The sequence below is a fragment of the Molothrus aeneus genome, chromosome 1, assembly GCF_037042795.1.
Source record: "Molothrus aeneus isolate 106 chromosome 1, BPBGC_Maene_1.0, whole genome shotgun sequence".
Lineage (NCBI taxonomy): Eukaryota > Metazoa > Chordata > Aves > Passeriformes > Icteridae > Molothrus > Molothrus aeneus.
In genome coordinates, this window is record NC_089646.1 from 144271906 (window position 1) to 144416084 (window position 144179).

At 38.4% G+C, this 144179-nt stretch overlaps 1 protein-coding gene across 4 annotated transcripts; it reads right to left on the bottom strand.

The window, feature by feature from the left end:
* Positions 1-4460: 4460 nt before the first annotated feature.
* On the bottom strand, positions 4461-117425 carry ASAP1 (ArfGAP with SH3 domain, ankyrin repeat and PH domain 1). 4 transcript variants are annotated; one of them, XM_066566455.1, is made up of 30 exons: positions 117391-117425; positions 116784-116913; positions 71840-71912; positions 63680-63825; positions 60142-60216; positions 59753-59802; positions 59291-59420; positions 58450-58535; positions 57651-57726; positions 56724-56810; positions 51108-51116; positions 50459-50559; positions 49978-50047; positions 48753-48840; positions 47610-47658; positions 44197-44360; positions 42563-42696; positions 41410-41501; positions 40662-40848; positions 38229-38314; positions 36599-36714; positions 34307-34374; positions 31773-31880; positions 30201-30429; positions 20716-20877; positions 17810-17876; positions 15744-15802; positions 12906-13408; positions 9024-9146; positions 4461-7116 (listed from the first exon to the last, which is right to left on the bottom strand). In XM_066566455.1, exons 2-30 carry the CDS (start codon positions 116907-116909, stop codon positions 7042-7044), a joined length of 3339 nt encoding a protein of 1112 aa, XP_066422552.1. In that variant the 5' UTR covers positions 116910-116913; positions 117391-117425; the 3' UTR covers positions 4461-7041. The 4 variants fall into 4 exon arrangements, with proteins under 4 accessions (XP_066422552.1, XP_066422569.1, XP_066422561.1 ...); XM_066566472.1 differs by lacking the exons at positions 20716-20877; positions 117391-117425 and having other exon boundaries at positions 116784-117013; XM_066566464.1 differs by lacking the exons at positions 51108-51116; positions 117391-117425 and having other exon boundaries at positions 116784-117012.
* Between the last annotated feature and the right edge of the window lie 26754 nt (positions 117426-144179).

Here is a 144179-nt window from a genome sequence, read left to right on the forward strand (position 1 = left end):
CTACAAGTCCTGTCTTTTGCCCAAAGCAGATGGAGACCTGGGCAGCAGTGAGGCTGGGGTGCAGAGAAATCCCATAGGTTTTGGGACCCCTATGCATAAGTACTTCATTTGGTGCCTTTGTTTACATTCCACCAGGCAAGCAGCTAAACCTGGGGATCATGGGCAGAGCAGGCTCCTGCTCTACAGACAGAGGGAAGCGATGACCCCTGGCAGCCCCCATCTAAATAAACATTACCAGGGGTTACATTTTACATGGAAAACATTCAGATGGAACACTGCCATGGGCAAATGAGAGGAACAAATCCTGCTCTCAAGGGTTTTAAAGTAGAGAGGGATTTTTTACTTCCAAATTTCCTGGGTTTTTTTGGTTTGGTTTGGGTTTTTTTCCCTCTCAAATTTCTCAACATCCCAGCAGGGAACAGGAAACAGAAGGAGCTTTTCTGCTGGACCCAGAAGCATCTCATCCAGACAGACCTGGGTGGGAACATAAGTGCCAAGTTAAAGATGATCTGTCCCTAAGCAAGGTGACTGTTCCAGATCTGCTCCAAGGAGGAACTGTGGGTGCCAGAACCACATCTAAGGGTGGGTCTGGGTCTTGTGTGAGGCTGCAGCCAGAGGTTGCTCTGGCAGGGCAGCAGCACCTCCTTGCTTACAGCCAAATGTGGAGGAACGGGCCCTGCTGCTCTTTCTCAGGGCCCAGCCATTACAGCAGCCTCTTGCACAATGCTGACCAGATGGTCTCTCTGCCCTGCTGCCCCCCCACCCCAAGTGTTGTTTGCTAAGATCTTGCTGCTTCTCCTGGACAAGGAACCCTCACTTCACAGGAGTTTGCATTTCCTTGACCTCTCAGGTGAGTATATGGCCAGCCTAGAGGCAGTGCTCACAGGAGAGCTGCTGACTCCTGATGATTGATCTTCACATCAACAATGGAGTCATTTATACTCTTTCAAAGGTATCAAAGCTGTGGTTTGTGATGGCCTCCATCCCCTACTCTTCTCACATCCCTTGTAGCACATGTAGAGCTCAGATTTGTTTCTATACTGCCAAAGCCTTGGAACTCCCTATCTTTCAGCATCACTTGGTGTCAGTTCACTTCAGATGATGTTTCCTGCTCTCCAGATGTCCAGACTGCCAAACTTCCCTTTTAAGCAGCTCTGTGCACCCTATCGAGGCAGGTTTAGCATTTGTTGTCCTGTTTCTTTCTGCAGAGCTTGGCCCAGCTCCTGTAGGAGGATAGACTGAGGAATATCCTGGATCACAAGTCTGTCCTTCATCCCCATGCTTCTGTCCAGGGAGGTCAGAACTACTGCAGTGGTCCTGAAATTGCTCCACAAGGCTTTTTTTTCCAGCTCCTGGATGTGTTTCCACACAATAAAAAAGTCCCAGCTGAAGTGAGAGCATGTGGCTGGCTGCAGCTCACTTACTGGTCAGCTGCCTGGGGCTCTTGCTTTCCTGCCTACAGTTGTTAAAGCAGGAATACAGCTCTGAATTCAAACCCTACAGTGAATAAAGGGAAGGCATTTGGATATATAGATCTGGAGCCATGGATGGGAAAAGATGCCAAATAGACAAGTAATTACAGGCAGTAGAACCTTTACTTATTTGAAAAAAAGTCTGCTTTGTCTTTGAGGTGTCTAAAGCAGCAAGTGGCCACTGGTGTCAGGTCATTAAGGAAATCTGCAGGCTCCAACAGAAAACCACAATAAACCCCTGCTTAATCACCAAACAGCTGCTGAGCTCTTTTGTGCACATTCAGCTCAAGGTGCCTTGTCTCTCCTTCAATCTGAAGTTCAGGAGCACATTTCAGTCCTTTCTGATAGCTAAGTTTTGAATTTTATTTAAAGACTAAGAACCCCATCTCAGAGGGACTGTTGACACCTACTGTAGCAGGGATGTGAGAGCAGGGAGAGATGAAAAACATTACTAAAATAGGTTTAAGAGCAACTTAAGCTTGTAAGTTTGCAGGCAGAAGTAGTAAGTTATTCCTGGAGCATTCCCTGAGGAAAAGAGTGGGGAAATTAATTAGTTATCAAAAACCAAAGCCTAATGCTACTGTTTTGAAGTGAACAAAATTAAATACAAGAAACAACCTCTAATACAGCTATTCTAGAGCAGTTGTGTTTGACTGCCCAGGGTTGATTCATCCACTCAATGGAACTGTGAGAGTGAAATCAGATTTATAATTTCTGGTGGTATCTGAGGCACAAAATTATCTTCAAGCCTTGAGGGAAAAAAAAAAAACATGTGGAAATGGACCTGGTCCCATACAGCCTTTCAGAGAAGAGCAAAAAGCACAAGGGGAAGGGATTTTTCTGTTCAGACACTACAAGAACCGAGGTCAAACTGGTAGGAACAGTCATTAATAGAGTCAACACTGGATTTAAAGTTCCAGGTAAGCTGGAAAACATTCTTTAGGTGGTGCAGAAAATGACTGATCAGCTTCCCCTCTGCTCTGACAGCTTAGCAGATGTGACAGCTGTCACCAACTTTCCTCCCTGCCCCCAGCATTACAAAAGGAGTGGAGCAGACATCCGCCTTGCTGCAGCCAGGAGGATCTGTTCTGTAATTCACAGAGGAACAAGGCAGAGCCTGTACCATGACACACTATCGTTTTTACTGTTCCCCAGCAGCAGCTGACCAGAACCAGCCAAGACGTGCAGGTTTTGTGCCTGCTGCAGCTCGGGGGGGTGTCAGCTTAAGCACGAGTTGACAAAGAGCACTAAGCTTATCTCAAGAAGAAACCTGAGCACTCCCTCAGCAGATGACAGAGCTGTAAATCTTGTTATGTATAGCTCTAAAAGTATCATTAAGACAACTTAGAATACTTGGCTTGAATTAGATAAGAAAAATGTTGTCTTGCAGCTATGCAGAGGAAAACATCTTACAGTCGTGTGTGCATTTTGCATCCACCTGAAAAGCCTCCAGCTGTTTCAGAAGGGCTAAAGGGTCTAATAAAAGCATCCCTGAGACCCTTAAACTCCTAAGGTGAGAAGCTCTCACCTTAGAATGTAAGGCCTGAAGCTGATCTTGATTTTCTATGGACATTTACTCCTCTGTCTAGTTCTGGTTTCATGGCACAGAAAGGTTCCCAGTCCAGGGTGTGAGTGGCATGAAACTATGTAACAGTGTGGAGCATGGGAAAATAAAGTTGTTTTCTGTTGATACTCAGGTGAACTATCGCACAGAACTAGAGCTCTGGGGAGGGGAAGCACCTGAAAATAAATCAGGTTTATATGGTTGAACTGTTTGTTTTGTGTTGTGCAGTGGGGAGCTATTTTGAGTTTCATTCTTTGGTATTTAATATTTGCACCACCTTCACTGGTACAGAATTTTTTGCCAATTTTCTGCTTAACTATGAGCTTTAGGCTTGCCAAGAGAAAAGTAAGGAGACTGAAACTTTGAACAAGAGACTTCTCTGGGCATGCATTTGTCTTGTTCTCTGCTGCTCCAAATAGTATATGAGATATCCACCTCAATTTTGATTAGGAAAAGAAATCAATACATGTCACTGAAGAACACATAATACAAGTAGGACAGAGAACTGAGGCTGTTGGAGTCAATGTCTCTCTGAATGTTGTTATCTGAAATATTGTGACACAGCAGAAATTGAGAAAGAGCACAACATTTAACCAGACTGATTCTCCTGCCCCATATCCATATTTCCCCCCTCCAACCCCCCCATGTTGAGCCTATGTAGATTTGAAAGCTCCAAACAAAGCAAGCAGGATGTTCTGTGACTGTGGGACATCACACCAGTGCCACGATCCAGCCTGAAGAAGCTCTCACCACATCAGTCTCCTGAGCCCTGTGCTGTGGCAGCTACTGCTCTTGATACAAACCAGGTCTGATAGCTCCACACTCCAGCTTTTCCTCTGGCTAAAGGATGTTCTCGTTGCTTTCTAGCAATTTCAAGTGAACTTGTTCATTTTGGAGTAGCTTTGACAGGAATGGATCTTAAATGAGAAACATCCAAGAACTGAGTCAGGGATGGGGGAAAAATAACCTCTGCAAGCTGGGTCAGGCCTGAAATTCTCAGCAAAGAAGTCACTCCATCCAGGAAAGATTAGTACTGCTCTAGTTGGTGTGAGAGCTGCTGGGAGCTCCTGCCCAGGGACAGGGTTTGTGAATGGCTCCTTCAGCCCCTGCCACAGGCTGCTGTTGTGGAAACAACACAGAGGGGCTGGGAGCCCACAGAGCCTGCTGAGGCCAGAGAGAAAGCAATCCAAACTCATGCACAAAACAAGTGGTTTGATGCTAGCTTTAGTAAGTGAAGTTTTCCAGAAAAAGGCAATTGCATCCATATTTAACAGCTGTTAAAGAGATACACATTTAATTGCATTTTATAAGGAGTGCTTTATATTAAAGAGAAAACATTTCAAGTGTCTTAGTTCTACCTGTTTGGAATCCAGACTTTCTCCCTACAAGATATTCCAGTTGACAAAAAGGGCCTTGTTCAGATGTCTGGGATCAACTGAATACATTTATTTAAAAGCAATTTTAAATATTAAAAAAGTAGAAATTAACACATACAGTACTCAAAAACTGTCACATTAAATACATGTGAATAGACATGTGTACTGATGTTTTACCTTAACATTCAATGAGAAGTCAAGATTTTAACTAGTGGCATGACCAGATCTGATTTCTGTACACGTTGATGTACTATGTAATAAAAAAATAAATAGCAACTGTTGTTCAACAGTAAATAAGACATCATCTGCAGAGCAAACTTCCCCCTCTGGGGGCACCTTCCCCTGCCCCTCCCCCCAACCCTTTATCAGCTAATTTTCCATAAAGATTTAGACTTTCCAAATACTATGTCATATACAAAATTGCAGACAGTGGCTCATTGAGTTCAAATATAATACTGTACTTAAACTCAATCAATATCATACATTTTCAGATTCTTATGACCCACAATAAGCCAGAATAAACAGAACTATTGTTCCTTATGGAACTAATTTAATTTTATAAAATGCATATGTATACTATTTTAAAGAGCGTAGAAAAGAATAGACATTTGACTCTACATAATTTTACATGCCTAGGTTTTCTTTATATGATTTGCATTTATCAGTTTATTTCAAGATCACTTAAAAATACAATTGACCACAAAAGTGAATAGGTTTTGTTCTTTAATGCAACTTAAAACATTGTAGTAATGGATAAAATGGAATGCTAAATAAATGCTAAACCTGACTTCCTTTCCATAAAAACAGAATAAAGTCTGAAATACTGGAGCTGGTAATACTGAAGATTAGATGCCAGCAGGCTCTCTCACTCATTGCATATTTTTTTAAATTAATTTTTTAAAATAAATGATAAAACCATTAATAGTTGATAAATGTTTTGCATTTTTTTTCATGTGGGATTTAGACAGATATTTGTTTCTAAATTAACCACAAACAGAATTAAATATTCACTGACTACAGTCTTGTAAAACTGTATTAGAAATGAAAGTCCTCAGAAAGTCTGAGATATGCTTTTATGAAATGAAAATCTTTCCATGCAGCCAAGACAATCTGCTTTGAAATAGCAGCACTAGATACTGAAGCCAAAATAACATTTAAAGCAAGTAATACAAAACTACATATGAAAGTCATGGAACCCGCTACAGACAAACCATGGGAAAAACACAACTGCATGATGTTTCAAAAGATTAAAAATGATGTTGAAAGTGACACAGGAAATTAAAGTTTCCAGTAATACATTGAAGTGTTTTCTGGCAATGCAACTTTATACCAACTTTCAAAAAACCTCAGGTCAAATGCAGCCTTCCAAAGATTTTCTTAGAAATTAGTTTTGTGACGGTATGTCTGTTACTTCATGCTCTGGGTTATGACCATTACATGTTCCAGCTTGGTGAACTCCATGAAAACCAGCCTTTTCCTTGAGAGATCAATCATTACCAGCCTGATCAAATGCACAAGAGGTCATCTTAGCTTCCACTTTTTAGAGCATTAAAAATAATTTAAATTTATCTTTATATCACCACTTAAAAAAATTATTTTAGGTAACTAACTTTTAGCAAGGTTGAAGACAGAGGAAAAAAATCCACAAAATCATTTTTCAAAGAGCCAATTTAGCTATAAACAAATACTGTTGCAAGCTCACATTAACCTGAATAGCAATTAAGTTAAAATGTTCTTTTCCTCAAATGTAGCTATATGACTACAGTACTACTTTTGTACAAAGGCAGGTTTCAAGTAAGCATCTAAATGCATGCACAATGTCAACAGTTAACATTTGCTAGAAGTCCTTGGTTACTAAGAATTCAGTGAAAGAAACCAGCAAATTTCACACATATCTACTAAAGAACAATATGACTAATTTTCATTAAAGTAAGTTTTCAAATGAAATAAATTTGTAACTTTTTATAGTGAGGTAATATCACAGGGGAACTGCAATCACAGTTTGGCATAGGTCCACATAATATAAACATGAAATGCTGTATGCACACTGTAAAACATTACTGTTATCTGTAAAGTCAGTGAATATTTGTCTTCATAATTACACTTAACTGAGCACTATATTAAATAAATATCGAAGTGGGTTTCATAGCTGTAAACTGCATACACTTATGAACTGCAGACTGATCTTTAAATTGTCCAAAACCATTCACTCATTCTAACTTTCTGCTAATTGTATATTGAGAATACCAGGTTATTAGGAACAGTCATTTCTGTACAGTTACGTGGGTGACAGAGACCACCTATGTTGGAAAGCTGGCAGTCCACACGTGGGACAGCACGGACAGAGATGGAAGTGCTAAATGCCCAGGATGGCTTCAACAAACCCGATAAGGCGTGCCAGGTTCCAAGGCTACCATAATACTGGCAAAGGCAGAATAACACAGTATATTTACAATACATAAAATTCAACCTCATGAGGTGAAACTTAAATGAACTCTTAATTTGTAACAGCAGCTATATATACAATTGTGCACAGGATTACAGGGAGGCAGCAGCGTTCGCTTTTGCTAAAAAGCCCGTCTTGCATGAAGAATGTGCAACGCTCAAGTTTAGGATTTGTTTGTTTTGACTAGTCTGACAGAATGTGCACAAAGGACACTGGAAAGACCCCTTTCCTCTCTGGCTGTCCTTCGATGTGGCCAATCTGCAACACAGGAGAAGAAGGTACATACATACATATACATATATAGATGTGCATTGTACAAACAGACTTCACAGCCTGCGTTCATTCAAAAGTACCAGAACTGCTCACAGAGCCTCTACCATCTCTTGGACAGTCTGAAGCAGACATTAGTTAACATTTAAATTTGTGTAAAGGAACAAAATGAAATTGCACAAGCAAATTATAAATAAAAGAAATTAAGCCAATTAAATCTAAAGAGAACAAAACTCAATTTTTTTTTAAGGAAACTTACATACATCACTGAATTTCAAGAATCTCATCAAAACAGAAGCCTGAGTTTCTTCTGTCTGATAGGCTGATTTTCAGTAACATCTCTGAAAACCACTTATCTTAGTTAAGTGAATAAATCCTGAACACTTCACTGAAGGGAATTGTCTGCTATATTTGTGAAGTTATGATAATCTGCATGTTTCACTTAAGGTGATAAAAGCCCAGCTGTTTTCTCATTGAATTAGTATGATACCTAATGATTTAGGTGCATACTAGTGTTTATAACAAATCACAGTGTTGTCTGATTAAGCTTCCTTCAGCTACAGCCACCTACATCTTTTCCATAATGATTATTTATTTAGAAATAGCTAATAAACTTATTAAAAGACATTAAAAATAATGGAATATTTTATATGAACTGTCCATGTTTAAAATACATAATTATAAATAACTGTTGAATAGCACTGGAGCAGCAGCCCTGACTGACCACATAACACTCTTCTCACCCTGCTACAATGCTGCTCACTGCTTTCAGAATAATGGTGTACCTTCCTTCCTCTTCCACAAGCTTACAAAATGGGAAGGGGAAACATACAGGGCTGGCCATTTCCTCTTGGAGAGCCAAAGTTTTGAAGCATATGAGTCAACAGGCCTTGTTTCCCTTCTCAGAAACATTCAGACTGGGGTGCTTCATGGAACTTGCTGGGCATGTCCCCAAGGGGCTTAAAAAGCCACTTCACAAAACAGATCCAGCAGGGAATGCAGCAGTAATCAGGGACTATGTGATATGGGCAACACAGACACTTTTCACTGGGCACTTTTGATATCAGCTTTTCAGTTGAAAATCTTCCACATTTAAATGATGAGTGAGAGGAAAACATAGCTGGAAACAAAACAGCAAAGGTTGTGCTGTCCTTAGATTAGGATATCACAGGCAGCATTGCAATTAGAATTTGTTTTAGTCAAATGAAATCTGTCTCATTGTCCCCAGTAATAATTCTTTGGCAGGGAAATATGATGTAGCAGGGCTTTAGGGACATGAGCTGGATTGTCAAGAAAGGCTGGAGCCTTCACATGGGGTTGAGAAAAGCCTGGTGTTAGCACTTGAACAATATGCAGTCCATGATAGGGGGAGTATGGTATGAAACAGGGACATGAGAGGGAAGAAGAGAAACAAAATGTTATCTGTCTGTCATTTAAGAAGAAAACCACCAGCTTTTAGCATCAATTGCAAACTATTCTTTAGATTTCCAGCAATCTCTGTAGGTATAACTTAATATTTTGGGTGAACTAAAGATAGTTACACATCTCATTTTCATGGAGGGTATAGGTTTCTTACATGGAGTCAGAATCACCACTTCTTCACTTAATGAAAGGCTGTGTGAATTACAGAGAGGGACATGGGTAAACATGTGCTGTATGAGCCAGCAATAAAGCTAAACCTAGTGGGGCTGGTTCTAAAAGACTCTCCCTCCCAGATAAAAGGGGTTTTCTCTAATGGAAGTTTAAGGGCTGGCTGTCAGCTCAGGCAAAAAGAAACCAAACAAAAATCAAAGCAAAACAAAAACAAAACCCAACACCTACAAACAAAAATAAAAAGAGGCTTTCCCATAAAAGTCATAAAGTTATGTGGAACTGTAAAAGGGAAAGATACATACCCACCACTCTTGGTCCTCTTCACCAGTTACAATAATTACTTCTCCTTCAACAAATGTGAGTTCATCATCATTATCTGCCTGACAGTCATAAATGGTCTTCACTCGCCTAACTTTGTTTTTCCCCTAAAAACAGAATGAAATTTGAGATGAAGCACATGAGAAATAGAGAAAAAAAATGATTTTTGCCTTTTAGTTGTGTTTTGTTTTATAAGAAAGTGAAGACTATCAACTACTTTCCCTGCAACTAGGAATATAGAAATCCAAAAACTCCTTCAACAAGGATATTAAAAAAATAAAATAAAAATTTATCTACACAGGTGTAAGTTTTTATTTTCCTTAAGATTCAGAACTCCCAGCAGAACGCAATGTGTAGTGCTTAACATGTGGCCCTTAAGAGGGCTAAAGTAACCTCTGTTTCCTCTGGTGAAGAAAATTTAAATAGTGTCTTTACATTGTTCTATTCTGCAAACACCCTCTTTCTCCTTTAATACATACTTCCACAATAAACCTACCATGAACAGAAAATTAAATTCAGTCTCCTCTAAATGTTCCAAGAGAGCTAAGGACTGAGGAAAATGCTGCATTGGAATCCCAGTATTCCTTACAGTTTTGATTTTGGATCTAGTGCAAAAATACAGGATTCTTTGATTTTAAATCTGCTTACAGGACTGGAAATTACTTTTTTAGAGATTTTTCCATCCAAATGTCAGCAATTACTTACTAAAATTACTTTAATGTCAGATGGCAGTACTATTTTCTGATGATAATTCACACTAGATATTCTCACAGCTCTACCATTCTGAGTCCAAGTATTTTCTAGGTCATACTTTGCTGCATACTGCTAATTCATATGAAAAAAGCCTCAGCCATGGACTCCTCCCCAAACATATGTTTCTTATGGAAGAGAAGATGACTTAAATTATTTCCAAATAGAGTAAGTAAGCAATGTTCACAGCAAAACACTCTTGCTACTTTATATTCCTGTATTTTCATACCCACACCTCTTCAAAACCTACAGTTACTTCTTTTAACAGAAGTAATCAGATTACAAGAATGCAAAAACCCAAGAGCAGAAGGAGATGAGAAGCAGAAGGGCTATGAAAGGAAAAGTCAGCAGGTTTAGAGGAATTTGAGCCAAAACTAACTTCACAGAGGAAATTTCCTAGGGAGTCTTCTCTTTTGCTGTTACCTACCCATTTGAAATTCCTCCATGTTTTGGCAAAAAAAAAAATCCCTGCAGCTCAACAGCAGAACAGACACACTGAAAAAAGCATTCACACTAAACCCAAGGTACAGAAAAATAATAATTACAGGGGGATTTAAGAGAGAAAGCAGTTAACACAACATAAAACTAAAAAAAAAAAAAGAAACCCATACCCAAGGCAAATGAAGAGAAATACCTGAAGATCATATGAGATCAAGGGTTTTTTCTACAGCAAAGGTTTGCTGCAGTGAGAAGTCACTTCAAAGAATGCTCTCTCTTTTCTTAAAAATATGTTAATACAATTTAAACAAAATCTCATCTAGCACTAGGGACTGGAATGCAATAGGAATGGGTGCTTGGGGACAGTTCCAGCTTTCAACTCTAGAGAACCTTTACAAGCCAAGAGCATTCCCTCCCAGTCAATCCTCCAGTGATGATGGGAAGCAACTACTTCTGCAAGGTAAAAATTGTCTTGTTCAATAAAAAGAACAAAGAAATTCACATTCCTCTACACTTAGAAAACTGTATGGAACTCAGCTTGTAAAAGCACATGAGAAATTATGATAATTATTCTAGTTCCATCAGATTTTAACATTTTACTCCTTTCATGGAGAGCAGCAAAAAGCAGCATTCAAGCTTAAGGTCTATTTAATCATGGAAAGGTATAAGAAAGGATGGATATGTAGAGAGCACATATGTTCCAGAACATATTTTGTTCATGTTCCAGAACAGTTTGTGGCATTGTTGTGTAAAGAAATGGAAACAATTCCAGGAAATGTAATCTGCAACTAAAAAACAAATACCCACCACCGACTGATTCCCTGTACCCAACAAGTGCTTATTACCAAGAGATTTTGTGCTTAAAACTGAACAGCAATGAGATGCTGTGATCATTAATAATCCAACCATGCTCTTATTTACATTCAACACCTTTTTTTTTTCCCTTTAAAAATGAGTATTTTGTCTCATTTATAGAAACCACCACACACACAAAAGAATGCTCAAGTGCTCAGTGTGATTTCAGGAGGACTCAGTGCAAGTTTTGTTTCTCTAAAAATATCCTTTCAAACCTTTATAAATTATCAGCATTGGAATTTTTAAATTATATTTCTGGACAGGTAATTTTCTAAAACCAATTAAAAAAACCTATGCTTCTCTGCTAAGTGACTAGATAGCCAAGCCCAAGAGAGAGGTGCCCACAAGTACTGTGGCTTCTGGCATGGTTCTCACTGCTCACTGGGATGAAGCACTTCACCAGCCAGAGGATGAAAATGGAGGCAAGATACATTTCAGAGGAATTCTTGCCATTATCACTCCAGCAAAAAAGTTTGCATTGGACATGAAGAGATACAAGTGTGCATGTAAAGATGTGCAAAAACCTGGTGACATAAATATATATATATATATATATATACATATACATACACTGGGAAGATATAGAATAGCTTTTACCACTGCACAACAGTGGAATTATTTAATTTACTGCAGCTATGAAAATGGCTGAGTTTAGAGAACAAAGAACCTTTCCTCAGATTTTTTCTGTATAAAGTAGGGTGACAGCTTTAAAAAAGCCAAAAGTAACCAAACTAAACAGGTAATCCATTATTTGCTTTCTTTTTTTCTTTAATAAAATGACAAGTAGCTGAGAATGGCCAGCATCATTTGCCTGCTTATATCTTAAAGTACAAAAGTAAACAAACATTTGTTTACCTGATCCCTGTAATATTTAAATTCCAGAATACTCAGGAAGCCTGAGCAACAACTCTGTTGTGCTCAGTTCAGACAGGAGCTTACAGGCAAGTCCATGCCAGAAGCCAAGCAGAATGATGGTTCCACAGGGCTCTTCCTCACAAAGCACAAGGCAGAAACTCACCCTCTGCTTTCACTATTTCACTGGGATGAAGTCTTATTTCCTTTTTACAGAAGTGCTTTGCATAGCCAATTTGGCAAACAAAGCCATCTCCCTTTTGATGTATCCCTCATGATGAAAATCTTAAGAGAGCTCTGGAGTTTCATAGTTATCTCAATCTACATAGGCATTAAGAATCCTCTGCTGGAAATTGTACTGGTTAGAAAGATGAACAGCAAGATAAATGGGGGTTGGAATCAAGTTAAAGTTCCATATCTACTACTACACACCATGCAGCAATGTCAATTTTCCCACTTCATCAATGCATCTGAACCTAACCTCAACCATTATCAACATTAAATACTCACAACAGGGACATTTACTATATTGCCACAGTTGACTTTAAATTTTGCACCTACTGACAACAGGTGCTAACATCCCTTCTTAGAGCTTACTAAGTCAAATATATAAACAATCTAAGGCACACAGACCCGTGAGCAAAGGCAACAGAGAAAACCATCAATTCATTCACAGCTGTGATTGGCATAGATATAATAAATACATAAATCCCAACAAATCTAAAATACATTGTCATGCTCCCAAGGTTATTGTTTTATGCTGCAAGTATTTGTTTGAGCATGCAGGAGGCCTTGAAAACCCCAACACCTGCTGAAGCTGCTTTGGGGCACAAAAAGAGCCCCTCTATGAGCTATTCCCCAGCCCATAGCTTTATGTTGATTTGAGTGCACAGCTCAAGGGTGCACAGAAAGTCCTACAGTAACTTCAAAGCCTTCCATGGATACTCCCAAGGAGCTGGAGTAATACCTACCATATTTATTTTCCTGGGGAGTGGCACAGGGGTTTCTGGCAGGGTGTGTGTTATGTCATTAGACTCTTCAGATGCTTGCCTTTGGACGGTATCTCTGGATTGTACGTTTGGAGAAAGATCTATGGAGTGAGATTTTTGATTTGCCTCTGAGGGCTGAGCCTTCGGTGCTGCTTCCCCACCTTGAGTTTTAGCCAAGAGCTCTCCTAGCTGAGGTTTTGGAGGAAGGTCTTTCACTTGTGGCTTTGGAGGTAAGTCTCCAAGCTGTGGTTTTGGTGGCAAGTCTCCTAGCTGAGGCTTTGGGGGTAGTTCTCCAGGCTTTGGGGGTAAATCTCCCACTTGAGGTTTCTGAGTTAATTCCAGAGGCAGAGGCTTTGGGGGCAGGTCTCCAGGCTGTGGTTTCTGTGGTATATCGATGGACAGTGAGGGCTTCTGAAACATTTCCATGTGCTGATGGGATTTATCTATTGAAAGATGATGACTGGTTTCTATTTTTCTTAGTGCCACTGAAACAAAAAAGCAAAACAGTCTTAGGATTCATAATCTTAGTATTTTAATATTAAAGAAGTTAGGCATATATCAGAACTGCAATTGTGTCAGTGACCACATGGTCACTGAGCCCCATAAATGCCCATAAGTCTTCCTAGTCTATGACAAAAGCAGGATAATACAACTTCACATAACCCTCATTCTCTGAGGTCTCATTTGATTGCTCCTCCTGGAGGCCAGCAGTGCTTATTCCAACAGGTATTAGATGTCAATTCATAGATTATTTGCTTCAAATGAAATAAAGTGAATCACTTTTTGGAACCAAACCGAAAATATGAAATATAATAAAAGACTTTGCAAAATCACCTACAGATCAATTGACATGATTGTAACAAAATTTATTTTTAATCACAATTATTCACATATACAGTTCAATTTCATACAAAAAAACCACCTAACTCTCAGGATTACTACCTGTAAAATCTCCCAGAAGAGAGAGAGTGAGCACATGTATCTATCTATGCAGTGTATAGAACACACTGTACTATAGACATTCCCACTAAAACTAAGAAAAAATGAATTATTGTATATATTTACAATTTAGTAAAGATGAAAGCTTTAAAATGTGTATTTTGCAGATTTGATGGAAGGAAATTGAAACTAGATTTTCAAATAGTTCTTTTTCCCAGTGTCATCTATTGATTTTACTGCTAAGCTCCCTAAGAAAACTCAACTGAAGTCTACCTCAAAAAACAAAAATTCCCTAACCCAAAACCTTCTAAACCAAACAGCCCTAATGTTAAAACAGATGAAGGGGAACAAGAGAGAAAAAATTTACAACCTGTGATGAAAGCAACACATTTTAACTAGAAGGAACAATTTCCTATTGCATTCAGCACTGCTTTAGTATCATATTCTACCAGCCAAAAAAGTGCCCTCACTCCCTTTGGATATCACCCACTTCAATAACACATTAAACAATATTTTTATGGGTACTTATACAAAAAAAAAGCCCTAAAAATCCCCAAAAAACCAAACCAATAAAAAAAACCCACCAACCATACCCCCCCACCAAACAAACAAACAAAAAAAACCCCTCACCAACAAAACACCCCAAACTAAACCCATTTGCATAGTTTCCATGAAAGAAATTGTATAATTACTATCAGATGTCTCGTTTTAAAAAAAAGAAAAAAAGTCCATGTTGATCCCTGTCTATGGCTGTGCCCTTGGCTTACCTCACAGCAAATGTACACACTGATCTTCCACATGGGTTTGAGACTTAAGTAGATGATATGAAAAACCCTGATAGCAGCCCTTATCAAAGTGCTTTGATTTAGCCCTTCTTAAATTTTCACCTAAATCATTTTAAATCAAGGAAGTGTTGACTTCCTTCACAGTGCCACCCTAGTGCATCATTGCTGTCTCTTTCAAAAGATAACATTTCAGAATAATTGTAACTTAACAAAGTTAAAAATTAACATGTGCTTTTTCTGTTACAAAATTATTTGCACTCTAAATTTCAGATATCTGGCTTCAGAATTTTGGACAAGCAGCATTTCCTGATCTTCAGGCTCTATTGTGATCATCCACTCAGACAGATATAATGTATTTTTGATGGATTCTGTATTCAGAGAGAATAAAGTAGAAAGTAAACCTACTTCAGACTATAGTCAACTGCTGCCACAACTCAAAAAAAACCCAAACCAAAACAACAATCAAACCTGCAGGGTGAGTTTAAAGAGACTAGGAAAGAACATTTCTAAAAGAAAGGTGCTCCCTGGGATGATGGCCTCAGCTTGTCACTGATGTATAAATGAGAATGTAACAGCACCTGATTCTTTCCCAAGCAGTTGCACTGACCACAGCCCTGACTGCCAGAGCATGGCACAGATACAGTTTGCTCCAAGCTAGCAAGAAATGGGACTTGGAGATAATAGTTAAAAAAACAAAACTACCAATGAGAATGGTCTAGGATAGAAACAGAAGCCCAGAGAAGTCATTCATGGAGATGCTCAAAATGTGACTGGACATGGCCTTGAGGAACCTGCTCTCATGGCAGAAAGCTGGCCCTGCTCCGAGTGCTGGACTGGACCACAGGACCTCCTGAGGTCTCTTCCAGCTTCAAGTAGTTCATGATTTATTTCTTTCCTCCCTAGGTGTATTTTTTTCAGTTTAATAAAAGCCTTCCCCATCTTCCAAAATCCTTTCAGTTTTGTGAAGCTTTCATGGTTTGTGGCATTTAAGAAATAAAATTTCTGCTGAAAAGATCCATATATTTAAAACAAGTACCTACTTTCACCCACATTTAAAAGATTCCATTATCAGAATAGCCACAAAGAGGTTTCTTACCTTTCTGAGGTAGTTTGGGAAGAACTCTAGGGCCAAGTGCAGTCTTTGCAGTCCCAGTGCTAAATCAACAGATGTGAATTATTAGTGCTTACAACTATTATAAAACATACTTATTTCTCTTTTTCTCCCTTTACATATCCATAAATAAAAACTCCCCCCAAAAAATCCACATTTATTTTGCCTCTTTTGTATAATCATTGGTCTGTGGATAAATCCCAAAACTTGAAGCATTGTTTAGAATTAACTGGTTTTTTTTCAGAGAAAAAGACATACAAACCCTACACAGCTTCAGTGCTATGGGGCAGACATACTCTATGAACTATGGTACATGCAAAATGTACTCTGAAAATAGATGAAGCTGAAAGACCAACTCTGTGGGCAGATCCTGAACCTTAAGAAAAATTTGTTCTTCAAAATAATTATACTGAAACATACAAAACATAATCTGTGCTTCATGTCAGTGAAGCTTTCCAGGCCTGAGCCTATGCCTTGTAGCCTCCTGCACATGTGTGCTATTGTATCACACACACTTTCTGCTGCAGGAGGAGACAAAGTCTCTGCTACTCCCAGGAAATACTGATGATTAAGGGAAAACAACATGCTTTACTCTGTCAACCTGGATTACACATATATTAGCTATTCCCATCAAAGTTTTTCCTTTAAAACCACACCTAAAGTCACTTTTATAGAAAAGGAATGTGGAAGAGGAGAAAAAAGCAAGTTGATTTAAGGCATAAAAATCAAACAATACTGAAAAATCAGTATCAGCTCAAAATAATGATTCAAAAAACAAGAAAAAAAGAAAAATGAGGAGAAAGCTGCCAATGTATGTTCAACAGAGCAGAGACTCTTCTGCATCAACTGCCTTAATTCTTGTCTCTGCAGCCAACGTTTCAAAGTGAGCATGATGAAACACTTTTAATTTCTAGTTGTTTTTTAAATAGCAAAAATACATCACGACATGAAACTGAAAGAACAGCCAAGCTCAATCTTGATTCAATAAATCACAGAATCATAGAATATCCTGAATTGGAAGGGGCCCATGAAGATCCTCAAAGCCCAGCTCCTACCTCAGCCTCTCTCTAATGCCATGGAGTACAAGGAGCACACTTTTACCCTTGTCTGACAAGAATCTAGGATGGGCCCAGCTCTCTGTGGAACACTTCCACCTTCCCCCTGAATGCCCAGTGCCAGCTGGATGGATTCAGTAAATATGAGAAGCAGCTGTGCTACCTCCAACAGGTCCCCTCCCTATCCTGGCAAGGCAGATCAGTCTGGGGGTGTCCAGAAACTCTTCCTACACATCTGCTGTGCCCTGTCTGAGGTTACACATCCCTCCCCAGCCACAGCCCACCCCACACCCTGGTGGTCATGCAAGGCTGTGTGCCAGAGGCAGGTGCTTTTTGGAATTACCATGCTCTGAACCTCAGGACTTTAAAATCACAGCACAGACAGAGGAGTAGCATAAGTGACAGCAATGTATGGCTGTCCTTACTGCTCCAGCTATTGAAAAAAGACACTTGTAATGGACAGAGCTGATGAACTATGAGCTAAAAGCAGTTTGTGTTACTGCAGACAGGCAGCACAGGAGCCTGACAGAGTGGACAACAGCTAAACTGGAAGACTGAGATGAACTCTATCTCACAGAGCCATCTTCGATGGCAGCCTGTACCCAGAGTGACACTGCTGCTCCAGGCAGGACACCTCACACCAAAGCAGATAAAATGAAATGCCAGGAGACATGAAAATAAAACTTTTGTCCTGCTGGACCGTGGTCTGAGGCAGCATTCCCCAGCTGGGAGAGCACTTCTGTAGGAGCAGCAGAGAGATCTGGGCACAGGGTGTTCTGTCCATCCTGCTCAAAGGATGGATTGTGCACGGACAGCGAGGGACGGCGTAGGAGGCTGAGGGCAGCCAAAGTATTTGTATGCTAGCAGGGCATGCAGGAAACTAATAAGAAACATAGCTAGGATTTTATTTCCTATGAAAGGCTTTTCTTTTCTAATTTAAAAATTAGTTATGTTTATTTAAATTTTCATCTTTGCCTTCATATATGCAGATTTTACCTTGACTGCTGAGACATCCCCTCAAACTTGTTTGCAGCCTTAGTTGAAGGTGGGCCCAAATCATTACCTGAGGTGAAAAAAAGGACAATTAAAAACAAAAAAAATCCATTAGGATAACTATAATCAGCAGAAGGTGAAATTTAAAGCAAAACATGTATTCCTCTATGCATGTTCTATACAACATATCTAAAAGACAACTTATAAATTTATTCTTTATTAATAATTTTGTAGCTGAAAAGCCAGGAGGGACCAAAATAATCCAAGATGACCTTTCATATAACATATTTTAAAACGACTCACTGGTAGCTCTCATCTCCTGGCAAGGGAAGATTGAATGACATTGCTGTAGGGCATTTGTTTTGAAATAGTGTTTCAATTTTCTCTGCATAGAAGGAGATACATCAGATTCATTTTTCACTGATGTTTACATTTTGCACCGTGAGGCACATCTTTTTTAAACCACCATGCATGTGATTTTACTCACAAAACATTAAATTTGTAAAGATTGGTATTTTATCCTATGCAAAGAACAGCCTTTACTGATTTAGTGACCAAGTTTGTATGTTCCCGTAATCTGCATTTTAGCCATTGGTAAGGAGAAGATCCTGGGTATACAGAATTCTGTCAAAAGGCAGCAAAATCCAAACCCAAGCACTCTGGACTCCTCCAGCAGAAAGCTTCTCTTCATGGGCAGTCACCATTTTCAAGGTATAAGGACAGCAACTCTTGGCTTAGTGCCTTTTCATCCCCTTTGCCTCTCCTTTTACAGCACGTCAATCTCAGAACCAGCTTCAACAACCATTAGTAAATTTTGTCATTGAAATAGATGCAAAGTGACATTTAATGATCCAAGAACACAAAATACTTCTCATTCAAAAGAATGACACATTTTTCTAAATACCATTCTTGGCACATTGATGTCTAAATGAAACAGCAGAAAAGGCTCATGCTGTGCCTTGCTAAAAATATGTTTGTGCTTAAAAGTGGTGCAAAAAAGGAACTAAGGTAAAACAGCAAACATGTAGATCCTATGGATAAAGAAAGGAAAAATATCTCATGGTTGCTATGGAAATACAAAATAATCCAAATGACATTTTTAGAACATCTTTGAATAGTAACTCAATTTGCTTAGACATAAGCTAAGGATTGCACTGCTTGAAACTTCAATTAATGCACAGATTAGAAGACAAATGCTGAAATTCCACATAGCAAGAAATATAACAATACAGAAGAAAGCTTCTGAAAGTAAAAGCAGTGAACATCTGACAGTATCCCTAAGCAAAAAACCACAAAGGCAGATAGAAGAAACTCCCTCTTTTATAAACACAAAATTTCATGCTTGCTTAAAAATCCAAATGGACTTTGAAACAAGCTTTTGTACAGATTTCAGCTAAGAAAAATGGGGACAAGAGGCCCCTCTTCCATCCACTGAGGTTTAGCTTGGCCTGAAAAGCAGTGAAGAGACAGGAAAAGCCATATTCTTCTCTGGCCTGCTCTGACAAGGTGCTTTACTGCTACAGGCTTCTTCAACTGCACACCTGCACCTTTCCCATATTTTCTTCTTCCTTTATCTGTTGCCTAATGTGTTTAAGGCAAAGTTGACACCTGCTTAGCATCTAATCCTATCACACCTTTCATCCTAACAGTGCTACATTATACAGTATTCTTGTATATGGTACTTTAGGCGCTGCTTTGGACTTAAATACTTGGGATTTTTTACATATTTAAAGTCCAAGCTCTTAAAAATGTCTGAACTACTTCTGAAAAAGTACAGGGCCTGTTGGACTCCACAACATAGGAAACATTTTTTTTCCATATCCCAGACCTCTGAGAAGTAGAGAACTGAAAAGATTCCATTATTTTTATTCCTTGAGAAAAAGCCTTTGCTTTTCATTGGACTCTGTACTTTTCTTCATGTTGAATCCTAGATTAAATCACACATGAGTACTCCATGATTTACTAAATTTAACTCAATTTGCTAAGAAAAATGGTGCTTTTAGTCTAGCAATTTTTTTTATTTTAGGCTAGCAATTGTGTGTTTGTACTAGAATAGAGAAAAGATTCTCTTAAAATACAAGTAATATATGGATGATGCACCTATGTAAGCACTGGATTCCAGTTTAAAAATTTACAGATTTGTGGAAATCCTGCCACCAAAACTAAAATCAAAGAAAATTACATGGGCCTGTGATTTACAGCTACCAAGATAATTTGACTGCATAGAGCAATGTTTATTCAAAAGAGGAAGAATCTGAGTAGTCTGGAAAATAGTTTCCAAAAAGCATCTGTCAGAAAGATATCCTGGTAAAAATAAAAATTAAAATGCACTGTTCCTGTGTAACTTCTGCTGGTAGCAGGATGCAAACCTCTCAGTCTTTGTGTATGTACAGACAACATCACAAAAAGCAAATACAAACTAAGACAACACATTCCCACCAGCGAGGTGTGAACACTTGAGAGGAGAGGAAAGAAGCTCCTGTGGCAGCTGTGAGACCTGCACAGACCCTGTGGGTGGGCTCTGGGCGCCCCAAAGCTGCATCCCTGGCTCCTGAGCTGGGCACAGCAGCAGCAGCAGCAGCAGCAGCAGCAGGGGCAGAGGCAGAGGAGAGCAGTGGCTGAAGGGCTGGGGTGAGGGCACAGCCTGGGCAGCTGGGGCAGAGACAGGGAGGCACTGGAGGGCACTGGAGGGGCCCCAGGGCAGCGTGGAGGATTTTCAGCTTTCTCAAGTGAGACTCCCAGCCTGGGAGGCAGTGACAGGAGATGGAACTGCTGATTTATCTGAGCTGACATTACATCAAGCTGCAATCAGTGGAAAGCAAGCACCAGGTAAAAAGAAACCAAAGATCATATATCAGCCATCATAAAGGTTTTCCCCTGCCCTTTTGATTTGCATTTTCAAAACTCACCCCAAGGAATTGGGCCCTTATTCTGGGGTCCATGAGGTAGTGGGCTTGGTGGGTCAGAGAGGGTTCTTTTGTGTCCTGGGGGTGGGGGAGGTGGTCTCTTCTTGGAAAGAGTGGAGCTGCCACTAGAGGTTTGAGTGCTTAGAGGGAGGGTTGAAGGTGGGCCTGCAAAATAACAAACAACCTTCTTACAAATACATGTGCATAAACGTCAAAGCAGCACTGAAAAATTCACAGTCAGACCCACAGCGAAGTGCAGCAAAAGACTAAAATAAAAACGACAAGCCATGCCAAGAACACTGTTTAGATTAAACGACACATCCACCACATTTTTAACCATCTCAGCTGTGGGAATATAAGCAACTTGACAATAGAATGACATGTGTACTTATGTTTAAAAAATACAGGATTAATCGTGCCAAGATTTCTAATTTTAGGCGTTGTTCAAGAAAAAAAAAAGTATTATGAAATATTGAAATTAAGTAATATTTAGCACATGGGATTAAAATTGCTGTTAATTTATACCAGAATAAAAGCACATTCTATATGCTCTAATATGTGGGGAGATTTTTTAGCCCTCCAGACCATCCCACAAATTTTGTTAATAAACTGGAAGGCAGGAGGAAAGAAATAAAGATATGCCTACAAATTTTCCTTTCACTTTCAAAATAGGATTTTTAGCTTGAGAAGATTTTCTCTAAGTCTTTTTTCTTTTTTCTGTAGATCAAATACATCAAACTATGCATTCCAAAAGCAATGCAAATTGTTGTACATGGTATGAATAAAATAAACATCAGAGAAGTCCTTTCTGGGACTGAGATTAGATATCTCATGGTAGCATTGCTTGTAAGAGCCTATGCAGTCATCCCTACCCTTAAATACTTTTATTTCCCTCTGATTTAATGCTGGCACAAGTATCATTCAACACAATGCATGTTTTACACAATATGGGAACAGATACAGCTTGAAAGACAAAATAACCCAGTGGGAAGACAAGAGTTGCTCCTAATCAGCTCCAGCATTGACCTTCACAAAGGTCTCTACCGAGAAGCTCAGGGAAGCAGAGCTGGGTGCAGATGGCAGTGAGGGGACGAGTGCTGGAGTCAGCTGCCACCACTGCCCAAGAAATGTCCTGTAACACTTTCTGCAGCAGCTCTGCAGCAGCCCAGAACAGCCCCAGGGGCTTTTTGTTCGTTTGTGGGTTTGTTGGTTTTGTCTTGTTTTAATCTAACCAACAACTCAGACTTCACTGCAGTCTTCACTTGCAATAAGTTTCCATGTCAGACAGCTTTGCCATCAGTCCAAATAAATGCAGAAAATCGACATAAAACTTTAAAAGCAAAGTCTATTTATACCTGAAATTTCAAGTCTATTGTCAGTCTATTTTTTAGCACTGTAGAACCAACTTGCCTCATTTTGAAAAGCTACCTTATTTGAACAGTATTTGAGACAAAACCTTCATTTAGTTACTTAACATATATCTTACCATGCAGCACACAAAACTGGAGCTGCCTTCTTCAAAAACCTTTATGAATATTCTCTATAGGCAGCCTGGAAATGATCAATACCTGCACTCCTTCCCAAATTATTATATACTATAGAAATATTGAAATCAGTAAGAAATAATATTTGTTAAAATTCCTTAGGTGAAACATTTAACACAAAATAAGTTCAGTGATTCTATAAGCATGAATCTGTCAGATATTTTCAGCAGGTGATCTCTCTTTCTTATAAACAGAAAAGAAAAATTTAATAGAACTGCCCCTGAAGAATCAATAATTCAATCTATTCTCTTCCAGATTCAATCCTGGAAGGCCTTCTGCTGTGCAGGAGAATCTCTCAACCACAAGCCCAGCAGAGATTTTGGGTCTGGCTTAATTAATTGGTTACTATTGTAAATCAAATTATATATTTTGCAACCATTCCTCTCAATTTGCTTCCAAGTTCACAAAGCCATTAAATGACAACAAGTCAAATGCCAATGCATTTAATGATTGTTCCCCAGTTTGAATCCTCACCCTTTCTCAATTTAATTTCTTCCTTGAGCTTAAGTAAGCAAGACAACTTAAACTGTGCATTGAGATGTTTTTGAAAGAAAACCAACTTTTCCCATTCGAAATTTTGATTGATTATGCCTTAAACTCCTGCAAACTACTAATTCTTTTTTTTTCAGAAATACGAATCAAATTTGATTCGTGATGTAATGGGAATGCATCTAGGAATGGCAAGGGGGCAGGAATAGTCAATATCCGGTGCTAACAGTGAGGTAACTCGTGAAGCAGTGGCGGTCACAGCCGGGCTGTCCCAGCACCGTCTGTCCCCCCTCTCTGTCCCCCTGTCTGTCCCCTGTCCCTGTCCCCACAGCACCGTTTGTCCCCCCGTTTGTCCCCCCGTCTGTCCCCTGTCCTCGTAGTGCGCGTGTCCCAGCGCCCCCTGGCGGCGGCGGCGCGCACTGCACCGCGCCCACCGCACCGCGCCCGCCGCTCACAAACCGCCCAGAACTGGCTCAGAGCGAAAAAACAAGGCAGGAAAGGCATAGAAATATTATTGTGCGCTTATTGCAAAAATTCATCTTCAGACATGAAGTGAAATTGGTGCTTTTAATTGCCAATAAGAGGAAGAAATCTTCTCTTCAAAAATAAACTGTAGTAGAATTAAAAAAAAAAAACCTTAAATTAGGTTATATGGCATGTTTTATATTTCACATTAGTTATACATATCCAGACCTTACTGAGGAGGTGCAAAATATACTTTCACAGCTTTCAGAAGTCCCCATGGCATACAAAAGTGACAGGGAAAAGGTGTCTAAGGTATTACAAATCATACTTTCAGACTCCTAGCATTTGTTTCTGTATTAAACTCACAGAGGGAATAAATACAAATGCAAGTGTCATACACTGATGATTACATAGCTCAAATACAAAAATAACTTATGGTCAAATAAAAACAAAATAAAGGAAAACTTCAAAACGTCATTTCAGAAAGAGGTATAAAATGACATCATGCTTTGAATAATGAAAACCTAGGAAAAGTGCTTGAATCAAAATCATTTTATGGAAACAACTGGTGAAATAATACACGACTTGATGATGTATGAACTGTCTGTAAAATGATTATAAAATACACTGTATCATGGAGTCACTTAGGTTGGGAAAGACCTTTGAGATCATCGAGTCAGACACTGCCAAGTCCTCCCCTAAACCACACCTCTGCTCCTGCACTTTTGGGATTCCCTTCTTGAGGAATGTCCTGGATTCCTTTTAGACTGTCTCCCGGGGGACTCTTGTCAGCCAGATTCCTAAACAGGCTCAAGTCTGTCCCCTGGAGGGGCAAGGTGGCAGTTCTGCTCATCTCCCCCTCTTACTTGTCCAAGAATTAGTGATTCCCCGTGCCCCAGCCAGCCTCCATCACCCTCAAGTCCTTCTGTCTCCATGAGCAGCAGGTCCAGCAGGGGCCTTCCCCTGCTGGCTCCCTCACCAGCTGAGTAAAAAAGTTCTCTTCCACTCACTCCAGACACATCCTGGACATTCCTGCGCCATGAGAACAAGGGCCAGCAATTGTGAGACTTCTCCCAGCTGCTTACAGGGTAAGCATCTCCATCTCATCTGCCTCTCCATCCTGGGTGGGTGCTCTCTAATAGATTCCCACCAGCGCATCTGCCAGCAGACACTCGACCCTAGTGCCACCATCATCCAGCTCAGGCACTCAGAACAGCCCCGAACCCACAGGGCTGCCCCACTGCCTCTCTCTCCTGCCTGTCCCTCCTGTCCATCCATCACAGCACTCCAGTTCTGTGAGCCATCCCAGAGCTGCAGTTTCCCTGCTGCACAACAGCTTCCAGCCCCTCCTGTTTGTTGCCTGTGCTGTGTGCAGGGGTGTGGATGCACTTCAGTTGGGACATTGATCCTGACACCTTTTTGGGGGAGAAGCCCTGATTTCTAGGAGAGTGTCTGGAGGCATTTCCATGCCTTATGTCTTATGAGCCCAAAGGCCCTCACTGGCACACACACTCCCTCAAACACTGGTGTGCTGCCCTAGGGTTACCTTGAGCAAACCTGGTTTTGTCCCTTTCCCCTTTCTAAAAAGCTCAAGTTTAAAGCTCTTTCAATGTGTGCTGATAACTCAGTGGCAGATACCATTGCTCCCTGCTTAGGGTGGCAGAGTTACACCCCTTCCTGCATGCCATTCCATGCAAATTCCCATCCAAAGTGCCACACCATGCCCTGGCACTGTTTGTGGTGCTCTCCAGGAGTTCCTTCACACAGGTCTGGGCTGGGCTCTGTTGCCCCTGTACTGGGACCAGGGCTGCTCACCTCCAGCAACTGCACATGTCTGTGTGTATCTACACATATATTCACATAAATGTATGTGTAAAACCAGCAGCTCAAAACAATTCCTGTGTGATATTCTCAATTACACAAGGCTAGGCTAGGTATATTTAAGCAATTATCAGAGCAGTTACTAGATTGAAGGTACTTTGTGATTTTAACCAGGCAGCAATTGAGCCAGTCATTTCCTCTCCAATGAATGCCTTAATCATGATTTGTCACATAGTTCAGAAGTTCACATTTTGTAAAGGACATTTTCCTAACACAAGCAAAAAAGCAAAAACCAAAAATAAAACCCCAAAAAACTTGACCCAGAAGTTTTTCCTTTTGCTTCTGTCAGGCTTTCTTTTCCTCAGTTACTGGGAAGGAAATGCTTAAAGAACTAACTGTTATCATGTTTTATCTCTTTTTCATATTACAAAGATCAGGCTTTCATGTGTAAATAGACCAAGTAATCTCAAAATTATTGTACTACGGTAAATAACTGGATAAGATGTGCAATTAGTAGTACATTGCCCTTTAGGGTTTGTGCAGTTAGTGTAGTAACAATTCATTTGTGTACTTGTGAAACCATGCAAAGCTGCTGCCACTCAATCAAGAAATGGTGGGTTTAGAGTGTAAAAACTTCATATGTGTAATTTTTTTTTTACCACTTAATGAGACATAGGGGGAAAACACAGAATTCCTGCTAATGGTACAATGGACACTGCAAAGGAAAGTAACTTAAATTAAAAACAGTATTTTCATTAACAAGCGTTGCTATCCTTATTTTTAAATTTCTCATGAGTGACTTATTGCATAGATATTACTAAAAGCTTTTTCAGTTATTCTTACCTAATATCATATATTTTCAGCACTGAAAATAAGAGCATAATAAAAGACAAAATGATCATGATCACTCTGAATAAGAAAGCTAAGAATATACATTGATTCAACATTAGTATTTGAAGTACATTAGATAATTAATGCTTAAAAAAAGGTTCAGTTTGAAAAGAAAAGATAAAAGTTATACTAAAGATTTTGTGTTTTGGGTTGATTCAGAAATAGAAGAGCCCATGAAACCAGAAGTCATCAGCTAGTCTGTCCTTCCTATTATGGTATTAAAAAAATACAAAGTCATAGTGGAATAAGTAGCGTTATTTAATCACAATGTGCAACACAGTTATAAGAATATTTTAAAAAATGTCTCCAAGTATATGCAAGAGAAGTGCAGAATCCTGCAAACATTCAGAAGAAACAGGATCACCTCAAAGGCTGAGGTAATGGAAATGAGAATAAATACATTTGTGCCATAAATTAAGAACTTCAAATGAGTTGAGACTGTGTAATGCCTGCTATGCCACAGTATGATACAATCAGGAAAAAAAACAACCTAGGACCAAAGGATTCTTTGATGTGGCATTTCCACTAGAAACAGCAAATTTTACTGCTGTCCCGACACTTCCAGCCAGTCGTATTTCAGAAATCTGATTTAAACAGCAAAGGTACCCAGAAGAGTTAGTTGTGATGAAAGGATAACTTGAACCCCAGCAGAATGAAAGTATTCTTCAATCAGATAAGTTAAAATTGGTTTGTTTAGTGTAACACCCCATACATGGAGACCTGTAGGATTTCCATCCTTTTCCAGGACCTTGACACAGCCACCAGCCACAGAAACACCTCCAAAGCCAAAGGGCAATGCTGGTACAGGCACAACTTAGTGAGCCCAAGAAGATTCCTCATCCTGTGTGCAAGGCAGTCAGACAATTTCTAGAAGTTACTAGTAAATTCAAATAAACTAATTTGGTTAGAAATTGAGTCTGATGTAGTGAAGGAGCAGATGATGTGACTGTGTCTGCAGTAACACTGCACTGGAACCACGAAGGAAAGTGCCTTTGGGTTTAGGTACCTCATGTCAGAGCTGAGACAATGAAACTATGCAGCCTTGTAGGTGTTGAAGATCCAAATTAACTTCATGATACAGAATTTATCCCTGACCTCCATGCTCATCTGGGATAAACAGGCAGAACCACAAAAATCAATTAGCTTTCAGCTGAAGTGAAGGAAACCTGGATTATACTGCCTAACACTCCTCCAAAGCTAGTTAGCAACATTACCCCTACATTGGATTGGCAATGAAGGTTGTGCAAAACTTTATTTAGCTACTGAGGCAAGTCACGGAATTACTTAAATATTGATTTTTTTTGAAAGCTTTTTGTAAAACAATAGGCAGAAGACCTGCTAGATGTCTGGAGCCATAATGCAGGTATAAGTTGAAAAGAACAATAAAAAAGATGATTTTGAGAATAATACAGGCTAAAGATTTGACTGAGAACAGAAGTAAGCTGATCCTAAATAAGCTTAGATAAACTATTGAAAAAGGCACAGAGTGGTTGGCTTAGTGGCTCAGGCAGCCACTGCACTCCTTCTGTACTTTTCATTCTGTTAGGATTACTTAAATCTATAGCAGAGATAACAGCAAGTAAGATGTATCCACAAATGAGACTGTGTGGAGAAAAATAAATGAAGGTTCCAGCATTTTTAGGAATATTTTGAAAAGTTATCAAATAAAAAATCTGGACATGAGTTACAATGATGTGAGGAGAAATTGAAAACCTCCCCATATCCCCTCCTCCAACTATTGTACCTATAAAATTATTTTTTAGCCAGCATGTCCACTGAAAACCATGAGCAAGAGTGATGTGCCTTATGTAAATCACTTTAAACTTCCCTCCTCTCCCCAGCAAAAGTTCAGGGGATGGCTTCCTGATCACTCAGGAACTCCACAGAGCTTTTCTACCCACAACTTCAATGGGCAATGAAACAGAGGGCTACAGGGAAGGGGTTTTCTTAAAAATAAAACAAGTTTTGGAAAGACAATTTCATCTGCATGTCCCAAAGGATGAAAAACTTATGAAACTTAAAAATTGTCTGCCTCCTTCTAAAATGCAGATGCATCTGCTATCCCTTCCCTGAAGGCTCCATGTCCTAGCAGGGGCCCATGCTATCCACCAGGGCCTCACAGCAACACAGGGACAAAGATCAGATTGTTTTCTGACAGAAAGTAAGCCTAAATTTAAATACAGATTCAGTGCTTTTGTTACTCCTGCTGTTTAGGGAGCTTAGTGAAAAAAGTAACGCTGTGTTTTCATATAATCTTAAACACAAGATATTCAAATGAACTTTCTAAACAAAAACACACATCTGACAAGTAAGGCTGTGTAAACTTCAGTGAAGGGATAAATATTATTACTCATCCAAAAGAGGAGAAAAATATACAGGTTTATGTTTTCCTACTGAAAGAAAATTTATTGTCTCAAAATTCAGATGTGTCAACACCTGAAGTGTCAATGTTTTTATATGGAAGTGAAGAGTCTCTGCTTCATTTTCTTTTAAATAATCTGAGAGCTGGAAGAGGGGAGATAACAAGGAGCAGCACAGTTTAAATGAACCATAAGTGTATTTGAAAATGATGCAACTACAGCAATCTTTCCACACTGATGAATTGTCCTATGCATTTGTTACTTTTTTCCCCCAACTTTTAACACAGGCATGTATACAACAGAAGTTTCTAATTTCATAGTATTGTTGAGTGGATATCAACCAAAACTCCACTCCAGCATCACTTAGAGACTGTAGAATTTCAGCATGTTTGAAGCAGAGAAGCATAGTGACTTTAATGTAACAGCAGTTCCATTCAACCTCTCTGACTTACCCTGTGAATCTGACATTTTCCATCTGATGAAGCAGTTAATGTTACATTAGAAGGCAATTTTCTGATATTATAATATTATTTCATTGTGATATAAATAAGGATTTCTTTGCATAACATCTGACATGAAAACACATGAAAACTCAACGCCTCAATTCTTTCTGAGTAGCTTTGGAGCTGTGTTGATTCCTTGTTTAGGAACAACTGGGAAAATGCCTAACATTTCAAAAACCAAAATACATACTTAGAATGAAATATAAACATAAATATTCCCTTCCTGGAGAAAAAGACAATTTTCTAGATGAGTCTGTAGGAGAGCTCCACTATATACTGACAAAGAAATAAAGTTCATTAAAATATGTTGAAAGCTGACAACATACTAAGCAGTGTGTACAGATACCAGACACAACCTCATTAACCTTCTTCATGAAATGGGATGCATGATTAATTTCCAAGTCTTGCCACTTTATGACAATAAAAAAAGTTATCCTAGTCCATGAAGGAACATCTAAGCCAGTACATATTGTGTTTGCAGTGAAAAATCCATAGCAGACTGTGAGCATGTAAAAGGGATGGGAGACTGGAAGGAAAAAGTAGAATCTTGTAATGCCAACAATCAGGTCAACACAGTAAAGATGCAAGGAATACAACTGAATCCCCAGGGAAACATGGATTACAAAATCTCATGTGAAAAATGCAAACCCTGGCAAAATCACTGCTTCATAATGGGAAACAAACCTGTTTAAAAGAGAGCCAAGGGATCCATTTGAAAGTTGCCAGTACATGACAAAGACTGATGGAACAGTAGTGCTTAAGCACAGCATCTGAACCATGATGCCAACACTGTCCTGTCCCTTTTACTCTTTCACATATTGGTGAGAGCATCTCTGCATTTTTCCTAAACAAAGTCAATTACCAGGTGAGAAATGAAGCAGTGCTAACAAAAGGGAGCAGCAGCATAACTGCTGAAGTGTTAAACTGTACTGTAATGTAACCCTCATCACAACTAAAGATTTCTTGAACAAGTCTACTGTAAAAACACGATTTATCAATTTCTAAATTAAACATGTAAAAAGGAATTAAAGCTTTCTTTGTCCTAAAAAGTAGATCTGCACAAATTATAATACAGCAAAAAGTTTTGTTCCATAAAAATATCTTCCAAACTTGAAGACTGGAGATATCTAGGTCAAACCATCACAATCTACTGCAGCTGCAAGTCTCATAAACTTAAGTTACTTTAATTTAGCAGAGTACTCGTTTATTCCTCACCCATTCATGATCAGTGTTATGAATGAGTCTAATACAAAGTGTCCCTCAGGTCTTTAAAGTTTAGAACAGGCCTTGTACCACACAACTGCCTCAATAAGAACATGCTGTATCTTGAAACATTGCAATGTCCTTGGTTAAAGGAAGGACAACAGTGTCAAAATCACTGCTTGCAAGTGTGGTTTGGAGAGAGACTTACTTACCTTTGCCAGCATTTCTGGGAGGAAGAGGAGGAGCATCCGACGTTGGAGAGGTGGGTGAGTCTGTGCTTGCAGAAGCAAAGATCTGGTTGGTAAAGGCTCCATAGGAGAGTCTTTGCTTGTCTCTGGGAGTGCTAAATGAAGGGTGAGTCAGTTTGTCTTGGGGAGAAATGCTTGAGGAGTGACAAAAGCTTTGGGGTCTTGGAGATCTTTCCTTTTTTATAGGACTAGGCTGTGAATAGAAAAACAAAGATATGATACAGCTGTCTAAACACTAATTATAGTTAGTATGTTTGGAAAATAGCATACCAGAACATAATTTAGTGAACATGAGTTTTTTTCTTTGTTGGACAAATAAACCCCCACTCGTCCCTTTTTCAGGGATTCAACCTGAAAGGCCCTCTCTTCTAAATGAAAATTAAGATTGCACCATCAACAAATCATCATGAACACAAAATTAGATTTAATGTTAAAGCAGGAAATACACACTAATAATGTACTAAATAAAATGCCAATAAAAGCCTGGCAAGTTTTAGAATTTAAGAGTAATTTTCAGGGAATATAGCACATTACTCAGACTAGACAATTATCCTCAAATATCAAGTATATTACCCCACTGTTGCCTAGTAAAGATGAGCAAACACTTTTGACAGATCAGATTTATTTGGTCCCTGAACTAGCAATATAATATCCATGATACAGCTCTTTTTAAACACATCTAATTGCTCTTTGAAGAAATTTTACACATTAGTTTTTGCCTGCTGTACGTTAATGGGTGCATATGGAGCACGATCTGTTTCCCTGCAGCTCTGGTTCAGGTTATTATCTCCAGCACAGCATCTCTCATCCTCCAGAGGCTCCTCACACAGATGATTATTTTGTTCTCTGCTGTCCTTGAGGACATGCAAATTACTTTGGTTTCTGAATTTTTCAGTCCCAAGTGTCACAGAAAATGAGAAGTTGTCCACACTTCTTTCTGCGGCACTCATATAAAATAGGAGAGGTGTATTCGCATTTATTGCAGAAATAGAGCACACAGTAATTAACTGACTTGCTAAAGTAGGACACTGAGGCTAATTTTTCACATGCTGTAGGATGGCAATTATTCTATGCCCTCAAGTTTTGCCTTTCCATTACTTCTTTAAAAAAAAAAAAACACAGGATTAAATAGCACAGCATGGTTTGTGAAAAATAAGAGTTATTTATTCAATAACTAGGTTTTTAATTAATTTATGGAAAAAATTAAGTATGTAAGCTTTGGATTTCCTCCAGCTAAATTTAACAGCTTAGAATTCTGAAGAGGATAAAGCAACAAAGTAGTACAGATTTGCTGATATTATACTGTATGTCTTGTCAAAGTCAAACTTCTGAAACAGCCCATAATAACTAGGTTGACAAAGTATATTCAAAAAGCACTTAGGCAGTCTTTAACACAGGCCTCAGAATTAGTTTTTTTCCCCCCAAAATATCTGTAAGGAAGGGAAGGCTGAGGTGGGTCTCTAATTAGCAGTGATTTCCAGGGAGCAGCGCTGCTGACAGTTGTTGCGCAAGGCTGTATCGGTAACTCACACTCACCTTATCGTCCAAGTCATCGTCACTCTCATCAATCTCTTCCTGCCGAAGATTCCACTCGTACTCCACGTGCACGTGTGGGTTCAGCTTCCCTGCCTTGGCTTGAGAAAGCTGAGAGAAATAAAAAGTCTTGTTAAAATACTTGCTGTTCTTTTGGTGTTAACAAAGTTGGTTTTGTAATGGCAAGAAATAAACTGGAAGATTTAGAAGTTTAAAATTATTCCAGGGCAATCATACAAACATCCTTCATTTGTTTGAGGTACAGAAAAATAGGTAAAAGGCAAAAAGGAAAGATTTTCTCAAAATGGGCAGGAGTCACCATGTTTGACAAGCATTTGAAAAGATAACACGAAGAGAAGGTATATGCACAAAAGCAGAATTTATCTGGAGCCCTCCTTTCCAAAAAGGAAAAGCAAAATCTATTTATAAATTTTGGTACATACAGCTGCCACCCCATCAAAATCACAATTCTTGCACTCAAATCAAATGAAAAGATATTTACTCTTCATTTAGATATTTTACTTCTGTCTCTCCCTGGATGAGGCCAGTATGTCTTAAGCATGAAATTCCTTGACTTTGCCAGTACAAATAATGTGTTTCACATTCTTTTAAAAAAACTACCTCAATGATCAGCAAAAAAACCTAATAGAGCAGTTCATGGTTATTCTGAGGAGATAAATTCTCCTTTTCAATGCCTAGATCTTCCATCATTATTTAGTCCTTCACATCCTTTAAAGTGTAGTCTACTTGGTAGTTGATTCAGGAGTGCCTTTAACCATCTTCCTGAAATAAAACTTGGAATAAAGACAGTATTTCCAATCTGTTATGTAAGTATTCATGAACCCACTTGAGTTGAAACTGAATTTAATTACACAGTCAAGACTCCAGTTATGCAACAGAAATGAGTTCAGTACAGCTATCATAATGCAAACACCTAGTTATTTATCTTGTACTTTTTTACTGCCCACAGCAAACAGTATGCTCATTCATGTTTCTTTTTCACTCTTAACTCATTGCTGGTTTTGGAAAAAAATGCAGAAATATTTTCCTCTTTAAAAATTAAAAAAAAAAGGCATAAATGCTCTAAATGCTCTATGAGAGTTAAGTGAAATAATCTGAGGTATTCATGGAATTTGGATCACTATAACTAAATGATTAACTGCTAGATAAGCTCACTGATAACATCCACTTGATTGTTTGTTCTGTAACACAGCCAGTTGGTCCACATTAATGGCAGATGTAACTTTTGAAAAGGGATGCTATAAAGAAAAAAGCAATCCATCCCCACTGTGTGCTGCACAGGTGATCTGCTTGATCCAGCTGACAGAGTACTCAAACCACTGGAAACAGCACCTACTTACACAGCAGACATGGCATTAACTGAGAAATTAGTCCCACCTCAGCAACCATAGCAAAATGCTGACTTGCATCCCCAGAAACATGGAAAATTTCTTTGATTTGGGAAGGACAAGGTCTTTTGATTATTCAATAATTAATTCATGACAAGAACTTTCAGTTGTCACAGGAAAGGTATTAAAACTACCAGCTGCAGAGCAGAAGTAGATATCCTCAGATCATCAAATCAGAAAAAAGAAGAAATTGAAATAAGTGGCAAGTGTTTTGTAAATTGTCCTGGTTTTGTCTTAAATGTGAAACTACCACACTACTAGACTTTTTAATGCCTTGACAGTTATTAAATTCACTTGCCTACTAAATGCAGACTGGTGGCACCTTAGAGGACCAAGAACAAACAATCTTGCTGGTCTGATGTAAAATCCTTACTCCTGGCTAAATGCTTCAGAGGAGTACCTGGGAAAATCCTTAACACCTTTATTTCTTGAACACCAATAATCTTTTTGAGTGGTGTCTGTTAACATCCCTCACACATTCTCAAAATTCCAGGAGGTCTTTGCTTTGATCATGCTCAGTAGAGGGACAAAGTCCCACAGAAGCTGGTGTTCTACATCTTTTTATACTTCAGCTTCCAGACATTACACTTAAGCTTCTTCCTCCTTTCAGGAGGGTAATTTTAAGTTGTTTCAATTCTCCTTATAAAAAAACTTTTACCATCTCTGAACTATCTGTTCTGTTAAATAATCTGAAAAAAGCCATAGTAGAAGAAGACAAACAAAGATCCCAACCTAAAAGGTCTTGACAGTTTTAAAATTACAGTGGTTGTTTAGTACTCCTGATATAAAAGCCTTTAAGAAGAACTTTTGAGTTAATGAAGCTCAAATCTCCTTGACTTATGTATTTATTGACACATCTGACCCTCTGGTACTTATGGTCTTCAAATACACTGGTTAAAATAACTAATACTGCCAGTAGAAGAAAGATCTTTTTCTTAAACTGTTACAAATAAAATTACTGTTGTGTTTTAGGTAAGAAACAATCACCTGTGATAGGGCCTTCAGATCAACAGACAGCCAGCTGGCAGCAATACCACATTGTGTGAGATGCAATGGTAATGACATACGAAGTAAATCACATTTTTAAAGAAGGAAACATTCCCCTTTGCCCCCGGGCTTGGTTCTTACCAGTTCCTCACACTGGACAGCTTTCAGTCTCTTTGCTGTGTCCAGAGCTGTCTCTCCAGCTTGGTTTACTACAAAATTAACAATACAAAAAAAAGCAATTCTTTTAGATGTCTTAAGAAACAATTTATTGAATTTCACTGCTGGTAACACAGTAACTTCTAAAAGTGATCAAAAATGTCTGTTTACTCTATAGCAGCTGCAGCTCTTTAAGATTCCACTCCAAGTGCTCATGCATTTCATGTCTCATCAGGTTCTTTCTGAACAGCAGCATCTGCTGCAACAGTTCCCAAATCCCTCCTATCATCCTAGTAGAGAATATAAAGAAATTTAGTCACCTCAATCTCCACTCAATGCCTTTGCCAATAAAATTCTTACCTGAATAAGCAAGAGAAGCAAGCAGGCAGGGTAAAATAGCGCAAAAAAGAAAACTAATTCTAAGACTTAAAAAAAAGAAAAAAAAAAAGGCTAAATGTTGATCCAAGCAGATTCTACTTCCATTAATATGTAGAGGCTTGAAGCCTTAATTCGAAGACATTTGAACAAAAATAAATTTAAAACTTTCTATCTTTATCAAAGCTATAAAATAGTTTACAATTTAAAATAACACCTGGTAAGAAAGAAGGTGATAACTGAGGCTGCTGGGAGTCCTCAGGCACAGCATCTAATGGAATCCTTCCCAGATGCTCAGTAGCAAGTCTCAGTAAACAAAAACAACTCCCACATCTGATGTGGATAAACTCTAGGTAAAATGTATTCTCACAGTACATCAGTAAATGCCATGGAGCTGGAACAGAGAATGCTCCACAGCACATCCAGATTGTAAAGCATTTCTGTGATCAGGAACTGAAAAGGATCAAACTGAGATCTATAATATCAGTGTCAAATATTACACAGAGAATGCCAGGCAGGAATACTAGTATTTACAAAGCAGTCCTGTAGAAAGGCCTGTGACTTTGAAAGAATTCAGATCCCTAAAAGAAAGATTTACCTATGGAAAGATCTACCAGAGATGGCTCAATATGAAAAGGAATGAAAACATAGTACTTCTGATGTGAAGTTAACACCCAGACAGCTAAAGGACTTCATAAATTCCAAACTTTCAACTTTTAAGTATACACCTTTTATTTTAGGGTTTCTGTGAGATCACTCAAATTCTATGTGAGATCACACCAAAAAAACAACAAAAAGACCACAACACCCTCTTTCCCACAAAAAAAAACCCCTCAAAAAACAAGGCACCAAAAAGGTGTGAACACTCCTCTGGCATCTGCCTAGGAGAAAGTTCAATGGAAGGACCAATGAAGGACTTTAATTTGTTCAGATGGCTTTCCCATTGTAACTGCCAAAAATGGTCACATTAAATTCTCTGATTTGTGATAATATTGGAATATATTCTAAAGGCCTATAAAAAGGCAAAGGAAACCAGTGACTTCTGCCACTAAACTTTGAACTTCAATTTATACAGCAGTTCTTTACCAGGCAGTGGAGGAAAGTAATGGTGATGAAGAAAAAGGGAGAAATAAAGTCAGGTTTGCATCAGCTGTTAAAAAAACTTCTGTCCTATACCACTAACTGACTGAATGTAAATGTTTTACAGACATGCTAATTACATTTAACTCCTGGGCCTAAACCAGCTGGATTAATGGGATGCCTTCCTAACTCAGGAAAAATGGGATCAGCTTTCTCAGCTGCCTCTCAGCTTCTCTTTGCACCTACCTGTGAGACAGGAGTAAGACTTGCTGTACCTGTATCAGTTCATTTGTCATAATGGCATGCCAAAAGTTTAACTGAAAATAGAATCTCTGTTTGCTCAGTCAGGATAATCTCTTGTTCTCTGGATGGTCTCCCCTCCCTAATCAGTGGCAGTGTTGGCTGGGGTGTGCTGGATGAAACCACAGCTCCAGCTGCCATTGATATCAACAGAAGAATTAAGTGCTGTGCACATGAAGCCCACGTACCAAAGAGTGGAATTAGACATTTAAGTTCTAGCATAAACAATGAATCTAAATTCCTAGCAGTTTAAAATGGGTCAGAAACAGAACTTGGAACTCTGCTTAGGGTTTGCCATTAGTATTTCATATTAGAAATTTTTGTCACTATTATCTTCTAAGAATTCAATTTCTTAGGAAACTGAATGTTTCCTTTATGCTTGCTGTTGACAAAGTCTTCATCTTTCTACCACAGTTTTATTTTAGAAGTTTACTTACCAGAGAGAAATAAACAAAAGTGGCTAAAATAATGGGAAGAAATTTTAGGAAATCTGTATTTCCTGGTTTTAAATAATGAACTCACCTAAATCAATAGTTGGCTTCCCCCTCAAAAGCAATTTCAAACACTCAGGCTTATTATATATACTGCAGTAGTGTAGAACTGTATTACCCAGTGCTGTTTGTTTGTCCAGGTTTCCACTAAAAAAAATAAAAACGAACAAACAATCAAGAAGAGTATAGTAGCTGTGCTATTCATTTCAGATCTAGCATCCATATAAATAAAAACTTTACTGGACAAATATGAAGTAGGGCAAAAAAAGAAATTAAATCAAACATTACTTTCAAAGACTATTAAGAATTCTTCCAAGGACACTGGAAATATCTGAGTTGTGATTGAGAAGGACTGCAAATCTACAGATGTTCATTCAAAAAATTAAAGATGTGAAACTCAGAGACTCAGACCTCTCTAAGGTCATGCCAGTTACCACTTCACTGTAATTCTTTTTTCAAACATGCTAAATTAGCCCAACAGAAATATCTGAATAATTCTGATACAGTTAAAATAGGTTACTAAATCCCATGCAGTCAAGGAACTATCAAGAGGGCAGCTGTGAGAATGAACAAAAGAGTTGTAAGAAGGAATGTAAGGACAACACATTGACTTAGGGAAAAAACAGACATGCAAAGGGGCTCACAGGGCTTTTTAAAACCTCTACTTCCTCCAGTTTTCAACTTCTAAACCCAGGTTTTCAAAAACTGTTACTGACATTTTGGGAACAATAAAATATTTTCATAAACCAGGAAAGCAAAGCTCAGGAGATGACAGCTTTTCCCAGTGTTACCCATATTGGACAGTAAGAGCCCAAAGGGTTGTAAAGATGCTCTTAAATTTGAGACTGCCATAAAAAACCACACAGCAGACAGAAACACAGAAACACACAGTTATAGGTGTCTGAAGAAATTAGGAAGCTTCATCTAAATAATCATCCAAAATAAAAAAAAACCTTTAATAAAGGTGAAAATAGTAATTTGGGCTTCTAAAACATTTTTCAAATTATGATCTCAAACAGCTTGAAATATTGCAATGTTATTTTTCATTTGTTACTTTAATAACACTCTCCTATAATCAGCACTCACACTTTTCATGAAGGTTTTTTACTTCTATGAACACATCCCTTGACAACAAAGAACAACTCAGCCAGTAAACTAGATGCTGAAAATTACTAATTAAGTTTATGCTCTCAATAGCTTTAATACAGTTTATTAGCTATTGGAACACCTTTTTCAAGGTCAATCTAGCATCTGTCCATAATTTTCTGAGAATGATCCTTGTTTTCTACTCTTACAGTTCCTTTGCATGTCCTGTATTTGGAACATTTACCTGCCATCCCTCCTGTACCTGAACTATTTGTTTGCATGGCTTCATGTTGTCATGTGCTCTAAATCAAGGTTCTCTCATGCACTACAGACTTTTTCCTTTCATCCAATTTTTAGGTAACTGCTTTCAATGCTTTTAATCTACACATCTTTCCCTCTCCCTACTGATCAGGAGCACAAAGGTCAACTCAAAGGCACTAAACTATTCTCCTTTGAAACATATCTAAGGAGAAAGACTGTAAGTGATGAGCAAACACCATCCAAGGCACTGCCAGGATAACTCTGAACATGCACAACTGTCATGTACAATTGAATGAAAAGTCAGCAATCCATACCAGTTTTGTACAAGGAAGTCAACCAGATGGAGAGAGGTTTGGTCAGCAGTCCGGACTGCTAAATGAAGTGCTGTTTCACCTGGCTCCTAAACACATGCAAAGAGAAGTTAGATTTCTGTCTTATTTCTGCAGAGCTTGTATATCAGACCTATGAGATACATCTCCTTCACTCTTTACAAGACTTTCAAAAGAAAAATATTAGGAAATTATGATGAAAACCATTACTGTCTTTTCATCTCTAAAAGACACCACGTGCTTCAAAGGAAAATGGCATTACACTTCTGAGATCTCAGCTTTCCTAAACCCAATTTTCACTTTTCCCAGCTGGATGGAACAACCTTGAGGAGTCTTTAACCATTTTAGCTACCAGTAACTGAAAGGGATCCTGTCAAGGAATACTGCATAAGTTTGCAGTATTTGTTACTTGACAACAGCCTGGTGAGCACCAAGCAAAGTCACAACAGTATTTCCTACAAAAACAGCATCACAAAAATCACAGTCCCACATACATTAAAATTCTTACAGATTTGCAGGACAGTTGAAGTTGGAAAGGACCTGTGAAAGTCATGTAGACCAATCTCTCTGCCCAAGCAGGACCACTGAGGATCAGTTTCCCAGGACCACGTCCAGATGGCTCTGGAATATCTCCAAGGACAGAGATTCCATATCCCTGGGCAGCCTGTGCCAGTGTTTGATCATTCTCACAATACAAAAGGGTTTCCTGATGTTCAGAGGGCACCTCCTGTGCTCCAGTCTGCGCCAGTGCCTCTGGTCCCATCACTGGGCACCACTGGGCTCCACCTTCTTTCCACCCTCCCTGCAGGTATTTCCATCCAATGATGAGATTTCCCTGAGCCTCCTCACAGCTGAACAGCCCCAGATCTCTGAGCCCTTCCAGGTGCTCCAGACACATCTGTGGCCCTTCCCTGCATTCTCCCCAGCATGTCCAAGTCACTCTTGCTGTGGGGAGCCCAGATCTGGGCACAGCACTGCAGCTGTGGCTTCACCAGTGCTGAGTAGAGGGAAGGATCACTGCCCTTCACATGATGGCAATGTGTCCCCACTGTCACCTCTGCCACAAGGGCACCCTGCTGGCCCATGTTCACCTTGGTGTCCCTCAGGACCCCCAGGTTTCTTTAGGCAGAGCTTGGTGGTTCCCAGCACAAAGCTGGTGCATGGGGCATTGCCCCCATATAGAGGGTTTCTCCTTGTCTAACTTGAATTGAATCATACTTTATCTTCTATACATATCACATGCATTAATCAATTGAAATAGAAACAGAAATACTATTTATTTCCATTTAAAAGTTGCATGAGAAGTTAATGAAATCTAAATTTAGATTAACTCCCATTGATCATAAAAGACAATTAAAAAGCATATTACAGTATATATACTTAGAATCGAAGTCCTAATTAAAAAATATATTATTTTATTAAACCTCAGCAAATTTACAGAGGAGAATGTTGCTACAAATGTCCTAACTGCAAACCACATTTCAATTGGTGCTCATACCTTTCTAGACATCACAGCCTGTAACAGCTGGGAAGACTGAGGAGCTAATTCTGTGGAAACTGCTGTGGATGAGAAATACAGAAAGCTGACCTTGCAGTCAGAGAACTTGTAATGTGTTTCCATGATAAACACTCTGTGATAGCTCAGGTGCTGAGACTATACTGAACTCATCCCTTTCACTGAACACAGACAGGCACTGTGTCCTTTGCCAACTTAGCTATTTTCACACAACTTGTTGAAAACTTCCTCTGACATGTCTCCAGCTAAGCAAGTGGTTACATGGCATCAATTATCAATAAAAACAGGTTACTTTGCTCATGATTAACATTTGTCCATGGCTAACTGAGGTCAACCTGGACTGATTTTTCCAAAAACTGTGAACTGATTTCAGAAGGAAGATCAAGTACTCATATCTTGATACACACACACAAAGGAATCTTCCAGGTTGAAAGAAATTTTATTTCTGTAAATGTCTCATAGGAAGCTATGAAGTCATCAGATTTATTCTTTCCTTGTCTACAGTAAACAGAGACTTGCAGACATTCAGTAATGTGTTCCTCCAGCCACTATTTGAAAAGCAGGCATGATATTGTATGTGGTACCAGGTGACTCTGGGCTATCAATTCTGGTCTTTGGGACTTTCCTAAAAGTCAACACAGTTTCCTTTTCAACACACTATAGTGGCACCAAAACAGTGTATGATATCACTATTGCATTTCACACTCCTTTAGACCAATTGATGATGAAAAATAAAGTGCTCTTTTCCCTCCCCACAGGGATGCAACATTTGGGAAAGGAAGAAAAACCCCATCATTTTCATCTGTCATTTCTTTTGTTTTATCATCTAAAGCAGCAGTCCCAGATCCTGGGCATTTTACAAATACACATGATTTAAAATATTGTTTACCTGATAAGCTTACCTGTCCAGGCTCCAGCAGTGGCTCCATTAGCTCTACCCCCTCTGCATAGACTTGAATTAGTGCAAGTAAATCCCTGGATTTGACAGCCTCAAGTAATTCACTCAGTTTAGCTGCTGCAGATGCACAAGTCTTCCTAGAGAACTTATGATCTACATATTTAGCAGTGATAAATTCTTTACGTGCAGTCCTGTGGGGTGTGAAAATAGAGCTTGCTTCAGAAACTTTTAGAAAAATGGGTCAGTGATTATAATTTAAAATCACCTTGCCTAACTTGGAAGCTGAGAAGAGAAGAAGAAAACTACCTGATAAAAAGTGTTATTTATTGTTACACTGCATGTCTTGCTTACAAACAAGCCCCAAATATGGAATATTGTCAATTTTATCCTGTCTTCTTGTTATATACAAAAATTACACTGACTGTGGGGACTAAGACCAAAAAGACCAAAGAAAAAGCAGAGCTAGTGCCGTTAACTCCACTGTGTTTATCATCTGAGGGTTTACTACAAAACTCAAAACCATTCAAGAGTCAAATATGCATCTTGAAACCCAAACAAAGTGTTTTCTACACAGGGAAGCTGAGGTAGTAAAATGTGACTAGAGAGACTGAACTTCTAAGAAGCTCCACAGTGGGAATAAAAACCTCTAGTCCAGCTATTCATGCCTTCCCCTGGCTTGGTTACTGTTTAAGACACTTTACACCACAGATATATTCCACAGAAAACTTAGAGTTTAAAGATTCAGTACTTACATATCACTTGATGGACTGGGTTTAGGTGAAGGACTAGGTAAGTTCCCTTCCATAATATCATTAAAACTAGTATTTCCTACATTCTTGGCCAGCTGAGATAAGAAAAAGAATAAATAAAGTGAGGACTTTTGGGGTCTAACAGCAACCTAACAACAGGACTATTAATGTGCATTTTCCACACTATTTGTAAAAGATGGAAAACACAGGACTGAAAAATTAAAACCCAATGATTACATGCAGATACAGAGCAAATAAAAAGAAAGAAAATGCTTCTGTTATGCCAGAACTTGTACAATAGACTTCACAGTCACAAAATTATTTGCATTTCAGGACAATCTGCCTCCAACATGAAACCAGAAAGAGGAACCAGCAGCATGAACAGTGAAATGGTGCTGGTACACTGATCAGGAAGCTGCTCTGGGGAAGAAGCTCAGTCCTACTGAAGATCATGCTTGGTAACATTTGATTTAGATTACTAGTAACTTGGCAAAAAAACCTCAGTATTTTATAAAGAGAGAAAGTGATAAATTTGAACCTGTATCCAAATCCAGATCTGCCTTACATCTTCTATCAATTTTCCTACAAAATTTCTGTAACAAGTGTCTTCTTTCAGGCCAAACACAGCTAGAGATATAAAACTACTGCAACTGTTTCTTTTTTACTTGTTTATATTTTCCTTTGTGGTTTTTTTTCCTTTTTTTTTGTTACTCTCACATCATATTCCTTTCATAACTTCAATAGCACATGATTTCATCCATCAAATTAAGATTCCTCCAATACTTTTCTTTCAGAATTAGCAACAGTAATTCTCCTTTGCCAAGTCAAAGCTTCATATTTTAAATCACACGAGCTTTTAGACTGCTGTGATTTTGGGTCAAGATCAGCTACTGAGAGCAAAATTCTGATGGCACTAATTACAATGGATGTCAAAACTCATTCTGCAAGACCTCAGGACATGAAATGAGAAGTGACAAGAACAGCAATAATATAATATATAACCGTGCACCTGTAAAATATCTACAGAAATATAAAAAAAAATTCTGCAAAAACACATTCCTTGTAAAAGATTAATGGTAACTTGTACATTTTGGTGCTTCTACATATATGTCAACATTTGACTAAAAAAATCCCAATATAAATTAAAGAAACTTACCAAGAGTTCAGACGTCCCTAATTTGTCTAATTCCAAAGACTGGATTCGAGAAATATGGACACCCATTTCTCTGTGTATTCCAGAACACTCAATGCAGGTTAAAATGCCCAAATTAGTTGAAAGCCATGTTGGATCTGCACAATTGGAAAACAAAGTATTTAATAAAAGTCCAAGAAAAGGTTTGCAATGGTGGTAAGAGATGTGTTCTGAAACGACTCCTTATTTAATGTTTCAAAGAATGAAAAACTAAGAACATTCCATACTTTTCTCCAAACTCTAATTTAACCACAAATTGCTACCAATGGAATGCAGTATTTCAGATTTAGGAACAGACCCAAAGGCATTGAGTTTAGACTTATTCATTTATACTGCATGAATGTATTTCAATACATTTTGTATTTGTTTTCTGTACAAAGTACTTCCTGTTTTTAAAAGTAACAGATCTCCTAAATTTGACAACCTCTGAAGTTTTAAAATTTCCTTCTTAAACTTGAAATAGTCCTTCATGAAAGATTAATCACAGCTTTCCAGTATGTAAAACAGCAAAATGTTATAGAAAATTTGAGGAATGCTGGCTAGCCCAGGAAAAAAAAAAACTTTAAAAATGGTGTCATGGAGGAGATCTACATGTAATATTAGAATAGATTTTATACTACAAATGCTACATAGGAAGCATGACCAGTTTTTAAGGAAAAGAAAAAGCTTCAGACATACTTTGTGCACAAATTAATCATTTCCTTGACTTTAAATAGTAACTGCTGAAGCATTAAGCCAAGAGTTTTAAAGCAGCAAGCTGGAGTACAGAAGCTTAAAACTTTATTAAAAATTAAAAGATGAATGAGAACTGTAATCTGAAGTTTCTATAGCTTTACATAATGAAATAATTGAATGAACTGGTTCCAGAATTTGACATAATTATATCCCAGTTTGTAATTTTATCTAACTATTTCAAATTTGGATCAGTTCTGCATCAGCAAGCATCTGCAGCTATCTACTCAGTTCCAAATGAGCATCACCTTCTTGAAGTGTCCCTTTGATGAGAAAGCTGCAACACCAGCTCAGTCCTACTGTGACCAGCTGCCCCTTCTCAAGCTCTGAGTGCCACATAACTGACCTGTAACTCTGTACTTCTGAAGATATTATCTGATAGGATTTCAACTCTGTGTCTCATTCTTTGCACAAGACTACTTATTCCACCTCTGAAAACGATGCTGCAATTCCAGTAGTCTCATGCCAAGATAAAGCCTCAGAGCAAGATCCTGGCCAGGTCAATTTTTCCACAAGCATTGTCTAAATATTACTCACTTCTACTTAGTAGCATGCACAGGATCAGTGATGCCAAGCAACTTCCATTCAAGTGCAACAAGCATCTAGACACAGTGCAACAAGAACAGTTCAAACTCCAGAGGGGCTTGAACTGCTGGAAGTAAGCACAGACAACACACAAAAATATTTTAGTGAATTAAATGGAACTAACGTAGGAAAGTCATATTTGTTCTTTTAAAAACAGGTTGAAGACTGAGAAACATCACTTAGAAAATGAGTTTGCACTCTACAAACACTTCTTTGAAGAAATTACTTTGCTCCCAACAAGAAGCATGATGAAGCATGATGACATGAACAAATGGAGATACCTGGTGAGCCACAATCACAACAGACTTCATTGCCGGGCAATCTCTGTATGTCATCAATAATGGCTTTTGTCAGATCCTCTAAACTGTTTTCACCTGTGCTCTGCTCTCCACGGAATGCCATATTTAATGCTTCTTCTTTGCTGTTAGTCAACACTGATATCCATCTAGCACAAGATAAAGACCTTAATGAAGATCTGCATTTGCAAATACATGTTAATCTATAAACTGTAGAAATCTTGCCAGGAACAAAATATTAGTGGGACTACAGGGAAGGACTGTATTGTGGGAGAGAATGAGGGGGAAAAGTGAGAGACAAAAAGGATAGGTTTGAGAAAAGATAAGTAAGAATGAAAAGAGAGAAATAGTCTTAATTCTAACATCCCTTTGGTGAACAATTTTAAAGCCAAGTTCTCAGGTTCCTCAAATAAGCAGAAGTTGTGGAAGAGAAAGGGGCAATGAAGCTTTAAAAGGTATCCAAATGCAAATTTAACTGCTTTAAAAGGTATCCAAAATCTTCCTAAAGTCTCCTTCCTGGAGAAAATGATAACCCTTGCTTTCTCCAGTGTGCATCTTTCTCTTCAGAGAGCAAACAGCAAGCACCCTGGTGTATGTGTTGATGTCTAGTTGCCTTTTAAATGCAGGTCTCTGAGCACTGATCAGAGTCAGACTGTAAAGCCCAAAAAATGACAACTGCCATGGCAACCAGGGGGTGAAGGATGACAGGAGAGTAACGATACCGAGAGCCAAAATAAACCTTTAGGAGCAACAGCTGAGTGCAACAAATCAAGACTCTTTAATGATATCTCAGACAGTATTTCCTCCCCTCCCAATCACTCTGCAAGTTGTTGCTTACACATAATGTTTTAATTAAAAACAAACAAAACCCCTTCTCAGCAGCTGCTGTGCTCCATGTGGAAGTACAGAGGGGAAAGCAGTTCCACTAAGGACCAAGCACATTGCAGATGCAGAGTTGCCAATTTACAAAAAAGAGCAAGTTAAAAATAAAACCTCAGAAGTAAAGTGATTTTAGATTATTTTAGATCTACTGCAAATATTTATTGTTTTTAATGCAGAAAAATTGTAAATTGGCAGTGTCCTCAATGCATTTCATGTTTACAATGTCCTGCAATCATTGGTCTTCTGAAGTATGCAGAAATGGTTATGGTCATCTAAACAAACTAAGAGAACTTCACATTGAAATTCATAATTTCTCACTAAAATAATAATGAAAAGATTTAAAGGATTTCAGAGGGAAATTTATATGTGCAATCTTGGAACACAGATTCAGAGCCTGAACTAATATATGGGCATTCCATATTATATACCTCATGCACACTTTAAAAAAAAAATTATGTGCATAAAATAATCTAGGAAGTAGTGCTTAAAATGCTTTAAAAATTTTGAAAAATCAACCTTAAGAATAAAAGAGAAATTAAAGATCTTGAGCACAAATTTGCTCTAAAGTTTACATGCTGACAACAATGAAGGTACATTAATCTTATTACATGAGACAAATCCACACTAGAGGGCATTCTTCTGCACTTTTAATGATGAAATTCAATGTTATTAAAAAATAAGAGGCAATGGTGTCTTGTTTCTAATATTATAACAATGTTTGGTTAAATTCAGAAAGTAAAATAATAATTAAACTCAGACAAACAACATTTATTCTGACATTTGTTTATAATTTTTTTAGAGTTACAATTTGATTAGTTTGTTAAAAAGGCAGAATTTGAATAAAACCCAACTGAGCATTAACAATTAAAAAAATTATTAGATGTAATTACAACAAACAAACACAACTGAGCCAGCTGTTAGTTGATATAGATTTTCTTATTATGAGTACCGAAACTGCCAGAGCAATCATTATTTTGGTTGTGTGTGCTCAGGGAATAGAAACCTCTGTCCAGGACTGTCACTGGGGCACCTGTGAGCGAGAGCAAGAGGCAGCAGAGTGGCAGCTCTTCCCCCATCATCACAAGGACAAGGACAGACATCTCTGAATTACTGGTGCTGCTTATCAAGAAGTGCCCAGTTGGTCACCAGGCCTTCCTGGCAGGCTGCACACTCAGAAAAAAACAATGAATTTAGAGGGATAGACAAAATTTCAGTGCTTCTAATAGGAAATAAAACATGCCTGGAATTTCAAAACAGTCCAACAGGCAGCCTGCTAAACTAAATTTATTTATCTGCCTCTCAAAAGAAGGATACTGATTATTTATTTTTTCCCTAACTTGCTCATGTGTTAAGACAAAAAAACCCAAACAAACCACTTCAGCTACTAAACCAACTAATACAGTAAAAATTAATTTATGGCAGAGTACCAAAAACTTATGACTCATAAGAAATAATAGTATTTTCTTCTTGACTAAGAAAATTACTGGAATAATTAAGTTCCAGGATGAATGCAGTAATCATGACTAGCAAGTCAGCTGTGCACTGTAAGAGCCCACATAAAGCTGTGGAAGCCCAGAAGGAAATTGCTGCACAACAAGGAATTCTTCAGCCCTTTTATTTCACCCATGGCTCCCAAGGTTGAGCTGTCAATGCCACTGCCACCCAACACTACCCAACAAGTGCAACACCCTACAAACATCCCCTGTGCCCTTACAATACTCAGCAACTCAGCCTTCCACTAGAATGTGGATATTTAATGAAAAAAATGAGGTAGCCTTTGCTGTCTCCTCTTCAGTACTAACTTTATTCCTTGCACTTTTGGGTGTTGAACATCAGACTACATGCACAACACACATCTGGTGACACAGGAGGAAAAAACCAATGGTACGTGGTTCTCAGGAAATAATTACGATGCAGCAGGAAGTAAGATTGTTTAAAAGGAAAGAATCTAATTGGAAGCATGCATTAATGGAACAAGTTCCTGGATTCTGAAGTACAAAGCTCAGAGATGGGCTTTGCCATTTATTTCTAGGCCTACAGAAGAAAAAATGTACTGCCTGTAGATATTTTCTGTGTGTCACATGGAGATTTTTTATCTATTTATTATATTTACTTTCAAGGAAAAGGTAGGATCAAGAGGAAAAGAAGTAACTGAGAAGAGGATTGACAGGGAAGAATTGAGAACAATTTAAAAATATTTCATTTGAATCCTAATAATCTGATGTAATCCTAATATCATCCCAAGCACTACACAAACTGGTACTGGCAGGATAAACAATCTAAATGGGGTTTTGGTTAGTTGGGTTTGGTTTAGTTTCAGTTTTAACATTACTAGGTTTTAAAGGAGCTCTGTAGTGTGACACAAAATAGTTTACATTTACAAATCCATAACAACAGAAAAAAAGAGACAGTAAGCACTACTTATGCATTAGCTGAGAAAATTATTTCCACTGTTATGTGTGATTTTACACAAATCTATTGGCAAAATAAACTTGAAAAAATGTAAACATTCTTACGCCACGTATTCCTGCTCATCTTCTGCTTGAAAGTGGTAAGTTCTGTTATCTGAAAGAAAGAAATACACCTTTACATGTGGCACATGATAAAAGTTAATGCCTACATATTTGGTACTAAAACCTATTTGGCAGCTAAAGCCTTAAGAGCAATGTCTCTTAAAATGCATCATTAATCCTTTATTCATGGCTATGGATAACAATTCCAAAAAAAAAAAAAAAAAAGAAAAAAGGAATATGAAACTGTAAATTTTGATTCACACCAATTTTATGTATTTTAAAAGTCTTAAGTTTTGAAATAATAAAGAAAAATAAACACATGGATCAAATTTTACCCTTTCAGAAGTCAAAACTGAAATATAATTAGGAGAAGAGGGCAAACTTAATTTGTTCCTTTTATATAGTTTTTCCCTCCAGTTTAGCCAAGAAAATTGTTTTACTAACCAACAGATGAAGACATGAAGTGGCTATTATCTCCCACAATCAAAGGTTTCCTAGACTGTCCATTTCAATATAGAATGTTGGAACTGTTTCTTGGTTAATAGTCTGTATGTGAAGTCTGAAAACACTAAGTTGACTCATCAAAAGAGTTTTCAAAACCAGACTGGATACAAACACCTGCTGTGCAAGACCAAAATAGGAAATAGGGGAACCACAGGAGCTTAAATGCTGAGAAGAAAAGGCACTACCAATTTTCAGACAAAGAGAAATATATTTTAATGTAGGAAAAGAGAGAAAGAAATTGGGTGTCCTTGTCTTCCTCATTCCCTCAAATAGCACTCAAAAAGCAGAACAATGACTGAAAAGCGGGATAAAGCCAAAGGTCTTTCCCCTTTCCTGGTGGATACAGTAACACATGTTCCACAAAGCTGTTAAACATCTCTCTGAACTCCAGGAGCAGCACATATACTGCATTTCATGGCTTGTCACAAACAAACAGTATTTATGCCACATCTACATAGAGGAAGGTTCTACATCCATTTGCTCATCATCAGAAATAGAGGCTCTGAACAGTCATGAGACACTGTGTGTGTCTGGATACAGGCCTGAACTTGGAGCTCTAGCCTTGTGTTCTACTCAAAACACCTTGTAATGACATTTTCAGAAATCCCACTAACACAAGATGGTACTAAAGCTGCTACATACGTGATATCAGATCAAAGGACTTCTTATCTTCAGCATTTGGCTTCACCTGGCAGGTCAATAAATTCAGTTTAGCTGGTTGCCTGTTGGACTAAAAAGAAAATTTATTTTATTTTAAAAATGTATTGATTTAGGATTATTTTCCCTTTCTGGGAGTGGGCATGTATGATATTACATAAATGGACATGCACACATATCCACCCTCAAAAAGCTGGAGACCAGCATCACCTGGTCTGATTTGGTCTCTCAAAGTGGACACATTGCTAAATCTAAACAAAATTAAAATTTTCATGATCTCACTTTATCTGAAAGGGGTGAAAATAAAAACCTTAAATTTACAATATGCTGATATTAATAGTTTTTAATTGCATTTCTTCAACAAGGGCGAAGTTATAACGCAGTTTTTCATTACAGAATGCCCAAGTTCCAAGTTTCCACCCATTTTAAATAAATCAAAGATATAATCCTAAAACTTTAAAATGGAATTGGAAAGCTGAAGATCTGGAGTTTCAAAACTCAGGATAAATACCATTACCATTATTCTGTGCTGTAATTAAGTCACTTAAGACATGACAACTAAATATCTCTTTGAGGAATTTGGGGTTTATACAGGTAATAAGCTTTAGAAATTGAGGGCTGTCAGTGGAATTTGGGGCAAAGGTGGAAAAGAGGTGAGGAAATGGGACAATCTCCTTTAACAAGAGCAACTCCTGTGCTTGTTTCCACCAGGTTCATGTCACATTCCCACAAGGCAGTTTCAGCACTGCCTCCCCCATGATCACCTCGGTGCTACCTCATGACTGAGCATTCCTAGGAAAATTCTTCAGATATGTCCCTGATCCCAAGAACTCACTGTGAACAAAAATGCCCAGCATTCCAAACTTTTAACTAAAAGCACTCAAAACACTAAACACATTCACTCCTCTGCAGACTCTAACCTAATATCAAATACTTCCCAAGTTCCCAAATTATGTGGCTCACATATATATCATGACTAGCCTTAGAAGCAAATCCATCTGAAGTATTAATTGAGAAGTCTGTTCAATACATTTGCCATTTTCTCATTAAACTACTGATAAATTCATTTCATAAGTTACAGTTTCACAAAACTTCAACAGTCAGAAACTGAAGTAACATCCTTTTTGCAATAGTATATTAGCAACTCAGATTCACCAGGAAAGGATAATGTTACTTATTTTTTTCATATAAAGGTATAAAAAGAACTTACCGTTGCATGTGAGATGGTAAGAATTCCATTTTTAACAGTGCACTTTCTTCTTTGCCATACTTTCCTTAACCTACATAAGAATATCATATCAATTTTAGTAAGTAGATGTGACTTCAAAACATGCAAATATCATCATCATTTTGGGACAACTAGATTTAAGAAACATATGCAGTCAAAATTTTACTGAACGCTTCATCAAAAGAAACTTGGAGATTTGTGACAAATCTTAATCATCTTTTAGAGAGTTATAAAAGACAATAGCTTTCTTTTAACTATGACTATTTTTTATGCTTGCTTGTCATGCTTTTCATATTTGCTACATTACATTCAGTGCTGTGTTCAGGCTTGAACTTTGGAACTCACAAGTACTTGTGGTAGGTGCAATAGGAGAATATGCCTGAAGCACCCACAGTGGAAAGCTGTTAAAATTAGAGCCTGAACATAGCAGAGGATTTCACTATTATGTGCTACCAGAACATACCCATCACTCTTCTTCAAAAGATAACCTTTCTTCTCACTGCCATATTCCTTATTCCCCTGAAGCTGGTGCATACTGTACCCTCCTTGCCTGCTCTGTGAATCCTGAAAAAGGGAAACAGAACATTAACATTCTCCTGATGTGCACAGTAAACTTTCCTAACCTTTAAGCCTATTTTATTTTTTCTTCTCTACAACATCACAAATTCACAAAGATTTAAAAAGGAGAACTCCTACTGCATGTTTTACATTGATAGGAGAGCTTGATTTTACACCATGTGATCTTGAACTAGATGCATGTTCAAGATTTAATTAATACATTAGGCCTTTGATGCAAATATGCATCTCAAAACAAAAGACTTTTAGAATACAGATACTTAATATTTCACAACCTCATAAGCAAAAGATAAAATTTCAAAAAGAAAACAACAGAATATAGCATGCATCTATATATAGAAATACATATATAAAGAAAGACAAATAATAATTTTTTTTTCAAATAAAATATATTTATAATTCATGAGTTTTAGTGAATGAAGTCAGCTGAAGTAACTTTTGGCCTGATCTAGTGAAACAATTAAGAGAAATGGATTAAGTTGTTACAAGCACATCAGAAAAAAAAATCCCCCAAATTCATTAAAACATTGACTTACTCTCCTAGACTTCGATCACGAAAGGCAAAAGCAATAGAGGAAAGAGAAAGCAAATAATTTGAAACAAGAATTATTATTCATTTAAAAAAACATGTTCCCTGAACACAAATTTTAGAGCCCCCATTGTTAAAACAATGTTTCCCCTTTCTAAAGACACTAATAGAGAGAAAGCAAGAACTATTTTTAGGCATACAGGTGTTTTGTCTTATCCATTAACAAAATACCATAACAAAATTACAGTCAACCTGGCATATATGACATTGGTTTCACAAAATAACTAAGAGGACTGCAGGATCAAAGTTTAATACATCTTCCAATCTTTGTAATCTTTAAATTGACTAAAAGGATAGTTATATTGTATCCTCCACAACAGCAGCTAATTCTGAATTTCCATTCAAAAAGATCAGGTCCAAAGTTAACTTTTAATTTTTGCAAGTGTATGCAAAAAGCTGTATTTGAGGGCACATCAATTTGTTTTTGAATATAACTGTGAAACAATAACCTGCAAAACATTTGACAGCATCCCACCAAAAAAAAAAAAAATTGAAAAGAATGGGAAGTTCAATTATTCCTTTCTCAATAACCTTTCCTCTCTACAGCAGAGTTTCTTACTACCACAACCAACATATACTGAAGATTACTCCCTCCTTGTTTATCCAGAACATTTACAATTGGTTTTCACTTTGTAACAAGTTTGTCACAGAGTTTAGAGAAGTGCTTTGGTAAAACTGGCAGTTGTGGCTGGGAGCAGCACAGAGGCTCCTGAAAGCTGGGTGCTGCCAGCAGTGCTCACACCACCACAATCAGCAGCTTGTTTGTTAAAATCAAACTTCAAATCCCCATGGGAATTAGGGAATTAATCCTGCTGGTATTAGCATAGGAAAGAACATAATGAGATATAGTTCTTGTTGCAAGTAGCATATGAGAGAGAGATTTAGGGAAATAAATCAAAATGTAAAGAAATAATTGACAAAACAGACACAAAACATGATTCCAAAAATTAGCTATATTCAACTTAATGCTGTTAAGTTACATTTGCAGCAATAATTAATAGACAAAAATAGGGATCAGAAGCCTGTATTAAAGGCTCAGTTTCTTTTAAAATTGAAGCTTCTTAGGATATGAGCATTTTGCAACATACAAGATCAGATGCTTTACGCAATTAAAAGTACACTAGTATTCACTAAAATACTTTTTCCAAAAGCCATAAACCATAATAATTTTCCAAAATTTGATAATCCTTGCACAAGGTAACAGAATCTGCCCCAGCTTGACATGGGGACAGCACAAGGGTGGCCACAAGTGACACTGCCTGTGACAGGGCCAATGTCAATGGTAATTCCTGCAATGAAGCTGCAGCACTGGCACTGCTGCCCAGCCCAGGATTCAAATATGGTCAAGATGTGCTTCTCCAGAAACCAGGTACTTGCAGTGATTACAGTAATACCTTTCTCACTGATGAAAGGACAGGTATGCCAAAAAAATGTGCAAGGTCATTACAGATGCCCATAATGCTAAATAAACACCTTGAAACAAGTGCAACAGTGGAACAGGAGCTGCATTTTGAGACCTCAAAAATGTCAGGACATCTCACTTCCCTCACAGCAGCTCTCAAGAGGTTAAAGGTGGCAGAATTTACAATTTGGACAGGAATCACTAGTTTCAATCTCCTTCTTTCCATCAAAAAAACTGTTTACTATCAACAACTAGGGCCTCAATTTTATTATTTCAAACTGCTTCCCTGCCAAAGCAATGTTTGGTAAGAATACTTCTGATTTTTTACAAATCCACTGGAGAAAATCCCATTCGTTTAATGTTCTTCAATAATTCCATTAATCCATCAATTTTCCATCAATGAGATTATAGTGCACTAATATTAGTGGGGGAATGTATATTTAATCATAAGCCACTAGGCCATTTGTCACAATAATAAAGCCCAGCTTTATGCACCTAAAGATTTGGATACACACAGTGATGGAAGCTGACTGGTGAAAACTCAGGCCCCATCAGGCTTTGCTGCCTCTTAACCAAGGAGTAATGAATGCTGACCTGCTGCTTCAGGAGCAACCACTGAATACCTAAGTAACACACTGTTTTATCAAGCTCCTCAATTTCTGCCAGCATCATTACACTCTGACTCAGGTCATGTAGCAGAACCATATGAGTGAAAGTCCTCATGTTGATTTTGAGACAGAAACTTGAACATCAATGCGATCAAGTGGTTATTTTATCAAAAAAAAAGCAGATTCTTTCATTACAGCATTTCTCTATCTCTCTCCTGTGATTTGCTTGGATATCTGAGAATCACAATACTGCTCCTTTTTCTTCTAAGACACAACTTCAATTCTCTTCAAAACTAAGACTTTATTTTTCACATTTATAACTTTATATACATATATTATACATATATACACACACAGAGTTTTTCAAGAGTCCTAGAATTTGTCCAGACTGTAATTACAATCAGAACAGTTGCACAGTTTATTCTGGTGATGCCGGTGAAGCTTCTTTATTTCAACATGTATTCAAGTTTCAAAATTTGACTTCACATTTAAATTTCACTTTACTTATATATTTTAGATGAGTTTTTTTTTACTATATATATTTTTTTACTACACATCCAGGAAATAGGTAACCAAAAATCCAAACATTATATTTCACTTGTTACTCTGCCTCAGAATAATCTGTGAGCAATTTTGAAACTTGACTTGTATGGACTGTACTATATGCAGCCATGAATGCACAATACATTGCTGAAGAACATCCACACATTTATCCTACTTTATTTCCAAGAACTGGCTGATTGTCAAGAAGCATGAACTCAACAACATATGCAGCATCCAGGAGAGGAGATGTTTTCCTTTGCTTCCCAAATAATCAGCTTGTGGAAGAAAAGATACATGAGAGGAGAGCAAGTCTTGCTGCTCTGTGTGTTGGGAATCAATTCCTGATGAAGAATGAGCAGGAATTATGTTCAGAGTGATTTACATGATAGGGAGATGACAAATGTAATGCCTGTATGGAAAGCTCTGTAAGTGTTATGGAAGAGAACTGGTAAGTCCATGTGCACATTGGAGATGGAAGGGAAAAAAAATACCACACTGAGACTCAGGAAAGACTGCAACATATCAGCTAAGGGAAAAATGAGCACTAGAAAGAGCTGGCAGCTTTTACAGTAAATTGGGATCTATTCAAAGGTGCTCTGTATTACTCCTGTCAGCATTTGTGCCACAAAAGAAATTCTAAAAAACATGTAGAATGCATTGTAAGGCTGTGTTGTCCTTCAGAATGGTGAGATTAGAGATGCAGGAAGAGGAACAGCCTCCTGGCCAAGGTTTGTCTGCTGTATGATGTACACATACGTTATGGAAGCATATGTAAGCAAACATTCAAAAGAAAAAAAAACACCACTGTAAGGAATTACTTGTCCTTTATTCCTTATTACTGGGATTCTACATTAGTTAATTTACTAACTTCAAGCCACACATCTACACACAGTGGCCATGATCACAATGGGCTATCTATAGAATTATGTGACAGCCCATGAAAATTGCACCTATTACTTGTCCTGTTTTTCAAAAGTTTCAAAAGAATTCCAGGAAATTAAAGATATATTTTTTAGCTTCACAGCACAGAAGGAAGATTAATGAAAACTACTTTGAAGGATATATTTATTATTACATACACTGGAAAATCAGGGCAGCTTTTGAACAGAGAGGTTGTGTACAAAAATTTCCTGGAAGAATCAGCAAGTAAACGATGACTGATGCAGTGAACCTGGATTTTCAATGGGCACTTATTCTTTCTTCCTTATGAAAGGCAAAGAATTACATTGCCACAGGAGAGGAGGAAAAGTCCTCAAGTGACGTAACAGGTTAAAAGCATGAAACAGACAAATGAGTTTCACAGAAAGCTGTGCCAGCACATACTGTGTCTAACACAAACAATATGGAAAAAGGTGAACAGTAAACTGTCAAATTTTGTTAGATGCTATTAAATTATTCAGAATACCCAAGAAAGGTCCACTGAAGAATTTCTCAGGAACTCAAAAATTCTGAGTAGCTTGACAACAAATAACAGGTGAAGATCAGCATAAGAAAATGCCAAGTGATGCAGAGGGGAAGAATAAGGTACTGTGAGCTCACCATGAAGATTCAGAAAGAGGATGATATGGTTATAGCTTTACAGATGATCAAAAACACACCTCCTCTGGCCAAAAAGCAAGTCAATGTAAGGTTTTATATGGGAAAAAAAAAAGAACAAAAAAGTATCTAGCAAGGATATCATAAATTCACACATACACTCAGATCCTGAATAGGGTAAGCAGATCGAAAAATTCAAAACAAATAAAAGCAGAAAGATTTTTTCCACAGACATGCAGCCATGGTGGGAAAGGCTCAGCTGTAGCATAAACTGATGATTTCCACTTCTTCAAAAAGCAACTGCACAAATTCAAAGACTTCCAAGCCAGCCAAGCTACCAATGGGAAGGAATTCTGGGGAAGCATCAGTGTTTATTGCCCTGCATTTTACTCTCAACATCCACAATAAAGTGGCATCAGAAACTTGGCTGACTCAGTCACCTGGTTGTAAATTATGTTTTTATGTATACATGATATTAGCAATACTGTGGATCATATATTTGGATGATCATATATATTCTGAACAATGGCATCTGTCTAATGTTTTGTTGTAATTCATATTTCATAACAGACATCTGGTAAATATGAATGCTTTTTACACCTACAAGAAAATTGAACACAGGGTAAGCAAATTTTTCCTGAAGGAAAGCTACACTGACCCTCCCAATAATCACTGTCACCAAGGAATTTCTCTCAGGGACTATGATTTTGAAAATTCAGAGTATTATCTCAGGTAAAAGTTGTGATGTGTGTTATTATGTTTTCTCCTAGTTTAAGAAGTATTCCAGAACATCTGCAATGGACACCACATGTGCTTCCCTCCACTTCTGCAGTGGATACCAGATACCAGGGCATTTGATGATGAATTTTACTTTTTAACCACCCTGTCTCAGTCCCTGATCTCTGAATAGCAAACAAATTTTCTTCCTTACCATCTCCTATTAGCAAAAGGAGTTTGGAGAGGAGAACAACAGCCCAAAACCCATGTGAGTTAGCAGCTGAACTCCAAAGTGCAAACCTCTGGTTCTCATTCTGCCTTGGGATCACCTGGGTCAGGAAAATCCTGAACACAAACTAGCTGGAGGATAGCAGAAAAAAGATGGGAGTATGCACCCTTCTTTTAATTTTTTTCCCCTGCACAATCATTCCTTATCATTGTCAAGGACAGGATGCTGGGGTAGATGAAGCATTTATCTGACCCATTACAACTCTTCTTACAGTACTTTCAGAAAGTTATTCTCTTAAAAAAGAGAATAACTTCTCTCTGTACATAAAATGGAAACAGAAAATGAATGTAAAAAAATGGTTTGTTGATATGTAGTTGAGCATTGTAAATATTAGTTTTGCCATGATGTTGAAAGTCCAACTCTTTTGAACCAATAACTACACAAGTTTAACATTAATTACACCAATTTCTGAATATAAAATTCACAAATTTACATTATCTCCAAGAATAACATGTCTAAATTATTTACCTCCTTCTGATCAAGCTGCAGAGAAGATTTTATCAAATCTCTAAGAGCTGTAAGTTGCTTCTTTTCTTCATCTTGTGTCTGCTTTATCTACAGAAAGAGATTGCCATTATATGCTCGCTGGATGCAACTTTAATTTTAATGTTTTATGCATTTTAATATCCCATTTTAGATGTCCTGAACAACTAGCTCAATTATTTAGTGTTTTTGTAATAGTTGAGTTTATTTTCATGTATCAGTCCATTCTTATATCTTCACCTTCTATGCATTTACTGCTTGAAAAACAAATTAAAATGAATGTATAACTTGACATGCACTGTTTATTCTGTTATATTGCCATGGCTTACTATAGCTAATGCAACTAAATTATCCTCTGAAATATTAAATAACTCAAATAAATTTGACAAATTACTTAAGGAATGAAAATGCAGTTTAATTTAGCAACAAATTACAATAGCAAATGGGATTACTGTAATTCTGATTATGGAATACAAAAACACTTGGGTGACAAGTGATCTTTGATTCCATGTTATTACTTTTCTTCAATAAACATCACAATTAATTAATTTATAAAATCCTGGTGCTATCATTAAGTAGTTTGGTTTTAAAAAGTGAAAATGGTACTAAAATAATGTTAATAATATAAGTTGATTCCAATATTCATACTTAAAAGTAGTTTTATCTTAATGTATGATTGAATTAATAGTAGAATGAAAGCTACTTTTCCTAATAGCTCTAAAAATTGCATATGAAGTTGAACAGTCAAGAGGTCTTTTCTTCATCTAGCTATGTTCAGTTTCAAGTAACACACTTTTCAATTATAAGATGCAAATTAAATATACATCCTTGTAGTTCTATTTAAAATCTATGTACTTATATAAACAAAATATTTTCATTTTCAGATATAAAGTTACTTGTAAGTTAACTTACATTATATAAGTCAGCAGCCAACTTTTCAATATATTGTTTAAGTTTATCAGCTGTTTTCAAGCCATCTTGGAAGAAACTGGAATGAAAAATACCTTTGATTTATGGAGTTCACAACACAAAGTACATTGTCTTGTGTAGAAAAATAGCAAAACCAATAAAACATATCCAGCTTTTCCATGTTCAAAACTGAACAAAATAATTTAAAAAGTAAAAACCCCAATTAAAAAAAACCTTCCTAGGAGTTTAGAGTATCTTTCAACAGTGGAGATACACCACTGTGACTTTAACTAGTATCAAATTAGAGAGAATACAGCCAATGTGTTTCTCCTACAGTAACTTCTAAAATCTTTTTTCTGTATTTAACTTAAGTTCCGGTGTGTTTGTCTTTGTGGTTCTAATAATGACATGGTTGTACCTCACCAGTTTCACCTCAAGGAAATCCAAAGAAATTATTGGCTTTCACAGTGGTTTATAAATTTACACAAAGACTAAAAACTATTAATTAGAATAAACAAGATATTTATAAAAATGCATTCCAGATCTATGCCTCAGGAAATAAAATTATCTTTTGCATGCAAGATGCAAGGTTTTCCTTTGGCCTCCTTCTCCAACACTGCCCTGCCCCCCAAACTCACTCACACACTCTCTCCTGGAAGTCCACAGCCTCAGAAGAGGAAGATTCAGACACCTGGCACAACACAGTCATGAAAAAAGCCCTGATACACTCAAACAAAGGGAAACAAAATCTTGTGCAAAAAAAGAAAATAGTAACTAAAGCTTAAAGCATTGCAGCACTTACTTGCATTGTGCATGGTAATATTTAATAAGATTCTGCAGAAGGTCCACACCCTTTTTTGTCTTGATTTCATTAACCTTAATAAGATACTGTATAGAAAATGGACAACATGTTGACAATCATGTATCAAAAACTTCAACAGTTTTCAAACAATAAAACATCATTTGCTCAATGAATTAAACTCCGTGTTTAACTTGGGTGCTGAGCCATAAAACACCAGTGCACCACTGCTAAACTAACCTTAAAACAGGTAACAATTTATCTGGCCACTCCATAAAATTTAAACACCCCAAAACTTAAAGCAAATTGAAGAAAAAATTTTCATCCTTTGGAATCATCTAAAGATTTCCCTTTTTTAATGCTACTGTAGTCATTACTGAAATATTCTGGCACTACAAACACTGTGTTCTCCACTAAAATGTAATAAAAAGAACTATTAATATAAAAAATCAGCTTCATGGAACTAAATGTATCACTAACATTTATCACTTTATTAGAAATTTTTGAAGGCTTCAGAAAGCATATTGGAAGAAAGATATCAAAATATTGCTAAACCATAAATCTGATAAAATAAGAAATATTTCCACAGTGTATTTTTAGCCCAAGAACCTTCCCACAATAATCTAAAAACAAAGAAAAGGAATAAAACAAAAAGAAGACTAGCTTTGTACAAGAGTTGCTAAAATAATTATCTTTATATTGCTGTACTGTGTCACATGAAAATAATTTCCTCCCTCCACCCCCATTAAATGACTAAAGATTTCACCACCCTCAAGAAAGACCCATAAAGTCTGTTAATAATAAGTTCTGGTGTTGCAATTAAAAACTGAACTTTGTTTCTTACTTCACACATCTGCAGCTGAAAGAGCCTCCTCTCCTTCTCCATCTCCTCGGCAATCTCAGCCCCCGTTATCTCTGTTCTTATCATCCCGTGCTGCTTCGCATGCTCTCTCTTCTCCTTTTCAATCTTGGTACTGAAATTTTAATTAGAAAGCATTTTAGACAATTCCTTCTGCTAAAATGTGCTCTGGCATTATTTAGGGAAAAAGTAATAATTAAGAAGTATCAAAGAAGACATTCTGAAGATTAGCTCCTCTACCAAATCCCGTATATTTTAAATCTCAAGAAGCTATTGAGCCATGAAACTGCCCTTCTTTTAACTGTATTCTCTAGATTATGTGTTACTTGGGGGGAAAAATATATCTTAATAATAACAATAACCATATTAATAATACTGCTAATAATAATTCATTTAAAAAATCCCAACACCACAATAAACAAAGCCAAGTGAGAGACAAATACTTACAATTTGGTTTCATAATCTTTCCAGGCTTTGTCAAAAGGCTTTTTGAGGTCCTTAAGAAACAGAAAATTGTCTTAGAACATTTTTAAACTTTTTCTTTGTAGTTATTAAGTAATAAATAGCAAAAAAATACTCTTTTCTTCAAAACTTTTCACAAAGCAGTTGGAAAAAATATTGGGTTTGAATCTTGTAAAGTATTGTTTTCCTGTGCATGCTAATACAGCAATTTACAATGAAATTTTCATGATTTCATTGCAGTCATACCAATTTTGTTCCTTGTACTAAATACAGATTATTAATAAATGCCAACGTAAGAAATACTCTCATGAGTGAAAGAAAAACAGTCACTAGACAGATGAACATGAAACAAAAATTTAGTTTGCAACACTTACCCCTTTAACACCTTTTAAGTCTCCTTTTAAGAGAGAATCCAAAGTGAAAATAACATTGTGGCTTAAACCCTGGAGCTAAAAAGAAAAACATTACATTCAAAAGGATTTATTATGATCTTATCAAACTATTGCCAACAATTCTAGGAACTTCACTAATCAAGTTGCAATCACCTCACATATCTAAATTCATAGTAAATTCAAGTCTGGGAAGAATTAATAAATATTTACTTGCATGAGCCATAGAAACATTATAATTAATGTTTACTTAAACAAGGTGACCAGAATTTTACAAACAGTATGTAAGCAAAGTTCTGAAAGCACTTCAAGGCAATATTCATCCTCTTGAAGCAAAGATTTGGGTACAAATTTGGCCACTGCCTCCTGAGTAAGAAGGACCTGCTGTGCCACAGGCAGGGAACACACAAAGCACGTGTAAATTCAAGCATGAACAGAAGGAGCCAACAGGGGCACCAGCTCTCTGAATATTCCCCCCTTTTTGGGAACACTGCTCCTTTCCTTGTCCTTTGAGTATATATGACATCTCCTTAAACTCTCATGAGTTTAAATTTCACCCTACTGAGTTGATGCCTGTTTGGTTATGGACAAGAATATCAAAACAACCACTGAAACAGGTTCTCCAGATCTAGTGTTCCACTCAAACTCCTCATATATTCTAAAGACACTGTAGCCTTTTTTTCATTTTTCCAGGTGTATCCATTAAAGATAATCAACTCAAACCATTAATTTTTGTCTTAAAATGACTGAACAGTAGCCAGTGAGTATGTCAGCTATAGAAAAAAACCAAAAAACCCAAAGCTAAATAGCAGTGTATTACTCCAATACAGTAAGGATTTGCAATCATTTATTACATCATTCAAGACTTGATAAAACAGTAGCCCAAATGAACTGGAAACAATCTGATAAAGCAAAACAGTCTCACATATAGAACAAAATAAAGGGAAAAAAAACCCCTTAACACATGGAAACCCATATAAGAATTCAGTGAGGGTTGTGAACAAAAGATAATTTGCCTGCAAAGATTAGCTGAGGACATTTATAGGAAAGAGAGGTAGAGAAAAACAGGCTTTAAACACTTGGAAAAAGGCAAGAATCATGCAAATTTTCAAAAGAAATAATCTGCAACTGCTACAAATGTTCTGCCAAAACCTTATCTAGATCAATGTAAAGATCTTGACACACTCATTTTCATAACACAGGTCTTTATACACCTTTTAAATGCACTATTGTAATGAATTACTGCATAAAGAATGAAACCTGAAATGGCCAAGGAGGTAGAAGTAAAAATCAGAGAAACTGGTTCTGGTGGGACACTCAGAGTTTGCTGAAAACAGAGACCAGGGTTGGCAATGGCCAATCCCAATGTTTTACCTTTATAAAATCTTACTGAAGGGTCATTATGTGTCCTTCTTATAAAATAATCTTAATAACAATGATTCAACAACTTAACAATTATATTCATCAATTTTAAGTTTCAGACATTATATTTAATGATTACATCCACAGTTAGTAGTAAAAACTGCACAGCAACTTAGTTAGCCTTGTTAAAATGATTAATGGACTTGGTTTGTTATTCTTGCCCTTGTATGCTGAGCAATCATTTCAAAATTATGCTTTCCAAAGATTGTGTATGTAAAAAAGTCGCTGGTTTTACTTCATAGTAAGTGAATATCACTCTAAAATAGTCACTCCATAATAGACAAAGAAGAAAGTAAGTTATTTTGTACCCTCCTTGTCATGAAATATCAAAAATATCACAATTCCTATGAAAATTTAAATGAATCATAATTGAAGTTGAAAGATGGAACAAAAAGGATCCAAATTTGTGAAGCACTTTTTTCTTTGTCTACTGTGTAGCTCCAGTCCTTATTCATCTTTATGTATTTGAAGACCATTCATTATTTTATTGTACCTTTATTAAATAAGGCATCAACAATCTGTTCTAGGTAAAAAAGAAAAAATCCCTAAACTTTTTATCCTGCCATTCATCTCAATAACTCTTGCCATTTTTCCAATTAATTTTATCAACGTAAGGCTCAGCACCTACTTTGGGGCTTTAGCAGTGACATAATAGAATCCTTCTCTCAACTGCTTCTTCAGTGGATCTCAACTTCTATTTGATATAAACATCTTTTTTTCTTTCAGTGTAATCTTATTAAACAGAATGATGCTTAAGAACAACAAAGCATTATTTTCTATCTCAGGGAGAAAAAATGAGAAAAATAAATGGTTTTATAATGCTGAGGCAAATGTAAAATAAGTTTGTTGTCTATTTGAGATTGCTAAATGAAGTAAATTAGTGAATACTCTATTTTGAATCCTGTTAACAAGAATTTGGGTAGATAATGCTTATAATCTAGCTGAAATAGTATAATATTGCTTTGAGTAAGTGTGGCTTCCTAAATTAAAAGTGTTTTTCCCACTTGAACAGCACTATTTAAAATAAATAAATAAACCCTGACACCTTTGCTAGTTGAAATAGGTTAAAAAATTTCTGTGGATGCTCTGCTAGGAATGGCAAAGTCCAGAAAGCTTCCAAAAAACTTGAGTTTTAGTCCCAAACTGTCCTTACACTGCATTTGAATTCACATTTTATAATGCTTACTTTTAATTGTGTGCTAAACTTAAATTAAAGTCAAATTAATCCAGAATGACAGAAGTCTCTACAGAGGAAAGCACAAGACTCAGTTTTGGGCAACTGTCACAGCCAGGGAACTTTGCTACAATGACCTTTGGTGTGACCTACAGCAGTTATGGCAGTGCTGGGGACTATAGGAAGACAAATCTGTAACATCACTTGTACTTCACACACCAAAAATGCTTGGAAATTCACCCAACTATAAGAAAAATATAAAACTGAAGCTATGACTTTCTGAATATAACAGTTACAGTTCCATTTACAAAGCCCATGAAAAAAGATTTCACAAGAAATGTGGCTTCATTACTTTCAGTGTTCAAAGATATTTGCTATGACTGTAATTTTATTATGGAACTTTCAGAAATAAAAGGCCTAAGGCAAACTTTAACTGAGGCAAACCTTTAAAGCACCTTCAAAAACCTGGCATGGATGCTTTATGTGTTAAAGGGAGAGTGGACTGTTAACATCATTTAAACATGCTCAAATTGTTAGTTTTTTTCCAAAAAGTGAATGTTTCTTCTTTTGTGGTAAAATAAAACAGCCATGACTAATGATACTGTATTTTTAACAAGAAAGACTTCAAGTTAAAGGATAATTTAAAATTCAGCTCCATGAGGTATAGATCACCATCAATCACTTGTGAATGATGACTCAGGGGATGTCTCAACATTTATATTTACCTTCTTAACTGCCAATTAACAGTCAAACACAGAGTGGGTCATAACACCCTTTAGAGATCCTCTCTGAAGAAACTCTAGGTTTTGTTTTGGAAAAAAACTGAAAACATCTTAAAAATTATCCTTAGTCATCATGATCATGCATGCAGTTCTTGTATTATACTTTATTTTGAAACAAGAGCTAAGAAAGTTCAAAACTCCTCACCAGGTTCTTCAACAGTGTTGATAATTCTTTAGTAAGTGTGGAAAATTTTACAAAAGCTGTGCCAAGATCTGGATTATCCCGACTTAAAAAATTACTTCCGAATTTATCTAGTACTTGTGCATAGTTTTCTTCATTTTGAACGTGATCTGCAAAGAAAAATCAAAAGTCAGTTTTTTTGTAGCCAATTATAATTTTAAGCTTACTGCAACTTAACAACAAACTAATAAACAGTACTTTGAGAAAAGCCACAAGTCAATACATTTACTGAAAATTAAAAGAATTTTAAGATTAAAAAGAACTACTTAGCAATAGGTATATATATGCTTTTTAAATCAGCAGGCTGAAATTTGTAATACAGAGATGAAGAAAACTCTGTAGCTATTGACAGAGTAATAAGATCAATAATACATCAGTGAAACAATATAAGATTGTTTTGTAAACAACATTGGAATCTTTAGCTGCCCACTACAGGAACTTTCATGCATACATGAACTTTTCTTTTGAAATGTTGGACATTTCAAAAAAGAACAAAAGTATCAGATAAAAAAGGCAAAAGTATCAGATTTAAATGTAAGAAGGCCAAGTCTGAATCTGACTGTAAGTTCAGAAGAAGAAGCATCTTACAAAGGCTCCCTTTTTGCCTGCTTTGTACACTGAGCTATCCCAGATAACAGAATGTGTATTGGTACACAGCCAAAGACTCATTCCAGTGTATTTAATAGCAAACTGCACATACAGAGAGGTCAGAACCAAGACAATGCAGTTGAAGCCAGTGAAAGTGAGAAAAATCCTTGACTCAAGAATGAATTAGAAACTGTTGTATCTGAAATGTCCTTCCTGTTTCTATTTAGTTTCTTTTCTGGCATGTGTTTGCATAATTTTTGTTACTTCTATCTTTAAAAAGAAAATTTACCCCTACAGCCCTTTGGGAAAGGCTTTATCACCTTTATCTCTCTTAGAGGATATTACCAGTATTAATTAAATCAATATTTCACTCTAATGAATTGCCTAGGCTTACTATGTGGGCTTTTTTTCTGCAAACTACAAACACAAAACCACAGAGCTACAGCACAAGTTCTGTGCAATGAAAAGGAAGAAGGGAAAGAGAACAGCCAGGAAGCACCATGGTTTTTTTCCCCCCAAAATCTCCAATTTTTTTTTTTTTTTTTTTAATTTATGATACTGCCTAAGAGCATCTGAATTGCAAGTTATGACTCAGAAGAAAAGGAAAAAAAAAGATGTAAGTTTCAAACAATTCCTCATTAATAATGTCTCATAAATAATGTCTCACAATGCACAAATCTATTTGGGCATTAACAGACAGCTGATAAAGGGTTAAACAATTAACTCTTCTAAGGTATTGCAGATACTCAAATAGTGCACCAAAGCTCCAACAAAAAAATGTCAAAACCTGTTAAAAAAGGACAATCCTTATTTACCAATACCAAGCCCCAAAGCTCCCACATCACACCAGTCACACTCTAAAAATCAGACATTAATACCGAGGTTTTCAAGAGGCCAAATATTTAATCATATGTTAATGTTAACATATGTTAATGTTAAATATATTAATATTTAATATAGAGTTGAAATTCAAGCCCTGTGTTTTTAAGAAAATTGTTCCAAAAGCATACAGTTTTAATCAAATAGCTTAGCACTGAACTCAAGGAAATACTACATAACAATAAAATATGCATTTTGGTTTGATGTAAAAGCTTTTGCACAAATACACACAGAGGACTTTATCTATGAAGGAGCTTTAGCTCAACTTCTAACTGAGTAAAGCTCAAGCATAGCATATCCAGCTGTGCTGAAGCAAAAGGAAGGATAATGCAAGGTCAGAAACAGCCCTGCTAGATCATGGAATCCCTGTCCTTGCTTGTGCAGCACTTTTTCCACCACAGTATTTCCCAGCATTTTGATTTTAAGCACTGCGTTGTTTCATAGAGCATTTTAAAAAGTTATTTCACAAAGAGAGTGAAAAAGAGCTGAAGAAGTTTGTTTCCTCTATCTGTAGAAAGGCAAAGAAATTCCCAGTGAGAAAGAGGAAGCAGGAAGCAGATCATTGTCCTAGAACAATATAGAGGAAATTCTCAAGAATCCCAAACTACAAATCACTTAAATCTAGAAATGAAGTTTTGATGGTGAAGTAAAAGGAATACTCCTATATTTACTTCTGTAATTGTCACACAAAATGCAAGTATTCTGTAAGAATAAGAAATTTTCAATTTCTACATAAGTATCAGTGTAAATCTTGCAAAAGGAGATTAAATATTTTCTATTAAAGAGGTAAGGCAATTCCCTACTCAACCATAAATGCACACAGCTGAAAAATTAAATCTGCAATGCAGCCTACACTAAAATATGGAATGTGAAACCTGGCATGCTTAGAGCAAAGAGCATTCTTTAATCTTACTCTAGGTGCCTCATGCACTCAGAAATTACTTCCTAACGTCCTAATAGAACTTCCTTTGCATACAGAAAGCTCTAATAGGCATGACAATATTTACTTTCTTAGATACAAGTCCTCATACAAGACTTCAATAACCTTAAGAGTGAGACAGGATCACTGACAGCAGTACATACAGGGAATAAGATTTGTCCTCCAGAACTGAATCATGTCTTTCCAATCTTGTAAGCAATGTTCAGCACTGGGATGAAAATAGAACAGCTTCCCCTGGCAGACATCCTGCTCCTTCAGCAGCTCCCTGAGGCGCGTCAGAATCATGGAAAACTGAGCAAGGGCTCTGCTCCCACTGACAAACACAGCTCCCTTCAAAGGGGTCTCACTCATCCCCTCCCCAGTAGGAGCTGGCAAGGCCAGCAGCACCTGAGCCTCTGCTGAGAATGCCACCAGAGTGTGGCAGATGTGGAGCACAGCAGCACTCTGGCCTGCACACAGAAGTGGCACTTTCTGAACTGGAAGCTGTGCATCTCCTCATCACCCACACCTTCAACCCTGGGCAACGTTCAGAATTTCCCTCTGGTTTGAGAAAACCCTCCCAGCTCCCAGTGCACAATAATGCTGTGGCATCCCCTATGTCTGAGCTCTAACATGTATTTTGAGGAAATGTGAAGAGGAAATAACAGGAATGCCTCTGGAGATGCAGACCCAAGCAGCTCAGGGAGGAGGGGCAGGCACAGCAGCTCTGCAGCAGCCCTTTGCTGCACAGCAGCACTTCCAGAACAGGGAGCACAGGGCTCTGAAGGACTCCCTGGGCTCAACCCCACCTTGCACTGCATTCCCAGGCAGCCACCTGCACTTCTCCATGCCTAAAGTGACCCTGGGGGAAACCTTTCCCAGGATGAACAGAAAATACTTGAATGAGATTGCCAGAATTTGTACTCTTTCACTAGAACCCACAGCATTCATTAAATACTACGTTTGTTTCCCACTCCAAAATTATCAAAATTTTAGCACATGCCTCTGAGCCTAGTGAGATTTCTGCCTACTTGTGCATATTAAGAAAGGGTACAGAAGTACAAATACTGTGGAGAGAGGTTAAGGGATAACCTTTATATGCTGGACCTACAAAACACATCACTGCAATTAAAGGCCTAAAATTTCCTTCCTCTACAACAGTTTTGTTCAGATATATTACCCTGCAAACACTGAAGAACACAAGCACAAAAAAATTAAATCGTTTACAGAAGAAAAACACTACTTTTGGCATTGATTATGCCCAAAGAAACCTGAATAATGTCTACATTAATAAGAATTAATTCTGCATTTGTGGTTAACAAAAATAAAAATCATATTTCAGAATTTTGATCAACTTTAAACTATTTTTAAGCTTCTTCTAAAACAGCTTTTTTCCATGCATAGCGAGAGGAAAAATAACCAAGGTCAGAGCCAACATGCATTTATGAATGAAAGATGACTCAGAAAGGCTTTAGAAAAGCAAGAAAGCTGGCAAGGTTAAAAAGGATGGCAGAAATTATTTGAAATAAAAAACACCCTTTGTCATTTCATTCTTCACAAGCTGAAATATAATGAAAAAATAATAGAAAAAAAATTATTTGACCACCATACAATTGTCTAAACTTGATAACAATAATGCCTTCTGGAATGAGATTGCTCAAGGGAAAAGTAATAAAAGCCTCTTTCCATATTTCAGAGCAAGAAACATCTCACTGAGTCTGCAAGGCTCTCCAGATCATCACAGTACAAGAGCACTGAGAGATAAGCCAGCCCAGAAAAGTAAATGACTTATTTTTGCATCTCTGTTCATCACTGACATGCTTGAAGAAGCTTTCATGGAAGAATTTTTTTTCTCCTCTGCTTCAGAGGATTTATACCAAATCTAACAGTTGAAGAAACACAGCTTGCAATATCAAAATATTGCCATAGTGGGCTTAAACCCTTAATATTGTGTGCAGTTCCTGTCCTTGCTGCCCAAAATTCACTCCTCCTCTTCTTTATTTTAGAAAAGGAAGTCTGTGCTTCCATTTTGGAGAAAGTGAGGATGATTAAATGTGATGGTTTCTGTAAAAAAAAAAAAAACCCAAAAGAACAAAAAACCAAAAACAACAACAACAAGAAAACACCGAAAAAACCCAAAAAACCTCAAAACCCCCTAGGAACTGATGAGTTCAGAAGAGAGATACTGTGAGTAATAACAGAAACAACTCAAACCTATTTCAAGAGACAGAATAGTCCACAGAACAAAGTTTGGATTCATCCACCAAAAACTCCTCTGGCTCTCCTCTAGCAAGCTTTGGCACTTCAAAGCCTCTTACAACCTTTCATGCCCAGAACATGCAAAGCTCCCTCAATTTCATATCAGATGAGTTGTTTTGGTGGGTTCAAGGCCAATGCTGTGAGACATGGGCAGGGACATTCTCCTCCTCAAGTTACTTCAGTTCTGAAGAACATGAGCATGCACTGGGAAACTTTGCTCAGGAGAATTTAACTAGATTGATGCAGGACTGTGAATGATAAAGATTTACATTAATTCAAATTCCTTGGACAAAATAAGTTGCAGAAAGTCCATTTAGAAGTATCAAACATCACAATATAATTTCTGACTCATGGTAATTCCTTGGCCTTCATGTCAGTGTGAGCTGACAAAGTGCTAAACAAATTACTTAAAATACATCCATCTTTGTACCATTTTTCTTCTTCCTCAAGCATCTGCTGTTGAACACTGTGGGAGACCATGTGAACTGCTGATCTATCTCAGCACCTTTAGTCTTGTATGGATTTTATGTTTTTATTTCTCCCTTGTGTAAACTCTTTTGATTATATTTGGGAGTTATCCCAGGGAAATAATGAAAAAGAGCTATTGAAAAATCTACAGCAAAAATAATTGTGCCATCCACTGCTGTTACAATTCAATCCAAATCTAACAGGAAAGGAAGGCAGAAGTTCAGCACCCCTGCCATAAGAAGGGCTCCTAGTTACAGACACAATCAATCATGCCAGCAGACAGCAAGCCAGACAGGGAGCAAGTGCTGAGAAGGAGGTGTCTGTTTTTATGTCTCACTGGATTCCATGAATAGTCCTTTCCCATACAACCCTTTCAGACATGAAAATAGGGAAGGGACATTTCTAAGGGTTTTCTATACTCTTGTCTTGGTATATTTTCATTTCCACAGCAGTAGCTCTAACTGTAAATATGAAAAATGGGTGAGGGGTGGACAGGAAGAGCAGAAAGTATTTGGGTGATATTAAAGCTCTGTAACAGATCAGAGACCCTTGTGGTTAATAATTCAGCCCTGGAGAGGAACAAATCAACACACCACAAGGTTCAGCCCTCCTGAAGAATTCTGTATGAGACACTGCACTGTGCCACTGCCACTAGTCAAATGTTACTCAGGAAAAAAAAAATAAAAAAATAAAGAAAACAAAAGACCCAAACCAAACCAACCAAAAAAACAACAACCCAAACACCAAAAGAAACCCCTCAACCCAAACAAAACAATCCTCAAAAAACAACTCCCCACAAAACCAAACCAATAAAAACCCAAAAGAAACAAAAAAAAAACAACCCCAAAACCAAAGACATAAAAACAACCCAAAGAAACAACAAAAAAACCCCCAAAGAAACAGAAAAAACCCCAACAACCCAAAACCACTACAACCCAAAAAAACTAGCTATGGCTTTTGGTAGCCTATGAATTGGATGACTGAACTGAAAAAAGAATTTCTATTGTCCCTGAATAACTTTCTCACCAGTCCAGCTGGAGTTCTCAAAGGAGACTTTGGAGCAAAGGAGTACTACAAAACCTTCTCCTACTTTAGTAAATTAAATATGGTAGCAAACAAATTTGTAAAACAAAATTCCAATTCTGGGTACTCAAAATGTAGTTAGAGGCTTTCTTTTGAAATATAAAAATAGCCACATAACACTTTCTTGAACTGATAAACCCCAATTCTTTTTACAGCTGTTTCTGGAATGCTTTACTTAAATATCAATAAAATCCACTTTCATCAGCAGAGCACAAGAAAATAGCTGGTTCAGCAATTTTCCTTGTACAAGGAGACAAAATGAGCTTGAGTTTTGATTCACTTCACATTTATTTTTATAAGGTTTCACATGTGTGGCACGTTTTTGGTCTTGGCTTTACTAATCCCAGTTTATCAGTCACTGCCTGTAATGCCTCCTGTACACAGCTTTTCATTGTAAGTGCTTATGACAGCAGCACTCTGAAGAGGGAGCCAGAGGATTATGTATAAAGCTTTGGCTTTCTTGAGCCAAAAGAATTCCTACTAACTTGTAGTTTTGAAACAAGGCTTGATAAAAAACCAATTTAAAATGTAAAAAAAAAAAAAAAAAATTAAAAACTAGCTACCCACCTCTGCTGCTTTTAAAGTGCAGAACACCTAATCAAAGCCATTAACCCACTTTCTATTGCTTTTGTTCAATGCAACTAATTCATCATATAGCACTGCCTTACTTACAGGCCTTGACAACAATATTATTTTTATCCCAAGATTCAAATGATAGCTATTTATATTATAGTTTCAAAACAGGCAGAAACAACTTTAATGTGTTCTACACTTTTTATCAGTTTTGAAACTCTGTTTTAGTAAGTACTCTCAAATGGAAAAGCTTATTGGAGAATCTGAATACTTCTAAAAGCATAAAGCTAAATACACTTGCATCAAATACTATTCTCACTTTATATCAGGCTTCCCAGTCTATTGGAAAACATTTTTCAACAACAGAAATTACAGTTAAAGCATGCATGGTGCTAGCAAACCAACATCAGGGATTGGCAAGTGAGAATAGTTAAGAATCTATAAGATATTAAAAATCCCAGACACTTCCATGAAGTCAGAAACTAACAGCAGTCAAAAGTAGCTCTGTACATGGAAAATATTTGCTAAAATTATTATTATTATTATTGTTAGGAAATTGGAACTGGGATTTTCTAAAATCATGTATTTACAGCCAGAGGATTATTGGCAAGTCCACAGCTCTGTTATTCTATCTGCCTTTGGCACAGTTTTTAGAACTTGAGAGAAGAAGAGGTAGAAGCATTAGAGTTGTAGCATTTTTTAAATCAAATTTGTATATTGTTGTGTTTGATCACCATTTGTTACTGCACTCAAACTGATTATCAATTCATATTCTAACCAAATAAATTCCCATCAAAGTACCTACTATAGTCCTAATAAAACATCAACAGTGTCTTCAAGCAAGCAAAAGAATTATATAACTATACTATTTTAGGTAAGAAGGGAAATACATAATTTTGATTTTAGGCAAGAAGAAAAACACATCATGAAGGGAGAGCACATGTTGACAAAACAAAACCAGATATTTCTTTTTATTTACTTTTTAAACTTTTTTTAATTACTTTTTTAAACTTTTAAATCTTATTCACTTATAAGTGCTTTCTAAAAATTCAGTTGAGAACACTTTTTTGTCACTGTTCTAGTTAAAGGTAAATGCTTGAAATATTATGACAGCAAGAAAATTTACCTGTGGGATTCTCCCAGAGGCCATTGAGAAGGAATATGAGGGTAAAAGAACTGGAGAGCACATTAATCTGATGTATAATCAGAAGTAAAGAAAGAAAATTTTGAAGTCCAAACACTCCTAAACAGATAAGCATTTCTTATGCTATACATTTCAACAGGATGAATTGCAAAACATCTCAAACTTGAAATTAAATGCTTTGGCTCTTGTAAAACTGAAAACAACGTCTTACCTTGCCCCGAACTATATATTGCTTTCACAGATTTTTTCACCTTCTGTAGCGCAGTTCTGTCTTGATCCAATGCCTACAATAGCAAAAAGTAAACAAACTTTAAATATTTACTTCATTGATTGCCAGAATATACTCTAACAATTCAAAAGAAACCCACAAAACAAGTAGTTTCACACGCTGGAAAAAGCTGCAGGTACAACTGGTTCAGCCTGTGGGAAGGTCTGGGGTCATTCAACCCCTTCAGGATGAATTAAAGAATTGAACTGAAAATGTTCTGACAACAGAGTAGAACAGTACTGACAGCACTAGAAGAAAAACACCATTTCAGTTTTGCAAAGGACAAAGTATTTATTCAATTGCATTATATTTTGGAAAAAAAACCCAAAACAAGAAGTAACAGATGCTTCTACACTAGCCCTACAGTTTCTACTACAACTAAATTGCTTGTTAACATCTGTGGCTCTCCCACAGTAATTGTGTTTGTAGACACAGATTACAACATTACCCCTTGCAACAAATTCCACATTACTGTAAAAGTATAGCAGATGAAAAGCAGTAAATCAAAATAAAGGAATAATACCTGATTTTGTGCAACTGAAGGACTAATAATAATAATAGTAATATTCAAATATGCATTTTCAAGACTACAACTTTAATGATTTCAAATTTTCTGCAATAGTTCCAAAATCCAGTATAAAACATTATTAAGTAATGATGAATTGAGGATTACATTTCCAATCATACACAAAAATGTTAAAATAGTTTGCTATATTTGTTCCCCATTTAGATCACAGGCAATTTCCCATCACCTAGGTAATGTTAGATCAGTGTTTGCAGTGTGGCAAACAGTGTGGCAGTGTTTGCCATATTTTATTCACTTTCAAATCACTGGAGACTGGAGAACTTGTACTCAGAACCACTGTCAGGACAGCAGCACAACTGAGCATGGGGCCTGGTAGAGACCACACCAGTCACACTGCAGAGATCCTTGCACAGCCCTGTTATCCAAAAAGTTTAAACCCTGGAGCTCCTGGGGGTCTGAAGCCTGGCAGAACAAGGCACAATGTCAGCTACTCCTATTTCCTCACAGAGGGACATCACCAGCAACACTGAGTGAAAACATCCCCAAAAGCAGAGCTTTCACTGCCAAATCTGAGATGGTTTTGACAGTGAAAGCCTTAGAAAACCTCATAGCTCCTTCCAATACCTAAAAAATGGGGTCTGCAAGACAGCTGGAGAGGGAGTTTTCACAAGGGCATAGAGTGATAGGGGAAGGGTGAATGGCTTCAAACTGAGAGTAGGCTGAAATTAGGTATTAGGTAGAGATTCTTTACTGTGAGGGTCGTGAGGGACTGGCAGAGGTTACCCAGAGAAGTTGTGGACACTCCATCCCTAGAAGTGTTCAAGGCCAGGCTGGATGAGGCTTTGAGCAACCAGGTCTACTGGAAGGTGCTTCTGCCCATGGCAGGGGCGTAGGAACTAGATGATATTTAGTTTTCCTTCCAACCCAAGCCATTCTATGATTCTACAATTGAAGAATATTCCACTGGGCATTAAGAAGCTCCAGAAAACCACATCAGGAGCTCCAGGTCAACTACAGCATTAAGCACTGGAGACAGGTAAATGTGAGGGTTCTGCTCTTCAATAAGTTCCAAACACTGAGTGCTCCTCTGTGTGAACACTTCCAGTAGGAATCCATACAGAGAGAAACCAATTAATATATAATGGTTCTGTTTTGAGTAGCACAATTCTAACCATGCAAAATGTGATAGCTGAACAATACATGATAATCTGTAACAAAATAAAATGGAATGTTTCTGTTCCTTAACTGGAAAGAACCATTTTCTCAAATCATACAATCACTCCTGTGGCAGCTAAAACTAGAATGTTTGGAACCACAAAAGCTGTAAAAATGCCTTCTGATGCTATTTATCTCTGGGTTTTTTTCCATTTACAGCAGAACAATGGATTAAAACATAAAGAACTGCAAACATCATGACTTCTTTTGCTCCCCACTAAAATAGTGGGTTTGATTTGACTTACATCGTGCCAGGAAAAGTTACCATTTTAAAATGTAATAAAATATTGGGAACTCAGTGTTCCTTTCCAAGACAGTGCACAGCAAGTGCTTCTCTTTGATTCCTCTGCAAATGCTGTCAAAAGCTTTTGCTCCTGCCTGCTACGTCAGGCAGTTGCTATCATACATTTCTACTGAAGTTCTCTCTATCTTCAATGACCAGAAAAAAATGATGACTCATTTGTCTACTGAGAGTTTGAACACAGGATGAGAATTTGAAACCAATATTTTGAAAGAAAGACAATGGTTAACATTGATGATATTGAAAGATAAAACTTTGCACTAAGGTCTGGTATTGAAGCAAATTGGACACTCAGGAGAAAGAAACAAATACAAACTTTTTCCTGAAGTTATCAATCTAAAAGTCTATGACAAGCAGACTAGAAAAATTTTCTAAATTGGATTTGCTATTGAATTAGATGTAATCACTAATGTGAGAGCAGGAGGAAAGGGAACATTCATTATTTTAAAAGAGGAATCACTGAGTAAAGCAATATACAAAGATGACATCCACAGCCTGAAGGAGCCAGTGATCTAAGTGAAAATGACATCACAGGCCAATTTTGTATTTTTATATCTGCAAATACAATTTTTACATGAACTACTTCTTCATAGCCCAAAACTATAAATAAAACACACTTACATACCAAGTACTCAAAACCTGTTATCTAGAGTTGCTTAGGTGCTTTTGGGTGTTGAGGTTTTTTGGTTTGATTTTGTTTTGTTTATTTTATATAACTGGAGACAGATTGTTTCCAAATGTATTACATTCTTCTTAGATGTCTTTTCCTTATAATTTTTAGTTGCACTCTGCTGCAAAGTAATTAAGTTGCACTCAATGCTCAATTCAATTATTATTCCAGAGTAATATTACCTTCTCAGCATCTTAGGCAGGAACAGCCTTGCTTTCCCTAGTTAGGTGGAAACAAGCTTTTGCAGTATCCATTAATTTTCATTTTGAGTATTTAAAATACTAAATACTTTAACTGCCTGTCATAGAAGACACAAAATCTGATCTTCCATTAAAAGTGGCATACATTTATATAATTGGAAACTGCAGTGTCTTAGGGAGCCAAGGGGTTTCTGTGACAATCTCTGGGTATTCAGTGGCACTCCTTCCTACCTACTGAACTCTTCCTTACCACCACCCACTCCTGACAAATGCTTCTTTCTTCATTTCCATTAAACCATCTTGCAGGAGGCCTTTTTAAGTTCCACAGAAGAACATTTTCTTACCCTCTCATGCATTTTGGAAAGATGAATCATTTAAAGGTACCTACACCAAAGATTCACTACCTTATTAGCTGAACAAAGCTTTATTCTTGAAAATGCTCATTCTGGAGACAAAATCAAAATAATGCAAAATCAGTTTCCAAAAAAAAAAAAAAGGGGGGAAAATTGAGAAAGAACCTTGACAAAACAACCACCATATGTAATCTGCTTAAGTAAAATGAAGCAAGGAAAGCTCCTTCCTCCTCATTCTCAGCAGATTCTCTGGCTTTGTTGAGGTTTCAGGTTGCTGCATTCACTTATATTGAACCTTATGCTCAAGAAGAAGAAAATCTCCTGATCATTCAACATCAGCTCTTTTAACTAATCACTGTGAGATTCCCCACATAGTTACTCCAGATATAATTTCTCCTTTCTGCTAAAACCCAGCCTGCTATTTCAAGCCACCAACCTGGTTCCAATCTGCCCTGCTGAAGGAAGCAGTGTCTCTGCCCCCTGACCCCAGGGCACTCCTTTTGGCTACACCAGACCCAGCTCAGGAGCTGCAGTGCTGCCAACAGCCCTGTGAAAGCTCCTTTTTAGCCCACCTTCCATCAGTGCAGTGCACACTGACTGACATTTGTACTTAGCTACCATTGCACTTTCAGAGAAGGCACCTCCTCCCTCCTAACACGTACATTCACAGGTAGCTATTCATACCAGTGAGTGGAAAACTTGTCCACCTGAGGATATAAAACCAAATTAACTTTGGGCTGGAGACAAGGTGAGTTCTCCCAATGGATAGAGATCACTGGGTAGCAGCATGGGCACTTTTACCAGCCTGCCACAGCACACAGATCAGGGCCAGGTCAGGAAAGGCATGCTGACATTCCCCAACCCACACCAACCCTTTCTGCTACACATTTTCCACTGCTGTTCACATTGACAGTCACTGCCTTGCCTCCCCTCAACCCTCAAGAGCCTGATCTCAGTGAGAGGTATTTCTATTTTGGGACCATGCTCTGATTTAATAGCCTCTAAATTTTAAACCAGAAATTATAGTACAGTACAATGTGGAAAGTGGTAGATTCTGGTTTGCCATCTGTCTCTGAGGTAGTAAAAACTGGCAGGTTCACACTTAGATAAACCACTAATTGTTTCTTTAAAACCTTGTGTCTTTTTATTCTGTATAGATATGTATATATTTATGGGCATGTGTGTGCATATATACATATTAGAGTGTAGTAGTGAATGTCCCTGCTCATGGCAGGGAGGTTGGAACTAGATGAACTTTAAGGTCCCTTGCAACCTAAACCATTCTGTGATTCTATATTTGTCCTGATGTGTTTGTACACAAAAGTCTACATACTATAAACCATACTTATGAATATTTGAAGAGCTTATTGCTAATACACATGAAAATCGTGGTTTAAAAAGGACATAAACCTTTATTTCTATATTAACACGAAACTGTTGTCTAGAAACCAATCACAAAAGTGCTTTACACACATATTAAATTCAGCTTTTCCAGAAATAAACACCAACCCAGAGGCACACATTTGCACAAAGGATGCTACTGCCCATTGAGCCCACGAGAGTGCTAAAACATCAATTACATTTTGCGTACCTCTCAAACCTTTGCAATTTGAAGAGGGGTAAAAAAACCCACTAATTTCTGTTTTACCCTAACAATAATAAAAGAAAAAAGTAGCTCAAGACACTGACTATCACACTAATATGTCAGTATATTATTATCTGAAGGAGATGCATGTTCCAATTGGAACAAACCACTCATGCTTATATTAGAGGAAGTTTAGAAATTCACACTATTTGTAGGAGATTTGCCTTAAAAGATTCCATATCCTACCAGAACCCACACACAAAAATAATATACCAGAGAAGAAATATTTTAAACCATTCCAATATTTTGTACAAGACAAACTCATGACAAAGCCTTGAAGGCGATTAGAGCATGCACAACCTATGTACTCATCACAAAAAACTCCTCCCTCCATGTATTTTAAGAAATAATTTTCTTATATTAAAAAAGTAATCCATGTGAAATATAAAAATATTTGAGGTTACACACACAAATGGGTGCAATGAATGCTTGGTAGTCATGTGCCTGTATTGTCAGACACAAGAATAATTATTTCATGAAACACACACAGATGATTTATCAGCTTCAAGGGACTAAAAGCAGTAAATCTTTCGCTTACCAATTTACACACTTCTCTAACCCTGGCACAGAAGTTACTGCTGGCTATCCTATAAAACATGCTTGCCCTCTGCTCAAGTCCCAGTTACAGGACCCATGGAATGAAGTAGAGAAATAGCACCTTACAAAGTTATGGCTGTGCAGCAGCAGTATCAGCTTTCCTCACGATAAAGTCCAGACTTTATTGGATATACAATAAACACAGACTAGACAGCTAGTAAGTTATTGCATGCCACTGAAATTGCAACAACACAAACCCCTATAATTGCCACAGTGAAATAGAACCAAAAGAGAAGATTAGCATCAAGTGCTGGTGTCCTGTAGCTCACTCACTCAGAAATGAGCAGACTTCCAAACCCACTTAATTCTGAACACAGAGAAGTGATTCAAACCACCCTTCCTGTCCTTCTCTCTCCACCCAATTTATACTGTTCCTGCCACTCACCAGAATGAAAATTGTTTCCAATTGTTGGTCTCAGCACGTCTACACGACAAAAATAGGGGTGTTCAAGTGTTAAGAATTTTCTAGAGACAACCTCTTTATGTAAAAGGTAGCTATACAAAGGTCCAGCTTGAACTAGTCCTGAACTACTTAAGAAAACCCCAAAGGGTGCCAGTGAAGAAGCAAACCAAAATAACACATCAACAAGCACTTATCACTGTAGTAACTGATGCCAGCATCATTCATACACCACCATTTCCCAGCTGCTCCTAATAGAAGACCAATTAAAATAACATTATTTTTAAAACCTTGTCTTTTCTCTGAAAATTTTAAGCTTCAAGTGTTTTAAGCATAACCTAATGAAAAAAGCATTCACTGATTAAACTGAGTAAATTCATTTTCCCAAAAGTAGTTTTTCAGGTAATGACAAAATTTAACATAGATACCATCAGCTGAACTTTTCTCATGTCTGCTCTTAGCTACATGGTCTGAGTCAATGCAACAGCCTCTCCAAACTCCACATATGTGACAAAAATCATCAACCTCCAGTGCTGTGAAGGTCACAACAGATGAGCCAGCTCATTTGTGTGGGCTCTTAAAAGAGCTGCAGAACTGTTGGCCACTTAATTCTTCTCCAAGTATTACTCAAAATGGAAGCCCAGTCGATATTGCTTGTAAAAGCACAGTATTGCTGATTGTAATTTGTTTGACAACTGGATCCTTCTTTGCAACCAGACTTCTACCCAGCAGCCTTTTCTGCAAGGGCAAGACACTAGTCAATATTTATGTATGAACACTTCTGCATTAAATGAAGTTAGCATCACATTTTTTCTAATGACCACAGTGTGGACATTGGATAATGTGCACGCTTTGACACACCTGAGAAAGCTTAACAATATTTTGGGCAATTTCTTCCTTCTAGTTCTCAGCTGAGTTACATCAATACTTCTGGGTCTAACTTATTTTGTGCACAAGGTACATTTAGAGATATCTGAAAAATAAGCTGAGAGATTTGTTTCCAGGAATTTTGAGTACATTGATCAGATTAATTCTCTAATTTTTGTCGTGTAGGAGATGCTGAAGAGCCCACAATTAGTGACAACACGTGAAACCATCCAGTGACAGTTTCTCCCACAGGGTCTAAAGCAGCTTCACTGGGTAGAAACTAATCTTGGTGATAAATATCAGAGAGTGGTTTGAGTTGGAAAACATCATCTAGTATCTAGTTCCAATGCTCCTGACATGGGAAGGGACATCTTTCACTAGAGCAAGTTGCTCAAAGCCCTATCCAACCTGGCATTGAAACCTTCCAGGGACAGGGCATCCACAGCTTCTCTGGACACAATGGGGCATCCACAACTATTTAGTGACAATATTCTTATCTTTACACTGGCAACAACACACCTTGAGCTAGCTACAGCTGCTGGAACAACTATCATACACTACATACAAACCCACTTCAATCAGCAGTAGTGAAGCTGAATAGTACAGAAACCTAGAACAGCAAAACCAGTGAAAAAACCTTCCCAGTTTAAATGTCACTGCAGCACACCTTTACCTATTTCACACCCCAGCTGCTGGATAAACACATTGTCATGACTGCTGGGATAAAATATGGCTACAGCTCAGAAGCCAGTACACCCACAGCCAGGCTCCCAGCCCTAAGGCTGCACAGCACTAGCAAGTGGCTGCAGAGGACATCACCCAAGAACCTTCCTACATCACAAATGCTCCTGTGTTTAAAAATAATGAGTGCTGCTGCACTCTGCTTTTTAGTGAGTCATGGCATATTGTCAGTCTTTTTTTCTGTGACTTGATTTTTCTTGTCCACATCAGCAATCTAATAAGAACTGTTTTAAAAGCACAAAGGGAATGATCCTAAACTAATAAAAGTCTATACTCTCCCTGCATTTTTGCACTCCTTACACTCTCCTTATACTTTTTACAAAAGTCAGGGGAAATACACTGATTTGGGTGCAAGTATTGGCTACCAAATACTACCTCATAAAATTACTTCTTTTTATTTTTGCAGCATAATTCATTAAAGTTTCTTGTCATTTACCCAAGACATTATAAAGGGACATTTTCATTTAACAAAAATCTAACCTGAAAAGCTTATATGCAAGAGACATGTGTATACACTAACACACCCCAAAAAATAGAACAAGATTATGTATTTTTGAGAACGATCAAACAAACTCAGAAGATAGTGAATATTTGAGGCAAGGTATTTCAGAAGGAAACAAAATGAGAAGATGACATATAAACAGCATAAACACAACCACATTCAACAGATGTGCTAACACAGGGTTATTAAAAATGTGATTCTTAGCAACTTGAACTGGAAAAAAATACAGAAGTCTCTAGAAAATTGCTCCTGCCACTATACCAGACTGTAAATTTCACTAACAGGAGAGCTCTTTAGTTGCAGCACCAGAGTTAAATACTAAAAAATATTTTTGTCCCCATTTAACTCTTTTCCTTCTTTTTCTGAAGCCACAAAATATTTTGCAGCAGGCTCTGCATTTAAGCTGTTATCCCAGTAACTCACAGGCACTTTCTACTCAGGGACTACTTGATCAGGATTGATTATTCTTACTGGCAGAAAAGTTCTACAAATATTGTCCACATTTCTGTGAATGCTACAAAAGTTAAAAGTGGCACTGAGGAATAAATGCAGCCTCTCCATGGTGCTGCAGGCACCAGCACAGTCACACCTCATGGCCCCATAAACTCCATCCCTGAGTGGCATTGTTGGGACCTTCTACCACCATTACTACTACTATCAGAAATGCTTTTAAGAAAAAAAAATTGCCCTGGCAAAGGTGAGGGAACAGACATGATCTCTTACTTGAGAACAGGAACAACTCATGCTCCTTCTCCTCCAAACTCCTGAAGAAATATTTAAATGCATACATTGATGGATGACTGCAATATTCCATTTCAGAATTATTCCATTCAGATAAAAAAAGTGAGTATATTAACATACTAATAGTGTTCCATGAAAAAAAAAATTAAAATCATGTCTATTTTTTCCAGGCTGCAGTTTTCAAGGGTTTCATTAGGTTAATTAAAAAAAAATAGGATTTCCAGTATAACACAGACCTTGAAGACTCCTACAACATTATGGGACACTGTTATAGCCCAGCTTTGTTCTGCTTATGGAGACTGCAATGATGGCAGACTCAGTGAGATTTCAGCTTTCATCATGTTAAACCTTCAACCACCACTGCTTATGAAATTCAGAGCTACATTTATGTAACCAGCTAAGAGAGTATCATCAGCAAGCAATCCTCATTACAGGGTATAACACAGGATGCCACTATTGGATAATAACAGAAAGAGGAATAAAAACACATCTAAAACCAATCTATAAAATAAGCATACATTCAAGTTTTTTTGCTGCTTTTAAGGTAAATTGAAAAATGGAAATTAGAAGTTTTACTATGTACAGTAGGAGTTGTGTTTCTAATCTAATTCTAATTCTGCTTAGCCTGTGACTAGGGCTTTACAAAATGCATAAATGAGGGGATTGGAGGCACCTCCTTAAAAAAGAAAAATAAAATCACAAGAGTATAATTTAGATGTGAAACATTAATTTTTTAATTTCCCTGTCATGTTCTTTAATACAAATATACTCTCTGGACATATATAATTTAGTGGGAAAATTATAGAAAAGGAAACACAATAAGGATAGTCAAGTCCAGTATTTTAATAAAAGCCTCACCTCAAAGCTTATATTTTCTTCTACATTGCCTTTCAATCAACATGCAAAAATAGCATAAATGCACAGTAGAAAATGAAGATGTATTTCTCATCTCCATTGTGGTACAGAAAACCTACAGACCTCTAAAAGCTATACAGGCTGAAGAAAACCAAGCCATAGATATGTGTGTAATACATATGATTTAATCATAGATATGTTTAATTACCAGAATAATTCTATATACAACTTAAGACCAGAGTAAAATCTGCTTTCTCAATATACAAGTAAAAAAAGTGAAATGAGAAGGGATATCAAAACTAAAGCAAAGACCTGTGCTTGATTATATTCTGTAGGTTTATTTTGGGAATGCTGGCACACATTATGACCACTTGCAAACTGGTTATGCATAGAAAAGAATTTCTGACTCATGTACAAGTGTATAATTGACAGCAATCAACCAAGGATGCAAGAAGAGGATATTTTAACACCTCTGAAATCCTGTAATGTAAATCTAACCTTAAATTCCCCAAATTGTATATATGACCTCACAAAGTCATTGGGAGGGCACAGAATCTACAACTTTCCCTTCCATACCAAGGACACTTTAAATACAGGGCTGATTTAAAAGGTATTGTTTTAAAACCACAGTGAAACTTAGAAGAATTTGGCAGCAATTTTCAGCATTTTAGGAAACATTATGAATACTTTGCAAGCAAACTGCTACTTTCTTCACAGCATTTTTTTAACCTAGTATTGTGTTTTGCAAAAAGAGCCCCATGCTATTTCTCTTTTATTACTGTATCAGAGAACAGATGCCCTTGGAGAATATTCTATAATTTTTTTTAATAATATCACACTTTAGACATAATTCATAGCCAAGATCCTAAACATAGCTAAATTACACTAGCAACAATTTTCTTTAAAATACTCAGGCAAAAAGCATTCACGTTCCACAGATTCAAAAGCAAAAGTTAGTCAACGAATACAACTTCCCCATATATGCAGGACTTGAAAAAGGTTCACATTCAATGGAGGTAGAGAAGACCACACACAATCATCCTTCTCTTCCTCAAGCCTAAAACACTTTGCTAACACTTGTACTAGACACCCACAATGAATATAAAATAATTGTGCAACAAACTCTGTTGTGTTTATTTTGGTTTGTTTTATCTAACCAGCAGTCTAAGTAATGAAGGCTGAGAGAGGTGGGGCTGCTCAGCCTGGAGAAGAGAAAGCTCTGTGGTGACCTTATAGCACCTTCCAGTACCTAAAGGAGCTATGAGAGACCAGGAGAGGGACTTTTTATAAGGGTATGGAGTGATAAAGACAAGGGGGAAGGGCTTTAAACTGAGGGAGGGTAGGTTTAGTTTGGATGGTAGGAAGAAATTCTTTACTTTGAGTGTGGTGAGGCACTAGATCAGGCTGCCCAGAGAGGTTATGGGTGCTCCACCTCTGGGAGTCTTCAAGGCCAGGCTGGACGGAGCTTTGAGCAACCTGATTTAGTGGAAGGTGCCCCTGGCCAGGGCAGGGAGCTGGAACTGGATGATCTTTAAGGTCTCTTCCAACCTAAATCATTCTATGACTCTATGATGAGGATGTATGTCACTTCAAAAGAACACAGGTTGGCAACATCCTTCTTTAAAATAAGGAATATAATTTATGTTTCAGAATGGAGAAAGGAATGTGGGAAAGCAAATGAAAACCAGGATTGCTACCACAGGGTAGCAAGAATGCAAGGACAAAGTTGATTCGCACCATGGTAGTTTTTCATGCTTGTATAATATGCAACTAGAACATATAGGCTACATTTAAACACAGGACAAAATTCCATAATCTGAAATCAATCCAAAAGAGCAATAATTACATAATGAAGTGTATTTAATCAGAAACCAAGTTATTAATATTTTAATCTAATGGGGTTTTTTCTTTTAACTATACATTTCCCCCCCCCCCAAGCATAAAATTAAGACTAATACTAAGCCCCATTAAATTATAGCATTTATCTTGTAGCTACCTTGGTTTGCAAAAACAATTTATTCATTTCAGCCCACTCCAAATATTGTATTAACTAAATCTAATGGATGCAGCTAGTGCTTGAAAAAAATCAACCTCAGTCAACATCAGTCTTAAAGACAATCAAGAGGTTTCCACAATCAAGGAATAATTTTACATAAAAACTAGACAGACTCAGATACTAGAAAAATAATAGATTAACAGGCTACAATATTTTAAAATTAAGTAACAGCATAGTAGCTCTCACAAAGTTGCAAAGAAGTAGTTGTGAACACAACAGAAACTTCTGAATTTATGCTACAGTATATTCACTTGACAAACACCTTCAAACTTTGATTCAATGCAACATGACAGAATGTTACCACCAATAAATATAGTACCATTTCATGATCAGTTTTAGTGAGACTGACACTTTCTTCATTTTTACATTTCTGCAGCTTCTTTATAGTATTTTTGATGAAAATTTAATACCTCCAAATGCAATTTAATTCAGTGGAAGGATATGAATGAAAATGGATTGTTCTCCTTTTCCTCAGGAAGTAACAACTGTTTCAGGTATCAAAAAATACAATAGATGTCCTACAATATACACCAAATGTATGTGTATGGTTAAAAGATTCACTTTGGAACATAAAATGAATGTATAGGAAAAATGGTGAGTAATATAATAAAAATTTGGACAGGAAACATGAAATTGTTAAGCAAATGAAGGTTGTAATCAATAGCATTCCACATTCTAGCTGATATTTTATGACTGAAAGCAACAGGACAAGAGGAATGCCTGCAGGTTTTAGTGGAAAGCTAGAGTGGTCAATTTCTTCACAGCTCCTGAAAAATACGGTTTTCCTGTTTCTCCTCTTCCAACCACTCATTCTCATTACCTTCTTTGTACCAGCACACTGGTGATCACAAAGTCAAGGAATTAGATCAGGTTAAAGTTGCCTTTTTTGGTGGGTTGTGGCCATTGCAAACGAGGATGTACAACTGCACACATGGTGGCTCCAACCCCTTCAAAGGATGCACAAACCTGCACACACAGATCAGTGTGTTCTTGTGGCCAAGAAGGCCAAAGGTATCCTGGGATGCATCAGGAGGAGCATTGCCAGCAGGTCAGAGGGGGGATCCTGCCCCTCTGCTCAGCCCTGGCAAGGCCTCACCTGCAGTGATCTGTGCAGTTCTGGGCTCCTCAGTACAAGGCAGACACTCCTGGAGTGAGTCCAGTGGAGGAAAAAAGATGGTTAAGGGACTGGAGAATGTCTCTTATGAGGAAAGGCTGAGGGAGCTGGGCCTATTCAGCCTTGAAAAGAGGTGAGAAGGGATCTCATCAGTGTCCATCAGTATCCAAGGGGAGGCGTCAAAAGATGGACCAGGCTCTGCTCAGTGGTGCCCAGCAAAGGACAGGAGGCAATGGGCAGAAACTGATGCCCAGGAAGTTCCACCTGAAAATGAGGAAGAACTTCTTTACTGTGCAGTGACCAAGCAGCAGTACAGATTTCCCAGAGAGGGTCTGGAGTCACCCTCACTGGAGATATTCAAGAAACTTCTGGACCAATCCTGCGCCATGTGCTCTGGGATGATGGTGCTTGAGGAGGGACATTGGATCAGATGACCCACTGTGGTCCCTTCCAGCCTTGCCCACTCTGGGACTCAATGAAAATTGCCATGTGGCCTGAGAAGGCAGATTATATTTCATACTTCAACTACATTAGGATCCATTCCATCTGAGCTGCATTCCTTGCAATCCATCCACTTTTGATCTGTGAAGATACTCTTTGAGACTGTAAAACTAGAATGCTTACAAAACAACTCTGTCAGAAGGCAGAAATATCCATGCACAGAGGCTAAATTCCATCTTCTCCTTCACCAAGCAGGGATGACTCCATCTACAGATTTCCTGTTTAAATCTCATAGTTTCTCTTGATTTTAAAATGGTTGTATCCCTCAGAAACTCAGTCAACTATTTAAACTACAGTAACTCACTGCTGATCCTTACACCTTTTCCCATGATCTTCACAAGTACATAAACCAGGGTTGAAGAATGGTCTGAAGCTTTACGTTTGCAGGTACAGAGTTACTGCACTTGACAATATCAATGGAGCAAAATCTGAAAAGCACTTTATGTAACTTCCAGTGTTCTGTATTATTAACTGTCAAGTAACCTGGTTTAAATCCCTCCTGCTGCTTTTATAAGACCATTTATCCACCACAGCAGACATCACTCCATGCACTCCATGCAGCACTTCCTCTCAGCACACTTCTTGCTCAGAGAAAGGTGGTATTTAATAAAGGAGAATTTAGTTCTGGAGGCCAGATGCTGGTCTTAAAAAAGCACTAAACAGAAAGAAAACACTAAGGGGTGCAACAGAAATTGTGGGAAATTGACAGTAGCTGTTCTAGAAATACTTCACCTTGAATTTTCTTTCACAGAGCAGCTCCTTCAAAAGTCTCACCTATTCCTCTTTCTCACCCAAGACAGTTAGTACAACCCTTCAGATCTCTGCAGAGCAGTCACAGCAGGCACAAGGTCCAGCTTTGGAGAGGAGCACATGGCAACACAGAGGGTCAAGCACCCTGCCAGGCCTCACTGGCCTATAAAAATCCCAAATGGCAAAGTGGGGTCAATATTCAATGGCTGAACACAGTCTGTTCCAACATAAAGGGCAGAGGACTTTAAACAAACCAGCAGGTAGCAAATTAAAAAAAAAAAAGAAAAAGAAAAAGTATAATGCTTTGCACCACATAGGGTAAGCTGTGGAACTCCCTGTGAATTTGAAAATTATACATATTTCAAAAAATTGAAGACAAAATGGGTAAAGTCATGGAAGAAAAATTCAGTACAGCCTTTAAATATAAATTTAATGCCTTTGTTCTGCCATTCCCTGAGCTGCATGTTACTGGAAACAGGGAGGTCATACTGGAGAAAGTATCTCTACAACTCCGCCCTTTTCCTCTACTGCCCTTATCCTCTACTGCTGGCAATGTCAGAAAAGCTCCTAGGATCTTATCAACTTTTGGACTGCTCCATCACAGCTGTTCTTCCCCTCACTAATGGCATTTCTGTTATGTAAGCTGTAAGAAGAAGGAATTCACCAGTACATAACCATATATACATAATACCAAGCACAGTCAAACCTCAGTAAAAAGATGGGAAAAAAAGCCCACGAAAGTCTTGCAGAAAATTAGGACAATTTCTCCTCTTCAGATCTGAGAATCAGATATCATTGCAAATGCTCCAAAAGCTATTTACACACAGAAGGGGGAAGATTTTCTAAAAGGTCTAACACTAAGTAGGAAGAAATTACCTGAACAATTATGATCACCACACCAATGAAACATTTCATACATTTTGGTTTTTAAATGTACATACCCCTTAGACATTACTCCCATTCTACAAATCAAATTGATGTGCTGCATTCAAAATCAAATGAATTAACTCAAAGCAAAATATATAATTTGTTCAAATTTCCATTGCACATTTTACAGTATGTTTTAAACTAAAAAGAGAACAGAACCTGATTGTTTTATGTATAGACTGGAGAATGCTTTATAGTCATAGAGAAAGAAGAACAAGATTTATTGCTGGTCTTTACAAGGACAGCTGTCTGATACTGTAAGTTTTGCCCTATACACACCAAGAGTGAAAGTTAATTAACTTTTTTATATGACTCAAGGACATCCAGTCTTTATGCAGTGAATGGAAAGTTACTAAACTAATGCATTAAATTGAAAGACTAAGAGTAGAAAGTTTTCCCAGAAAGCCATTTTGTTTTAATAAAATCCATAATCCTTTACAGAAAAATGAACTGACTGTATTAAGTCAGTTGCTAGCCTTTTAAGATTAACATTTTTAATATAGATTTTTTTATACATATACTTTTTTGCAAAGAATCTTGGTGCACCAGACACTGGAGAAACCTGCCATGGTAAATTCAGCCCTTTCCTGCAATGAGAATGAGTAATGCTGCATTTGAGAACTATCTACCATGACCCAAAATGTTTTGACAAACAAATAAACAAAAATATTTTTGTGAACATTTACCAGGCAATACACAATAAAATTCCAGTTTGTATCACAGGTTTGGATTAAATTGAGGGTAGGGAAAACAGAAACTGTAAAAGACATGGTCATGATGCTACCTCTAAATCAGAAGGTCTTGGTTTAAGCAAAACAGCTTTTATGCAACTCCAGCTGAAAATATCCCTGTTCAAAATCCAGTGAAACTGCATACCAAGAGAAATATCACTGCAAAATGCTTCTACAGTCTTTCCATAAGCATCCATTTCTCACCTTGGTTAGAGACAGCTATGGGCTGAGCAAGCAAAGGTACTTCCATCCCCATGCCCATAAATCTTTCCTTGTGAATTCACAAGAGAATATTGTAGGCTTCTATTTTTGTCTTGGCTTATTACAAGTTGCCAGCACACAGCTAGAACAGAGTAAATCCTACACCTGCAGGCTTTCAAAGCTTCCATGAACGTGGCATTGTTTGCCTGCCTGCAAGCCAGCAGTGCACAGAATGCTAAGGGCTGCATCCGAGCAGGGCTGAAGGCAGGACACAAATAGAACAGAGCAGTAGAAAAGGAAGCTGTGTGCAATGATGCAAAAAAATCCTATTGCTGATTTGTATTCTGCCTGAATCTGAGGAAGAAAGTAAGAAAACCTCCAGCTCTTTCACATGAGGAGTATAAATAGAAGATTCAGTAAAGAACTACTTTTCTAAGCATTTGCATTTGGAACGTGTTCAAATTCTAGTTATATACTGAATAATCATAAAGGCAACATTTGTTAATCACAAAATTGGAGAGTTCCAGAATTTAGAAATAGACTGATTTAATGCCAATGTTGCATACAGTTTGTATAATATACAAAATAGAAATCACAGTTAAAGTCACATAATACAGAAGGTGACGGCAACTGCAGCTAACCAGCTCCCATGGTGGATGTGATTGTATGTACATTTCACAATAGTTATAAAAAGATGAAAGGCAGAGATTGAGGACCATAAAGAAAGGATTATTTTACAGACATTCAACTGCCTAAATCATAAGCACTGAGGAAATAATACAAACAGAAGAAAAAGAAGCAGCACAGTGGAAAAGCATTTAAATACACACCATAATAAGGAAGGATGAACTGATTTGCAATCCCAAACCTTTTCAAGAAGTATATGTGACTTGCAGTTGCCTTATCAGGATGGTGCACAAAAACAAAGCCCTTAGAGAACATCAGAAAGGAACTCCTCCTAGGTGAAGCTTGCTGCTGTTTAAAGAAGGAAAAACAAACAAACAACCATCCCACATATTTGTGCTGCTCCATGAAATAGAAAAAAATCTATAGACACAAGTAGAGGATAGGATCTGTGAAACAAAACTTATCCACATAAGATACGTTTCAAAAGCAGGCTTACTCCAGACCAGATCTAAACTGCTCTGTGAACTGAATGCTCAGCAATACCTGAGAGTGCATCCTCCAGTCTATTTTCATACAAAAGCAATCCAGTTTTGTCTCCTATAAAGCTCTTCCCTGATATAAAACACAGAACACTAAGAGGAATATTAAGGAAATTTAAATCAAAACAACATTCAGGCTCCAAATCAGAATACTGCTGTGTTGAAAACTGAGACCCCTACCAAAGACTTCTAACTGTCAGGTGAGTCTGATTTTCAGAAGGCAATAGTAAGATGACTATGCTTGCTCATCCTCTACTTCTGTAAATTTTATGTTCATTTCTATACATTTTATTCATTATTGTTCCTTGAAAGTGAGAACTGTGAGTTACAGGTTGTGCAGAAAAGGGCAGATATGACTGATTTACTGCAGGAAGAGGCAAGAGACCCTCTTGATAACAGGTTTCAGAGGGCTCCACAAAAAAAAGGGAAAAATCTGAAGATTTGTTATATGTCAATGATGCTTTGCTATCCTTAGACATATAATTTACCAAAAAAACTTATTTTGAACTGAAATCTGTAAAGAGCCTAATGGACATGTTAGATATATCCAGAGTCTACCTTGTACCATTTTTAGCCACACCCATAAGACAGCACAGGACAAAGACAACCATACACACAAACTCCTCCAAATGGCTCATGTGCTGCTGATTCTGGTAACTCAGCAAAGGTGAGGTGCTGATTCTGGTAGCTCAGTGAAGGTGAGGTTCCCCAGGACAAAGGTTGAGTGTGTACTTCCAGCAGACAGAGAGAGCACAAAGGGCTCCTCATGCTGGGCTCCATAGAGCTGACATGGGCAGAAGTACATCCCTGCAGTGTGATTTGCCTCGTGCACAAACCCTCAACCAGGCCTGGGACCTTATCATATCTGCAGGAGTTGGCTTGGACCTGTGAGTCCCTCAATCAGCCAGCTGTACAGCAGACTTCTGTTCTCTGTCTCTCCCAGATTTATGGCTGCTTCAATACCTGGCTCCAAGCCTCTGAGCCACTCTCCAGGCCAGTGCCAGCCCTGCTTTTGGTGCACACTGACACCTCCACACAGGGCACACTCTCCAGCTGACTGGACACCAAAGTGCAGTGGCCCCTAACACCCAATGGCCCCACTTCAGTCAGGACCCTGGGCTGACACTGGCACTCAATACTCCATATATACAAATATATTTAGAAGAGAGCCCCCTCACCCAGAAATATATGACTAGCCCTTATTCCCCCATTCTGCTCTCCTATGCTTCTGTTCCAAATCCCCTCGAATCCTCCTTTACAGAATCACAGACCCTGCCTTTTGCCCTTCCTCTAAATATTCTGTAACACCTCCATCCCATAATATGTCTCATGGAAATGATCATCTTCCTGTGGCAGACCTGGGAAGAACCAGGTCAGGATGCTCCATTTCTCAGACTATTTCCCCATCTGTCACCATTCCAGTGGGTCTCTTTGTGGTTTTGGAGATGAGCCTTTTACCACACAGCCTAATTTATCCCCTGGCTTTAACAGTAAAGCAAGAGAGGACTGCACCGTTGTACACATTGTACCTCAGATACTCAAGGAGTTAAGGTGATGTCATTTGGAACAAGCTGCCCAGGAAAGTGGTGGGATCACCATCCCTGAAAGTGTTCAAAAAACATGTGGAGGTAGCACTTGAGGACATAGTTTAGTGGTGAACATGGTGGTGGTGCTGGGTTGACAGTTGGAGTTGATGACCTTAGTGGCCTTTTCTGACATTAACAATTTTATACCATACAAAAAAAAGTTATTGTTTAATAAAGATCTATGTGAAAGTTTGCAAATCAACAAAAATTTGCTAGGATGTACATGCCATTCCCTATCTCCTTCTAAAGCAGTAAGGACTTGACCAATTAATGACAACTTCCCCATAGATAATATAATCTAAAAATGAAAAAGGAAAAAAAAAAGTTAATTCATAGCAAAGGCAGGAGTATTCTAGTATTCTTACATATACTACCAAAGCTCCCAAACAGAAGCCAAACTCCTTTGGGGTAAGAACTCTGCAAGTGTCAAGCAAAGTCTCTGATCTGATAGAGGCAACACATGAAAGAAAATGAAAATGTTTTCCTACACAGAGGAGGAGTACAACAAGACAGCACTTGCTAGCATGACAGACAGCACTCTTTTCAAGTTTTTACTGACAACATGAAAGAGGTTTATGTAACATTTGAGCACAGTCATAGAGAGTCCCTAGCAAGGATAAGAGGCAACATGAAGTCAAAGAAGTTCCCTTTAAGTCTACAAGCAAAAGAACACAGAAGGCCAGAGCCAAGTATGGACAAATGTGGAAGACAGCAAGAGACAACAGGTTAAAAGTGGAAAGCTGTAAGATTACTCCTCCCCAAAAAGTAAAAGCAAAGGTGAAAGTGTACATAAAAGTCGTACAGCTATTTTAGAGGAAATCAAGGCACTCATTTCTCAGCAGAACAGTTCAAGATAACACATATTCTTCACCTGTATTCCAGAGATCAGTGAATTTGTCAAGGACTGGATTAAATAAATTACCTTTAAAAAAAACCCAAAACCACATAAAACCCACTGCAAAATCAGACAAATCTCACCCTCAACAAGTTCAGGCCTTGGCAAGACCAACAAGCTACAAGAAGCTGCATTACAAGCACCTCTGTGCTCTGCTTTCCCAAAGGCTGCCTTGCTGTGTGGTGCTAAAAATAAAACCCCTTTTGGTTACATTTGTTTTAACTTACTGACTTGAAAAATCTACAGCCAACTCACGTAACACCGTGTCTGTCCTTTTCTCTGCCTGCTGGTAAAGTTCTCTGGCTCGTCTTTTTTTCTGAATCCTTACTGTGTTTGTCTAAGTTCACCCACCCTTTCTTCCACCTAGTCTCTTCCTCCTCCCACTTTCACTTGGAGAATTTAATGGTTTTTTCCCTCAATTCTCCATTATTCCCATTGTCTCTGTCTGTCAGTCAATCAGTGCCTTGCAAACCACATTTAATCTGCAGCCGTTCTGGCTGAGAGCTCAAGAAAACTTCACATCCTTCCAAAAAACCCCATGAACTCCACTACCTACTCAAAACCAGACAAGTGACACATTTAAACATTCTTTTTTCAGCAGATGACTGCAAAGCAACCAAAGAACGCATCAATACTCACAGTCTAACAAAACAATTGAGTGAATTCATAGATTAACTGACCCCTAATTAATATAATAAAATACAAATCTGAAAACCATGCAGTTAGAAAAGAAAGAAAGAAATTGTTCCCAAGGTTCTACTGTATGCACGACTAATAAAATGGAAGGAAAAAACTGCAGAACTTCCTTGATTTTTCAAAATTTTATTACAGAAATGGTTTCCCAGGTAGACAACCCTAACTCTGCTGCTGCCTTCCATGAGCACTCCTGTGTGTGGTACAGCAGAATGTGCAGCCCAGGGCTGGACGAGAGGTAGGACTGCCCTGCTCAGGCTCATGCACAGACCTTCAGCTACTCACCAGGCCTGGCCCTGCAGGAACAGATGCCATAGAAACTTTCTGTGAAACTATGAAAAACAGTGACTTAGGTTTTGGCCTGTAATTATGAGTTCCACAAACAAATAGTTCACACTTATATGTTTCATACCGCTAATAGTTAAGTAAGACTTCTTTGAAGAAGTATGACATTTAAATTCCAAAGATTTTTTCAGATTGTCTGTTACATTACTTTGATTAATGTTTGTTACTACCTTGAGGTGCCTTCACTTAACAAGGTAAAACTACATGGTCACTTGGATAACAACACATTTACCTGATGGTTAGAAATGCATGCATGCTCTTACATATGGGACTTTAAAATTAAAACAAACAAACATCACACAGCAATTAGTAGCATCTTAGCTCTTCTTCTCAATTGCTGAGTTTAAGAACTAAACCATTTGTACCAGCATGTAACTTGATAAATTCAGTATCCTAGCCAAAATAAAGTACTATTCCTATAACAAAGTGTCAATGATTTCAAATGAGCTCATAGAATTCAGAGAATCCTCACTCTTACAAGAAATCAAGCACTTTCCATGATGCAGCAGTAGCTTCTGAATCCTACAAGTGTAATTTAAAATGAAGTGTGGTATCACAGACTCCTGGAGTTATGCTGAATGTTAGATTACAATGTGTGTATTGGATATCTTGAGAATCTTTGGGAAAAATAAAATCTCGGTTCTATTCCAAGCTTTCTGAAAGAAAAAGCATTCTAAACCAATTAGCTGGAAGGAATTGTCTACTTTAAAAAAGGATATTCCAAGGATTCACTCATGGCTACCATACAATTTTCTTCTGGCACTGATTTCTGAAATTTTCTCCTGGCACTGATTTCTAAAAGCCAAATAACTTGTGCACCTTGTAGTTTCACAGCTGCGTGATACAACAGCTAATCTAAAACCCCAAAAGCAAAAATTCTCCCCCTAGTTTTCACAAGGCAAAACTCTATGCTGGTTCAAATGTTGCAATGAATCCAAACACCTCTCTGTTTGGTAAGAGAACAGCTGATATAAAATTGACATTTCAAATTAAAACAGACTTTTACTAAAACACTTGGAATTTCGGAAAGATTGCAGAGGAAGACACAGTACATAGCATGCTGCATTTTTGACCAAAGAAACTTACACAAACCCTTTATTCAAATGCCAGGCTGTCAAAAACATACAACTATTTGAAATCAACTTCTCCCCTTAATGTCTTATAGAACACAGATGTCTTGGCAAGGTTGGCACAAACAAAAACCTCCAAGCTATTCAACCAGCTGCTTTGATTTTGTTATGCCTGAACAGTCGCATGCTCAGTTGAGACCTCTATTCTGTTTATGCCTTGAGTCAGTATAAAGCTTTTTGCTCTTTATTAGCAGAAGCAGTAGTTTTTAAATTATTTCTTGTGACACAAGGAAACAAAACAACCTCTGCAGAAATGACTCACCAATATTAATAAAAAAAACAAAAACAAGTCTTGAAAAATCAGTAAGTTGTTACCAATGTATGAATGTCTATAGAGCATACAACATAAGTTGGGTTGTTTTGTTTTACAAATCTTAAGATATATAACCAATATACAACCTCTTAATAAAAAAAATTAAACTGAACTATTGATACCCCCATGCATGCTCCCAGCCTGGAACAAACCCAGAGTAGCTCAGACCGTGTTTTTACAAGTTTCTATTAACAGCATGTGCAATTGTTGCAGTTACCCAATTAACAGGCCTTTACTGCATCTGCACCATACATCACCAAGGAGTATTATGACCAGAAAATACACTTTCCAAATCATCAGCAGTTTCCAAGCAACTCACTTGTCAGGAGAAGCATTACTTTCAAAAAGTACCTAGAGAGACACTAAAACATATATGTACCTTAAAGGTATCTTTTAGGGCTTCCAAAGATGAAACATAATTGCCAGTTTGCAGCCCAATCGATCTAAACTGCTGGTGGAAAGGAATGAAAAACAAGCTGTCCACGATTTTGCTTTGCCTGTAAATAGTATCCTCTGAGCTATCTCAAGTGCTCTCAAGAAGAATAACACATCTGTGTGGTCTTAACACCAGCTAAGTCATCACTGGTACAGTTACTGCACTACTGAACTAAGAACAGAAACTTTCCCTTAACACTGGCATCAGTAAACATAAGGGAGTAATTTTTAACAGGTCTTGCTACAACTCATTCACCACAAATCACAGCAAATAGGGACTATTTGCAATAATATGTTTATTAATATACAATTTAACTATTTCCACTGAATTGTGTAACATACATTTACAATACCTTTAAAGTATGAGCCATTCTTTTCTAAAGATGATGATTTTATTACAGTTGTGTTAGGAACAACTGAATGCACCTTATTCTGACAGAGGAACAACAATTACACATAAAAGTAATGGGGTTTTTGGTTTGTTTTTCTCAAATATTCATTCTACACCCTGTTTACACTTGATAAGCAGGTATGGGTCACTGTCTACTGTTATTATAAGTTGGAGGTCAGTTACCACAAAAACTGTAGACCTCATTGTGGCTACACACAATTCAATGCCTGTAATGATACATACTTATCCCATTCAGTACACTGTAGAAAATATGATTGCTGGTGTGTAAAGTCACAGTCTGTGCCATCAAAAAAAGGTAGCTCAGATTCTGCAGAATAACAACCTTAGCAAGCCACAAAAAGGGACAGAAAATTTTACCACATTCTCAGGCAAACACAATTGCTAATCAGCCTGTCAAATACAACATGCTAGTCTGCAAGACACCTTGACCCATATTTGCAGCTGCAAGAAAGAAAGAAAAAAATGAAAACTTTAAGTCTAGAGCTCTCCCTCTTTTCCACCCATGGCTTCAAGGATAAGATTAGTCATACACACAAACACTGCATCAAGGCTGGTTGCGCTTTCTACCAGGTGCAGCAGGAGGTGTGATGAAAGAAAGAATTCAGGACAGGCAGCTCTCCAGCTGACTCAGTGGGAGAGGGAGGGGAGAAAAGCTCTAAGTGAATTCAGTTGCAACTTTTTTAAACATCATTCTCCCAATTTTTTTCCCTACTTCGTTCAGAAACATTTGCACTGTGTGTCGCCATTCACAATCACGATGAATGTTTTAATTTGCACTCCATTTTACCATGGTTGGAGTTGATTTTGATTTTAAGATAACAAAATAGGTGGAATTTTTAATTCCAGCATGTAGCAAGTTACCAAAGACAGGTGTGCTACCGAACACCCAGCTGCCTATTACATCCTTTTGATTATTCAAGGGGTTATCAGAAGCACAAGTTCCCACTTCAGCTGGGATGATCCAAGCAGTGAAGTGGTATGACAGGTTAAGAAACTCAGAAATTGTGCCCACACAAATTGAGGATTTTCTGCAGCTGTTGTAATATCCAGAGGGTTTTTGACCCAACATAAGTACCGGTTCACGTGATGTGCATCAGAAACTCCTCTACGTACTCAGCAACCTGGACATCAGCACCCACTCATTATATCCATTCTGAAACATCTACAGAGGATGCACAGGAGCTCCTAAAAGCACCGCATACACTTCCAGACCAAGCCTACCCAAAGTCTGGTTCCCCCAAAATTGTCAAACTTGCTACACATGCAATAACTCTGAAAAACTGATTTAAATGTCCTTTAAGTACACTAACAGTCAAACTAGATCTTGGCAAATACTTTCAGGCACTTTGACATTAGAGAGTCTTATGCAAAGCATTGCACTATCAGCACTGTGTGCTGATGTCAGGCACGTTTTGATCGATGTTTCACCACTCTATTCTCTAATCCACAGCCATACTTGACAGCTGTTGTTACCACAACTTGGATAAGGACATTCTCAAATTCATCATTAAAATAACTTCTCTGCTAGGTGGATGTGCTATTTAGTGCATGTGGTTTATGTGGCAAAGCTTCCATAGCTGTGGGCAGGGCAATGAAAACAGGTTGCAAGGTGGCTCCTGTGAGAAGACACCAGAAGCTGCCTTCATGCTGGACAGAGTCAGCTCTTATTCCAAGAAGGACCTGATATATTTGGCAACAATTTTTTTTTAGTTTCAGTGGCTGCAATTTGCTTTTGATCTCAGGAGTAATTTTTTAAAATGAATTTACATTTTAAAATGTAAATTTAAATCCATCTATCATTTAATTCACCATTCATTCAACTTTATTAAGCAAGTTGTAACTTTCATGAATTAGATAAAGCTTCTCAGGTATGTGTCTCACAAACCCATTTAGTGAAATGATGTAACAATCAGTAAATGCTATTCAGTACAAAACAGAAGAAGTACACATCTGAAAGGCTAGTGAGAATACCCAGAAGGTTGCAGGTTGTCTCCTCAGACTTCTCTTAGGCAACCTGCAACATCTCAGTGGTATCCCTGGCTGAGAGCAACAACAGGGCTCAGCTGCCGCAGTGGTGCCCTGTGACCTGCTCAGGCCAGCCTGGGTCACAACACGATTACAGAGATGGGAATCCAGCTTATTCATCAGCCCTCAAAGAGCAATCCTCCTATCAACCATGCAGAGTAACCTTGGTGCAGGCATCTACTCTGCTCCTGGCCTTAAGCTGAAACCTGCTGGCTTCCTACACAAACACCATACACGTTTCAGTGCCGTCGTCACATACTCTGACCTTCCGTGCAAGTTCCTTTCTCTATTTCAGTTTCTCTTAATCTGATTAGTTAACACCTGTGACACCTGGCTGTAGTACCAGCTCACCCACATGACTTCAGGCAGAAGTTTACAGTGAAAGTTTAAATGAAATTGAGACTGAGGAAACAAAAAAAAAACAGCTTCCGTTTGCTGTAAGTAATGACTTGCAGAGCATAACTACTCTTTCTCTTCCTAAACAGTATTTTAGTTTAAATATGCCACCAAATGTAAATTTCTGCTAATTTTATGAAGTCATCTCTTAAGACTGTAAATAGTTTCCATTAGACTAAAAAAACACTTATCTAAAATTAACTGAAAAACAAACAAATACTCAGAACATGAACAGAAAATAAAATTAACATACAATTTACTGTCTATCATAAGAAAAATATAAAAAGCAAGCACAGAGCATGACATCAAGACTGTAATATTTTAAGTAATGATTTTAATGACCACATGGGGGATAACCTATTATATGCAACTTTAGTACTAACATGCTGCAAAAAAATATTACAGTCCTTTGTAAAAAACAAACAAAACAAACAAAAAAAACCAAACAAAGACCACTAATACAAAGAAAAAAACCCAAAACCACATCTTCTCCATTTTCTCTTGTGTAAAATTTAATCCCACAGAAGTCAGATAACAAAATTTTCTAAAGCCTAGGAGGTTATCTGGGGAAGAAAAGCTAAATAAGAAACATCAACAGTTTCAGGAGGAAGTACAAAACAGTACAACTGCAGTTTGCAAAGGAAACTAAAAAAGACAAAGTAAATATTACCTAGCACAGAACTACTCCCTAATGAACATCAAAGATCCCAAAAAACCCCACACTCTGAATACCTTCAGGCCTCAAAGAAATTCCTAGTTCAATCTAATGATACATTTTGCCATCCTGTAAAGTAAAAAAGGAACTAGATGAAGAGAGCCACATGCTGAAGATAATACAAAAGACTATTCCTCCACCCTGCCTGAAGAACTTCATCTCCCTTTCCATCCCTTTTTCTTTTTCACAGAACTTTGTCATTTTGCCCTCCCAACGCAATCCCAGTTGTGAGGCAGACGCCTTGTTTAAAAACTCTCAGCCAAAACATCCAGCTCAGTAAACAAAAGTTCTCCTGGAAAAGGAACCACAAATGGCCAATCAACAGGAACAAAATCAAGGAGAGGCAAGCAATTAATTCTTCAGCAGCAAGAGCCAAGAAGTAGCCATTGCTGTGGCAGTGTCCCACTGCACTGCTCGCTCCCTGCTCCAGGCACACAAGCCTGGTGAGAGGAGCAGGATGGCGAGGAAGGGCGGCACAAACACCACTCCTGCTGCTCATGCACCGACCCCCGGTTAAAGGGGACTTGTGCAACACCAGAGGCTCACCTGCCATTTGATTTAGGGAGATGTATTGAAACAAAGAACAAAGAAACTGCTTGGTTAACAAGCCTGGTGGGCTTACACCCTTTACTGCTGCCGTGCTGCACAGGTGATCAAAGAAAGCCAAGACAAAACCAAGCCAAAAGGCAACGTGAAAAAAACAGTTATCCTTTGCTTTGGCTAACAGTGTAACTAAAAGAGGCTGGCTACACATTTTTAAATCCACTGATCATGCCCACTTGAAGACTGGTAATCCCACCTTTCTCCCTGACCAACCCTATTCAGAAGTGGGGCAGAGAAGTGACATTCTTCCTGCAGAGAGGCAGAACTTCCTGCCAGCAGTGCCACCTGCACAATCGTGTCACAACTTCTCTTGCAGCACATGCAATAAAGTTTCCATTTCCTGTGCAGGCACTTGTGGTTAATGCAGCCCCAGCAGTGCTGAGCACAGGCTCTGCCCCACAGCAGTGCACTGACCCAGCAATGCACTGGCAGAAGGACAGGAGAAGGGGACAAAATCTGCTCTGTAAAGACACATGGGTAACATTGTAAAGAATAAATATTTTTAATTTAACTCATTTAACTAAGCAAGAAAAAAAAAACTGTAACATTGTGAACCCTACCCCTGATTAATTAGCCCAGTTTTAAGTACTCGATGTTTTTGAAGTAAGCATCTGCCCAGTTCTCAGATAACAACTTCAGACCAGGGTATCCTAATGTTCGCTGACCCACAGAAGTGCTGTCTCATTTTTCACACTGAAAGAAGGAAGTCTCCTGACATTTTGAACATCACCTCAGTGGACAAGGACAATGCATGGAAAGTATGTTCAGCAATCCCACTTGAATTTAGATGCTCCAGTCTCTAGTGTACTTCTAAAGTAAAATTCTTCTATAAGCATTCCACTCTTGGCCATGTTTTTAGCAAAGGTCAGCTGGCTAAAAGGGTCTTGTTTCCTGAAAACGTACAAACATTTGCACTATTAACCTAAGCTTTTTTGAAAACACAAAAACTTTTGCAAAGTACATTAAAATTATATTTAATATAAGATGGTCTCCTGATGAAACGGTATAAATACATACTTGTATTAAATTAGTACTCACCTATAATTCTCAGTATTACAGTTTTCCAACAAGGTATGTTGGAGATCTCCCATTCTCCAACACACAACTTCAGATCTTTGATTATAATGTTTTAAGTAATTGTACCTAAGAAAATTAATGTCTGTCATTTAAAAAATAGAGCTTTTCATAATGACAAAAGAGCCTGCAAATGAGATTACTAAAAGAAGACATCCTCCAAAAAGATGAAGTCATGGGCAAATAAGGAAATCATAGAAGCACTCTGCAAACTGAATGTAAAAATCACAAACCAGGAGATCTGCAGCAACAATTTTTCTAAATGCTCACAAACCAAAATATTTTTCAAACACATTGAAAGCAAAAAGGTTGTCTTAATTCTGCTGTGAACCTCCTCTCTCATTCCCACACCTCAAAACGACAAAGAAACTGACAAACATGGGGAGACAGAGAACAAAAATAACGCAAACCATGAGTTTGGTGAAGAGATACCGCAGGATCCAAGTCATTTAATATACTACAGATGCTTTTTGGTGAACAAATAGGTTTGTTAGCAACCTATTTGGTATAGTCTGAATTTTCAACAAGATCTAGCAATGCTCAACACCAAAGGTGCTTGATAAAGAAACAACTGACATGAGATGAGGAAAAGCCATTCCTCCAGAGCAGCAACTGCTTAGAATTAAAGGAAATAGGAATTAACTCCAAAATGTCCATTTTGCCATTCAAGTGAAGTCATCAGGAATCAGTTCTGCCATCTGTGCAGCTCAATGCATCCTACACTGTCCTGAAAGAATGTGGTTAGTAAAGTGACAAAGTTCACTGATGATATAAGATGTTCAAGAAAGAAAAATGAAAACTAGATGTGGAGAGGTCACGTAACTTCTCAAATTCAAACTACCCATTAAGAAAGCAGATGAAAAATACGTATGTAAAGGCATAAAGCAATGCACATAAAAAAGCATTTTTATAAATTTACATATATAATGTAAGTCTCTGAAGCAACCATGACCATGGTAGACAAAATACATGCTGCAGTTTAAGAGTTTTCTTGAACTATCCTTGAATATTGAGGATACCAAACCACTGAGGACAGAGTAAAAAGCAGCACAAAAGGCATTATTATACCAAGATGGAAGTTCATAGTTCATCTGCATTTTGCTCTTTGTATCTCAAAACATTAAAAGAGAGATATAAGAAGGCAATTAGGTTGACCTCAACTATGGAAACACTTCCTAAGGGGGTGGGATTAAATATGTGTATGCTAATGTTCTTCAAACTCAAAAAGAAGTGATTGATGTAAAGCAAGAGAGGTCTACAGTCTGTAAGAAGAGAGGAAATAAACACAAAATGAATAATTATTTTCTCATACTATTAAAATGACAAATTAAATCATAAGGATGCAAGTTTAATTAAAAACCTCTGTTTTTTATCTTAAACACCATATAGGTAAGATGTGAAATTTACATTTGCATGGATGCTAACAAATTCTAATTAATGAGAAGGATATTCAAGACATCTCTGTGTTTAATAGTTTATCATCTTCAGCTCAGGAAATTTCTGAGCAGCAGATTGTTGAAATAGCATCATGGTTAAGTTTTCCTGTTAATGTTCTCCCCAAGACAGATGCTATAGATCAGTGATTGTTAAAGAGCAGGATACAGGCTTAGGAGAACTTGTGGTTTGACTCAATGCGGTGGCAATTTCTGGAGAAAAATTTGACAACCCAAACAAGTTTTGAGAATATCTAGAGCAAGTAAAGTTTTTACTGTTTCAATCATAGCACACTTCTCCACCCACAATGTGTGTTTCAATTCCTAACCATTCACTTTTCTCATTATTGCGTTCACATAAGCCAGGGAGTCTCAGAAGCTCTATGTTAATGCAGCTACAAAAATGGATAACAGGATAGAATTAACAGCAGGATGACTTGGACAGAACCAGTATCATTTACAGGGACATACACTGAGTTTCAGAACAAACTACCCACAAAAACAAGATTGACCAAGTTGTGAATAATACATTTATTTCTGCAAAATATAAGCAGCTTTTATTGAAAAGGTTGTTATCTAAGACTTGTGGAGGTCTTGCTACAAGCACTGAAGCATTTAAGAGCCATCCATACAGACTTTATATCAGTCAACTCTAGGCCCTTCAAGAAGGGACAAGATATACAAGGATGGAAAGCTGGGTGAAAAGTACTATACAAATGTTCTGCTCAAAGTCTGAGCAGAAATTAATAAAATTTCTTTTAAAATACTGCTCAATTTAATTTTAAGTTTAATACTGCTGAAATTTTGAAACACTGTCTACCTGTTCCTCAGCGGAAATGAAAGTTTTCTGACTCTAACATTTTGGAGGAATACCATGATGCTTCAACTCATTGAGTAATGAACTATACCTGGTCCCTAGCAGATCCTGGAACATGATCATAAACTTTCATTATCTACCTTTGGCTCTACATTTCATCACATATCTCATCCAATTTTTTTGAAAGCAACATCCAAGACAGCAGAACTCATTACATCCATGTATCATATGCACTTGAGGAGCACATCTATTATTTTGCTGTATGCATTTCCATTTTTCTACATAAATTGTCTCTTTAACCAACATAGTGTTGTACTCTATTTTGTTAATTCCATTATTAATAAAAAGAAGAAAAAATGCTTTAAAAACAGCACACAAAGTATGAAGTAGGGCTTCTTCAAACTCAGTTAAAAGCTTCCTAAGAATGGTCAAAATTGTTCTAAAGATTAATCCACAAAATAAAAGCCAATACAAACAAACCCTTTGATTACAGGAAGCCTGTTTGAGACTACAGTGCAGTCACATAAACCAAAGCTCATGAACCAGTTGAAGATCTTCCCTCTCACTAGTGGGATGATGGAAATAGAAGCCTTTGAGTATCCCTTCCAGCTCAAACCATTCTATGATTCTATACTATCCTAAACTTACCAACTGTCATTAAGCTTCAGGAGAGAAGAGACATGCCTGGGTCAACTCTTTATACATCAGCTGAATTCAAATTAAATGTCCATACTGATGAAGAGCGAGCACTGGTTGTCTATATCCTGCATGTGCATTGCTTAGTGGGCCAGAAACCACAGCACAGACACAGAAAAGCAGCAGCTCCACTCAGTTTCATACTGAGGTGTGTGTACATTTTTTGTATTGATGTGGGTGAATTTACCCTGACACACAGAGGGTATAAAGTAAGGTTAGTACAGAACACAGAAGCCCAGTTGCAGGCTCCATTCACATCTTAATTGTTACCACATGTAAGACACATCCCTAAATGACCATCTGTCTCTACAGACTTCCATTTTAATTTATCCCAGCCCAGCTTCCCAAAAGGCTAAGTGGTGCTCAGTGAACTGCTTTTTAAAACATTTTCAGTCTACTTTCAATATAAACTTCTAGGCTTGCATATTTTTCCTTCCCATAAAAACTACATGCTACTCAAATCCTGCATTGAAAACAGAAATCTTAAATTTTCTTTTGCCATTTTATGAGACTCTACTATAACTCAGAATTTTGCAATATGAATTAATTTACCTGGAGCCCTGTCAAAAACACTAAGATGACCTATCAGAGTTAAGATCTTCCATGAAGGTTAAGTGTCCAGTACATCAGTGTTTTGTAAAGTTTTCTATGGTCAATTAATACATTCAGTTGCCTTCCCATGGAGGCCTCAGTACTCTCTTCATTCAGCTAGACTACTCAACTTCAAGGCAAGTTCTCAGAAATTAAGAAATTCCAATTACTTGTCATGTGGAAAACACACAACATGATTTTTTGATTACCTCAGAAATTAAATTCATTAACTGGACAGAGACAAATCCACTTCTCTAGCATTCAGCTGACCAAGAGATATAAATTTCTTATTCCTGCAATTGCTTTCACACACCAGAAACAACACTAAGAAGACTTTCAGCATGTATAAGCAATAGTTAAAAATTCACACTATCAAACCCTAGTATTTTATACATTTAACTCATCTACAGATGTTTTCAGAGTGATCTAATCTTTATTTTAAAACTCTCAATCATGGTCAAGCTTTAACTACATTTATAAATTCTTTCAGCAGAAGCACCATAAACTCCCCAAATGGTGGAATTATTCAGCAGGTTGGTAGAACAGTCCATAATGACTGGGAAGTCCTTCAAACACAGCACTTCACTCACTGACATACAGGAATCACTAACACGACATAGGGTGTTTCTTGCACCTAATAACATTCACTACAGGTGCATCTACTTACTTTTAAAGCCTCAGGCCAAGCTCCAGATCTCCTCAACTATGAACAAAGTTCAGGTTTTCTTCCTCTACCACAAGATTATAGATTTGTTTCAAATTAGAGAGTCATACAGCAACTTGATGAGAGAACGATACTCCAAAAGGTCCTGTTGAGTAAGACTAAAGCACAACCTTCTGGTTTAACTTCTGGCACATGGACAAAGGTCCAGGTGCATGTTTACAACAGGCAAAATCACTCTATCAAAAAGGCATCCACCCAGATATCTTTGTACACATTGTACATGTGCTTTCAGCATACTTCAACTACAAGCAAAATGTCATCACTCCACCCAGTAGTTTCTCAGTTTGAGTCATGAACCAATCATTGATTTCATATTAATGCCCAAGTCTGTAATTGTTTCCCAGGTTTATAATATGAACTGTGCTCTGCACCAGCTACATTGTATTAACTCCTCATTTCCCTTTACTTTTCTCACAGGGAACACACAGGGAGTGTTTCAAAGGAACAGCTGCATTGCTATAAGAACAATCACACTATACCTTGCTCACTGCAGGACAAAAGAGACAGTTCTAATAAGTACTTGTCAATTTTATTGATGAGTTATCTAATGGCATACATTCATCTGGAGCCAATGAAGTAGCACCATTACTTGTAGGAACAAGTTATATGTCATGAAGCAATTGAGATCATGACAGAAAAAAATAAGGCAGGACAGCTTCTTTATTGTTACCATCAAAAGGCAGCAATAGAGAATAAAAAGTAAATCAAATCAAATTGAAAAGGAATACAGAGAAAGGGAGAAAATTGCTTTGTATGCAACCAGGTTTGGCCTTCCACACAAACATTAAAGCTATGGAAAAATACTCATGATTTTTAAGATTCAAAGAGACATTAATTGCTTTCATATTTACAATATGCACAATATTCACTGATTCATTTTAAAGGAAGCTGCTTTGCTGCAACTTGTTGCCTAATTAAATAGGATGAGAAAAACAGGAAGCTGTACTAAACTGCACATGAGTTCAGCAAATACAGCAGGCTTTGCTAAAGTAAAGCAACACCACTACAGCTGTTTTAACCACAGAAAAAAAAATTTGAAAAACCTGTCCTAGACATGGTGGAAAAAAGCAAGCAAGGAAGCATATGGAGCACTTCAAATGAAATGGGGAGACAGGGAAGGGCAGGAAGTGAATCTGAGGGTTTAAGTCAGCAGCAAAGAGCTTCATTAAACCTGCAAACTGTCAGCAAAGAAAAAAGGGCATTTCTTCTCATGTTTTCTCTGCCAGTTTAAACAAGGTCTCCTTCCAAGCACTTCCTGTGAAAGCTTGGCAAAAAAACTGCCACCAGAGGATTATAAACATTTTTAAAAAGGAGGATTTAGAGAGATCTAGCATCTCTTTCCTTATAACTGTACTAGTGAGCAGACAATATTTGGGCACTTGGGCTTCTGCAAGTGACCCCACCCCAAAAGATTTTACTTCTCTGTATGCTTGAATCACATCACCTAAGGAATGCCATTTTTTCCAAATCTGTGAGCAGACAGTTCTGGTATCATAACAGTGAAAAATAATTTAAGTAGGTCTTAACATCAAAGAGTCTCTTTAGGCTTCTTTCATCCCTCCCTGAAAGAGACTAGAGGTGGGGGAAGAAAAACCACAACCAACCAAAGGGGCAACAAAAAAAAAAAAAAACCACCACAAAACTTCCCCTAAAAATTATACCATTTTAAGTGCTGCAGCCATGACAACATACTAGAAAACTAAAATATATATATATCCATCTGCCTTGCAAAAGAATCAAAACTTTTTTTTTGTCCAAGTAGCTTTCCCCAAATCAAATAATAAAAGTTTAATTTTGGCAAGGTCTCATATGAAGAACAATTTGCAAAAGAACTCAAAGCATCGTTTATAAGGTTTGGAAAATGCACTGTGTAAGACCAGTTTTACAGTAAAAACAAACAGCTTTGTCAAAACATTTAAGGCAACTTCATTCAACTTTCTATTTCTAGTTAGTTATAAATTCTTGTCTGCTATAAACTCATTGTCTGTTTTAATACATTTCAACTTCATGACTAACACAGATAATATAAATTTCCAAGATAAGAGATTGAACAGCAGACATAGTCAGGATATCCCACTTGCATTGTCATAGCATCATCACTCTTCATTTAACAATTTTCCCCATAATTTTGACACTCAGTGAGGCAAGAAAAATACAAAGCCAAAACACAACCAACAGCACCTGTGTAGGTTAGATTTAAGCTACCTCCTTAAGAATTCTTAGTTAAAAGTCATCCATTCCCACTGATTTCACTAACACCATCACCATTGTAGGTTACATTATTAACAGCAACAGGATGGACCATCATGGTCCTGCTTACTTACAACGTGGCACAGCGTGGCACAATTTTCACACTCTGTTATACTCATCCTGGCATCATTTAACTTTATTAAAATTCAACACTTTCATAAACTGACAATTAACAAACAGTTTTTGAAGGTTGTAAACAGGCACTCTGTCATCACTGAACAAAAGCATCCTAAGTTGCTTTTAACATCACCATTACATTTTTCTAACAGGTGTCCTCATTTCCTCACTACACACTGCACAGAACAGCTCAACTACTTTCATTGTGTGGTACTTTCAAGCCTATGACACTGACATGTAGAAGTATTAATTAGAATGGGTTTGTTTGTTTTGCATGAGCATGTAGTTTGATTGTTATGTGTTTTTTATGTCACCAGCCTTGACTTCTGTAAGGCCTAGGACATGGTCACACACAACATCCTTGTCACTCATTAGGGAGAGACAGGTTTGATGGATACAGGTTGGATGACAAGGAATTGGCTCAATGACCACATCCAAAGTGTTTGAATCAATGGCTCAACTTCCTGCACCTGGGTCCAGGTAATTCCCTCTATCTAAAGGCTGGGGGATGAATGGATTGAGAGAAGCAGTTTCAAGAAAGCCTTGAGGATTCTGATTGTCAAAAAAAAAAAAAAATAAAAATCAGACATGAGCCAGCAATGTGCAGTTGCCAGTTGTACCCTTGGCTGCACCAAGAAAAGCGTGGCCAGCAGGCTGAAGGAGGTGAGGCCCCTCCTGTAGTGCTGTGTCCAATTCTGGGTCCCCAACATAAGAGGGACGTGGATCTGCTGGAGCAAGTCCAGAGGAGAGTCACAAAGATGATCAGAGGGCTGGAGCACTCTCCTGTCAAAGCAATCTGAGGGCACTGGGCTTGTTAAGTCTGGAGAAGAGAAGGCTCCAGGGGAACCTTATAGCACCTTCCAGTACCTATAGGAGGCTACAACAGAGCTGGAAAGAGACTTTTTCCATCAAGAGCATGTAGTGATAAGACAAGGGGGAATGGCTTCAAACTGAAATACAGTAGGTTTAGATTAGCCATTAGGAAAAAATTCCCTATATTCCATGATTTTAGAAAATGAGGTTTTTAAAACCTAATCAAAATAGGATATCTAAATCCTAGTGCAGTCTCACAACAAGACACAACTCTCCCAACAAACAAAACCTGCTATATTTTATTCTTTCCTGCCTCTCCCATCCCTAGTAAATCTTTTCTGTAGCACTTCAGAAAAACTAAGTTTTATATTAAGGACATTTCTTTAGGTATATTTCCCTCTTTAGTCCAAAATTCTTGCTTTGAGAAAAAAAAAATCAGAAGATAATTTACCTGAAAAGTAAAATATATTACAAGAAGAAAGGAAATTATTATAATAAATTCAAGGTGGGACCTCTAGAATTCAAAATTCAAATCACCTTCCTACAAAGAAAAGTTAATAATAAAAATTAACCGAGCAGAGACATAGTTCAGCTCTAATATAGTTATAACTTTACAGAATAAATTAGCTTTCTAGAAGTACAGATTGGTCATTTAAAAAGAATCACATAATTTTCCAACATTCAATAACTACTCAAACTATTCCTAAAAATCACACAAAGCCCCAACTTTGATAAGCTTTTTAACTGCACTTTTGCAGAGGTGTGAGTAGTATCCCATTTTCTCTATTAAAGTAGTCTCCCACTGAAAGAAAAAAATATCAGTTTTCTTACACTGGTTTTTTATTAGGTTTAAATGTGCTGTTTTTCCAAGAATAAGCTCACTGTAAACTCCTACCTGAAAACACAAAAACACATTCATGAAACTAAACAACCACTTTACTTTGCCTCCTTATGTTCTAAAAGATTAAATCATGCAGTCCAAACAATTTTAAGGAGCCTACTTCTACAGTCAAGTGGAGTTTTGAATGTCTCTGAGGACAAGAGGTTTCACATTCTCTCTGAGCACTTGTTCACCAGACTCATGGTTCAAAACAAACAAGCCCCCAAAATAATAATAATAGAAAACCACAAATACACCCCCTCAAAACCTTCTCAAAAGTAATCAGAATTTCTACTCTATCAGTTTTCTGCCTTTACATATACTACATACTTGGAGAAATCAATATGACCTTCCTTTAGTCTCTTGTCTAAGGCTGAAGAAGTCTAGTTTTCCCTCATTAAGTGATGTGCTCTAGGCCCTTAATCACCTTGGTGATCCTCACCTGGACTTGTGGCAGTCTGTAATTTCTTTCATGTATTGGTGAACCCCAAACACAGTACTTTAGATGTGGTCTCACAGTTCCTGACAGGGGGGAAGAATCACTATTTTCTAGCTGCAGCTTGACTAACACAGCCCAGTACGTGGCTGGCCTTTGTCACTGTGAACCCACACTCAACAGCTCATCCACCTGAGTCCAAGGTTCTTCCTCAGAAAACTGTCCTCTGGCCAGCCTGTACTGCTGCACATGGCAGCTCCATCCATCCCTGGGGCAGGATTTCATATTTCTCTTCAATGAGTCACACAAGGCTCCTTCTGTATCAGGCCACTTCTCCAGGTCCCACTGAAGGGTGACTGCTGCCAGCAGATTGAACAACTTGGTATGGTCCAAATAAACTTGATGAGATCACACTCAAGCCCACCATCCACCCAATAAAAAGATACCAAATGGCTCTAATCCCAAAACTGATCCTGGAAGGCACTGGTGCCACTTGCAACCAGATGCCAGCTGGACTTTGCTTCATTGATCCCCCCACTCTGGCTTGGCCACCCAGCCCATGTCCCACCCACCCTGCAGATCCCTTACCTGGTCCATCTCTCACCAGCTGGGACAGAAGGCTCCCACAGCACACCATGCCTAAGGTCTGACAGTCCTACAGGCTCTTGTTTAGCAGGAAGTTACCTCCAGTACCATACTGATTTTTAGCTCTTAACCAAGAGAAAACCAAGAAATTAAAATACTCTACTGGCATTGAAAGTTTCTATTTCTGCATCAGAAAGAGTTTTATATTTCTTCCGTTAAGAAATGTAACAAGGAGGATAAAACAAGAAAGGTCAAGATAGAGGTGGCTATTTAGAAGAAAGAAAAAGCATACACTTTCCAGCTTAACCACAGCAACAGCACAACTTCAGGCCTCTCTTTTCATCACTGACTAAGAGACAAGAAGGCCACGTGCACCCACATGCACATCTATGTGTGTAAAGGGGGAAATGAAATCCTTACATTTTGTTGCTTTTTCACAGGATCATTAAAGGATCCATAATCACCACAATCAAGCCCACTGTACTCCAAAATCTTACTTGTCACAATGCTTATACAAAAGCTCAGCGTTAGCCCACTGATAGAGATATTTACAACCCATTACATATAGCTATAGATAAATAACACAGATCAACACTCTCTCTTTAGAAATATAAAATAACTGTTTGTTGCACTTCTCAGCAGGGAGTGGACTTCAGCTGCTCTCCTTCAGGAAAGGAAACTCATGCCATTATCTCAGGGGTTTTTCTTTCTACTCACCAGTAAACTTTAGACCTCTTGGCCAGTATCAAACAAACCTGGCTGAACAGTCTCTAAGAGAAGTACCAAAATATGCTACTAACTGGACTCTGAAAAGTTTTCCATGATATATAAAAACACTATTAGTTGAGAGCCCTTTTTTTAGAATATGGTTATACTGTCTACCTTTGCACTTAAACAATACTGATAATTAGCATTCTCAGCTTGATTCTGCCTAATGGTTTTATTGCAAGGCACTATTCCATTCAAAATGAGATGCTATGATCTTTTTTACAATTATCCTCTGTAAATTTGCTTCACATCTGCTGTTTAAAAGTATTAAAAGCCATCTTTATTCATATTGTTACAAATCAAAAAGACAGTTATGAAAATTGAGTTTTACTCTCTGTACTAAGAAACATACTGGAAATTAAATCAACCAATCTCATTCTGTTCTGAATCATTCATGTGCAGTCCTTCAGTGACACCCTGCTGAAATACAAACATGGCTTTGTGGGTTGTTTCCCCCTCTCTGTTTTCTTCAAAGTACTTTTTCATTGCTCTTTAACTATGGAAGGTGTCTCCACAGGACTCAAACCTAAAGATTAAACTCAGCTTCAAGTTGTGTCACTTTAAGTGTCTCCCCTCCATCAGGGCCAAGTTCCCATGACTACATGGTACACACTCTGTCAGGGTTTATCTGCACAGCATACTGAACAGAGTGCACCAAAGAGCACTTTCACAGCTTCCTAACTGATGAGTAAACATGAAGAAGATTGTTGGGAGTTCAAAACAAGAAGCAGTACTTCTCAAAAAAACATATGAGGTACCAAATGCACTAAGTACTTTCATAAATATGCCTAAAATGAATACAAATTCTCAAAAGGCAAAGCTAATTCATCGTCCATGACTGAAACTTTGAGCTACTAGTGAGTGTTTCTTATTTTTCCTAACATCAGTCACATTTAAGTATAAGGAGACTGCCTGCTTATTACAGACAAATGCTTTGACTGCTATCAAATGAAGGGTAAAACTGATTACACACTAAATGAATAAATACTGTAGCATGCAAATATAAAAGCATCCTCAGCTGCATTTTAAATACAATACACTGCTGTCAACTCCATCTGTATCACATTTTCAGTACTGTGATTGGGAGCCACCCATGTGCTCCCACTGTGGCCTCTGAATTTCAGAATGCTCACATGCCCATCTTTACATCTCTGCTGCAATTTGTCATTCAATGCAAAGCAGCAACAATTATCCTGAGTTTTATTACCCACACAAATAAATTTTTCTAATCTGTTATTCTTAGGATGGTTTGCTATCGAAAGCATATTTCCTCAAAAACTGAAGATTGCCTGTGGTCTGTTACATAAAAAACCAGCTCTGAAGTACAAAGCTCTCTATGATGCAAGACTGCTTCTAACTGCCATAAGTAATAATTTACAAGATTAGGAAAAGCTGAGTTTGGATGCTGCTGGAGCTCCCTGGATTCACCCCCTAAAAATAAAAATATATTTTAATTAAAAAATGGAGAAATGCAAAGAATAGGATGTTCTAATTTATTTGTAGCAATTATATAGAAGTGATGCTTCAAAAGAAATTAAGTGATAGAAATTTTTTCTATGATTTATTTCTCTTGACACACACACACACACAAAATAGATCCTACTCATCACAGCCCAGGGTAATGAACAAAGTCTATGCAGAGAACCAGCAAAAGTTGAATCAGAATGGAAATGCTCCTGTTCTCATGCATGGTTTCACCTGCCTCCCTTGATAGAACACTTTGTCACTGGAAAAGGATCTTGGGGTGGAAAAGTGTATGGAATCACCACAGAAGATCTGATGTTATAGCAGTTTCAGAGCCTTACAAGTTTCAACAAAATTATAAGGAGGAAAAATGCTGTCTCCTCATCCTCATGCCAAAAGTCCCTTCTCACAGCAGAATAAGAAATAAATGCATAAACTGAAGCCCACAGGGAAAGCTACATATGGGAAACTGTGAAAATGATTCATACACAACATATTTTGAAAGAAATTTTTTTAAAAAGGCAAAGCAAAAAAAGCAACAACCCCATACTTTCCCCTTTCCCATCTCTAATCTTAGAGATGTGTCCATGACATGAAGAAGAACATGAGAAATCTTCTCCTTTCAAGCTATCTTAGATTGCACCAGACTTGCACCAAGAACAACAAAATGTGTATGAAGCTGAGCAGCAGCCAGACAGTCATTCTTTCAGTGATGTATATGCACACATCTGTTGTAGGACCAGCCTAGACTGACAGACTGCTGTGCGCAGGCAGATCAGCACAGTGAGAAACAAAATGAGCAACAATCATTGCAGGAATAGTGTTGGTTTGGGTTTTTTGTAATTAAAAACCAAAACATAACAAAACCAAAACCAAAACCTGAAAGCAAATGCAAACGTATCTGCAGCCAATCTAATTGTCAGAAAACAAATTTTGAGTTTTCAGCTTCTCACTCAAGTGCAAAAGAAAGGAAGAAATAACATTAATCATTTAAGATGTTCAAGTATTACAGAAGTACAACAGTGAAACAGACATTAAACTGCAAAATCAGCATCATCCCAACTGAAGCTATTCTTTATTTTATCATCAGCTTCTAGCTGTCCCTTCATATCTACCAGCCTGACTAAAGAGAATTTAAATATTTAAGCTTAATCTCTGTCTCCAGACAGTCCTGCACAACATCTGCTACTTTAAGAGAAAGACTCAGAACTGCCTGGTCATGATAACTGAGCTATCCCTTGAGTGCAAAGATGTCCTTTCAGCTGGAGCTGGGACACAGCAGAATGATAATCAAGACAGTCTTGTGGTGATCCCACATGTGCACTACTTATTCTCAGAACAGATGTCATCATTCTCTAAAAATTCCAGCTAGCTCACAAAGTAATATTAACTCAGTGATTAAAATCAACTTTTCAAAATCTATTTGAGTAATACAAATCATGGAGCTTCTGTGGATATAAAAGCATGTCTGGTCAAAACAAAGCAGAGGCTGTATTTTAAGAGACTGTATCAGTGATCTGTCTGTATTTATCATTTAGGCTTTTTACTTTAAAAAAGTAATTAGCCATCCATTTATATATGCAATAATTCCCTCTTCATATGATCATTACAGATTCATATAATGGTTTGGGTCAGAAGAGACCTTAAAGAGCATCAAGTTCCACCCCTGCCATGGGCAGGGACACCTTCCACTGGACCACGCTGCTCAAGGTCCCATCCAGCCTGGCCTTGAACACTTCCAGGGATGGGGCACCCACAGCTCCTCTGGGCAGCCTGTTCCAGTGTCTCACCACTGTCACAGTAAAGAATTTCTTCCCTATATCTAATTCAGTTTAAAGCCATTCCCTCCTTCCTGACACTCCACACCCTTGTAAAATGTCCCTCTCCAACTCTCTTGCAACCACCTATAGGCCCTGGGAGGCTGCTCTAAGGTCTGCCCAGAGCCTTCTCTTCTACAAGCTGAAAACTCCAACTCTCTCAGGCTTTCTAAAGGGCAAAGGTGTTGCATTATAAAAGAAACCTCCCACCTGCATGCAGAAATATGTTAAAAATATAATTTTTTACATGAATGTCAGATTATGCTGAAGAAATCAACAGAAAGGAGTACAGATTGCAAATTCTCTCAAATTCAACCTATAGTACAATATAATGGTTGTTTCTCCCTCTATGAGTTTGAGAAAAAACCCTATTATTTTAGCAATAGAATGAACTTGAAAATGTGCATTTACTTGGAGGCAATTACACAACACTCATGCTCTAAAAAAAATATATTATAAAACAATCTTGCAGCTCTTGTTAATTACTGTTAAAGAGGCCTAAGCCTGGCTAGAAATATGGCAGGGTCTTCTTTTTTATTTTGGTGTGACTGGATGATAAAAATCAAATCTTGGTCTCTTGAAAAGAGAGAAAATCTTCATAAATTTCAGTAGTTTTAAACAATGTAGCATGAAATTTTCCTATTCAATAAACTGCTATAGAGTAGCATGTTCTTTCTACTGTCTTTGATTAATATTATGACAGATTTAAATAAAGTTTGGGTGGAAGATTTTCTTTTGTTTTGTCTTTTATTTACATAAGTTGAGAACAGAGAAGTCCTTTGGAGGAGCACTTCCATGGTTCTCATTTTGTGAGGTATGTCTTTGTGCTTTGTTAGGCCTTCCACTGAAAACTTATTGAATGCAAACTCAACAGAATCAGTAAACATGTCTGCTCTGATTTTTCAGTTGAAACTTGTTCCAAAATTGCATATGACTGGATCCAAAATCTCCTCTGAAAATGATTTATATAGGAAAAAGAGTGGTAACTAGGAGATAATATGTAGCAATTCACTCAGCTGAACACACTGCCCCTCTACTGATGGACAAGCAAGTGAGAAAATCAGCAAATGAGTCCATCACCTCTTATTATTTCAGAAAACTTGTTAGTTGTGATGCAGGAACAGTAAGTTAACAATTTTTTAGTAACTTCACAGAACCAGGTAAAGGCATCCACACAAAACCACTTCTTTTACGTCACATTCTTTATGAAAAGGTTTTTCTTATCTAGCTACTGATCTGAGCTACAGCAGGAACTACAATGGACTCAGAGGCTGGGAAACAGAGCTAACTTTCATTAAATCTATTTAATTTCCCTTGCATTTCTGTTCAGAAAATAGTTCCAGTTTGCAACATTGCTTAGAATAAAGAAAATAATTAGTTAATCCACAAACTAGCTTATGGTCGCAGAGGTAGGTGCAGGTTGTGCTGAATTAAATTAGCAGTAAAATAACCTCAGATCCTTCAGGCAGCAGCGCCATAACAGCACGGAGCCTGACACTGCCTGCAAAAGCCCAGAGAGAGCTCCAGCCCAGATGCAACATTCAGTGAAAAATCAAACAGCTGCAAGGATGGAACCATCCCCTTTGCCTTAACACAGCAGGCTCACCACTGAAGTTCAGGAGCTGCTTGAGGAGTTCTTAGGTCACTCACAACACATCAACAACAGCAGCAGGAGCTACAGAACACCCACTTCAACCATTGGTTTTAATCCCGTGTTTCACAGAACTCACTGCTTCAGGTAAGCAGGTGTAGAGAAACCAACGCAGCTTGAAAGCAGCAGCAGTAAAACCATGTCTTCACTGTAATTGTAGCTCGCATGCACAAAGACTCCAAAGGAGCCTTTTGCTAGCCACGTCCTGACGGTATTTCCCCATGCAAATTATTAACTATAAATTTGGGAGAGTTGCAGATTTTTTGCACATGTTACAGTAGAGCCTGTTTAAATCTTGTTTCCCACCAAATAAAGCTTTTTTGTATTTAGAGATAATAAAAAAAATAATGCAAAGCAAGTCCAGTTTAAACTGCAATCAGTTCAAATAGGGCACATAAAACAGTTATACAAACAAAAGAAATTCAAAGAAGAGTAACACAAGCAATAGAAGTACCCACCATTCTTTATTCCTCGATTTATTGTCAAATCTGACATAAAAACTTCAAAAATACACACAGTCCACACAAATAGTGAAGAACACTGTGTATTTATCTTCTACATTTTGTTTCTCTTTGGAAAGGCATTATCACATTCAGCCTGTACTGATGTATCTCCCAAACCATGAAAGCATTACACTGTATTCTTACCCTAGAAGTAAGTCGCCAGTGATGACAAAATATGTATTATTTAACTCTGTGCATGCTGTCAAGTATACTAATAAGCATATCAATGCCTGTACCTATTTCACATAGTTAAGAACAGGGGGCAGCAATTCTGTCGAACACTAACCTAACAGGTTGATTCTTGAGAAATTTATCATGGCTTAGTTACAAGAGAAAAGAAAAACCAAACCAGTTGCAGTTATGGAAAAGTTACAGATGTTAATCTAGGTTACATAATAAAAAGAAAATAGATAATTCTAAATGTGAACTTACAATCACTCTCGTCAGTTGCCCCAGACAATAGCACTGTTACAGTTTTGAACACAGACAGTTTTTATATTAAAACTTCAGCTGATCTGAATCTTGTGGCATTATATTTCCATACCCAAGACTATCAAGCAAAAACCATAATTAAATAATTAATACTCTTTCCTTGCATACCAAATGTTTTGCTCATGCCAACACATTCAGCAGAACTAAAAGACTCTATTAAATCCATCTCCTAGATACGCGCTGGCTCCTGAAGAATCGACAAATACTTGATGAACTAAGTGTATAATCCAAAATAACAACTAACTGCAACCTCTGCAACAATAGCAAAAATCTGTCTTCTTTCAGTGTCATCATGCTTGGACCTTCAAGCAAGCAAAAGGCAAGAGAAGAGCGGTACACTGTCTTCTTTTAAAGTCATTTGGAAGACATTTCCTCATAACCACGGACCTAGTCCATAGGAAATCACTCTGAAACATCAAATAGGAAGCAGTGGACTGATATTCCTTGGAAACCAGCTCTGGAAGTTTACCCATTTTCATGCTCCTATTTCTTGACAGCAGAGCAGGGTGAACATTTAAATGACGCTCATAACAAGCATGAAAAAACCCCAGCACTGAGGCTTCAAGGTTGAAGTGCTGAGACCGTATATAATCTCTTCTGCTGCATTAATTTGCTCCTCTCCTTCCACCAATTCTGTTTTCATATTATTTCCCTCTCTTCACATTCATCTCTTCATCCTTACCTCATTTCTTAAACCAAGTCTCCCTTGGCAGATTTCTGCAGTCAGAGTTCTGTGCTTACTTGATGTAATGAGTGGCTGGGGAAAACCTCTACTAATGCTCTCAAACAAAACTCACCCTTCATCTTCCCTCTGAAAATCCCAACATTCACGCATTTTTTTCTACTGCAACAACTGACAACACTGAAAACACCAAGAAGTACCACAGCAACATTTAAGTTCAGACAACTGCTTTACGCACTAATCTTTGAGACGCCAGAGCAGGAAAGCTTTCTGTAACTAGCTCAACACAAGGGCAAAGTCCCACAATTAAAAGACCAGATTACATGCATACCAACGCCTCTGGCTCCTGTGGATTTGGGCGGGTGGTGCTGCCCCGTCTCTGATGCTCTCTCAAAGGCATACAGAGAAAGAAATTAATAAAATGGAACAAAAAAAGAGGGAAAATGATAAAAAGCAGGGGATGGGGAGTGGGGTGTGGACGATTTACCTCTTCCAGCAGCGTGACCGTGTTCCTGCAGTTCTGCAAGCGGGTGGTGAAGCTGGAGGTGGTCGGGGAGTTGTAATCCTCTGTGGTCTCGGCGATGAACTCCGACACGGTGATCTGGTCCGGCATGATCCTGCCCCACCGGTAAAGCCCAGGAGAGGCCGGGCACACAGATCCGGAGAGAGAAGAAGCCAAGTTTCGAGGGGAAAGGTGGGGGAAAAAATAAGAAAACGAAAAAAAAAAAAAAAAAAGGAGAGGGAAGAAGATGTTAACAGCCAGTAGAGACCCGCAGCATCAAAGCACCGGAGCCGCAGAGGGAGGCTGAAGCTTCGCCCTCTACATCCAGCCTCTCCCCGGCCGCCCCCTCCTCCTCCGGGCAGGAGGTGAAGGGGGAGAGGCCCCCGCACGGCGCCCCTCGCTCGGCCCCGCCGGTGGGGAGCGCTCCCGCGGCCGCCTCCGAGCAGCCCAGCTCGGCCCCGCCGCGGCGCTGCGGGGAGGGCGGCGGGAGGGGAGCGGCGACCGCGCCGGGCTCAGCCCCTTTCCCCACCCGCGCCGACCCCCCCCACGCCCCCCGGCCCGGCCGCTGCTCCCGCCCGCGTCGAGCACTGACTTGTGCGGGCTCGGGCTGCGCCCCCCGGGCGGGGGAGGCGGGGCCGGGTCGGGCGCGGCGGGGCCGCGGGGCCGCGCTGACGGGCACCGCTGACGGGCACGCGCCGCCCGCCGCCGCTACGCGCGACAACGAGGAAGCGGCTCCGCGCAGGCGCGGCCGGCGCTCCCCTCCCCCGGCCCCGCGGTTTCTGAGGGGGGGAGGCTGCCACTCTTTCGTTTTCTTATCATTAAAAAAGGGTTTTTGGTGGGAGCTGACGCGGCGGGGGGTGCTGGGCTGCGGTACTGTCCCTGAGCGGGAGAAGGAGCTTCCCGCGCCTCTGGCAGCGGGGAGGGGAGGGACCCTGCCCGCCTCGGGCTGCGGGTCCGCTCCCGCTCCAGGGAACCCCCAGGGCGAGTCGGAGGCTCTCTTGTTTCTTTATTTCCCTTCCTTACGTCCGTCACGGGCGGTCGGAGCCCATCCGCCGGTGATGTGGAGCCGAGGATTCGTGCAGTTGAGGGAGCCACCCCTCTCGGCAGCCTTGACTGCATAGGTTTTTACGCTCCTTAGTCTTAGTTAATTTTTACGAAGTCCTGCTATGATTTAGAGAAGCCCTTGAAGTTGCTTTTGCCGATTTTGCGTTACAAGCTCTGTGCCTGAGCCTTGCCAGAGCAGAGCTGTCTCGGTGCTGCCGTGGCCGGGTCGCACAGCCCAGCGCGGTGGCCCCAGAGCAGCGCTGGTCCGAACCTGAACCGCGGGTTCACAGCCTTGTGTTCATTCACAAACAGTATTTCTGAATAGTTAACATCTCCTTTATCCATTGTTGTATCATGTAACTCAGGGAACTGACAGACCTTTTTTTTTTCTTTTTTTTTTTTTTTTAAAGCTTAAGTTTGGGGTCCCATATGTTCATTTCTAAAGAAGGCTAAGTCTCAGGAGGCTCAAGTAATTGTGGTCATCTGCTGCATCAGTGTGATTTATTTAGCCATACTGTGTGATTCCTCCTCCTTGTATTTGGGATTCTCCCCACACAAGGTGAGCCATTCAGGAATGGTAAATATTCTCAAATCTGAACAATTGAGAATGAGCAATATTATATGGCTGTATCCATTTCAAAAGATTTTATGTTCTCTGCATAAATACCTACCACATTACAATGTGGTTAGGCTTGTACATGGTTTTGTATGTAATTTTAATAAAATGCCTGTGCAACTCAAAAATAGTTTACAGTATCAACTAAAAACTGCAGTGCCTGAGTAAAGATAAAAAGGAGATGCCTGATTTGATTTTACCCATAAAAAAATTACTTCTATGCAGTTCTGTCAGCAAAAATATGACCAATACTCCTGAGCAGTGGTCCTGCCTGAACATGTTTCTGTATTTCATTGCCTTAGTAGAAGCCCTCCATATGGCCATGTGATTGCTGCTGCTGCTGCTGCTGCTTCACGTGATTCAGCTTTCTGGCACAAAGGCTCTGAGCTCGTACAGATGATTGTTAAACGTCATGAGACTCTGAAAGGTAGAGTAGGCAAGAGGAGGAGGAAGCCAAGAAAAGAACTGTGTGGGAGTTACAGTGAAAAATGGATTTGGGCAAAAAAAATGAAGCACTGAAAAGCAGCGGGAGAGGTAGGAAGAAAATCAGTTGATGATCGTGTTCATCGGAGCAGTGGAAGAGGAAGAGAGACCAAGAAGATAAAAATGGCTGGTGGCATCAAAAGCAGTATGGAGAGTAAAGAACTGGCTGGGGGGTTGGGCCAGGAAAGAGCTGTTGGTAACATCCAAAAGAGCTGTTTTGGCCTAGCCTGCTTGGAAACTGGATGGGTGAGGGATATGGCCCGAGGGCCAAGCAGGGTCTCTATGGTCACCCCCTGTAATTTCCTGCTGAACATCAATCATGGGCTGTCACATAGCTGTTCCTGGTGGTCCACAGGTCAGCCACAGTGTTCACATTAGGAAGGTTCCTGATCCCTCACTGGCAGATTTCAAGTGAGGATAAATCCATCACATTGGTGGACAAACTGGTTTAATTAATTGGGTACTCTCACTGTCAGGGTTGAATTGTTCTTCTTCAGGCTGAAGTTATTGAGCTTGACCATTAATCTCTGGACTGTAAAATAACCTCATCTGTTATCCCAAAAAATCCCCCCAGAAGCTGAACATATTGCTAAAGACATAATTGCTTTGATACTATTTTGTGCAAATTTAAACTACAGAATTGAAGAGCATATTCAACTAAGAAAGGGAGTAGACTGGCCAGGGAAACTGTGGAAAGTGACAGAAGTGAAGGCAGAGCAGAAAGTGCAACTGAACTTTTGTGTTTCCTCATCAGGGAAAAAAGTTGTCTTCTTACAAGACATATTAAATGTATAAGAAATAGAATGAATACAGAAGAATACTGGTAAATAAAGAGAATGACACAATGCCTAAAAATTAAAAAGGAAGATCATAGCTGCCATTTGGTCTGTTTTTGACTGTTCTGAAATAGTTTACTCTGCCAGAGGAATACAGTGCTCTGTTTTGCAGCTTAGAAGCAACATTTCCCCTTCCCCTATTCAAATGTTAGTAAAGAAAATAGCCCTATAGGCATGACCTCTTTAGACTTGGATTATTTTCATTTAAACTCACTGGAAACAAGACCAGTTAATTAATGTGATTTTAATAAAAATATACAAGCTGCCTGTAAAAATGTGCTAACGTTTAAACTAGCCAAATTATGTAAGTATTTCAAATAGCATTCAGTGATTTTCAGATTTAACCATGTTTCCTGTTTTGAATTGCAATCAGTATCTGAGATTCAATTCTAGATTTGTAAGATGCCCCCCTCTATAAATTGTCACTAACTGAAATCACGTTTCACTTCACAAATGTCAAAGAATAATCATCAGAGTGTGAAAGTTATATTTCACAGTGTCTGCTCTAACCCTGTCTTAGTCTGTGCTAGATCCTGGGTGAGGCTGTGCCACAGCCTTTTGCTCATGGAAGGTTTACCAGTGAAGTTATGCTTATCTCAATCCTCTTGGTATTCTGAAGTGAAATACATCTTGTCCATCCTGGACAAGCTAATGCCAGTGAGGATCATGCAAGCAGCACCGGAAATCACTTACTCCTTACTGCTGATGCATTGCAGTCAAAGAAGCTGTGCTGTCTTGCCATCCCACCCAGTGATTCAATCTACAAATCCACTTGATTCCCTGGCTTGTATTGTGATTGCAAACAGAAGAGGTAATTACAGCAAACTGGCAATAATTCTGCAGTACTGGTGATAGTCACCATGCTTAGGGAGAGGCTAAGGAGCATAGCAATGACAAGCTGCAGACACAGGTGTTATGCAATAAACTGAATAGCAATGATAGTATTCTTCATGTTATAGTATTTTGGACAGCTTATATTTAGATTGAGGTCATCAGTTCACTCACAGGAGCTGAGCAGGAGTGAACAGATGATGATGTTGTCATCACTGTGAACTTTGCAGCATGACCAGAGGTTAAGAGCTACATGGCACTTGCACAGCTCTTCACATCATCAATGCAATTAACTACTGAAACCATACAGCAATGAGGTAGAGAACAGCAAGATTATGTTTCCACAATAGATAAGAAGCCAGATAGATGAGCCTGTGGCCCTGCTGTGTTTGTGGCTGTCTAGCTTTAGTCATGCAAAGCAATCTCTTCAAGAGTATCAACAACTCATCTAAGCTGAAGGTAGTGGTGAATCTCCTGTGGGATGTGGTTATGCTGCCTGCAGAGAGCATCCCCAGGACCACCCTGAGGTCACTCTTCCCTGCTGGGTAGGAAGCAAACTCACAGATGCAAACTCAGGTGAGGTTGCTGCTTTTGGAAACAAGCTTGACCTGGGTCCCTGGCTGTGCACCAGTGTGTTCTCAAGCATGCTCAGACAAGCTGCCTCCAGGGCCATTTGCAACCTCTCAGTGTGGCAGTGAACTGAGTTGTTAGCAGGAAAATGGAAATCACTGTGCACATCCGTTCTGTGCAGTGACTCCTTCTGATTAGTACGGGTGTAGTCATGGCAGGATCTCACATGTCAAACTCAGGGAGTTTTGATTCTCAAGTATTAAAATGATGATGCCTTTTTGCAAATACAGTTTTACTGTATTTGCAAATACAGGTTTACAGGTTTACACTCGTTTCTTGACTTGCAAGGTTTCCATCTTGGCTATTACTGCACATAAAAGTGCTGATTTTATGATATGACAGACAGTAGTGTTTAAGTAAAACATCAAATCATTGAAATGCACATGCTTTTCTTAGTAAACTATATAGTTGTTCTTTTTATGCTCCTTAGCATCTCCACAAACATGGAGAGTGTCACCAGCTCACAGCAAATAGCAACAGAAGTAGTGTGCTAAAATGCATCAGGAAAATATCCTTAGGCTATGTTTCTCTACTATATTGCTATCCTGAATATGTTTGTGGTTTGGTGTTAGATTCATCCATTTCAGCTAAACACAGCAGTCATGAGTACTTCCCATCCTCCTCCTAATCCTAACTCTCTTTATGAGATAGTTTATGACATCAGGCATCCATGGCATTTGATACCTGATAAAGCTGATTTGAGGTTCCCTGAAAAAACATCTATATGGGAAATTGCTGGTCCTACATTTTTATAGTTTTATTTTTGATAACTTCTGACAGAATTAATGGGAAAAGCTTATTTAAGTTTATGGCCATAATACTAGAATATCTACAAATATTTCTGAATATCAGCTCTTCTCATTTGAGTTAGATGCTGGGCTTAGGGGATAAAAGAAGCTTCAAATCAACAGGAATCTCAGCAGGATGAGTTATGCTTTTGGTTTTGGAATATCTCACGTGCTAAAACTCGGTAAGCTTTTTTTGTTAATGGAACTCTCTTAGTTTTATTTTGCAAAGCAAAACCACCCCTTTTATGTAATGACAAGTAACATCATCACTTTGTACTTCAGCAGGAAATGTTTAGTCAGGAGGCATTTCACCTCCAGGAGCTGTGTCCTCTCAGAGGACAGTCGGACGGCTGACAGCCTTGCACGAAATGTAACAACCACGTATTTAACCTGCAGCATGTTTGCATGTTTAATATCACATAAGTGCATGATGTAGTCACAGGAAAAGGCAAAGTCTATTTTAAACACTGAAGCCTACATCACACATTGTGACTGGTGCTAATTTGCTTGAAGGAAACGTACATGGTAAACTGCAGAGTGTTTCTTCTTGAGTAAGAAGGCTGTTGGCTTTGACATTTGCAAACAAACCTTTGAAATTATTATGTTACTGGGACCAAATAGGTAACTTTCCAGTAAAAGAAAACTTCTTGCCTATGTCACACTGCTGAACACGAAGAAGACCAAAATCCAGGTCCAGCAAACATGCTGATTGCAATTCTGTGTTTTTTATGGGACAGTATCTTCTAATGTGGCTTATGAACTGCATGAGCTGTGTCAAGAATTTGTGCTGCTGCTGTGACTGTGTTGAATGCAAGAATCAGCTGATTTCAATTTTAATACTGGCATCTCCCACCATTTGTCTTCATCTGGTATTTAAAATGAGATAGCAAATGTCTCAGAAACTTCATGTTATTTTAAAAACCTTTTAGCACTTACAATAGTGGCTTAAACAAAAGGTTCTTTTCGCATTCTTTCAATATTAAAATGAGAGCAGAAAGAGAGCCCATTGTGTTCTCATTATAAATGACATTTTAGTAGCATTAAGATCTTGTGGTTTTAACACTATGTGGACAAAATGAAAAAAAGATTAAATCAGAACATCAGAAATATTTTGCTGAATTATATATTTTGCATCTTATTTACGTGAATGTCCTGGGCAAGTAGCTTGGCTGAATGATAAGGAAGCTCAAATAACCATCTCAAAGGACAACTGAAAATAACAGTACTGAAAATGAAGTGCAGCATTGAGTTACACAAGATTAAGCTGACTAATCTGCTGATTCAGTTTTGCCTTTTTTTTTTTTGTTTTGTCATGCAAGATCAAGTGTCAAGCAGACAAACATGTAATGGCATTCCAGGCTCCCAGTAACAAAAACAAGCAATGGGCTGTTCCCCTGCCACCTCTGCATTCTCCAAAAATGAAACAGCAAAATGCTCACCTGCGGCAAGAGGCAGCAGGTGAGGGACAAAGATCCTCCCTTTCTTTTTACAGGTGTAATGAATTTGGTATTTCTATTTCACAGATGGTTTTTGTTGGAGATGCTCATTTAAGAAACCTTACTTCAGTTGATAGGAAGTGCAATAATGCATATGAAGGGTCTGGAAGAGAAGCCATGCAAGGAGCAGCTTAGTTCACTTGGGCTGTTCAGCCTGGAGAGGAGGAGACTGAGTGAAGACCTCATTGTGACCTCCAGCATCCTCACAAGGTGAAGAGGAGGGGCAGACACTGATCTCTTCTTTCTGGTGCCCAGAAGCTGGACCCAAGGGAATGGCTGGAACTTGTGTGAAATGAGGTTTAGGTTGGATATTAGGTTTTTCCCCCAGAGGGTGGTTGGGCATTGGAACAGGCTCCCTAGGGAAGTGGTCACAGCCCCAAGCCTGACAGAGTTCAAAAAGCACTTGGAAAGTGCTCTCAGGTACATGGGATTCTTGGGCATGGTCCTGTGCAAGAACAGGAGTTGAACTGAGTGACATTATGGGTCCCTGACAACTCAGGACATTTTCTGATTCTGTGATTCTGTGTGTCAGGAGGCAACAGATTCAAACACAGCTCTTACAACATCTACAGAATATAAAAGCACAGCAGTGTCTTCTTCTGTATGGACTGGTTTTTGGACAGTCCAAAGATATCAAACTCTTACAAGTGCTGATGGATAAGAAAACTGTCAGTGGAGCCACTCATAGGTTTGATGTTAACCCTTGCCCAAGTGAAAATATGAGCCTGCTCATTACTCACAGAGATGGTCAGGCAAGAACTGCTGACCCTGAGAGAGGTGGTGTTCCAGCAGTACCCACCATCACTGCATTGGTGAGGAACACCACAGGGAAACCTGGGCACTGTTGTCCTTGCATTCCTGACACAGAGCAAATCTTTGAAGAATTGTTGGGAAGGACACTGCAGATGTGTTGGCAGGAGAGCAGGTCATTCCAGTAGGATTCAAAGGACAGGATGAAGCCGATATGTCATGAAGGGATACTCTGATTGAAATGAGAGAAATAAGAGTCCTTCCAAAGAAGGAGTCATAGTAGCTGGATGCTTTTTTTCTTTTTTTGCTAATATGAAAAATAGCAATGACTAAAATCAGAGGGTGATACTGCAGAAATGAACATGTTGCAGGGCAGCTGGCATAGCAGGCTCTCCAAAATAGAAAGAGAATGAAATAAAGCCTCAACCCACATTGCAAACATTTCAATATTTTCTCTTTCCCTCTGGAAATGATATGGCTGTGTCATTACCAGGCACATCTCTGGTTCTACTGAAGATGCTAAATGTATGCTGATGGCAACATGCAGTGTTTTGCCTGCAGTAAAAATGAAGGGTCAGACCAAAATGAACCTGGGAAGCAGTTGGAGAATGAAATAAAGGCTCTGTAGACCTGGGATCATGTCCTTGAGCTGCCACTCATGACTCTGACATGGCAACTGATCTCTGTGTGCATCATTTCTCTATCTCTGGAATGCAGACAATACATTTATTTCTCTAGGTTAAAGAACACTGGGCTTTTTCAGCTGAATACTGCTGTATCAGAACTAAATATTTTTAATATACATTTTATTGTAAGAGTTTCAAAAAGTAGCTGAGGGATGATAAGGACTCTCATTCCAAACAATTTTGTCAACACTTTTTTGGACAGACAGAAAGGTTTGCCAGGTAAATGAAAGGCTTTCTTTCTACTAGTTGTTAATGCTGTGAAAATATAAATCAGAAAGATCTGGGTTTGTGAGGGACTCCTCCCTCTATATTATAGTTTTATTAGCATTACTTTGTGGAAAAAAAGGGACTAAGACCCCCATGATAATAAACAGAAGTCACTAGCAAGGTTTGTTAAGACACAGTTTGCAGATGTGAATGTGTATGGGCCTACTGAGTTGAAGTTTAAGTGCTGGCTTATAGTGTTGTCTGAGCATACTTTATTTCTCATAATTTCCTAAATAGCATCTCATTAGAGAAAGGCTGGAAATAAATCTGCAGATGTTGGATGTTATAAAAAAAGGTTCTTCCAGCCACTGAACATATTAGCACATCTGTGTTTGCCTTATATAAGCTGCTGTTTTCAAGGATGCATCCCTTGGCCAGACTCTAGACTTGAAAGTAGCATATGAAATTTTCAATTCAGGGATGATGCCTTTTGGGTTTTGTTTGTGTTTATTTTGTTTGCATATTTGTTTGTTTTATTAAGGAAATCAGAATGTTTAACGATATGTAAGATCTGAAATAAATTGAGGCATAGCTCCTTTATGCTCAAGCAAAATTACTCATATTTAAAATTATGGTTTGCAGGTTTTATTAATGTAGATGTTTGAATGTTGAAGTCGTAAGGTTCTGGCAAAACCCAGCATGACAGATAACCATATGGAAGTTTTTGGAAAATAGTCTTGCTGTGTGTACCAAATTCCTGTTGGGCCAGTGTTCACATGGTGCTAAATGAAATTTAACAGTGCAGAATTTCAGTCTAGAGGTCGATCACAGCAGCTCCTTTTGCCAATTAGTCATTTGCTTCTACTTTTAACCACTGAATTTGAGCTTGCAGCTTCCTAAGTTAACTGGCGCTCCATTGACTACTGTAGAGGGTGACCATCTGCTCATCTGTTCTGCCTCAGGATTTTTTTTGAAGAAATGCTGATTTCATAAAATTTGAAAGGGCAGCAGGAAAGATGTCAAAAATCTTCAGCTCCTAAAAGTTTTGTGATAAAATTAAAATGAGCGGGGTAACAAAATGTTTCTTGTCCTTATGAATGGGAGAGGTTCACTGTCATCTTGTTCTATGTCAAGTTAATCAGAAGAAAGATCCCCTAAGTGTCCCAGCCCTGGGAAAAGTTTCAATGATGGTTTGCACCTCCTCAGGAGCTCCATCAAGACACAGATCTGTAGGAAATTTCGTTTGGTTAACTTCTGGGTTGTTAGCACTGCTTATTTTCTTGTTGGCAGTTGTGATTTCCTTCAAGGAAATCTAGGAGCAGTAGGACATAAAAATGGAAGTGCCATTTCAAAATCAAGTAGGAATGTCCAGCTTAATAGCTCTATTTTTTTTAAATACAACTGTTTGACTTCTGAACTCTTGCTTATTTAAGACCTCGTGGACTCAAAAAGGAAAAGTATGTGTAGCCATGTGACAAAGCAAATGCGCCAAAGGAGGATTTATTCAGTTTTGGGAAGATCAGCAGCAGTGATTCACCCTCTTGGCTGGTCTGGACTGCAATATGGTCAACTGATTCCCCCAGGGAAGAAGAAAGGATGAAAGTCCCACACTGCTCTGTGGTCACAGGGAGCAGTGACCTATGCCAGGATAGCTCCAGGCCATGCATCCAATGCAAAGAAAACTTCAGCCTTAACCATCAGTATTGTTGATGTAGGGGATTCAAGTCAGGCAATCCAAATGTAGCTTTTAGTGGTTCAGTGAAAGAGAGTGAAAACTTTAAAACAAGAGAACTCACCATTTATCCAGAGACTGAATAAACAAAAAGCATATTTAGACAACTGTGTGCTATTCAGCACTTTACATCATGCAAAGAAAAGAGTCCCTCCTCTTTTCAAGCCTCCCCACAAATCTTGCCATAGATTTTTCAGGCTGATCTGAGAGATTCGTTGTTTTCAAAGTTAAAACAATGTCAGTTACCAAATCTAGATGAGTTGAAAGGAGTTACAATGTCTTTTGTATACCCTGACTCCTCATCCAGCTTTAAAATCTAGGAAAGCAAAATAAACTATGAAATAAATGTTAGTGTTTGTTCCAATAATTGCTCAGGTGGCCAATGCTTTGTAAGGATTTACTGATTTATTGGAATTTTTGATCCTTGAAAGGCAATAGGTTAGACTTTTTCTGAGGAACACCCACTGTAAAGTCTGAAGTGGAATTAAGCAGAAAAAACCCACTGGCAGGTATTAAAATTTATAAAACATCTGGTCTGCTTTTTACTCTTTAAACTAGTTATTCATATTTATGTCTTTTGTCTTTCTTACCGATTCCATAATGAATCTCTTGAAGAAAAACTTGAAAGCCTGGATGCTGAAGATCTCATGTCTCATCTGTCACGACCAGAAACCTACCTAGAAGAGGAGAAAAGATCAAGTAAGTAAAACTGACCAAAGCTATGGGACTGACAAAGTCACTTATTTAAACGGTCAATTTGAAACAATGTGTGTTAATTCTTCACTGATGGAAATTTATATTCCATTATTTGAGTGCTGCATTTGATATTATGAGTTTCACTGTGGTAAACAGATCCATTAGAAATTCCCTGATAAAGAACACCCTATTAAAATTGCTAGAGGAGAGCTTCATTTAGCTGGCTGAGAAAACTCTCTGTCTAACTCAATGTGTCAACTACTCAGTCAGCTGCACTGAGTGCAGTGCTGGTAAGGACTTGCCTGTCCAAGCTGTCTGACACTTCAGAAGACCCTGTTTTCTGATATAACTTCAGTCTAACCATTCAAGCTGAAAATTTCAATGTCAGGTGTATGCACCAGACGAATCTTTTTTGGAAGATGGAGATAAAATCTGAAGGATAAAGAGACTGGGAACAAGAAGTGTTCTGACGGGACAGAATCCTGCATGTGGGAGAGGCAGGAGGGTGTGGGGAGACAGTCATGGCAGGATGTGGACAAGTGGTCTCACAATTTTTCATCAGGTTTTTCTGCCACTATATTGCATACTCTTTTCAGCTTAATACTTGTGTTGCTGTGGGGAAAGGAAGGTGCTAGACATGCTCCAGAGCCCTGAGCAGGTGAGTAGGGCTGGCACATACCTTTCAGTTTGGGACATTCTGGGATGATCTTCATGTTTGGTCCAAAGATAAAAGCTGGAAAAAGATTGGCAGGGACTTGAGGCCAGATATGGGTGCTAAGAAGGAGAACACTACACAGAAGCCATTGCCATGAGATCAGGCAGGCTGGCACAAGCCAGGCTGGCACAAATCAGGTAGGCTGGCACAAGCCCATGAGTCGGAGGGGTGTGGACTGCATGGGGTGGCACATGGGAGAGGTGATAAGGACCCATAAAGATGAGAATGAGATCAGAGTCAAACAGAGGGGCCCAGGCAGCAGGGAAGTGGGAGAGAGGCCATCCCCAGATTACACCCTTTGGTTAACCAGTCTGCCCATTTTCATTCAAGCACATCACTTTATTCCTTGATTCCATGAGGAAAAACACAAATCCTTCTCTCTGAGTATTTTTTTTTAACTTTGTGTCTAGGAGAAGCCTTGTTATGCCTGTTGACCTATTTCCCCAGAGACTGCTGTAGTTTGTTTATGGGGTTTGTCGTGTTTGTTTTGTGTTTCCAGATATGTCATGTGGGCCTGGAGGTTTTCCAACCCTTAACATTAAAAATAACATCGAATAGTCCTTGTCTCCAAGACATATGAGATTCCATTAAAAATTGCGACGCACAAGGTTTTGGATGGGATGTTAGTATCTCTCTTTTCCCTTCTGTTTCTGAGCCTTTAGGATACTTTCAAGTGATGTTGTCAAAAGCTCTTTTATTATTAAGAGGGTTAGACCTCTTTTTTACCAACAGACTTCAGATTTTTACATGCTGCCTGGAAAGGATCTGAGATTTCACCAGATATGCCACCAGCTTGGCAGCATAGGAGACATGGTTATGGGCTCTGCTGATAAAGGAGGTGTGTCCTTTGATTTGAAGGCCAGTGTGCAAGAGGAGGAGTATCTGCCTCAAATCAAGAATATTATGCTTGAATATTGTGGTACATGCTGGAAAAAGTTATTAGAAGGAGGCCCTGGCACTGCACTGTGTTTTTGTGGATTTTTTGTGGAAAGGCGTCTCCTGGCAGAAAACTGAGTACCATCATCTTACAACAAACCCTTAGCCCCTGGCAACCCTGGATGTGACTCAGCCCCTGGTGACATGTGTGCTGGTTCTTTAATTTTACAGCATACCTCTTCCTTTTAATTAAGTTACTCATCTTCATAGGCAAAAAAGTCACCATCATCATAGGTTTATGTTATTCAAATCAAAGCAAGAAATAAAAATATATATAATGGCTCATTACTTTCTAAGTTTACAAGTAACTATGATTGACATTGGACTAAATTTTAAATGGATGGCAATTTATTTTTTTGTAAGTCTTAAAAGTCACAGAATCTCTTTATGTCTGCTATAATAAGCTACTGAATATTATTTAATTGCTCATTTGCTATAAATGGCATTATGAGCATTTTTGGTTACATCTCAGTGGTTATAGAATGATTATATTCCCTTTCTAGGTCTCCTACTCATTTTGGAGCCTATTTATACAAGAGCAATCAGCAAATAAATAAAATATCAAAGAAATCCAGAGAAATATTTATAGAGAGATGAAGTTGGTTGAAGTTATCATCGATTGATGAGAAACAACACTGAGAAGGAAATATATGTGGCTCTCCTAGAGAGAGGAATGGTGGCCCAGTGATGAAAGTGCTCATGTGAGTTCAACACTGACTCCGTGACCTTGGACAACTTTTTAGGGCATCATTCAAATGGCAAATTCCTCAAGCCATACACCCATTAGTGTAATTTATCTGGGTAAAGAGTCTTTTGAGGCTAAACACAGCTTTTCTGAAACCTTTGAACCAATGACAGTAGAAAAAATTGGGCTGTGTCAAGATGGTATTTTGACTCTTCTTCTCACCCCCCTAAGAAACCAAAACCAATGCTGCTGGACCATCCATGGCAATGTGGAGGTAACATTACCAGATTTGTGGAAAATCCTTATATATGACAGTATGTGAGTGGGAACAGGGAGTGGATATGAAATATAAAAGCCCAGAACATATAAAGAACAATGAAAACTGGAGAAATATGATTGCTTTTCACCCAAGAACACCTACACCTGAAAAGAGAAAGTCTAGTGGGGCTTCAGCAAGGAGGGGGCCTAACTGAGAATAGGGTGACATTAATGGCAGCTGGGTGACAACTCGACACAATACAGGAATACAATAGCTGATTCTATTAGTCCTTAGATGAGGAAAGCATTTGTTCTTGTGCCTAGTTATAAATACATACAATTATATTGGATTAATTGGTACAATCTAACTGCTTGACTAATCCTAATGCTTAACTAATAAGTATAATGAGTTGAATCCCTGTATTTTTAAGGTTTTAGAACAGGGTAAGTGTTGTGGAAAGCTAATGAATTCTCAGGAAGAGAATATAAAAATTGCCACTGTGTAATAATCAAGAAAAACAATTATGCAGGGATTTTGCAGAGGAGAGGAAAATATCAGGAAATATTTTTTACACGATTTAGTTACCTGCATTTGATATTGCCTAAACTCTGTGATTTCATGCATAAGTCATTTAATGACCTATTTTATGTTGCTTTTTGTTTTAGGACTTTTTTTTCTTTAATAATAGAGGAAAGAAGACGACTTTTTTTTCTTTCATAATAGACTCTATGACGTGAGTAGCAATAATGTAAATCCGTATTTTTTCATGTCTAATGACTATTTTAGGGCAAATACTAGCCAGCCAATTTTCTCATATTCCTGAAACAGAAGTACCCTAACTAGAAAAACTCAAACAAGCAAAAGTTAATATTGTTTTTACAGTCACTGATGCAATAACAATAGTAGTTGTGCACCACCATGCTGAAAATCAACTCCCTTTATGTCCAAACAATAGTGTGAATCACAGAAATCTGACCTTGATATACAAATGTGATCATGTAGTAATTATAGCTCTTGTGCTTTCTGTATAAACAGACTACTTCATCTGGAAATGCTGCTTCATTCTGCAATTTGCAGCTAATGACTGAGCAGAAAGCTTTTATATCCCAAAAAGCTTTAAAATAAAGCAGGTAGAAAAATCTTATTTCCTGCAAATGAAAAAAAGAAGCTGGTTACTTGAACAGCAGTGAATCAAGTCATTGTTCTATCTATGTTCTGTTGAAAAGCAGATATTACATATTTAAAGATTGTCCTCAAAATCACATTTTGCAAAGGTTATTAAAGACACTTTCATGGGCAAAATATAGAACTAAATTACTCAGTCCCAGTGGTAACTGACATGTTCTTTAACAACTGTGAGGTTAACAAAAATATCTTTCATTTCATGCCAAAATCTGCTTGTTCTGTTTGTGTCTGTGTTGGTATCATCCAAACAGGATGTGACAAACATATGTTCTTTGGCTTTGCCCTAATCCATGATTTGGATAACACTATTAAGATGTGGTCTAACAAACTTCAGGGAAGCAAATCTAAGAATATTTGTCTGTGGACTTGATTTTAGTATGTCCTAAGCAATAGAAGCTCCACCCTGACCTCATGAATTAGCTGTATGTGTTTTCAGTGCTTCCATAAAAAGATATGATTAAAGTATTAGCATGCTTATAAACATGGGCTGAATCCTGAAAGAAGACAATAGTAGAAAACTAACCCAGAAAAGAGCCCAGGAGTGACCCTGAAGGGCTGAGTGACATCCTCTTGATGATGAGTCCCCACTTATGAGGGTTTCCAATAAAGTCAATTGCTCAGGTTTTAATCTATTCAATCATAACAGTAGTGACTTTGGAGAATTCTAATTTCTTAATCAAAATTTTGTTTAGTGCCATAAGTGCTACCAAAGTTCATAAGTAATACATAAGTAGTATAGATTTTTCTTTTCCTCAGGAAAATTTAAAACCTGAAAAAATATCAAGATAGTAAGATAATTTTCTTGAAATAAAATGTATTTTCCTTAATTCCATCCTGATTGGTATGCAATGAGTAATGAAAAAAGTAATAAATTGCATTATTTTTCTCTGATTCTCTATAAATAATACCTGGAATTAACAATTCCAGTGTTCTGCACTGGATTGATGTCAACCTGAGAGGGTATTAATCCTCAGGTCATTACACCAAACTTTTAAATATATTGGCAAAGTATGAGATTTTTTTTGTTCATCTTGACATATCCTCATGCTTGAATATGTATGGAAAATCAACTGAAAAATTCAGACCTTTTCCTGCATGGTACTTTTAGAAATAGCAACTGATTTAAAAAGGACCTAGTTTTAGGAGATGGTTATTACTGTTAGAATGGAAATTAGTTCTCTGTCTCATGTGGTATAATTGTCATATGATTATGAAGTGATCATGGATGGGCTGTGCAGGTGCTATAGAACAGTGGTTTGGTATTCATGCTGCAAAACATAATTCTAAGACTTAACAGTTTTTTACTCCAGGATTTTATAGCACATTGCCAGAGAGGGAGAGAGGGCTCAAGGGTGCTTGTTTGGTCATTTTATGCAGTCTTGTTCAGAGGTGAATTTTCTTTAAGACTTAGTTCTATGACAAAGATTTTTGTAAGTATTTAAAATGAATGATTTTCTAGTCTTTGCAGCCTGTGTTTTATTATTTGTCTAAGGGCTTCAGGATGGTGGTATTGTGAGTTAAATCTCCCTGTATCCATTTAAGAATGACCTTTTTATCACTTCTGACTATATCCATCAGCTGTTTCTTGGGCTCAGGGAAGAATTTTCATTTTGTGGAGGCAGCACCTAATCAGAGTGTCTGCTGCCCAGCTTCAGACCTCTGCAGGGCTTTCACTGATCTTGTCAAGGGTATTTTTTTTTATTTGATGACAAGGTTGCCATTCACAGTCCAAGATTTGGAGTTACTTATAATCCACTTCTGAAAACTATGAGGGGCTAATAACACACAAGAGTGCTTCCCACCTTCCCTTTGTGCTTAGTCACTGCTTAATTGTTTGCTCAGTACAAAGTTAATAGCAAAATACCCTGTGCATGGTATATAGAATATAGATTAATAATATAATGTGATGATGACATCAAGCCCTCCTGTCAGCACCCCCACTCATTCTCAATAGCCACTGACTGAGGGCTGAATTGAAGATCAATCATTTGCTGTCTGAGTTTTTAGGAAGGAGTCATTATTAAAATTAGAAACTAAACCTGGTACATCTGTGTTAAAGATCAAATGATCTCTGCACAAAAGGTTGGGTGCATTTGAACATTTGATGTCCTTCCTCCAGCAGTTTTCTACCCTGAGCTGGCAGCACTCAGGCAAAGCAAGCACCACACCTCCTACTTCCAGCCTTCATCAATTAGGCACTCATGAGGTCAGCATTGTCGTGGTGTCTGAACACCTCACAGAAGTTAATATATTTGATATATATTTGTAGGGTGGCTACAGCAGACTAAAGACAAGATCCTCAGGCTCCAGTTTGTGACAACCTCACTTTTCTTGATACATCTCTGTCCTTCACAGTGCAATGTTTGTCATTCCTTCCTCTTTGACAAGCACCAAGTGGTGCCACTCTTCTACTGAACAGCCCTGTGAAAATGTAATTTATTTTGGCTCAGTAATACCTCTAGCCATCCTGTCCTTCAGCAGAGTGCAAAACTATCAAAGTGTCTGTAGAGAATTTCCCAAAATACAAGGCGTATTGAAACCTTAATGTAGGCATAGAAAGCTGTTCCTAAGTATTCTCTTCAGCTCTGTAGCTACCCATACAGTGACTCATGCCCAGATCCATGAGCATGGATATTTATGTCTTTGAAATGATGTGTCCTATCTACATAGAAAAGTGACATAAACTCAAAAGTTAGTGACAGAACAGAACCTTTACTACCTAACCCAAACTCAGTCCATGCAAATGGGATTCTTTACCTCTGCTTTAGTGAGCTCTGACTCAACTTTTAGGCTGTCAAAGTGGGATGTATCTGACAAAGTGTCTTTGCCTTGGCTGTTCACTCCAGACTCCTTTCATCATGACTGATGATATGGTCAACAAAGATAACTGAAAGTAGGTTGCATCTCACCTCATCCTACAAAAGTAGAAGTTTAAAACAGAGATAATAGATGTCTATAAAATCAGATGAATCACACACTAAACTGCTTCTTTCATCCCCCTGACTAAAAGAGAGAGTAGGGTGCTGATTCCAGAGGTGAAGACTTGCTCCAAAGATGCTGCATGCCTAAGGGCACTACAGCAGGACCGTTCTTATTTCTGCCTGAGCCATACTATGGTGTAAGACTGTACCTCTGATTCTACAGTCAGGAAGAGACATTAGGAGGAAGAGAACAAATTTTAAAAAGCCCCAACCTTTCAATGGAGAACAACACAAAAAAACGGTGGTGCACTGCCATGGATACTGATATATTTTCTAGTGGCAGTCTAATGGGAAGTTCTAATCTTTCAGAATTTGTTTGATATAAGTTACACAAAAAACTACAATAAACTTATATGTTGTAATGTAAGTTTTATTTTCTTAACAAAATCTGAAAAATAACCTCTTTTTTCTGTTTTGTTTGTATCAGTTTCCTGCCCAACCTCATGTAACACTACTTGGGCTTCCTGTCTTGGTAACAGCATGAATTTATACCAAGACAGAAGTAAGCAAATCATACAGTTTTCAAGAAGGTGGGAAAGTACTGAGACTGAGTGCCTCCAGGCCTTGAGGGTAGGTAAAAATGTGAAATAAATAATGCATTATATTTTCTAAACAGCTCCTGTTATTTAATAAAGCGCTTAATAAAAAAACAATATTACCAGTGCATTAATTAGTTAAACTGGCTAATGAGTTCCTAATATCTCTGCAAGTGACAGTGAGATGAGTATTTTGAATGCACTCACATGGGGTTAGCTCATATTATAGAAAACACAGATGTGCATGGTGGGTATCTGGAGGTTTCTTCTGCCCTTCTGTAGCTGTGGAGCTCATGTGCTTGCTCTGTGAATATTTACTTACCAAAAGAGAGAAAAAGAAAGAGAAAGAGAGAGAGAGAGAGAGAGAGAGAGAGAGAGAGAGAGAGAGAGAGAGAGAGAGACAGAAGAAAAGAAAAAGAAAAGAAAAGAAAAGAAAAGAAAAGAAAAGAAAAGAAAAGAAAAGAAAAGAAAAGAAAAGAAAAGAAAAGAAAAGAAAAGAAAAGAAAAGAAAAGAAAAGAAAAGAAAAAGATAAGGAAGAAAGAAGACAGCTATTTCAAGGGCAATTATCTAAATGAGCTGGAGAAACCTGGGATGACTAAGTCCCCAATCTCTGGAGAATTTGCTCTGAGCTCTTTGATGAATTTTAAAATGCTGTTACATTCTATATTTTAATAACATAGCCTTTCTCCTCTTCTTCTGGTTCTAGGCAACTGTTGTTAAGTCCATTTCTCCCAAAAGCCTAAGCAGCCTGAGTTAATAAGGCCAGGTCTCTGACCACAGCGCTGCAGACCTGCTGTGCTGCAGGGAGCAGGTGAGAGGAGAGGTGTGTGCATTCCCTTCCACACCTCTCCTTCTGGGGAGGGCCTTTGATCTGTCCTGCCACGGGTCTGTTTCACTTTGAGTTCAGAGAATTAACTGAAGCGGAAAGAGTTTTCAGTATCTCTAGCACGATCAGTGACAATTTATGCAGCTTTGGTTTCCTTCAGCTGATATATTAATGAACCAAGTCTGGATCTTGACAAAACAAGCAACATCTCTGATTAGAAAAACCACCAGCACCAGCAGGAAATGTTGGTCCCCATCACTGGTTTACAGTTTTAAGTCAGTTTCTTTGGTGAGAAGTACTTGGAGTGTAAATGTTTTGCTGCTTGTGGTTGGAGTCACAAGCAAATCTGGCAGTGGAATACCAAGTCGAGGGTAGATTTAGAGGGCCTTAGTCCCTGGGGAAATTCAAAAGCCTGAGTCAGAGCCCATTTGTGTCTTCAGCCAACATCTGAAGGTCTGGATGTTTAAAACTGGGATTATAGGAGAAGACACAGTAAGAAGGAGGCACTTAAACCACCTAAGAGGGAACATGAGAGGTGCAGCTGGGCTTTGAGCACAGCCTTAGGGAACTCAGGGATATCAGTCTTTGCAGCAGACCTGTAATCATGAATCTACCCCTGAACGTGGGAACTGAAGTCAGCCCTCCTTATCTTGTTAAAATGCAATCCCCTGCAAAACTTGAGAAGTTTGTAGCATTGTGTAGCAGGAAGGTTCTGTGTTCATTCCCCTCCCCTGCCTGAATGGGACCAGAATTTCCAGCCAGTGCCTGTCCTCTACCACAAGCCCTTAAGATCACTCTGCAAGGCCTAGAAATTGTTAATAGTTGCAAAACAATCAAGTTAAATCTTCCTTTGTGAAAAACAAAACCAACACCACAGAACCCTGTGAATATATCTCAGATTTTTTTCCAGGGAACATCTGATCCAATTTAATTCAGTAAGTCCCTTTCCAGCCATTAATCTCCAGCCAAATTTTGTTTTTCATTTTATTGAACATTATGATTTACTGCACAGCTCTCTGTTCATTATTACTTAGAGAAACAGTTGTTCAGATTCTATTTCTCTTGATCTCCTGATCAGAAAAATACTGTGCAGATGTGAACAAAGTAAGAATATTACTCCTGTAAGAGAACTCTTTCCTAATTAAACATAGTGTCTGTGAGGGAAGTTATGATCTTGCAAATAGTTTCTGCTTCTAAGAAAGACTTAACATCACAAATGAGGCCAGCTTTCCTTACATTGGGTCTACTGTTTGCTGCAAAAACAGTGCTGCAACTGACACAATTAATACTGCAAAAATATCCTGGGAGAGCTTAAAAATGGTGAAATCCCACACATTTATCCTTCAGTACTTAAAAGAACCTGATCTGTCCAGTGTGTTCCAGAACGAACCTGCTTTGTTTCTGGGAAAAAAAATAATTGTTTGTTTCTGTCATGCACAAGAAACAACAAAGCAGAAACATATTTTCTCAGGATAACTGCTGTTGAAACCAGAAGGTATTGTCAGTGTTCACACAGATGCTGCCTGGTCACTGTAGTGTTCCTCCTCCCTTGCATTCCATCTGTGGGAACCAGAACAAAGCCTGCTGCAGTTTCCTTCTGGAGTGGAAGCTGGCTGGTACTGCTCAGTTCTGGTGTTCATGGCCACCACTGCTAAACCTGCTAAACTCATTTATGGTGCAGATGGCTGGAGGTGCTAAGGGGCAAAAGCAAACCTGTCCTTTCTGGGCATCCCTGTTTCTCTTCCATCTAAGTTCCCATTCTGAAGGGAGCCTAGTGTCTTTCCACAAGACTCAAGTTGACTTGGCTTCAACATCCTGGCCCACCTGAGGATTTCTATTTAGAACAGGCCTTGAATTGTAAAAACAAATGTTCTGCAGCTCAGAGCAGAGTTACAAGTGTCCCTGCACTGGGACACTTGAGAGGAAGCACTGAACTCCTAGCAAAACCCTTATTAGACTAAAATAATCAACCTCACTTTCAAAAGGGCATTGAAATAATCTAATCCAATCTATTTAATTTGTTATGAGCTAAAGTTCTGAATTCTAGGCAACCATCTTTTCAAAATTACTAATTAATATTTTACTTTCAATGGTCATCTTTAGCAAACAGGGTCCTCTCAAAACATTGCCACTGTACTAGCAGCCAGCACTGGTAGGGAAGCAATACTGATGCCAGCACATTATTATCTCCAGGAAACACTTCTTGCATTACCATGGTGGTTTAATGGCTTATAATATTTCAAGGAGAGAGAATTTAACTCCTGGGACAAATAACAACAGGTGTCTTTCTCTGAACTGTTATTGCTGGTAAAACCACATTAGCACACACAGGTTTGCATGAACACCAAGAGGATTTGGGATCTCTGAAACCCCTTATGGGCAGCCTGGAGGGGAAAATGCTGTGGAAGCTTTTCTCCTGGGTTGCAGTGAGCACATCATTACACTCCTGTGGAAATTCTCTTTTGGCCTCACAGTAGCTGTGGCTTTTCCCTTTGGGAGGAGGTAGTTAGATGTTTCAAACAGTGTTTATTTTCTTCCAGCAATCTGCCTATTTTTACAAAATGTGTAGGAGCTCCTGAGACCTCTGTTCCTCCATCTGTCTTGGTGGTGGGGGGGAGTGTCAAAGTCTTGGGGAGACACATACACACACAATGCAATTGCTTCAGTCTCACTTGTAGACAGGCTATAGATACTGCAGAGTTCTCGGTGACGCATTATTTAAAGCCTATTTAAATAATATTAATTCCTACAATATAAGTTACTTTTTCCCCCCAGAATGTAAATAATCACCACATGGATAAGGTTCCCTTAAATGGTAAGGTATCTTTCAGCACCAGCATCATGGAAAAGTGTTGTCTAAGACTCCTTGTTTTCCTTACGGTCAGGCTAAACCTGGTCTTACTGATTGGGGTCATGTTCCTTCTTGTGCCTCATCTGTCTAATGGTGTAAATCTATGGTAGGAGTTAATTGTGAATCTAAGCCTATTGCTCAAGCTGTAACTACTGGAGGACTGTGCTTAGGACACTGCTGATGTGACTCACAGGACAGAGGCCTATTGCAGATCCCAGACTTGAGAAATAGATACATGTGTCAGCCACTTGTGGCTCTTTGGGAAATCAAAGTGTCCTAAGATGGGCAGAAGTAGAGTTAGAAATGATCCTTGAGGGAAGGGTGTTTCTCACTGAAGAGGAACTGTGCAGCCAGTCCGTCCTCCATGCTGGAAGGCAATGAAGGGAATGAAGTGTAGGAGTTTATGAAATACCCTGTGCAGACATGTATCTACCACCCTGTAGGGGAAACAGCCTAATTACTGCTCTGAGCTTCCAAGGACCTCTGAGAAGAAAAGCATAAATCTCAACCATCAAGAGACTTCTGTAATTCAGACCAGGTGTCAGGTAGGCTGTTGTATGGCTCCAGCACAGCATGACTTACAATCACCTTTTTATCCTTGTTCCTCTGCTACTGACGCCCTTTAATATTCTCAATAGTAAGGAAATTTGTTTCCACTGAGCCAAATCCCATTTGTCTAGGTAGTGAGAATAAATTCCAGCTGTAGATCATCTTGGATACTAGATTTTTAACCCCATCCTGGTCAATACAGAAATATGATAGATCATTCTCTACCACAGCTTCAAAAACACAGAAAATAAAAAATGTGAGATCTGGGATTCTGGCTAAGACCTGTCTTACCATTGATTAAATCTGGAATCAGATTCATTTAGGACACATGTAACATCAGAATTATACCCTGCTGGTTGATAATAATTCAAAAGCTCTATACTTAATGTAGAATTATGGCACCCATTAGTATTAAATACCTTAATTATTTTAAAATATCTTCAGAAATTATTCTACCAAGGTGGAGATCCTGCCTGTTCATGAATATAGATAACTACTGAATTGTAGGAATTTCTGATCCTGACAAGCTTTGCTAAGTACTCAGCTACTAATTATGAACAGGAATAAAAGGACACCTGCTGAAATAATTATTAAAGGATGCGTGACTACAACCTACCTCTTATCAGATGGATGGAGCCAGTATCCTATATCAGCAGAGAACACAGTCTTACACATTTCATGACAAATATGCTGTTATGTAAATAATTACATCAGTAGGCATATTCATTTGTGTGAATACTGAACTGCTTGAATTTTAATGCAGAGGAAAGTAGCAATATAGTTCCATTCTAAATTACATAAATAAAGTACTGGAGTTACATGGTGCTGGCATAGATCTTATTTACTCACAAAGAAATCTGGAATATTTCCACAAAATTCAATTTGTATCACTACTATAAATCAGGTAGGAAACTAGGATTGTAACCTCACTGTTAGTAATGATTTAATAACTGTAAACTCAGGACAAAATTCCTTCCATGACTTTGCCTACTCATTTTTGTCTAACAATCTCTTGTACCTATAAGATGGATGCCTAAAATGTGTATTAGTTTAAGTAGGAAAAAGCCCGCAAAGCATATTGCAAATATCTGCAGGACAAGCACATCCTAAGCATGAGCTCTGAAAGCTCAGAAAATCCTCCAGATGAGATCCTGGAACGCTGGGGCCATTATCTGTGAAATACCACTGCATGTCCTCCCTGTTCAACTCTTGCACCTTTCACTGCTGAAGACAAGATCCTGAAGTGTTGGCTTGGATGGTTTCATTTTGCTAAGGGCTTGGTATTAGGCTGAATCCACAAAGTATAAGACTTGTCCTAGTGCCTGAAATGTCCTGCTGCCTCTCTGGCTGGCAGGTCTGGCCCGGACAAAATTGCTCTCTATGCTCTTGGCCAGCTGCTATAAAAAGGACATGATGCTGTGCCAGGCTTGGCAGGAGACATCTCCCTCTCCTTGCCCCAGTAGTTCTGAGGAGCACATCAACCGTGTGCTCTGCATTTCCCTTCTGGCTGCTGCAGGGATGAACAAAAGGAAGGTGGGAGCCAGCCATGCTGCTCCTGCTGCTGGTCTGGGTCGGGCCATGCAGTGACTTGCCCATCATAATTCAGAGACAGAAGGTGGCAATCCCAGGGGTGGTGTTCAGTCACTAAGAGCTGATTTATTTTCTCTCCAGACTGGAGAACTGATATGGAAGGAATGTGTGGGGTTGCAGGTCCTCCCAGGACCTGGGGGCACTGCTCAATTTCTGATTGGAATCCAATCCCATCCCTGTGCCACCAGGCTACAGCTTCTGTCACTGTAGCCATGAGAGAAGACTTGGCAAGGCCTTATTTGCCCTTTCTCCAAATGAGTTAAACTTTTCAACCTTCCAGGCCACACTCCAAAAGCCATTTGCTTTCCTAGATCAGGTGCCATTCTGGCAATTGTACAGATACAGTATTTTTACCTGCTGAATTAGAAGTGAGGCTTGTAATTGAGCGAAGAAGATTAGTTGCACTTGTTATTTTTCACAATGAACACTTAGGAGCATGTATATGTGCAGCCAAGACAGGCTCTCCTGACCATGGATTGAGGATGCACTGGATCAGATGGCAATTAAAAGCCCATGGCCTTAGGGAGTCACAAACTACTTGTAGAATGTCTCACAGACATCTTCTCCCATGGGGAAATGTTGCAATCTTCAGTTTTATTGGCTTCTTTAAGGCCCAGACTCTTTAAAACTGGGTGTTAGCATAGCCCCATGGCTCTGGGATAACAAGTGCTGAGGCACCATGCAGGTGTTGGGGTCTTTACCCCTTCAAGCACAACTGCTCATCTTGTTTGCACACCTCCTTTCTCCAGTCTTTCCTCTCTGTCCAACAAAGGTTGGAGGGATGGAGGAAATCTAATGAGGCATTTTACCACCCCAAAAAGGGCTTTTCCTTGCCGTGACCTGCAGAGCCTGGCTCTCCAGTCCCACACTACCTGCCTCACCCCTTCCTTCAGGAATCATGCAGCAGTCTCAGGTGCTCTCAGCTTCACAGCAAAGCTCCTCCAATTCCTTTGTTATTTTTTCCTCTGTCTTTATTTATGAAAGTGGTGTGCCAAAACACCATTCCCCTCATTGCCACCCCTTTTCTCTCTGTTTTGTTTCCTGTTGGGTGTTTTGGTCTGACGCACTAAGTAAAGATACAAAACCTGAGGTGGGAACATCTGGCCCTGGCTGTAGAGCATTGTCAAGAAGAGAAGTTCCTAGATATAAAATCAGCTTTTTCACCCCCTCTTCATGGGACCTTGCTGTGGGATGTTTAGGGCTTCCTGCTGCAGCCCCCAGGGTGGCCAGCAGCCCCCAGCCGGGACTTCGCTCTCTCCAACACAATTCCAGTCTGCAAATGTTTAAAGGCAGTTTCTTTTGAGTGAGCCACATGCTTCAAATTGTTATGTGGTTAACCACTGAGAACAAACCCCCACACAAATACCTAAGGATCAACTTGCTCAAGCCAGGGTGGTAGCAGTGGGGGCACAAGAGGAGAGGGGAGACTTCCTCATTTTGCTTTTGATGAGAAGAAAATGGAGATATCTTCTGACTTTCCTAAAGTGCCAGCAGCCACCGTGTCACAGTGTGTGCTGGATGATGCCGTTTGCACATTTGTTTGCTGATGAAAGGAGCCTTGTTCAGCAGCCATGGCCATGCACACCACGGGCCACATCCTCTGCTGGTGTAAATCAGCTCCTCTGGTGAATAGGAACTGAAAATGCAACCTCCTCTCCCTGTGTGATGTGCAAGTGCCAAGCTGGGGGAAGATTTCTATGCTTTGACATTGCCCTGTCCCATGTCCCTTCACTCTTATAAAAGCTGAATACTTTTCTGCTGACTCACAGGGACAGATGGATTTTGTTAACTCCAGTCAAGATAGAGGAAGATGCACTAAAAGCATCACTTGGTGGGGCTGAACCCAGCCTTGGGGTTCAGGGGGGAACTGAGCAAGGAGCTTCACATCTCACCCTGTTCAGCATGGATGGAGCTTGGCTTCTGGGTGCCACATGGGAGGAGTGATGTGTGGTTTAGGCTGAGCCTGCTGCTAATCAGTGTCTGAAATAATGACCCAGGCTGTCATTCCATCCCCCTCCTTGTGCCCTCTCTGGAGCTCCGCAGCTCCCCAAAGCCCAAGAAAGAGAATTGGAGCCAACAGCAATAGAAACACCCCAAAAGAATCACAGAACTCAAATCCTCTTAGTAATTGCATTGCATCTGCTTAAATCTTAAGTTACAGAGGATTTTAATGAAGTAAATTAACTTCCCATTGTTTGTGTTTCCTTGTATTTTTGAAGACTATGAAACTGTTGAGGAGCCAATTGTCTTACAAACTCATGGAGAGAGTTTCCAATCATGACTGGCATAGCTGTTCATGTAGTGCTCCTAAAAGTGGACCCAAGTGGAGATAGCGATAATTATTTTGCCATGGACCAACTTTAAGAACCATCTTAACTTAATTTTCATTTCTAAAATGGCCAATTAAGGGCTCACAGCATGGCTAAGATAGTCTTGAGGGCAAAGATGCAATCCAAACATGATATGCTTTCTCAGGTATGAAACAAAATTGAATTCTTTGCTTTTTGAGGAAAACTGCATTAAAAGGAAGGGTTAAATTTTTTTTGATGTGGGGGACATTTTCAGTGAAAGTGGTTTAGTTCCTCTGCTCCATCTGAGCAGTGAAACATCTCTCTGCTTATGAAGTTAGCTCTGCAGGACTCTGTACCTGTCAAAATTGTTTATCCATACTTGCCAACAACAACAAGAAAGGCAGGAGGACTGGCAGTCATGATGGTGAGTGAGTTGGACACATGGAGTGAGGGCGCATGAGTTGAACCTCCTCACTGATGCAGAAAAAGAAAATGAGTAAGGAAAAGAACATTAAAGCATGAAGTGTCTAATCTTAGAGAGTTTAACGGTGCAGTTTTTTACAAAAAAAGAAGAATTTGCAGAATTTCTTCATGGGCAACTGATTAGGTAGGTCCTGGTGGCCAGTTAGTCCTCATGATGCTGAAGGTTCAGGAGTAAAAGCCAGCAGAAGCAGCTGCTGGGGGACATTGGCACATTGACATTATCAACCATGGGATTGGGAATATTGCACTTAAACAATTGAAAATTAATGTGATAATCACTTATTAAGGCATTATCAAGGAACTACTGAGTGCTTAGTATTGTCATATGAAAATATATAAAAAATTCTCAGTCTAAATCCAACAGAGCCTTAATCCTATGTGAGGGCTATTGGGGAAAAAAAAAAAAGAGAGGGGGCGGGCAGAGAATTCAGGTTTATAAAAAGAAACCCGTACACAATGAGCTGAAGGTTGTGCTTCTGCACTTCCTGCTCTGGGTGTGAGCAGAAGAGGAAATACCAAAATACCACCAGGAAAACTATTCCCACAGCATTCCCAACCTGGCTGAAACCAGAGAAATTCTGACAGCCCTGCAAAAAGGGGGCAAAAATCCCACTGACCCAAAAGCTGACCCAATCTCAAGGATCTGGCTCATAGGAAGGCCAACAAAATTTCCAAATCCAAGAGATTTGGGTAGACCT

What these genes read in the sequence shown, in the direction of transcription:
- ASAP1 (XM_066566455.1), bottom strand. Translation starts at nt 116,909, where the DNA reads ATGCCGGACCAGATCACCGTGTCGGAGTTCATCGCCGAGACCACAGAG. An exon ending in TTGTGATTGTGGCTCACCAG is followed by an intron (nt 42,697 to 44,196) that starts GTATCTCCATTT and finishes CCAATTGTGCAG; the next exon opens with ATCCAACATGGCTTTCAACT. An exon ending in GACTTCCTTGTACAAAACTG is followed by an intron (nt 36,715 to 38,228) that starts GTATGGATTGCT and finishes TATTTTTTTTAG; the next exon opens with TGGAAACCTGGACAAACAAA.